Source organism: Enhydra lutris, unplaced genomic scaffold (genome assembly GCF_002288905.1).
Source record: "Enhydra lutris kenyoni isolate GAN:26980312 unplaced genomic scaffold, ASM228890v2 scaffoldscaffold23, whole genome shotgun sequence".
NCBI lineage: Eukaryota > Metazoa > Chordata > Mammalia > Carnivora > Mustelidae > Enhydra > Enhydra lutris.
Window position 1 is genome coordinate 2163957 of NW_019154107.1, and position 144179 is coordinate 2308135.

General features: G+C 37.6%; 1 protein-coding gene across 2 annotated transcripts; it reads right to left on the bottom strand.

Annotated features, from left to right (window-relative positions):
- Positions 1-1372: 1372 nt before the first annotated feature.
- Positions 1373-113115, bottom strand: LOC111150451 (ribosomal protein S6 kinase A3). 2 transcript variants are annotated; one of them, XM_022507920.1, is made up of 23 exons: positions 87580-87613; positions 86566-86602; positions 80877-80933; positions 53921-54037; positions 48841-48922; positions 40437-40517; positions 39325-39404; positions 38619-38725; positions 34384-34421; positions 34034-34176; positions 33788-33858; positions 25277-25365; positions 25011-25075; positions 24833-24935; positions 22616-22740; positions 19700-19825; positions 16881-16970; positions 14794-14952; positions 13858-14019; positions 10413-10489; positions 9765-9882; positions 3621-3761; positions 1373-2981 (listed from the first exon to the last, which is right to left on the bottom strand). In XM_022507920.1, exons 3-23 carry the CDS (start codon positions 80916-80918, stop codon positions 2859-2861), a joined length of 2139 nt encoding a protein of 712 aa, XP_022363628.1. In that variant the 5' UTR covers positions 80919-80933; positions 86566-86602; positions 87580-87613; the 3' UTR covers positions 1373-2858. The 2 variants fall into 2 exon arrangements, with proteins under 2 accessions (XP_022363628.1, XP_022363627.1); XM_022507919.1 differs by lacking the exons at positions 86566-86602; positions 87580-87613 and adding an exon at positions 113019-113115.
- Between the last annotated feature and the right edge of the window lie 31064 nt (positions 113116-144179).

Sequence of the window (144179 nt, forward strand, 5' to 3'; positions counted from 1 at the left end):
TCACTTGAAAGGGAAGATACAAAACACGTGGTAGCGTAATCCATATTTTTCAGCATACGCTTGGAAAAGTTAAATGCAATCTACCATTCTAGATATTATTTTGGATTATAGGCTAAGAGGAAGTTTGTAAAAGTGGCCTGATGGTTTAGTTCCTTCTTTCACACTGAAATAATCTTTAAGACTAAACTAAAACCTTCTGGGAGAAGCCCTGGTAACTAGGAGAACTAACTGGTTAAGGGCCCAGAGGAACTGGACTCAGTAATTAATAGAAAAGTAAACCCAGGGCAAGCATTACATTTAGAGCTATCTGCTGTAAATCAAAGGCAATAGGAACACCAGGACCACAGATGAAATAAATCAAGCTCATGAACTGCATTTTAGGCAAAAGTCTTCAGTTTTGTGAACACATGACTTGCTTTTCTCCAATAAAACTGGCAGTTGAAGTAGGCGAAGAAGGCATTATCTTTGAAAGCAATAAACTTGCCATTCATCTACCAGTGGAGTAATGTCCCAAGAAATACTTTTTTTTTTTTTTTAACAACTCTGCTCCTGGTTGGGTGATAATATGAAGGGAAGGTAGCATGGTGTTATGAGGGGGAAAAAAACTGAGTAAGAAGTTAAGGATTCTAGTCTTTGTTTTGGGTCTTAGTTACTTTACATGCAATATGAGAATGTTGAACTAGATAATTTATAAGGATTTACACATTTACTTCTGGTTCTAAGACTACGATGGACAACACACCTAAGCACTTATGGAATAGCATTGGTATCCAAAATTTGAAAATGTCTTTTTTTTTTTTTTTTGGCCTAGAGTTACACTAACATTTTAAAAGCGACAAGATTTGGGATGGGTGTGGTTTGAAACACTGAATAGAGAGAGAGAGAAAGAAAGAAAAAAATTTCTTTCTGGGCAATGGGAAGCAGATTTTGATAGTCAGCATTTATATACTCAAGAATTTTAAAAAACTTTCTCCATCTAGATCTTCTGAATCCCTCTTACTGTACATTTTTTTAAATTTAGAAGATAAACTTACATTTGATTTCTATGCAATAATAATTTTGTGTCACTTAAGCAAAATGAATGTTACAGATTTTCCCTTTCTCTTTAGCTGTGTGGAGGAGAACTTAAAGTAATAGTAAGTGGCTTCTAAGACATTTAACTAAACTACACTTTCTTGGCTTTGTACTCTCAAAGAAAGATTTAAAGCTTTGGGCAGGTAAAAAGACTTCTGATGTAAATGGCTCAGTACATGGCTAAGAGATCTGTTGGGCACATTCTTGATGAGGTTAAGTTTAATCACTTTTCCTAGTTCATGTTTTTCATATTACATATTGATGTACGCTAGGCAGCTTAACCAAAATACAGGTAATAATGGATACAAAAGTTTCTTTAATCAAACAGAATTGTGGAAACTACCCAAATTAGATGTAGACAATGAATACTGTAACCTAAGCAGACCCAGTAACCACTATGAAAGCTGATCATTTCTGAAATTAAAGGAAGCATTATATGGCTATAAGTCATCAGAAGGAATTCAGAAAACACTCAATGGTGAACATTCACTTAGCCTACTTGAGCTATAATTTCAGGTGAGAACAAATACTGTTTGATCAAGAATGTTTTATTCCCTCGAATAAGAAAGTTTAAATCCAATTTCATAGAGAGGCTGGTGGCCTTTATTACATTCAAATTAGTGTTTAATATAGAGCATCGTAATGGGATAGAACTCATTATGATTTACCTTTTTTCCAAAAAGCATACTTTTCTTGCAGGTATACAAGAACAGGTATCCTGTCATTCATATGCTAAATTCTGCAATTTGATCTATTTAAACATGAGAGATCTAATGGGACTTGAATGACCTGTTGTTAAATTTTCCTTCACCAATCTCTTCACCAGAACTCTTAAAGGCCTTTGATGTATGTTGGCAAAATCCCAAATTATATGCCAAATACTAAATATGGATACTATTCAAGATCAAAAGTGCAAGAACTACCTCCTTAATTAAGGAAAAAAGAACCCTAAGGAGTTGCAACGTATATGGACTAACTTCATAGGTGTACTCTTGATGTCATGCCACACACACGTGATAACTTTCTCTACCATAACAGCTCTCTAGGTTAGTCTGACAAAGCACCTGACTTTAAGAAACAAACAAATGAACGAACCAGTGAAACAGACATGGGGAAATATATGTACATTTTGGAAGTATTACATTCAACAGCTGTTCCACAATCTGGCCATTTTTAGGGCTGTCCAACAATACTGTTAATCCAGGTGAACTATTTAACCAGATTTAATAGTCAATTGATTAATAATAATAGATTCCAAGTTAAACAAAGCATGTATACATTAAAGAAAGCAGTACAGAAATGTACTGTATATGAACTGTTTACAAAAACATACAAAATGTTGGATGGCACAAGGGATACAGTGCTAATAGAAACGGATTGTTTAAGCTAAGTGCTTAACATAAACTGTCCATCCCTATAACTAACAAAGAATATTTCAGGGACATGAAATATTTCCTATAAAAATAATGCTATATGGTGTAGAGTACTTTATTCAGTGTATTTTTAGGTGGTATTCGTATGTTCATTATTCTTGTTGATTCAGTGAATATGTCTTCATCATGTTTCCATTTTCATTTCATCCGAAGCTCCAGGAAAATCTAACTTGCTAACAATCATTTAAAGCGAGAAGAGACGGAAGCAGGAGCAGCAGGAGGAGCAGCAGCATTATGGGTACCAGCTGGGACAGTGTGTGCTTGCAGGTGTCTCTCAGATATGTGCTACCTGTCGCCAGAACTTGTGCTATCAACTTACACCATGGTACCAAATATCTCACTGAGGTCACTTCACAGAGCTGTGGAGGTGATTTTTTTAATACCTCTCCGCTGAGCAAGAGTAGAGCGGCCTACTGGTTCCAAAACTGGCGACTGATTACGGTTTAAAGCAGAATATGTAGCTGCCATAGCACCCTGAAAATAGGAAAGAGAGGTCACAACACAAATGACAATGGGTAGTCACAAGTACGTAGAATACAAAATACAGATATTCCCCCCCAGATAATTTCTTCACATGAAAATTTATATAGATTTAATTGGGCTTATAATGAAAATAACCATACTGGTCAAACCCTCTGATTTAACTAAAATTAAAGAGGCAGATATGGGAGGCTGAACTTACGGATGAGAAAGGACAGGGATGGGCTTATAACAAGCAGCCCTCACTTTACTTAGGACTATTCAACTTTTTGTTTCTTTGCAATTCTTTAATACCAGGGGCAGCAAAACATGCTCTTCTGGAACTTGTTTTGCCACTGCTGACAACCTCAAAGAATCTGCTCTGGGTTTTGCATAAGAAAGAAAAGTATAAACAAAAGTTAGGAAATCCATAAGCCTATGTGACAGATAAACTCAGAAGTCATTCTTAAACTGGTTTTATTATATTTTGGCATGCTTTGATTTTCTCTTTTCCAAACCGCTCGTTTTAAGAGAATATCACTTTAGAAATGGATGCAGGCTGAGCGAAAGGGAAAGGTGCTGTGGGCATGGACAGGGGAGCTCACAGTTTCCTGGAAGTCATGCAGAAAGCAGTGCCTGAATGGGGCAGCTCACCTTGACTAGATGGGGTGCATCCTGTCTGTTTAGTTGGTACTGTGGCAGCTGGTCCCAGTGGACGATCCAAGGATGTCTGAGCACAAGGGCAGCAGTCAGTCTCTGATGAGGATCCACATGAAGCATCTTTGACACCAGGTCCTGTAATGGGAAGAAGAGGAGTAATAAAACAAGTTTAAACTTTTGTTTGTTTTTCTAGAGCACTTGATACTGGTCAGCATTCTTCTTTAGCTTCTGTGACACTATTTTTTCCTGGTATCAAACCTTGGGGTTCAAAGCAATTTGGTCAATATAACAATTTCTTTCTTTCTTTTTTTTTTTTTAAGATTTACTTTAAAGAAAGCGACAGAGAGGGTGCCTGGGTGGCTCAGTGGGTTAAGCCTCTGCCTTTGACGCAGCTCATGATCTCGGGGTCCTGGGATTGAGCCCCACATCAGGCTCTCTGCTCAGCGGGGGGCCTGCTTTCATCTCTCTCTCTCTCTCTCTCTCTGTCAAATAAATAAATAAATAAACAAACAAATAAATAAATCTATCTTTATAAAAAAAGAAAGCGACAGAGAGAGAACAGAAGTGAGCATGAGCAGGGCAAGGGACAGTGGGAGAGGGAGAGGGAGAGAATCTCAAGCAGACTCCCCAACATGGGGCTGCATCCCATGACTCTGAGATCATGACCTGAGGTGAAATCAAGAGTTGGATGCTTAACTGACTGAGCCACCTCGGTGCCCCCAACACGGCAATTTCTTAAAAAAAAAAAAAAAAAAAAAAAAAGGGGGCAAAAAACCCAAGTCTCTGTTTTCTCCTTCCTGAGTAACAGTAACTTTGGTGCACTACAAAGAGTAAATTTACCACATTTATGTATCTTTGGGTACTTTGGCTCTTTTATTCACTGAGATATTCTGACTTTTCTATACTTTTGTAGTTTTATTTCCAAGTAATTTTCAGCTGAAGACTTTTTTGTGCTGCCGGTAATAATGAAAAGCAGAACATAACTGTCCAATAATAGGAATTTAATTGGAGAGCTCCAAATGCCCCCTCCAAAAGATTAGAGTTATTTTTTTTTAAGTAGGCTCCACGCCCAACGTGGGGTTTGAACTCACAACCCCAAGATCAAGAGTCACATGCTCCACCAACTGAGCCAGCCAGGTGCCCCAGATTAGAGTTATTTTTATTTTCCCCACTTCATGGGCATTACACAGGCATTACTTAAAAAAATAAAGAAATACAGAGAAGCAAAAGAACAAGAAGAACTCCCAGAATACCATTCTTCCAGAGAAAATGCCTTCTATCTATCCAAATGCTTTCCTATGCATGGAACACAGATCCATATAATTGCTATATAGTTTTATACTCTCCACAATAAGAACAGTTGTGACTTAAAAGAGCCATCTACCACTTGTTTAATTTTTCATTCAAAATATATCTATTTGAGTATCTATTAAAGGCCAAGTATTCTGCTAGACATTGGGTATTCAGCAGTGAACAAGATAGAAATGAACTCTGACCTCATGAAGCTTTCAGCCCAGTGAGGGAGAAACAAAGAATCAATTACAAAGCAAACAGTAAGTCTTTGATGGGATGAATAAGGAAGTATAGCTAGAGGAGCACAAAGAGACACCTGACCTGAATAGGATGGGGTGGCTTAGAAGTGACTTCTTTAGAGGAATGTGAGACCTGAAGGATGAGCTGTAGATAGATTATAGAGAAGGGGAGGAGGAAACAGAGCAATTCGGGGAGCTAGAGCGGAGTGTGATTAGAGGAAAGCCGTCAGGGATGAGAACGTGTCACAATTAAGGAACTGAAAGGAGTGCAGTGAGGCTGTAATAAAAACAAGTAGAACATGGCAGCAGATAAATGGGAAGGTGAGAAGGGACTAGACCATGAAGGCCCCTGTAAACTACATTAGCAAATCTGGTCTTTGTCTGGAGGTAAGAAATTATTTAAAGCAAGGGAATGACATAGTCAGGTTTGTACTTTAGAGAGCTTACCCTCACTAAGTGTGGAGGAAAATGGATTGGAGGGTGCAAGCCTGAAGACTCCAATTTGAGACTGGCAAGAGATGATGGCTTCAGGCTAGTGTAAGAGATGGCAAAATATGGATGGTCTGAGCTACTTAAGGGAAAGAAGCAACAGAACCTGGTGGCTGACTGGTACTGGGAACTGAAGAGATGTTATTCCAAGTACTCCTTTACTATTATTTAGTTTCTTATTTTTAGTTTTCATTAACAGCAAAGAACAGGAATAAGCTACTGAACAGAATTAGAAATAAAAAGTGAAACAATTAGGAACTCCCCTTCCAAATTCCTAAAGTGAGAAAATATGCTTCAAGTACAAAAAAAGTTGAAAAACTGCCCAGGCGCACAACAAAACTCTCTTCCTTCCATAAGTCTCATCACTCTGTTCAGATAAACTCATTCGTATTCATGGCTTTAGCTTCTACAGATGGTGACTCCTAACTCCACTGTCCACCCAAAACTTCACTCCTAATATCTGCATCAATACAGCCAGTTGCCTAATGGACATACATCTCTTACTTATACACCACAGTCGCATTTCAAATTCGTAATGTCCAAATCTGTAATTATCATGCCTCTCAAAACTACTTCTTTTGTATCCCGCATCTTGGTGAAAGAATACCACTACAACTCATTTGCCTATGGTGGCTATATGGACTACATGCTTACTATCTGCTTCCCCCTTGCTTCTTTTTTTCTTTAAAGATTTATTTATTTATTTAGAGACACACACACACACACACACACACACACACACACACACAGAATCTCAAACAGACTCCATGCTCAGCATGGAGCCCAGTGTGGGGCTTGATCTGACAACCCTGAGAGATCATGACCCAAGCCGAAACCAAGAGTCAGACGCTTAATCAACTGTGCCACTCAGGTGCCCCTCCCTTGCTTCTTATGTCCGTTTAACCACTGAGTCTATTTTGCCCCCTAAATTTCTCTTTAATTTAGCTCAAATCCTGCTACTCCTGCTCTAGTCTAGGTCTTCATCATTTGTGACCTGAAATACTGTAAAACCTTATAAGTAAAACCCTTAACATTAGGTCAGTGAGGACTGAATGAAATAATATAGGTATTAAGTGTTAGCATAGACCTTGGCACGTAAGTGCCCAGTGAATTGTAGTGATGGTCCTGTTCTTCTCAAAGCCACATATGAAACATATGGCCCATATGACTAATGACATTCACATGTGCAACTTGCTCTTGAGGGAACACATCAGACTGATAGAACCCTCACTTCCGACTGTGCATATTCACTGTACCATATAATGCTTATCTCAAGTCTTAACTGGACAAATTTGCAGAAGTTATCAGTAATAACGTGATATTTTTAAGAAAGGCTGTGAGTTAGATCCAATTTTTTGTGCTCTATTTTTTATCTCATCCTCACCTTTCTCTTTCATTCAAAAAAAACATACTGGAATCAAGTCAATGAGAGCCAAATTATCTAAATTAAAGCAAGACAAGGTCACCTCTATAATTTATTTTAAAAGGAGGCAATGGGTAAGCTCTGATTCTTTATACAGTGACATTATTTAATATGTCTCACAACTGATCATGACAATTTCTGGCAGACTACAGAGATAAGAATTACTGCTCTATAGAACAAACTTGAAAAAGGAAACTCTCATCATTACAACGCTTAATACTTTTCAGCAGTTCTCCAATACCTAGAATAAACCTGAAATCCTGAGCATAATCTGCAAAGCCTTTTATAATCTGGGTTCATCAGCTACCTTCTCACGTGTACCCCGTGCTAGTCACAACAAACTGTGCACAGCAACCTGGAAGCATTCTGCCATTTTCAGGCTGGCCTGACCACAAATAGCATGTGCTGCTCCCTCAGCCTGGGATGGAATACATCCTTCTGCTCCCTAAAGCTGCCAGGAAAATCCCCTCACTGCTTCTGGAAAGCTTTCTTGGAAATCTTTCTGACTGAGCACCATCTGTAAACTTCTTTAACACACAAAAATGTACCACTGTAACAGCACACGTGACACTGCGCTGTATACTTCTGGCCATCTCCCAACTAGACCAAGAGCTTCCTGAGATCAGGAATTCTATCTCAGTCACATCTTTGATCCCTGGACCTTCACATTTTAAGCATGCTGTAAGTGTTGAACACATGGATTAAAAAGAAATCCCAGAAAAAAAAATGAATCATCTGGTTTAAGAAATAATTGTTAAAAAAAGGGAAAGGCTAACACTTCATTTTAAATCAGTTATAAAGCCAAGTATCATCTATGCATACATTAAATTAGTTAACAAAGGCTTCATCTCTATGCCAAAAGAATCAACCTACATTTTTGACGTACCCTATTTACTTTTGCGATCATCTCAACTCAGGCTTCCACCTCTAACAGAAATCAGCAAGCACGTTTACCAGTATGTATCTTCTTTATCTCCTCCATGTTCTTCTTATTCGGAAGAGGAAACCTGCTCTTCTTTTTCTTTCTAATTTTCAAAATTTTCACTCTTGATTTTAAAAGAGCATTTTTCATGAATAAAGTAAAACTAGAGCAGAGTTGGAAAGCAAGTCTGCCAGAGTATGGCAGATCTTCCAGTGAAAAAGGCTTTTCAAATGGATTTCAAGCAGACACCTTAAAACCATACTACTGTTTATTATGAAAAAGATGAGACCCTTTTCTATATAATATGAGCCAAAAATAGAACATGGCGCAGTTATTCTAGGGAATAAGGGCTTTGGGACCAACTGCTTAGTTCAAAGCATCCACATGCTCCTGGTATGTAACTATGGACAAATTCACACAAAAATTCTAGCCTTGGTTTTCTTCTGTGAAATGGGGATACTACCACCTATTTTACAGGGTTTGGAAGAGGATTAAATGGGATGATTTAGGTGAGGTGCAGTGTGAGGCACAAAAAAGCCACAAAAATCATGAAGATTACCACCATTATCATCATTCTTCTTCTTCTTCTTCTTTTTAATTTTATTTATTTGTTAGAGTGAGAGAGAGAGAGCACAGTCAGGCAGAGTGGCAGGCAGAGGCAGAGGGAGAAGCAGGCTCCCCATGGAGCAAGAAGCCTGATGCAGGATTCAATCCCAGGATACTGGGATCATGACCTGAGCCGAAGGCAGCCGCTCAACCAACTGACCCACCTGGGCATCCCATCATTCTCCTTCTTATTACTATTATTTTGGTTAACAGGTTTATTATTTTTTTATTCCAAATTTTTATTTAAATTCTAGTTCACAACATACAGAGTAATATTGGTTTCAGGAGTAGAATTCAGCAATTCATCACTTACATTAATACCCAGTGCTCACTACAACAAGTGCACTCCTTAATACCCACCACCCATCGAGCCTATCCCCCACCCATCCCTCCATCAACCCTGAGTTTGTTCTCTATCATTAAGAGTCTCTTATATTGTGGAAAGAGCCGAGATGCCTTCAACAGGTGAATGAATAAAGAAGATGTGGTCCACATATACAGTGGAGTATTACTCAGCCATCAGAAAGGATGAATACTCAACTTTTCCATCAACATGGATGGAACTGGTGGAGATTATGCTAAGCGAAATAAGTCAGGCAGAGAAAGTCAATCATCATATGGTTTCACTTATTTGTGGAACATAAGGAATAGCATGGAGGACATTAGGAGAAGGAAGGGAAAAATGAAGGGGGGAAATCAGAGGGGGAGACGAAGCATGAGAGACTATGGACTCCAGGAAAGAAACTGAGGGTTTCAGAGGGGAGGGGGGTCGGGGATGGGTCAGCCTGGTGATAGGTACTAAGGAGGGCACGTATTAATGGAGGACTGGGTGTTATATGCAAACAACGAATCATGGAAAACTACATCAAAAACTAATGATGTACTGTACGGTAACTAACATAACAACAAAAAAAAGAGTCTCTTATACCACCATTATTATTCATCATGCTTGTCAGTAAGTAGTTTTAGATGTATAGATAATAAAGCCAAACCAATACCTTCTGGGAAACAAAATAATAGGTCCATTTTTGAGTTCAAGTTATTTGGTAACATCACTTCAAAATAATACTTTATAAACAAAAGTCTGTAACTGATTATTATTTTTTCTTACCAGGGATTATGAGAAATTATTTTCTAAGAAGCTTATAATAGGAAGCCATACTTACCTTTGCTGTGTCCGAAACAGAATTCCAGTAACCACCACTGAGTGAAAATTTTCCGCTGCCTATCCGTGCTAATATCTCCTCTGGTGTATCATCAGGGCCATTTGCAAATGGAGTGTAACTAATTTATAATGAAATTAAAATGTTAATGAATAAAATTTCTTTTTTGGTTGGTAATCTTCACATTTATTTGCAGTGTTCAAGAGTACTCCAGTTAATTTAATTAATGTAATATTTCATTAAAATTTCCTAAAGTGAAAAATATCAACATCATGAAGCACCATAAAGCACCAGGTCAAGGTATAAGCTATGAAATATTAATTAGACTTAATGTATGATAATATAAATATTTTAAGATATGACACATTAGAATAGACTATTTAAAAATAGTGTATGTTTATAACATAAGAGTACAAAAGAGGTATGGAAAAAATCAAGTTAAGACCTTAAGACATTAACAAATGGTACATTAAAGAAAGCCAGTAATGATACAGTTATAAATGTGGTACATATACATAGAGAGATATACACACACAGGATTATTAGATAACATGAGAAAACATGAAAAGAAAGATATTACAACAGAGAGATTAAAAAAATAGAACAGAATATTGATGAATATATGCTGATTACAACATATGGTCGACTCACCCAGTAAGCATTGTATAGAGGAGGACACCAAGACTCCATATATCACAAGCAGCATCATAGCCTTGTCGTTTTAAAACCTAAAAAAAGCAAAAATTAGTATTAACACACTACTGTTTAGAGAACTGAATAGGCTGTGAACTGTACTAGTTTCTAAATCAATGTATTTAAGAAAAACTCAACAGAACATGATTAACAAGCAAGGCAATATATTAATACTATTCTACAACTAATAATTCATTCATATATATATATGAATATATATTTACATACATATATATTTGATTTTGGTATTAGCATTCGTTGAGTGATGCTATGGCATATAGAAGACTATAAAATAAAATGAAATTAAGTTTTTCTCCCCACTGCTTCCCTCTAAGTTTCTTCTTTAAATGAATTTATATTCATTTTTGTATGAGGCTGCAGGAGTGGTTACATAAAACATTACTTTTAGGAATATATATAAAAGTACAAATAATATAATGCAAAATTATACTTTCACATATAAAAAATATGATTCACTCGAGCATTTAGTAATCACCAATTATTATCCGGCATGAAGCGTGATAAATACAAAACACTCTTGTTTCCTCAAGAAAATTAGAATACGGCAGGGGAAATAAACATACATATAGTTAATAATTCAACATGGTAAGTATTATAACAAAATTATGCCTAAAGTGTTATAGGTATAAAGATGAGGAAACCATTCATTCATTTTTTTTTTAAAAGATTTATTTATTTATTTTAGAATGAGAGGGAGAGCGAGAGCAAGAACGGGGTGGGGGGAGGGCGAGAGAATCTCAAGCAGACTGCCCGCTGAACATGGAGCCTGACGTGGGGCTTGATCCTATGACCTTGAGAAAATGACCTGAACTGAAGTCAACAGTCAGACGCTTAACCGACTGAGCTGCCCAGGTGTCCCCAAATAATTCATTTTTGATATGGGGAGAGAAGGAAGACTACAGGGCAGCCTGCTGGTACTGGGCCTATAAGTAAGAATTCAGGAAGCAAAGGGAGGAGGTGGAGGAGAGCAGGGGGCATTCAAAGGGCAGAGGCAAGAGAGCAGAGCATGCTTAAAGACAGGCAAGGATTCAGTGTGGCCAGATGTCCAGGTAGGGGATACCAGAGAGAATGAAGAAGGGCTTTTACAGATATCTTAAGGATTTAAAATGTTTTTCCTGTAGGCAGTCTGTGGTCATTGATACATTAAACAGGGAAATAAAATAGGTAGATATGTACACCAAAAGAGTAACTCCAGGTATAGAGGAAATGCTGGCAAGCAGACAGACTGGAAACAAGGTCGTCTGATAGGATGCAATTTGTAGCAAACTAAGTGAAAGGCTATGAGGAACCACACTAAGGCAGGACATGGAAAGGAAAAGATGTCATGATAAAACAGGAAGGACTTAGTAGAGATGGGATGTATGGGTAAGGGAAAGGGGGTCTAAACTATTCAGGAATCAGAATGGAAAGGGTTTGGTGACTGACAGGATGTAGAGAAATGATGGAGAAGGAGCATTTCAGGAGGACTTCCAAGTTTTAATTTGAATGACTAAGTGGTAAATCTCAGACAAAGAGTTAAAAGGTCAAGTCTAGGGAGAGTTTAATCATAGAAGATTTCCTGAAGAATATGAATTTAGAGGCTCTGAATCAAAAAAGGTCTTGAAGCAAAAAAATTTGAAACAAAAAACATTAGGTTTTGAAGCAAGAAACATTCCAACATGCCAAGGCAAAACAGCTACATGGTGATTTCCAGAAGCAGATTGCTTGTCTGAAGCAAGAAGTCCTCTTGAGGAATAATGAAATGGCTAGATGAAGTGACCATGCTTGGACATCAATATGTGTCAGAAGCTGTGGATATGTGGACAAAGAAGCAAAAAGTCTGTCCCTCATTAGTTCTAGTCCTACCAGGAGAACAGGTGCAAGTAGTCTTTTAAAACGTATTATTTTATATCTCAGAAGTAACAAGATTACAAAAAGTTTGGAAAATAGAGGGGCAATGGAGCTCTACAATCCAATGACATCCTAACCTTACCAACTGTTACCATTGTTTGGTGAAGTATCTAATGGTAAAAGCATAGACTTTGTAGCCATGTTGCCTGGGCTCAAATCTCAATCTGACCTCCAATGACATAACCTCTCATTGTGCACCTGGTTTCTTGTAAAATTCAAGTAAAAGGTCTCATTTCACATAAGAGAAAAAATTATTATATGTAAATGCTATTTGTGAGGATGAAATCAGCTAATACATGTGATTGGCACATAAGCCCTATATTAGAGTTAACTCTTACTTTTTATTACATAGTTCAGTCACATTTTTAAAAAAGATTTTATTTATTTATTTGACAGAGAGAGAGAGATAGCGAGAGGGAACACAAGCAAGGGGAAGTGGGAGAGGGAGAAGCAGGCTTCCCGCTGAGCAGGGAGCCCAATGTGGGACTCATCCAAGGACCGTGGGATCATGACCCAAGCAGAAGGCAGACACTTAACGACTGAGCCACCCAGGTGGCCCCACAATTACATTTTTTTTAAACACGGTGATAATAAACATGCATGAAATCTTGAGGGCAAAGCAGTGGACTTTAGATTTGCTACAATGGGGAACCAAAATTTCTTAGGAAAAGAAGCAACTTGATCAAAGCAGTGCTTAAAGACTTCAGTAACTTTACAGCTCTTCCGTAGAATGATCACAGGAGAGAGGGAGCAGGGTGCAGAGAGGCTGTGGCAGTCATTTGGGCTGTGGTGAAAGAAGCGGGGCTAGGATGGCAGTTCTGTGAAAGGAAGAACCTCGAACTGGTTTTAGGGGATAACAGAGATGGTACCTAGTTATGTAGCTAAAGACAAGAAGAGACCATGATGTTTTAGCCTCAGAAATACAGGAAGATGATAACAAAACCAGGAAATTAGAAGAATATTAGGAAAGGATGAGAATAAACTAGTTTCCATTTAATTCCATGTGCTCACAGGCCCCAAAGTGTCAATGATAGCAGACCGCTACAGATGTGTGATTATGTAGAAAGACAGAAGGCAGAGCAAAAAAAGGACTGTAGTGGACTAAGTAGTAGGGGACTGAAGACAAGATTTATTACCATCAGAAGAAAAAGAGCTGACATTTTAATTATTTGTTCAGTAGGTCTTCAATGAAACAACTATTAACCACTCTATATTAAACACAGCAGGGGTGCCTGGGTAGCTCAGTCATCAAGCCGTCTGTCTGCCTTTGGCTCAGGTCATGACCTCAGAGTCCTGGGATCGAGCCCCGCATCAGGCTCCCTGCTTGGTGGGAAGCCTGCTTCTCCCTCTCCCACTTCCCCTGCTTCTGTTCCCTCTCTTGCTGTGTCTCTTTCTGTCAAATAAATAAATAAAATCTTTAAAAAAGTAAATAAACACAGCAAATGAGTTTTTAAATATACTGAAATATTGGAAACAAATAATTCGCAATTACCTCTGGTGCAACAAAATTTGCAGTATAACAAGGAGTCATGAGAAGACCGTTTTCTGCTCTTAGCTGTTTGGCAAAGCCAAAATCACAAATTCGAATAGATTCTGGATTGCCAGATTCATCCACATAAAGAATGTTGCTAGGTTTCAAGTCTCTGTGAACCACCTAATTGAAATACAAATTAAAGAGGTACATTAACAATACATTTCCATTACGGAAAACTCTTTATTCGCAAAATGTCAAGTGACGTACTTAACAAGACGACTGCTGACCTTTAAATTATCTCATTTTAAAATGCTGATAATGTAAGTTTAACTCTCTAGCACAGAACTGGGGCAAGGACAGGAGGAAAAAAAAAACAGTATGTACGTCCCTCCTCTTTGTCCAATTGAGCAGTCAAAGCTAGAAGTCAAGAAACTCTAGGATGAAATGATTACATTCCACTTGTTAGCTTCTGAGAGCAAGGACAAAGTAAGAATAATGTATTGAAAATAAATTCCTTAAGAAGTAAGCTCTTAATTTCCTTTTATAATTGAATACAACCCATGATTCTTTGGTTCTGCGTCTAAATTTGCAATGGACCCAGTTCTCAAGAGTCCGGAGTGGCCTAGCAAAAACAGTGTTAGGTCTTCCAGGTCAGAGGACCTTGCTTACTTTTTCTTGGGAAGCATAAGAATTTAATATAAACAAGTCAGGATTTCGAAGTATCACTTCAAGCTCAGTGGGAGAAATTTATGTAGAGGAGTAATAGCAGAATAAGCTAGTAACAGTTATTCTCCATTAATGCATAAGTAACATCAACCTTTGTAATTTTAGTTCAAACATTAAGAAAAGGTTTAAAAAAAAGGAAAAGGTAAAGGTGTGTGTGTGTGTGTGTGTGTGTGTGTGTGTGTATACGCGTGTGTGTGTGTGTGTGTATAAAATGTTAAAAAGACTTACCCCTTGTGCGTGAAGATATTCAACAGTTTTGGTTATAGTAAACAGGACAGCACTGGCCTCTCTTTCAGAGAAAAACTTCTGTCTAAGAATTTTATCCAGCAATTCACCCCCTTTCATAAGTTCTGTCACTACATACACATATTTTCCATCATCATATACCTGTAAAATTCAACATCAAAATATAAAAAATTATTTGAAGCTTTACATGTGCTCAGAATAAAGTTTAGCATATTCAAGAGAAATTAAAACTCATTTTATAGTCAAGGAAAATTTTACTTATCACAACCAATAGATGGTATAAAATCTGCAAACCATTTTATACATATAAGAATATTAAAATACAAATTGATTAGACTGGATGTCAGAAAAATAAGCTGTAATTTCCTTCTATGAAACATAAGTCATGGCAATCAAAATTACTATGGACAACGTATATCAAAGGGCACTGAATTTTTTCTCTCAGGGTTTGTTTCTCTTGATCTTTCTATCTACTGATGACAGCAGGGATTGGTATAAAGACACATGCCTATAACTTTCCTGAACTCCTACAATTGTAGAACTGTATTTACATATGCAGTACAATGAATTATCCTGGTTTTGATTAAACTGAAAGACAAGTTGTGGCAAGAATTAAGTAGGAAGATTAAGTAGCAAAAATTCCATCTAACCACACAGAAGCATGCCATTTACTCCTCATGTAGAAATAGAAAGCTCCTTGTAATTTTGATTTGTACTCCAGGCAATCCCAAACTGAAATGACCCTTCATTAAACTTCAGTTCCTTTTATTCCCCTTCACCACAGGGTTACGGCACACTTTCATTTAGTTCTATAAGAGGTACCATGTGCTGGGGCCCCCCCAAAATGGAGAAAACAAGGTACCCCTCCTCAATGTTTTTATTCTAGTAGAGAGAAAGATAGAAACAAGGGTTAAAAAGTCAGAGATGCTATAATAAAAGTCGGGAAAATTTTAGAGACTTTGGAATTTGAAATGAAGGAAGGAGGAAAGATGTGAAAAACAGTGACAGCTTAGGGAGTTTGTAAGGCAAAGATGAAAATATTTTCTATACCTTCTTTTTGATTTACTTGGATTCTTGCAGGTTATATCAAAGAGTCACTTAAGTTACACAGCTTCACATTTAATGGGACTAAGCTAACATTCTCCTTCTAACAGTGAGCAGCAATAAATTAATCTGAGGAAATTAGGAGTTTTGGTTATGAAGAAGGGAGAGTAAACTCTGGAATTCACAAAATCTCAGAGATGAAAGGCAAAAGGTACCTTAAAAGTCCTCTGGCTGAGCTGGCCACAGGACATGTCAGGTCTACAACCCAGATGCAGCCTTTGGGCACTATCAGCGAGAGAAGATTTAATGCTATCCGGGTAGTTCACACCTTTTGCCAACAGCTCTGTTATGATAAAAACCACAGGTAGCAAGGAGGGGATACTTTACTTGTCTGGGGTATGGTGATGCTCAGGACAGGCTTCCTGGAGGAAGTAATGTTTTAGCAAAGTTTTAGATGCATGGTAGTAAGCCAGGCAAAGAAGGGAAGTGGTAGTATTAAATGAGGAAACCATAAATTCAAAGACAGAACAGCATGAGAAAAGGAGGAAAGTTTAAAGATGCGCACATAGTCGAGCATGGTTGGGGGATGGGGGGGGAGAGGAAGTGTGAAAACCACTGCAGACAGAGGAAGGCAAGGACTGGAGGTGAGGGGGTATGAACTGTAGGCAGAGGAGTAACGTGGTTACATACGAGTTTTGCTCTCTCTGACAGTACTGTGGAAGAGTCTGGGGAGTCCATGGAGCATGAGACTAGTCAATCCCTAATACTATTTAATACACAAATGTTCCAATAAAGATATTGAAAGCAATAATGTCAGTAACACTTTTCTTAAAGCGAAAGTATAAGAATTAACTACAGAAACAGGTTTTTTTTATTAACTTAAATTATGCTGTATATGTTGTCCTTCAATTTTTTTAAACTTACTCTTATTAAGTTATTTGTCTAACACATTATATTTGAAAACATTCCAAATGTGAGCTGGACAACTGATTCCAATGATCGAAGTTCAAGAAGCTACTACTTACATCCTTTAGAGTAATGATGTTTGGATGCTGTCCATAACGAAGAAGAATTTCAATTTCTTCTGTTGGGTCTCTCTTGCTTTTATCAATAATCTAAAAGGCAAATATTTATCATAAAATCTCATGAACTATTAAGGTCACAAATAGCTACAGACTTCAGGTATTATCTTATATAAATACTGGACATATGAGCCATTTATCAATCAGTTTTATTCAAGTACTTGGCCAGACTGCCTTATCAAAGTTTGAAAGCCAGTCTAAGTTTAGGACTTTCTAAACACTCAAAAGCCTCAAGAAGAGGTACCAAGAACATATCCTTCTTCCCTCCTTGAATGTCTTTAAACCCTGGAAAATCAGTCAACTTCTAAGCCCAATCAATACAGATAATTAAGAACAAGGTATATCTATAATACTACCACTTTTATTGAACTTTACTTCCTTTAAGAAAATGATTCAGTGGAATAACCCATTAGTTGTAAGCTACTTATAAAAAATTAATTAACAGCTAAGTAGAACAAGCTTATTTTTGAAGCTATGCAGAAAGCTAAGCAGAAAACCACACCTAGAATTTTACTTGACTAGAGTTAAGTTTAATTATTATAATAAAGCCCTTTAAAATACTAATGTAGCTTTCCAACCCTTTTATGTCAGCAGCTTCTTAAAAATATACCTCTTAATGTTTTAATCTGTTAAAGTAATATATCTATTTTTAAAAGGACAAGTTTGGCTTTCATTTTGTCCAAAGGGTAGTCTGAAACAAATTTTGTGACCTTTATATTTTCAATTTTAAAAAAGATTAGTAATTCATGTATGCAATAAATACTCAAATGCTCCAGCAGTTGAGGAAAGAGCTTGCAATTCACAGTACAAGCCAAATCTGCTATCTGAAATAGATTTAGTTGTAAAACAGTTCTGTATGAGAAGAGGGAATACAAACATTAGGTGTACACTGTAATCAAATGCAAATGACAGTGTGGAATTACCATAGCAAGTTGTGGACTACCATAGCAAATGGATGATTAAAAGGAAATGTATATGGAATAGACATCCTAATTCAAGGGAGATGATCCAGGACTAGTCTTTTGAAAACTAGAACACACTGGGAGGTGTTATTCCCAGCAACATTCTCTTTGATCTGCTAATCTGAGCAGAGGTGATGTCACATTCAGACTTGTGTTTGTAGATCTTAGATTTGTAGTAATTTTAGTAGAATGAAGTTGTGCTGGGATTGGTTTTATGAATTAAATTTAAGTCACAAGAATCCACAAATAGCTTGAAGATATTCTCAAGGTTTTGGTATACTGCCTCTGGTTTCTGTAATTCAAATGGGGCCTCAAGGCATTTCTGCTTTTCTTCTGATGCGTTTAGGAAGGCAAGATACCTCCTTAAACTGCCCATCATGTACATTACTCACCTTCTCTCCTTTCATATAAGCAATGTGAAAATTCCTATGTACCCCAGATTTCACTATGAGCAATGAGTAGGAGAAGAGCAAATTAACATGCATTTCTATGGTTCATCCTACATCTGATAGAAAGCCGGACACTGATAGTTTTTAAAACAATTACATCCAAGTTTAGAATAGTAATTACCATTTTTTATGTAGGTGTGTGTCTTCCCAGATATTAGCTATATATATATATATATAAAAAATACATTTATTTTTACACAGTGAAATCATATCAGATGATAGATGGATGTACGGAAATAATAACAATTAATGCCACTCTCCTACTAACTAAAAATGAGCTATCCACACTTATTGACCAGTTCTAAGGTCCAAAATAGGTTGAAAGATTTAGATATTACTTAAATTGCTTATACTGGGAGAGCAGTGACTACCATCTCAAGAAATGAAAAGGCAGAGACTTGAATATAGTATTTTTTCACTTACAACTACAGGTTTGTAACACAAACTTTATCACAGAGCCATGTGATTTGGTTTTTGGCTTAGAAAATTCTTACTGTCTTGACACCTGATGAAATTAAAACAGCTAATGATAACAAATTTTGTAACAGTAGTGGTTTACTTTTATTGGTTCACAGATCCCTTTATATGTAAAGGACAGTATGAATATTTTTGCCAGAAAAATGTGAACACTTAAAATTTGGCATACAATCTTGAGGAATTCCCTGACAGACCATAAATGGGGGACTTTTTAGGGTAAAGGGATGTTACTAAAAATCAGGTCAGATGTAAACTGTACTAATGCCTTCAGCAAACTGGAGGTATGCTACCTTGCCTTTAGTTTACAGGTGAATCTGTGGTTCCAGATTAAGACCCCTGAGGGTTGCTAGGCAGATACTTAAATTTACCTTACCTTTAAAGCAAAACACAACACAACACAACACAACAAAACAAAACAAAAAGGCATATTTACCAAAGAAGAAGTGTTTAATTTTAACTGGTACTGACATGTGTGAATAATAACTATTAGAATTGTATTTTATATTTTGATTTAATTTTTTTAAAAGATTTTATTTATTTATTTGACAGAGAGATAGATCACAAGTAGGCAGAGAGGCAGTCAGAGAGAGAGGAGGAAGCAGGCTCCCCGCCGAGCAGAGAGCCCAATGCGGGCCTCGATCCCAGGACTCTGGGACCACGACCTGAGCTGAAGGCAGAGGCTTTAACCCAGAGCCACCCAGGCGCCCTGATTTAATTTTTTAAAATAGGTTCCATGCTGGGCGTAGAGCCCAATGTGGGGTTTGAACTCATGAACCTGAGTTCAAGACCAGATCTGAAATCATGAGTCAGATGCACAACTGACTGAGCCACCCAGGCACCCCAGAGTCGCATTTTTAAATCTGAAAAGATTTACCTTCACTGCAAATTCCATGTTTGTAGCTTTATGTATGCATCTCTTGCAAACAGAGTAGGAGCCAACTCCAATATCTTCCTTTACTTCATATCCATCGGTAAACTGAATACTGTTTCTGTGCAACTGCTACAAACACAATTACAAATTGACAGTTTTATAATGACTACGGTATAAATCATTATAGGGGAATATGCTACCCATTATACATTGTTGATGTTAACAATAAATATAAATGAATATAAACAAAATAAAAATGAATCTTTACAGCATTTATTCTTCCACAACTGTGTATTTTTTAAAAAATATTTTATTTATTCATTTGACAGAGAGAGACACAGCAAGAGAGGGAACACAAGCAGGGGGAGTGCAAGAGTGAGAAGCAGGCCTCCCACTAAGCAGGGAGCCTAATTAGGGGCCCAATCCCAGGACCCTGGGATCATGAGCTGAGCCGAAGGCAGCCGCTTAACCGACTGAGCCACCCAGGCACCCCCACAACTCTGTATTTTAGAGGTGTCTACCATAAAATGTATAGCAAGAAATAGGCTTTTTTTAAAGCTCATGTTAAAAAGAAAAAATTGAATATGTACAACAGAAAATTAGTTACTTGACAAAGGGTGGAAAGTCTTGCCTGTGCCTGAGCCCTGTTCCATCCCCCACATGGTGCTAGGTCTTTGAAGTACTTTTGCAAATAGGGAGAAGTTTGAAGCTTCTGGTACAGAAGAAAAATATTTAGGAGGATTTAGAATTAGAACATCTGGATTCTTGTCTCAGAGGTCCCTCTGGCAGACCGTGCAACCCTGAACATGTGTTTTCTCAGAGGTTAATGGTGAATATTAAATAAAAATAATGTATTTGAAGGTGATACCTATTATCATCATTGTGGACTACCAGTAGCCATGCCCTCCGTTTCCACCCTCAAGTCAAAGTTTCAATACAACTTCTGCTAGAGAAGCTGTTAATGAGTTAAAGACGAATAACACGTGGTAGGATGATGGCTAACAAATTAGTAGTTCCATAAGCAGGCTGGGGGAAGTTGTGCTGTCCCTGGCTATATTGAAAGGAGACCTCCCCCCTGACCAATGCCTATGAACTGTGTTTGGGTTAAAATTTGAAATCTGTAGAATATATGTTTATGATTTCTATGTTAGGTAGAGAAGTTATAACTTGAAAACTTAATATACATCACATGCTTGCTATAGTAAACTGAACAAACTGCTTCAACCATGAACTTTATCAAAAACCAGTGTTTAAACTGGTTTTCTAGAAGGTGGAAAGAAGGATGACTAACTCATGAAAAAAAAAAATTAGAGCAAAAGCAACTTCATCATCAAGCAAATTCAAGCACTAATTACTGTCCTAAAAAAAAATCAGTGCTTCAAAAGATGTATCTAGTTCCCTCTATGACTTGGAAGATGAATTAAAGTCATCTTTCTATGATAGTATCTACTATCATAGAAAGGGAAGAAATAAATCTAATGGTCTGTACTACTTGTGTTCCTCTAATAACATTTATTAGTCCAGTCTCCTGTTACAAACACACAGACATCTGGAATCCTGCTTCTGTGGTTTTTACCCTGTGTTCCAACTCTGATAAACAGATGGGATAATGAGGTGGGGGACGCCCTAAGATAGTACCTATAACCACTTCTTTTAAATAGTAATTGGGGATCCAAAAGAACAAGGGCACAAAATTTGGAAAATATGACTGAAATTCACTTTTATTTCTTTTTTTTTAAAAGATTTTATTTATTTGATAGAGATCACAAGTAGGCAGAGAGGCAGGCAGAGAGAGAGAGAGAGGAGGAAGCAGGCTCCCCACTGAGCAGAGAGCCCGACGTGGGGCTCGATCCCAGGACCCTGAGATCATGACCTGAGCTGAAGGCAGCAGCTTAACCCACTGAACCACCCAGGCGCCCTCACTTTTATTTCTTTTATAAAGTTTTATCGGCACACAGCCATGCTCATTTATTTAGCTATAGTCCATGGCTGCTTTTGTGCTACACTGACAGAGTTGAGTTGTAGCAGAGATCACAAAGCCTCCAAAGCCTCAAATATTTATTAACTGGCCCTTTACAGAACAAGTCTACTGAGCCCTGTTCCAAGCCATCAGGGAATCCGGAGACCTCAGTTCATCACAGCTGACCTGACAGCGGCAGAAGATGAAACAAGTTAGGGCTGATAAACATTATGAGGCATAGGAGGAGTAGGTAGAGACAAGACGGTGATATGTATCTCAGCTCTCTTTTATTCTTTTGAATATTTTATTTATTTATTTGAGAGAGAGTATAGAGTAAGGGAGAGCATGAGCAGGAGGAAGGGCAGAAGGAGAGGGAGAAGCAGACTCCCCACTGAGCAGGGAGCCCGATGTGGTGCTCAATGCCAAGACCCCAGGATCATGACCTAAGCCAAAGGCAGAGGCTTAACCAACTGAGCCACCCAGGCACCCTCCTTCCCCCTTCTAGTCAGAAAGGTATCCAGGACTCTGGAGCAGGCAATCTTTTTTTTCTTTTTTTAAAGATTTATTACTTATTTATTTTAGTGAGAGAGAGAGAGAGAGAAAGAGAAAGAGCAAGAGAGAGAAAGCATGGGTGTGTGCAAGCCGGGGCAGGTGGGGAGTGGAGGGAGACTCTCAAGCTGACTCTGCACTGGGCACACAGCCTGCCAGTGGCCCGATCCCATGACCCTGAGGTCATGACCTGAGCTGAAAGCAAGAGTTGGATGCTTAACCAACTAAGTCACCCAGGCACGGTTTTCTTTTTTAAATCTCTTTAGAGGCATATGAAAGGAATTTTTTCAAGATCAATGATATAAAATGTATTTTAAGCCACCCACTTAAAATCAGCCGATAAATCTAATTATTCACACAGTGAACTAGATCTTAAAACAGTTCAAATTTTAAATTATACATTAACTCACCTGCACAATTGAATGCACACCAACTGTCTGCATAGCTTGGCTTTCATCATCTGAGGTGATAGCAACAAAACTAAATCCCCGAAAAAGCTGATGTGCATTAGCACTAGGTGGAATGCCAGGTGAATCTGAAAAGAATAATATGTTACTAAGAAGGTAATACTCTGAAAGCTAATTAAAGGAAGAATTGTTGACAATATGACCTTTCTCACTTATTCTGGAATTCCACTTCTTAGGTATCCAGGGCTTCCAGGATAACTCAGTGAAACACTCTCTCAGCTTTGTCCTGATGGCTTATTGGTATCACAACTCTAACATCCTATCTCCTCTGAGCCCAGAAAATAGCTAATTCATTGAAGAATATAATAAATCAATGAATTACTAGGTTAATGTTATTCTAAATTAGCACTGTCTCATAGAATTCCCTGTAGTGATGGAAATTTTCTTTACCTGTGCTGTCCAATATGGTAGCCAGTAGCCACATGCAGCTCTCAAGCATCTGAAATGTGGTTTAGTGTGACTGAGAAACAAAATTTTATTTTTATTTATTTTTTTAAAGATTTTTTATTTATTTGACATACAGAGAGAGATCACAAGTAGGCAGAGGGACAGGCAGAGAGAGGTGGGGAAGGAGGCTCCCTGTTGAGCAGAGAGCCTGATGCGGGGCTCCATCCTAGGACCCTGAGCCGAAGGCAGAGGCTTAACCCTCTGAGCCACCCAGGTGCCCTGAGAAACAAAATTTTAAATTTTAATTAATTTAAATTGAAATAACCACATGTGACTACTGGCTACCATATTAAACAGTGCAACCCTACATGATAACCTAACAATGTTATGGCTCCTGGTGAGGGGGAGATATAAGATTCCTCTACAGATAATTTAGGAGAAAGAAATTTAGTCTGGTGATCTCAATATATAACATCAGAATCTAGAAATCTAAACTACAAGTTAAAAATTACTATATTTATATATATATATATATAAGGAATAAAAGTAATTTCTAATCGTGGTATGCAGTCCTTAGAATATATTTTATGACATGACATGTATGGTTACTCAAATTACTTGTGTGGAATCTACTGGCATTAACAAAAATAGAAAAATACTTAAATAAATTTAATTACAAAAACAAACAAGATATAACAAATGTGCTATTCATAAATATAAACACACAACTAAGCATACTAATAATTATAATTACACTATAAAATCTAGGCAAAAACCAAACAGGCAATATACTTAAACATCAACTCCACATAAAGTTCTTTTTTAACATCAGCTTGACATTCTCAGCAACAAATACTGTTTAGTGCATTTTAAATCAATGTGACAGTATTATACTGAAGAACTATGCTAAGAGAACCAAGCTGGGTAGAATACAATACAGAACTGCTCTCTTTTGACATTTTTCCTCTATCAGGCCAAATTGTAATGAGAAAGCAAAGTAAAACATTACCATATATCATCAATTCTATGCATATCACTGTTCATGTATTTGATAAAATTTTACATATTAATCTAAATTTCTAAGACTGTCTTACCAAAAAATAATAAAATCCATTGATGTTTAACCAAATTATGAGGATACTAGTCAGAAAGCTTTATAGTGAGGTTTAAATGATATACTCTATAGAAAATATATGCAAATACACTTTTTATTTATTTGCTTGTCAATGATAAACCTGGGGTCTGGTACACCTAAATGAGAGAGTACTAGAGTGCAGAACACAAAATTATATGCATACACATACTAATTTAATAAAATACAGATTATTATTTCAAAGATAACTTCTCTAGAAGAGTCATTGTTTATGCAATTTTAGGATAAAGCATGACACAGGATATGAATCATTTTGAAATGATCACACCTCATGTAAAGTTTATGTTTTGGATTTGAACTTCACAAGTACTTCCAGAATTCTACCTAATATCAGAGTTTTAAAGAGTACTACCTATACTGAAGAGTATTTCATGTAAAAATAGCTACAGGTAAATGAACGCACAACCAAAGAATTTTTTCACATAAAGAGTATCAAAGTTTAAGGTACAACCTAATTTGCTAAAAGATTTAACAAGGATCTTAACTGCTATAAAATGTTGTAAAGGAGTTACTAATTTTCTAGTTATTGAAGCAGGGATACGCTACACAGGGCAGATATGAGGATAAAATTAGGAGTCATATATATGTGTTACATTTAGGTTTTCACATTTTCTCCTTACCTTTGGGAGTTTTTGCAGTAAACTCAGGATCAAAATAGAACGTATCTTCAGGCCTGCCAGTTGCAGGTTTAAAAGGTGGATGAATTTCTCTTCTGTACAGTTTCTGGTGGAAAAAAAAAGAGATTTAGACATGCATTGAATACAAAAAAATTCAAGAAAATTTTCATTGTATACTCACATTCCAGTCTATTGTTGAGAAAAATGAATGTCTTTTAATTTCCTCAACTCCATCTGGTCCTGCACCTATCAAAAATTGAATGGTTTAAAACTTTTGATTAAATGGTAATTTTATTTCAAGGAGGAATAGGTAATTTAGTGTTTGTTTTTAATATATGTACTACTATGTCATAATTCCACAACAAAAACAAATACCCACCTCCCCCCACTAAAAAATCCCAAAGACCAACAAACACACAAAAGAAACAAATTTATTACAAATTTTACCCAATCTGTTCGCAGGATTTCGTTTGAAAAGCATTCGTAAAAGACTCTGGGCTTCAGGACTCAAAAACTGTGGCATCCCAAGCTTGGCTCTAAATAATAAATCCACATAATAACGTTTCATTTTTTGGAAGTATTTGTGTTCTATTTTAAAATTGTTAATCCTTTCTATTTTGAGATAATTGTGGATTTATACTAAGTTGTAAGAAATAATATAGATCCTGTGTACACTTTGCCCAGTTTTCTCCAATGGTCACATCTGACAAAATCATAATACACTATCAAAACCAGAATACTGACTTTGGTACAATCCACTGATCTCCTTCAGACGTCTCCAGTTTCAACTGCACTCACTGTGTGTAAGCTTAGTCCTATGCCATTTTACCATATGTATAGGTTGCTGCACCCATCACCACAGTAAAGATACTGAACAGTTCATTACCATCAGCATACCTCACGTCCCTTTATAACCACACTTGCCTCCTTCCCTCTCCAGTTCCTAACCTCTGGTAATCACAAATCTATTCTACATTTCTGTAACTTTGTCATTTTAAGAATGTTATGTAAGTGTAATCATAAAGTATGTAATCTTTTTTTTTTCCTCAGTATAAATTCCCCTGAGATTCATCCAAGTTGTTGAGTAATATTCCATGGTTTAGTTGTACCACAATTCGTTTATCTATTTCCCTGTTGAAGGGTATCTGGATTGTGTTATTTGGGTTACTACAAATAAAGATGCTATGAACATTTGTGTATAGTTTTTTTGTGTGGATGCTTAATAGAATTTTAGTTCATAATCTTTTTTTTAAAGATTTTATTTATTTATTTGAGAGAGAGAGTGAGAGAAAGACAGACTACAAGCAGGGAAAGGGGAGGAGGGAGAGGGAGAAGCAGGCTCCCCGATGAGCAGGGAGCCCGACAGGGGGCTTGATCCCAGGACCCCGGGATCATGACCTGAGCTGAAGGCAGACATTAGCTGACTGAGCCACCCAGGCACTCCAGTCCATAATTTTCTAATAAACTTTTCCATTTTTATAAATTTTGCAACAAGCACTGCTGTGAGAGTAAGATATCTGAGTTTTAGTTCTGGCACTGTTACTAAGAACTTTGTGACCTTGGGAAAAGACAATCCCCTTGGGTCTGTTACTACTTCTTTATAAGCAAGGGATTGACCGTTAGATCAATGGCTCCCAAACTATAACCTTGGAACCTTTTTTTCAAAAGGAATTTAAGAAATCCACTACTTAAAACTGCTAAAAGAACATGTGCTTCATATGCTTATGTGTTCCTCCCATTCCCTTTAACAATCCTACAGGGAAGAAGAGCTGGTGGGAAAGGGGTCTGTGGAACTTCTAAGAGTCTACAGCACACAGTCTGAAACCCACTAGCTTGAATGAGCTTGAAGGTCAGTTTCAGCTTTAATATGTAATTTTATTCTTTTTCCCTAACTTATACATTAATGAAACTATCTCTAAGTACGAAAACGATAACAGCTGGGGAAATGGCTAGCAGAGAAATTTCTACTTCAGAAACAGATCCATTTATTATTCAAAGAGTTGTTAGTGAGCTACAATGTGCCAGCTATTCCTTAGTGCTGAGGGTACAGAGATAAAGATAGGAGAAGATAAAGATGGACAACCTGAGGATAATCCTGATATGTGAAGAGGCAAATTCAGAAGGACATATGGAAAGACTGCTAAGAGAATAGCAGGGGATATCTAATTTAACATGAGAGAATGAAAGGCCTTAAATGCAGTTAAAGATTGAGAATTTATTCACTTGGCCAGCATTCCCCCAAAATTTTACTAAATAACTTTAATTTCTCTAGATACTCAGCAACAACCAAAAAATACTTCATGATCTAATGAATTTGTGGAATGCTATCTATAATATCCCTCTTGGAGACACAGAATAAAATATACTGCATACAAAACGCTGAGAAATCTAAAGTAAAGAATCAGTATTTTTCTAAATATTTGCTGCTAGTATGTCTTTTTCAGTGAACACCTATTCACATCTTGTAGAATTAGGGTTCTACTGAACAAATCTGGGAAAATACTGCCATATTAGGTAATAAGGATATTAGCAGAGGTCTTTCAATGGTGGACTAACATGACCAAATTTATTTTCAACAAGGTAACTCCAGAGGTTAGTATAGATTGATCTGGAGTAGGAAGTGGTGGTAGCTGTAGGCATTTTACTTCGGAGCTTCACTCACTAGTGTATGTAGGAGACTACCACGGTCTGAGAACTATAAGCAGTGCAGTGTAAAGGAAAGCCTGGGACACTGAAAAACTTTCGAGAGCAAATTTGGTCAATACCTGCAAGTGCAAGAGAGGGGAAGAAATCAAGAATGATTTTCAGGTTTCTGGCTAGGGAAATAGGGTGCTTAGAAATGAGGCTAACTGGGGTGCCTGGGTGGCTCAGTCAGCAAAGCATTTGCCTTTGGCTCAGGTCATGATCCCAGGGTCCTGGGATCAAGCCCTGCATCAGGCTCCCTAATTAGCGGGTAGCCTGCTTCTCCCTCTCCCACACCCGTTCTTGTGTTTCCTCTTTTGCTGTATTTCTCTGTCAAATAAATAAATAAATAAATAAGTCTTTTTAAAAAATGAGGGTAATTGAAAATACAAGAAGAAAAAAAAGAACACCAAACAGATAAATTTAAATTAAAAATGTTAAGTCATACATATCATGTTTTTGGAGAGCTATGCTGGTGATTAAATGCCAATACAGGTCTGATGCCTGGTTAACTTAAAGTAAGAAAGAGTAATTTGAGAGTAACTAAAATGCTGAGAGTAGTTAGAGGAAAGACTGAAGTCAGCCAGGAAAATGTACACAGAAGGGAAGAAAAGCATATCAGAGATGAAACCCTGGGGAACAAGAACATTTAAACAGTAGTCAGAAAAAGAACAATTTGAGCATTAAAAATAATGAATGCAATTGTTTGTAAATGCTGAATCACACTGATTATTATATCCCATAGATTCATTATAGTAAAATAAGAAAAGGTCAAAACTAACATAAAACCCAACTCACTGGACATCATCACCACTGGAGGTAATTAGGGCTCTGACAACTGGAAATTAAGAATCAAACATTTAGGGGCGCCTGGGTGGCTCGGTGGGTTAAAGCCTCTGCCTTCAGCTCAGGTCATGATCCCAGGGTCCTGGGATCCAGCCCCACGTGACCTCTCTGCTCTGCGGGGAGCCTGCTTCCCTTCCTCTCTCTCTGCCTACCTCTCTGCTTACTTGTGATCTCTGTCAAATAAATAAATAAAATCTAAAAAAAAAAAAAAAAAGAATCAAACATTTATTCTGCCTTTCTTGTTTGAACCTTATTTCAAGGTAACTGAAGAGCCCTCATTGATTAGAGAAAGTTCAGTGTTTTGGGTAATACCAACTAATAAATGAAGAAGGAATAAAAGCAATAGAAAAATCATGATTTTTGAATCCCTAATAAAATAACTGTTTCAACTAATGATTATCAATGGTTGAAAACACGAGATGAAACCCTGCCAGGGAAATTCGCAAGAGAGGGACCAGCTGTAACTACAGGAACTCATCACTTAAAGTGGGCCAACAAGGTGTTCTAAGCCTTCTGATGTGACGCAATAGGGTGCAGCATGAGCTATGAAATAATCTTGCCAAAAAAAAGTTTAAAGAGAAATGTGATAAAGGAACAAGTTAAACAATATTACAAGGAAAATAAAACAATTTCAACCCTCCTAGGAAAAGACTAATTGTTTTGTAACCATGTTAACGAGAGCCACAAGAACTGGCTTTAAAGTCATTTAACTGATCAAAACAACTTGCCTAGGTAAACACTGTTTGTTTGTTTCTGTTTTTTTCCAAATCAACCCATCAATAACTGCTCTTCATCTGTGAAAATCAAACAAGAATGGACTGACTCCAACAACCACACCTGAGTGCCAAGTGATCAACAACAGACCCACCCAAGTAACCACTCTTAGAGATGATGTCAACCCACTTATGGCCCTGAAAATCTGCCAAGTTTTGAACTCCACCCTTCCCCCAAAAGTCTATGTAAGAACAGTGGTCTACACTTCTTAGATGCTATCAAGATTAGCATCACTCTCCCTTACTATAGTAAGCAATAGGATTGGCTTCAGTGCTTTTTGTTTCATGTACTTAGGGTCGTCTTTTAACAAGATAAATTCTGAAAGTGGAATTCTATAAAACTGTCTTGGTTTCTTCCACAAGCAAATGGTAGGAAAAAACAGGGTAGAGTGTTCTGGAAAAAAAAGAAGTTTGAGAAATACAACCAAATGAAAGGTTCAGATGTGATGTGGGACTACAGAGACACAGTTTTGGAGAAAACCTGAAAAATCTGTTTAAGAACTGGTATTAGTGGATACCTTAGCAGTGTCTTGTTAGGTGTGGTCATATAAGAAAACATCCATACTTTCTAGTGATGTAACCTGCAGTAGGTGAGAAATGGCATGTGTGGAATGCTTAAAATATTTCAGTGAAGAGAGGAAGCACATGTGGCAAAATCTTCATGACTGCTGAATCTGCATGACTGATCTATGTGTTCACTGTATTAACACTATTTTTATGAATTACATTAGAAATTTTTCATAATTAAACAGAGAAAAGCAAGCAAAGAAGGAATGGTCAAGCAGGAGACCAAAAGAGGAACTGTTAGGGAGGCAGCAGCAGCAGATGGGAGTAGGAAGATCTAAATAGGGAGAAAGTGGCCAACAGTGTCAGATACTCCCAGAGGCAACTTTCTTACCTGTCTTCTCTAAAATGGCTCCTGCCCCTACTCCTTCCCTCACACTTCAAGAATAATCTGGTTCATTATGTCTATTGCTCCTATTATTATCTGAAGTTATTATATTCATTTGTTTAAATATTAATTCCTTGTCTCCCCCTAGGATGCAAGCACTGTGAGATGACAGAAGATCCTGTCAGTCTTGTTCACACTGCATCCTACATAGATGTAGCAAGACCTCAATCATCTGTTGAATGAATTGTGTGAACAAATGGTGCAGAGAGTCACCTTTCTAACAATCTGCCACTGGGTTAAGCAACCAGATCACTGCTGACCAGAATAAGAGAAGTTTCAGGAGATTGGTGGGAATGAACCACCAATGGGCTGCTGAATAAAAGCAGCCAAGAAATGGTACCAGAAAGCACAGACAATTCTTTAAAGAGGCTTTCTATTGAAAGGATGCAGAAAGACGGTGCAGAAAGCTGAGAGGAAGCCAGGTCAAAGAGAGGGTTGTTTTTTGTTTGTTTGTTTTGAAATTAGAGTATATTCGTTAGCTGAAAAGAAGGGGCCAGGATCGATGGAGTAATGAAGGTTCAGGGAACAGTCACTTATATAGCAAGTATTTTTTATTGTGGAGAATAACAAAGTGCAAAACAAACAAACAAACCCTACACAACCCCAACATTACCAACTTATACAGTTTATGGATTTACCAAAAAGTGAACAGTCACGTGGCCAAGAAATGTAACACTGTAATCTGTCATTCAATGTTAACCACTTTTCTTATTTTGCCTTGGCTGTTGCCATCTACATATGGGCCTTAAAAACTATGCTTTAGTTTGTCTGCTTTAAAACTTTATGAAAAGGGACGCCTGGGTAGCTCAGTTAGTTAAGTGGCTGCCTTCGGCTCAGGTCATGATCCCAGCGTCCAGGGATCGAGTCCCGCATCAGGCTCCTTGCTCAGCAGGGAGCCTGCTTCTCCCTCTGCCTCTGTGCCACTCTGCCTGCCTGTGCTCTCTCTCTCTCTCTGACAAATAAAGAAATAAATAAAATCTTAAAAAAAGATTAAAAAAAAAAAAACTTTATGAAAAGAGGGGCAACTGGGTGGCTCAGTCAGTTAAGTGTCTGCCTTCGGCTCACGTCATGATCCTGGGGCCCTAGGATCAAGCCCCACACAGAGCTTGCTACTACCTCTCCCTGCCCCTGGCTCATGCTCTCTCTCTCTCAAATAAATAAATAAAATCTTTGGGAAAAGAAAAACAAAAAAAACTTTATAAATAGAACCATATAGTTATTTATTCTTTTGTGTCTGAACTGTTTTTGCTCAACATCCTTACACAATTAATCCAAGTACCTGCGTATAACTGGTTTGTTCATTTTCTTTGCTGTATGGTACACTGCACCCCTGGGCCAAAGGCCTCAGTCTGTTTTTGAAAGGCTTTCGAGCTAAGAATGGTTTTTACATTATTTTTAGGATTTTATTTGAGAGCAAGCGAGCATGAGCGGCGGGGAAGAACAAAGGGCAGGAACAAGCAGACTGCGCGCTGAGGGTGGAGTCCAACATGGGGTTTGATCCCACGACCCTGAGACCAGGACCTGAGCTGAAATCTAGAGTCCGAGGCTTAACTGACTGGGCCACCCAGGTGCCCAGGGACCCGGGTTTTAACCTTTTTAAAGTGTTGGAAATAAACAATAAAGAATAAGAATATGTGACAAACAGTGTGTGTGGCTTGCAAAGCCTAAAATATTTACAGATCATATGTCAACCCCTGCTTTATCTCATTTATGAATATATCATAATTTATTAATCTACTCTACTGCTAGTGATCCATTTTCCACTTTTTGGCCATTACAAATAATGCTGCTATGAACATCTTTGTTCTAGTTTCTTGATGTGCAAGTACCTCAATGCATGTAAACTGGGTGCATGCGTACGAGTGGGATTACTGGATGAGGGTATACATGTATTTGGCTTTAGAAGATAATGTCAAAAACTGCTTGCCAAAGGTTGTAAGAACCTTCTAGCTATGGATGAAAGTTGCCACTGCTCCACATCCTGTCAGCAGTTTATATTGTTTAGCCATTCTGGTGGGTATGCAATTGTAGCCCATTGTGGTTGTAATTTGCATTTTCTGATTTACATATTAGAATCAGTTTATCAAGTTTCACACAAAAAATTTCTTAAAATTTAAATTCCATCTGCATTATTATTATACGCTGTATAATATGGTAGCCACTAGGGGCGCCTGGGTGGCTCGGTGGATTAAAGCCTCTGCTTTCAGCTCAGGTCATGATCCCTGAGTCCTGGGATGGAGCCCCCACATCAGGCTCTCTGCTTAGCAGGGAGCCTGCTTCCTCCTCTCTCTCTGCCTGCCTCTCTGCCTACTTGTGATCTCTGTCTGTCAAATAAATAAATAAAAAATCTTTAAAAAAAATATGGTAGCCACTAGCAACAAACAGCCACCAAGCACTTGAAATATGGTTAGCCCAAATTCTAAGTATAAAGTGCACCCTGGAAAAAATAAAATAAAATAAAATGCACATTGAGTTTCAAATAAGTATGGAAAAAATGTATCATATCTCATGAATCATTTTCTATTGTTGATTACATGTTGAAATGACATCTTGGCTATACTGGGTTAAATAAAATATATTATAATCCATACTAAATTTTTTTTACTTTTTAAAAGTTTCTACTAAAAATTTAAAATTACACAGTAATTTTACATTACATTTCTATTGGAAAATGCTCATCTATACAAACCCACATCTTTACAATACTCTGTCATAATGTGAATATGGTACAACCTTACAAAACAATCCTTTAAATTTTTATTTTTTTCCTTTATTTATTTATTTGACAGACAGAGATCACAAGCAGGCGGAAAGGCAGGCAGAGAGAGAAGGAGGAAGCAGGCTCCCCACTGAGCAGAGAGCCTGATGCGGGGCTCGATCCCAGGACCCTAGGATCATGACTGAGCCAAAGGCAGAGGCTTTACTTTAACCCACTGAGCCACCCAGGCACCCATTAAATTTTCTTTAAATAAAATTTCCTAGTTTTCTGCATAGAGTTTTTACATAACTTTTGCTAGATTTATCCCTAATTATTTGAGTTTTTTATACTATTGTAAATATTATCTTTTTAAAAAATTTCATTTTCTGTTGCTACTATGGATATAAAATAGATTTTATTTATTCACCTCTGATCCAACAACTTTGCTAAACTCTTATTAACTCTTATCAAGAATATATATGAAGATTTGGATTTTCTACGGACACAGTCATGTTGTATAAATAAGGACAATCTTATTTCTTCTTTTTAAACCTTAAACCTTATTTCTTTTCCTGGCCTTATTATACTTGCTAGTATCTCTAGGACAACATGAAGAGAAGTGGAATAATCGATGTCCTTGTCATATGCCAAATTTAAAAGGTGAAGCTTTCACTATCTTAACATTAACATGAAGATTATATGAGTACTCCTTTGGAGATGTAACCCAGAGCCCTGGATCCCTGGTGTTTCTGCTTGGGGCAGGGGCCTTGTCTCTGGCTGTACTTGGTGAAGGGCATGAATAAGGGCCAAAAGCTCCAACATTTGTGTGCCCAGAATTGAAAAAAAGGAACATGAGTACTCTAAATCTACAGGGCTGGTTCATATTTGAAACACATTAACATTAACGCCATAATATCAATGAATAAAATTTCATATTTCAGTTTGAAGCATTTATTTCTAAATCTCATCAAAACATATTCACTAGGGAGTACTTAAGGAGTACTTACTTAAGAATCATAGTCATTGTTTCTTTTCGATCTTTTCCTTGGAAAGGTAGTGTACCAGTGAGCATTTCAAACTACAAAAAGGCAACATCATCAGGGGTATTAGTCAAGAAGTATAAAATCTCAAGGCCAGAAAATAAAAAAGCATCATCTTACTTCAAACCAAACCTTGTAAAATTGCTATATAATAAAACAAGTGATTTATACTTCCACCATATTACTGAACTCAAAAAACACCCCAATCCTTACCATTAACACACCAAAAGACCACCAGTCCGCACTTTGAGTGTGACCTCGACGATTAACTACTTCGGGAGCCATGTATTCCACAGTTCCACAGAAAGAATAGGCCTTCTTTTCATGGTCAATAGACTCTTTACTTAGGCCAAAATCTGCCAAAATAAATATATAATTCATAACTGTCCTACAATAATTTCCACACTTAAAGTTTAAGCTTTGAGTTCCAATATTTACATTTATTAAAAATTCTATTCCAAGTTTTCTAAGCAATGTGTTACTCAATATTTGAACCACAATCAACTTTAAAAGAAATTATATAGAGTAGAAGAGAATATTTTAATAAAATGAGGATTTTTTACCTGTTAACTTGATGTGACCTTCTTCATCAAGAAGTATGCTGAAAGAAAACAAATTCAGAAAATCTTTCAAACTACTAGATACTTATAGAACCTAGAACTGAAACTACTGTGTTAAGCACCAGATCACCACATTTCTTCTAAAATATTGTTTTAGACTGTGATAAGGGAAAGGTAAAAAGGAGAAAATTTTTTTTGGACACACATACATAACAAAACCCAAAGGCAAAGCCTTATAAACGTGTATTAAGGGCGTTTGAAAACTATAAGGAAAAGAACTAAAACCTATATTCTTTCTAATTTCTAGTTGCTCTTTATAATGCTTTTCTGCAGAGGTGGCCTAACTAAAATCCTTAGTGCTTGCACAATAGACAGAGGGTCCACATATTTAAGTCAACTGCCATTAAAGTTGTCATTTTTTTGGTCATTTTTTAGGTATCTGACTCAATCATTCTTTCCTAGTTTCTCTATCCAATCCTCTTTTTCTTTTCTTTTCTTTTTTTTTTTTTAGAGTCGGGGAGTGGAAGGAGAGAGAATCTTAAGCAGGCTCGATGCTAGACACAGGGCTTGATCTCAGAATCCAGAGATCATGATCTGAGCCCAAATCAAGAGTTGGACACTTAACCAACTGAGCCAGCCAGGTGCCCCCTATCCAATCTGTGTAAGTTCTCCAGTGTTTTCTCTCTTTCTCAGTAAACTCTGAGCTTCTAGGTTTGACCTTATTCATCTTGTCGCTCAGCGCCTGGTAGAGTAGAGACAAATAAGAAACATATGTTGAATGCATGGGGCCAGTCTACAAAAGGCCAATAAGGCATTCCAAAGAGTTTGGGCTTCTTCCCAAGGGCACTGAAGATCATATAAAGTTTATATGCATGAAACGTAGAGATAATCAGATCTGCATTTTCATAAAACAGTTCAGAGGGGAAAATAAAGGGTATTTAGTGAGCTCTTAAATATGGATCATGATAAAGAACAAATGGAGAAGACACTAGGTTTCCGGCTTTAGGAGATACTTGAGTGGAGAATAATGTCATTAATTAACAAGCTATAGGAAGGGATAAGTACTAGGCTGTAGGCCAATAATTCTATTTCTGGATAGGCATTTTAGTATATTGACTTGAAATGCCAATTAATAAACTGTTTCACTTATTCAAAGCCATTCTGTAACATAGGCATTTCTTCACTTTTAATTCTAACTAAAAAAAAAGTGAAAGCCAAATTTTGCTATAATAAAATTTTACTATGTCAAAAATACTACCAACCTTTCTATGTCATCAATTCAAATAGGATTACAATAAAGTTTACCACTGTGGATAATTCAGTAGGGACTTATTTTTCATGTCTTCATAAGGGACTTATAAAAAAATACAAGCTTAATTATGCTCAATTACAAAGCAGACTAACCATTTCCAGAATATAAAGCAAATTATTAGGTATGCTGGAAATGATCCTCCGTCTAATAAATACATGAAAGACAATTCTAAAAACAAAACTTCAAATCACTCTTGGTAATTTTGAAAAAAAAAAAAAAAGAGAGAGAACATAGCTAAGCTAAAAAAACATTACTTATTCCTTCTATAGCAAATGCATTTTTTTAATAATTATATATTTTTAAAAACATATATTTTTATCCCCAGGGGTACAGGTCTGTGAATCGCCAGGTTTACACACTTCACAGCACTCACCATAGTACATATCCTCCCCAATGTCCATAACCCCACACCCCCTCTCCCAGCAAATGCATTTTTTTAAGATAACCATGTTCACCCTTTACCTTTGTCTTTTAAAAAATTTTAAAAAAAATTTTTTTAAAGATTTTATTTATTTATTTATTTGTCAGAGAGAGAGAGCACAAGCAGGCAGAGCGGCAGGCAGAGGCAGAGAGAGAAGCAGGCTCCCCACTGAGCAAGGAGCCCGATGCGGGACTCGATCCCAGGACACTGGGATCATGACCTGAGCCGAAGGCAACAGCTTAACCAACTGAGCCACCCAGGCATCCCCACCCTTTACCTTTGAAAGAAAAAGCCAACTGTATTACTTTCAATAGGCAAAGTTCCTTTTCAACTACTAATAATCATTTTCAACCATATTTATTATAACAGAGTTCTGGTTTATAAGAATGTGGGAAACCCCTTACAGTGCATAAAACAACTGGTCTAAAAACTGAAATTTCTTCCAAGTTCTATATGATGGTATATAGTTGGATTATTTAACAACTAAATGTTACTTCAACTAATAGTGTCATCTAGGCATCTTTGTGAAAGATCTCACTTCTTACTTACATTTGATCTTATTTGACTCTTAAGAAAGCCCCATGCTGTATACATAATTTTATGACCAATGATAATCCAATGGTTTGCAATAAATACATTCAACTAAATGATATAAAACACTAACAAATATTTTTATTATGTTTAATCATATGTTTATAGTATTTTTTTTCTTCTAAGGACGATATACTTGAATATTTATTCTCACTAGGAATTATATTTTGTGTCTTTATAGTGCAAAATCAGGAAAATGATGAGAAAAAACAAAACTTAGTAATTATCTGGGGAATAACAATGGATGCATATAAAACTTATCCAAAACCAAAATGTATGAAAAATGAAAGTAAAATGTGAAAGTATAATAATTTCAAAATGATCATGTAAATAGGATCCCAAAGGATCATTTCCTGTTGTAATATATAATTTAAATTTTGCATGTAACATTTTAATGTAAGTAATATCCAAATTCTTTTTTTTTTTAAAGATTTATTTGAGAGAGACAGAGAGAGTGTGAGTGTGAGTCAGGGGTGGGGGACAGAGGGAGAAGGAGAGAATCTTTTTTTTTTTTTTTTTTTTTTTAGATTTTTTTTATTTGTTAGGGAGGGAGGGAGAGAGAGCGAGCGAGCACAGGCAGAGGGAGAGGGAGAAGCAGGCTCCCCGCCGAGCAAGGAGCCCGATGTGGGACTCGATCCCAGGACCCCGGGACCATGACCGGAGCCGAAGGCAGCCGCTCAACCAACTGAGCCACCCAGGCGTCCCAGAAGGAGATAATCTTAAGCAGGCTCCACGCCTAGCACAGAGCCCGATAAAGGGCTCCATGTCACAACCCTGAGATCATGACCTGAGCTGAAATCAAGAGTTGGACACTTAACTGACTGAGCCACCCAGGCGCCCCAAATACTAGCTTCTTGATACTTGCTACTACAAAAACAATGGGAAATTTGCTCAACTCACACTAAGAATTTGAAATGATGTGGAGAAGAAAATTTTCAGGGGCTCAGGTCATAATCTTGAGGTTGTGAGACTGAGCCCCACATCAGGCTCCACACCTGGTGTGGAGCCTGCCTAAGATTCTCTCTCTGCCTCTCCCTCTGCCCCCTACTCATGCATGCTCTGTTTCTCTCTCCCCACCTCCCTCCAAAAATTCAATAAATGGTATTTGAAGGAAAGCATTAACTCTATGCTATCCTTCATACCAAAAAATTTCCAGATGGAGTTAAAAGTTAAAAAAGAAACCATAAAATGAGAATGTAAGTATCTGATTATGGGATTGGAAAAGGCTTTCTAAGACTAGAAGTCATGGAAGAGATTACAAAAGTCTGGTAGATCTGACTAAGAAAAAAATACTTGTATAGGTAAAAATAGAATAAGTTAAATTAAAATACAAACTAAAAAGACTATTTGTAATATATGTCAAATGGTTAAATTCTTAATTTCTAAAGGTATCTTAAAAACAACAGGAAAAAAATATTCCAAGATAAATGAAGGCCACGAACAGAAAATCACACAAAAATAAAAACTGTCAATAAACATATGCACATGGATTTCAATCTCATTAAAAATAAAAATATGCAGTGGCGCCTGGGTGGCTCAGTTGTTAAGCGTCTGCCTTCGGCTCAGGTCACGATCCCAGGGTTCTGGGATCAAGCCCCACATCGGGCTCCCTGCTGGACAGGGAGTCTGCTTCCTCTCCCACTCCCCCTGCTTGTGCTCCCTCTCTTGTTGTGTATCTCTCTGTCCAATGAATAAATAAAATCTTTTAAAAAAATGCAAATGAAAACAAGATAACAATAACATATTATGATTGGCAGATTTTTAGAAGTATAAGATTACATAGTGTTATCAGAAATGTGAAGCACAGGTACTCTCATATAATTCTTGTGGTAGTTCTACAAAGTAATTTTATTTTTTATTACCTCTTAGATAATTTTATTACATTGTATTCAACTTAGTAGCATAATTCCTTACTTTTCTGGTTTTAAGTCTCTATAGATTATTCCCAGGCTATGTAGATGGTCTAAAGCAAGTGCAAGTTCGGCCAAGTAGAATTTGACATCTTCTTCTGTGAACATCACCTAAAATAAAATAATAATTTTTTGTCTTATTTTCTGTGTCTGTAGCTTTTATTTAAAATTCCATCCTAGAGTTTAAATATTTAAAAAGTTATAAACACGCTAATCACATGTAGTTTTATCCACTTTACCAATGAAAGGAAATTTGCGAAAATCCCTGACTGATCAAATCAGTCAACTAATCACTTTCTAAATGCTAAATGTGCACTGTGGGGGAAATAATTTTACATTTTATTAAGTAACATCTATATTCGGATTGTGCCATTGTTGCCCTACCACAGTAACATCTTAGAAATGAAAAGTGATCTTTTAAATGCATGCTGAATTTCCAGTATTAATTGTTTAAGGATACCTTGATATATTATTTACTGCTTCTGAAAACTGGAACTAAAAGATGCAGGACAAAGGACAAAGACATTTTATCAATTTAAAGTCCCACTTTCAGAATAATTTCAAAAGGTAGGAAAAGAACTCTTTTTGGCTCTAATTAAGACTCTTGTGCCACTAGAGAAAACACGATAAACATAATATTGAAATATAACAAAGTTTTAGTTAAAACAGGATGCGTATAGATAGATTAAAAATAAAGATTAATTACATACCTCTTTGGATAAGCGTGTAAACAAATCTCCTCCCCTGAGAAAATCCAAAATAAGATACAACTTCCCTTCAGTTTGAAAAGCTGAATGAAGAAATGAGAATTTCTGTTTAATCCGCCAGTTTATTTTTTTGGCTTACATTAGGTCAACTCATTCACAAATTATTATTATTGAATAATGAATATTATATTATTTTAAGCAAATTAATGATTATATCATAGATCTAAATTTATTTTTTATGAGAAGATAACCACAGATTTCTCTTAGTGTCCATGTGAAAATGTTAAAGGCAGAGTTTTTTATTATGGAACCACTAGAACATTTGTTGCATTTTCTTCAGGTCACAGTCTCCCAGGAATACAGTAGTTTTAAAACATGTGATCAATCACATGGGTGGCTCAGTGGGTTAAGCCACTGCCTTTGGCTCAGGGTCCTGGGATCCCACCAGGCTCTCTGCTCAGCAGGGAGCCTGCTTCCCCCTCCCTTCTGCCTGCCTCTGCCTACTTGTGATCTCTCTCTGTCAAATAATAAAATCTTTTAAAAAAATGTGATCAATAAGAAAAATTCCCAAGATGGTTACTTAACCATGAAACAAAATACAAGAACCATATCACTTAAGTGCAGGAAAAATGTGGGTTTAATTACACAAAGCTTTAATTACACAAAGAATCACCACAACTTTACCCACTGAGAGAAAGCATATACACCTTTGGGGAAAAGAAAGGTGATAAAAGCTTCAGGATGTTGACATTAGGGATCTTTCTTGCTTTTAAGAAAAGTTGGGCTAACACATATGGACTATAAACTGCTGGTACACTGTTATTAATCATATAATATGATACAAATATATAAATATATAATTAACTCCTTATTATAATAAAGAACAATGATTATTATTACCTATTCCTATGGCTACCACTCAGAAACATAAGTATAAATGCAATAAAGGCTTCTGAAGTTTAAGAAGTAATGGTTTAATTTCCATGATTTTATTTATCTGTTAAACACATGTAAATATACACAAGCAAATATTTATGTACATTAATATATCTGAATGCACTTAGGGAGTGGAGGATCAGGTGGAGGGATGAGGTTTCAAGTGGTTTTGAACTTACCATAATGTAACTTGACAATAAAAGGATGATTAACTTCTACCAAGATATCACGTTCCATTTTTGTCCGAACACGATCTCGAACTACAAAATATTGTACATATGGCTGTATTACAATAGCTTTCAGAGACAATCTTTAAAACAAAATATCTTTGGTGCCTATTTTAAATTAAATTATGCTAAAGTATGAATTCATATTTTCATACATACCAATAAAACAATTTATATGTACAAATAAAACTACTAGTCTCAAATTTTTAAAATTAATGTATTTTTTACTAAATTATATAGCTAGACAAAATTGTTCATGTTTATAAAATCTGTGCTTTACATTTAAAAATACATACAGAGAACATATCAGAATTTTAATTAGATGTTGGCTTTAACATCAAATGTTAAGTATTTTAATCAAAGTTATAAAAAATGACCAAAAAAGAGTAACTTTCATAAAAAATGAAGCATCCCAATGAAATACTAAAACACACAAGAAAATGGAATAGGTTTTACTAACCCCTACCAATCTTATCAACTCAATTTAACAAGCATTCATTAAGCAACTGTAAAATGTGACAGACATGGTGAATGATGGGTATACCCAAAAGGTCTATTTTGGGGGAAGGAGGAGAGAAAGGGGAGAAGAAATAACGTGGTGCAGCTGAAAGAGCAACGGCTTTTTGGAGTTAAATCAGATTCAGATCTGTGTAATCTTAAGCAAGTTACCTACTCAAACTCTTTGAGCCTCCACTGCCTCTCATCTATGAAGTAGAGATAACATCACTGTACCTTTGTAGGCTGTGTGACCATCTGAGATAAGGTCTGTACATCCCAGAGCCTGGTATATAGGAGTTAGTCAATTAAATGGTAGCTATAGAACCATGAATATGATAAAGGGATAAAATGACTTATTACTAGCAATAAGTAGTACAGAAAGAAATTCAGGGAAGGAGAATATGAGTAGGAAAGCATGAAGGAAGAGGTGGAGTTAGGCACTTTTGGAGTGGAATTTAGATGGATGGGAAGGTCAGACCTAAAGAAGAGAAGTCCAGGTATGGAGTACCAGAGCAAGCAAGGACATGGAGGCATGCATAAGGAAGAGAAAGGAACCAAATTGGTATGGAAATTGGGGAGGTTAAACTGGGAAGACCCAGATTCTTGACAATCTGGAATGGCAGATAAATTTACGTTTTGTCTTATAGGTAAAGCTCTCTTTTACCGATCAATGATTCCCTGAGCAAATTCTATGTAACCGGTACCATAAGACACAAATACAAACAAAATATTCTTCAGGAAGCTCATAATCTGATGGGAATGACAGACAACTAAATAGAATACATTCTGGTAAGTATTCTGTGTTGGTAGCTCAATGGATTTAAGAAGTGAACATGATCATTCATTAAAATTTTATTATTTTATTCTGTTGCATAATAAGGATAAATCATAAATGACTTGCATTCTTCAAGTCAATGAATGGTTATGTCAAAGACTAAGCAGAAAGAACCAGGAAAAGAGTCTTCTTCTGTAGGGGGAGGAGGGTAGGGACAGAGAGAAAGATGAACTGGTATTCTTTTCAATATAAAGTGACCAGATATTTAAAAACAGAAATAAGACCCCTGGAAAAAAAGAAACAAAGAATCTAAAACAAAATCCTATGATTCCCATTCTATCAATTTTCCACTTTCAATTGGGAGATTTCAGTGCCAGTGACTGAAAATGGGCAAACCAGATATAGAAATCATTTTGCTCTTGAGATCTACAAAGCTCTTTTAAATGACTTGTCCAGCAACAAGTATATCAAATTCAGTATCACTCTCTGATTTCATTATCTTATCCTATCACAACAACTGGTGTCTTCTATCCAACAGACCGTTTCTATTATTTATATAAATGAGGTTCATCACCTAGGTCTGCTGATAACTCTGTACCAGTCTAGCCCACATTTGTGCTTTTATACTGCTACCCATATGATCTTGGATTCAGTTTCTATTACCTTAAAGCTGGATTCCAAATGTCTATCTTTCGATAATTATACAAAGATTACAAAGCTTATCATTTAAAACACACCTCTCTGCTCAGTGAGCAGCAAAAATAACCATCATTATATTTACTGCATATCCCTCATCTATTATTCTATCACGATGAAAAGAACAATTATTTGGGAGTCAGGAACTACAGGTTTCAGTGGCCCTGCTAGTAACTAGATGAATTACCTGCTCAAATTCTTACACTGCTCAGGGACTTCCTGCTTCCTTCTCTATAAGATGAGAGGCTAGAAAAAGATGATTTTTTTTCCTATTATGATTATGATTATCTTGTGAGGTGGTTTCCTTACATGTAACGCTGATGAAAACTTGGTTTAGTTGAAAATGAGCAGCGAGATTTACTTACTCAAGAATTCCTTCATTTTGTCTGAGGTAGGACTGTGTAATAATTCTAATCTGGTTTCTTTTATCATGTAAAGTCCCACTGACAAATATAAATCATCCTAAAATCAAGAATTTTGATTAGGATATACTGGTTTAGAAGAAGGCATGTTTTATATTGGCTAAACTCTAAACCCTAAAATAGAATTTGTTAATAATGACTCATGCTGGCAAAGCAACCACATTCCTCTGAAATAATTTTTCTCATATAGTAGCTATTAGATTTTAAATCCTCCTTGACTTGAATGTAAGAGTGAACAAGAAGAAATGCTGTTTATGTTTCTAGGATTATGTATTAAGAAACTTTGAGGCCCACAGACTACTGTATTAGGACAAAAGTCCCTACAAACTCAACTTAACACTAATGACTTCTACTTGACCCCATTTATTGTATTAATAGGAACTCTGAAATGGAAAGAGACTTCTGGTTAAACATAAATGTTTTACTTTCTTCATTCTTCCAAAGCCCCAATGAAATTACGATAATGGAAAAATTATGCATAAGCTCACAAGGACAAAGAACAGGATGAGAAAGCAAGAGCAGAAGATGAGTAAGTGGTAACTTATACAGTAGATAAGAGAAAGCTAAAAGCTAAGCCTGAGGGAATGAAGCCAATGAGAAATAAGGAAATTCTTGCCAGAGAACTCTTTCCAGTTGGCTATTTGGTAACTTACTCTTTTTTAAAGATTTATTTATTTGAGAAAGAGACAGAGAGACAGAGAGACAGAGACAGAGAGAGAGAGAGAGAGAGGAGAGGTGCAGAAAGAGAAGGGGAGAATCTCAAGTGTACTCCCAACTGAGCATGGAGCCCAAAGTGGGGAGTGATCTCATGACCCTGAGATCATGACCTGAGCTGAAAGCAAGAGTTGGACACTCAACCAACTGAGCCACCCAGGTGCCCTGGTATCTCACTCTTAAATGTGAAAAAGACAGCAAAGGATCCCCAAGCATTTGAGGAATGGCTCTAAAGATGAAAAATAGTTATAAAAATAAACAGGAAAAAAAGGAATAAAGGGTAACAGAGACAATGTAAAGAAGAGGAGAAAACTTAAAAATCAACGCCATAATAATTTATATACCCCAAAAGAGCAAAGACTATATGGCGCCCATGAAATAAGAAGCTTTAAAAAGGGTCAGGGTGGAAGGAACCAGTATCTTCAACAGATAAACTACCAAAAAAAAAAAAAAAAAATGGAGACAGAGTTCATAGATTAAAAGACTTACAGAGAATCAACCAACTACAAAATAGAGATATAGATCTCGATTCAAACAAATTGCAAAAAGAAAGATGAATTATAACAATAGGAAAAGTGGAAATTCAAACATTGATTAGATATCTGTATATTAATTTTTTAGGTATAGTAATATAGTTATATTATTCAAAAATCTTTATCTTTTAGAGGTACATACTAAAATATTTATGGAAGAAATTGTACAATGTCTAGGATTTGCATCATAGTATCAAGAGAGGGGAAAAGAAAGGACACAAACACAAAAAAAATTGACCATGAGTTGAGAAATGCTGAGGCAGCAAGGAGGTTAATTGGGGGTTCTCCATTTCTTTTGTTTCTTTCTGTAAATGTCTGACACTTTCCATAATGGAAAGTTTTTAAAAATAGAAGAGAACAAGGAAAATCTAGGAAATTAAAAATGATGGTAGAAACAAAAATGTCTACAGAAATTTGAAAGATAATTGGTATATTTCCTAGAAAATAGGGGGGAAAAGACAAAACTAAAAAACAGCAAGGAAAAAATTAAACGATCCACGAAATCCAACATATTCAAAGATCAGGAGTTACAAAATGGGGAAGAAATGACAAAATACTTGGCCAAAACTGAAGAAGTGAATTTCTAGATTGAAAGAGACCATCCCATACCTGATATGGTAAATTTCAAAAGTTCACACTAAAGAAATACCATTGTTCAAATTCCAGAACAGCAGGGATAAAGAATTGAGTGGTTCTAAAAACTTCCAAAGAGGAAAAGCAGCTTACGTACAAAGGAATGGAAGTCAGTACTGCAATAAACCTCATAATTGCAACACAGGAAACTGGAAGACAATGGAAACTATGCCTTCAAATATCTGAGGGAAAATTATTTCTCACCTAGAATTTTATACTCAGCCAAATTATAAATTAACTGACAAGGTAGAATAAGGGCATTTTAAGACATTCAAGGTCACAAAAATTTTACCATCCATTCACCCTTTCTGAGGTAGCTACTAGGAGATGTGTTCTACCCAGACTGGAAAGTGAACTGAGAAAGAGGTAGACATAGAATTCAGAAAATGAGATCTCATACAGCAAAGATGTGAAGTAATGTGACTCCAGTATACTATCTGGCTCAGTTAGGAACAGTTCTTACGAAGCTGTAATAATGTGGGACACATGGGTGGCTCAGTCAGTGTCTGCTTTCAGCTCTGGTCATGATCACAGGGGTACTGGGATGGAACCCAGCATCTGGTTCCTTGCTCAGTGGGGAGCCTGCTTCTCCCTCTACCTGCTATTCTTCCTGCTTGTGCGCTCTCTCTCTCTCTGATAAATCAATCAATCAATCAATCAATCAACCAACCAACCAACCAACCAACCAACCAACCAACCAACCAAGCTGTAATAATGAAAACATTACTGGGCAGACATGAAAGGCAGAATTATGTGTGGGTGGTAGTATGAGAGAACTAAATCCTAATCGCTATGTTAGGAAGTCAGTAAATTGTCACCAAATGAAAATAATCAAAGAATTGCAATTAAGAGTACTGAATGTGGATATAAATGACAGAAATAGCAGTTAAGGAGACAAAAGTCATTGTCTCTGAGGTTCGAGAACTGGGATAGGGAGGAGAGTTGGCAAAGCAATATTATTTTGTAAGATTCTATATACATATTACTTTGGTAAAAATTAAAATTGAACTTAAGAATGTGCTAAAAATTATCTGACCACTTACTATTCCAATATGTCAAATATTTTCATTTTTCTAGGGTTTCTTCTATAGCTTATATCCATGTAATTTTACATACTTGTGGTAGCCAAATTTGTTGTAACTGTTGACTTACATATTTTCATTAAGTTCCCTTTGGGGATTATATTTGAAATATTTCTTTTAAATAATATCCTATTAAATAGTATAATTTTTAAACATTCCTCTATTTTTCAATATTTGTGTGATTTCCAAATTCTCAACATTATAAATTAATATTGCTATGAGAATTTTCAAGTGCATGAATTCTTTCTCTGAGATTATTTCCTCAGGTTAATTTAGCAGCAATAATGCTTCTCTGAATTTATTGCAAAACCACTTTCCCAGTTTATGCTTCCATTGTATGAAATGTTAACATTATTTTCCATGTATTTCTTTATCAGCAAAATGGAACATTTTTCCAAACATTATTTTATCCCCCTTCATAAAATTTTGAAATCCTTTAGGTAGAGGTTGTAATACTTTTTAAGACCTCCTAATTTAATTATTCCTTTTATATATATTATTTGGAATTCTACAGTAAGGAAGAGCTCTCCCTTGCTCCATATTACTTAATTTATGTGTCAATCCATGGATTTTTGTTTGACTCAGTGGTTTGTAATCCATCACTATAATTATTGTAATGTTCAAATTGTTCTAGGTTTGGCCCATAGGAGCCCTGTATTCATTCCTTATATTATTTTCTAGGGGCGCCTGGGTGGCTCAGTGGGTTAAAGCCTCTGCCTTCGGCTCAGGTCATGATCCCAGGGTCCTGGGATCGAGCCCCGCATCGGGCTCTCTGCTCGGCGGGGAGCCTGCTTCCTCCTCTCTCTCTGCCTGTCTCTCTACCTACTTGTGATCTCTGTCAAATGAATAAATAAAAAAAAATGAAGTATTATTTTCTAATATTTGAGGTGTATAATTTCATGATTTCTTATTTATACTATTTTTCATTGTGTGAAAGGCTAAATATTTTTGCAGTGTCAATCTGTTTATAACTTGTAATTTGCTCAATATCTCTTCACAAGTTTCCTAGATGTGTTAAGTTGTAAAATTCAGTTAGATTGTTCAGTTAGATTGTTAGATTTTTTTTATGGCATAGGGTTTATTTAAGACTAATTTTTCCAGGTTGCTAAGGAGTCTTTCAAACAAAATTTGTGAAATCATTATTTCTCATTGTTCTGTACACCTGGTTTGCCATACAGCATAGCAGCTATTCTCTTTGAGGTGTATGCTTTTCAAATAAAATTTTAAATATTTAAAGGAAAATTCAATTGGAATCTTGAGGATATGGAGCTAATTGGATGGCTGGATGAATACTAAGATCCTTAACAACAGTTAGCCTTCTCTAAAAGGAATGGGGCATTTATTTCCTTTCCTGATTTCTTTTAGATTTTTCAGCTTTATAGTTTATGTATATTATGTACAACACAGAACTCATCAAATATATGAAACCTACTTTTGTTGTTTTTGTGAATGACCTCTTTTGTTTAAGTTCCACTGATGTAGTTTTATAACTTGGGAGTAAGCATAAAGTTATACAAGTAGTGATATAAAGTAGGGCACTGAGGACATAATTTAATTCTCTGGTCCTAGCAAGAATCAAGTAAGTAGTGTGCCAGTTGTAGAGACTAGCTAGGAAAGAAAATACATTCAGGAAGGGAGCAAGAGAAAGAAAGCAAAGGATGGTGTTTATAGAGAATTGTAGAATTTCTTGGAATGATGATATCCAGCTTAGGTCACTAACTAGAAAGAATAACATCAGAAATAATAAATGATCATCACAAATATTCCTTCCTAAATATTTTAAAAGCTTTAAAATTACATGTAGGGTGCCTAGGTGGCTCAGTCATTAAGCGTCTGCCTTCGGCTCAGGTCATGATCCCAGAGTCCTGGGATAGAGCCCCACATCACGCTCCTCACTCTGTGGGAAGCCTGCTTCTCCCTCTCCCACTCCCCCTGCTTGTGTTCCCTCTTTCGCTGTTTCTCTGTCAAATAAATAAAATCTAAATAAAATAAAATAAAATAAATAAAATTACATGTAAACTGAAGAGGAAAAAAATGATGCTGGGAATCAATACATTAACAACCAGAGGTTATGGGGTAAAATAAAACTACTAAATAGAAGATTTAAGGGGTGCCTGGGTGGCTCAGTAGGTTGAGCAGCTGCCTTTGGATCAGGTCATGATCCCAGGGTCCTGGAATTGAGCCCTGCATCAGGCTCCCTGCTTGGAGGAAGCCTGCTTCTCTCTCTCCTTCTGCCTGCCACTCTATCTGCTTGTACTCTCAATCTGTCAATAAATAAAGAAATCTTTAAAAAAATAGATTTAAATATTTTAGAAATTATGTATAATTTCTTCTAAATGACTATTTACCTAAAAGAGTCAAATCCTATATAAGATTGTTCAAAATCAGAGGCTTAAAATAAAAAACTTGGAGACCAGAAGTCAAGATGATAAAGTCCTTAAAATAAAAGCTATTTTTCATTTGATAAATCAGTAGGTTTTCAAAACATTAAAATAATCACATTAATTTGAAGATGAAACAAACCCAGTCTGAGTTTTCTTTTCTTTTTTTTTTTTCTTTTTAAAGATTTTATTTATTTATTTGACAGAGAGAAATCACAAGCAGGCAGAGAGGCAGGCAGAGAGAGAGGAGGAAGCAGGCTCCCTGCTGAGCAGAAAGCCCGATGCAGGGCTAGAACCCAGGACCTGGGATCATGACCTGAGCCGAAGGCAGTGGCTTAACCCACTGAGCCACCCAGGCGCCCCTGAATTTTCTAAACATTTATTTGCATGAGCCCAAGATGAATTTATAAAACTTTTTCTTTAACATGGCAACGCCCATTCTCACTAGTCATGTGATTCCTAGCCCAGTAGGAAAAATTCATTAAAATAAGTTTAAACTTAAAGATAGTAACAGGAACAGATTCAGAATGTTAAGTAACTGGCCTAGGAGTCACTGGAGATCTGTTGAGACCTTCCAGTTTGCTTAGACTATGCAAACAGTATAAACAGTTATAGCACTTACCTTTCAATGTGGCCTTCTTCAATACTTTCATGGCATAAAGCTGTCTAGCATCAGAGCCTGAGATTTTTTTGACTAAAAAAACCTGTATTTAAATGAGAGAGAAAATAAGTTTTACAAAGTGTCACAAACTATGCCACTGTTAAAAGTAAAACCCTTCCAGTAATACTGTGTATTACTAAAGAGATTCCGTTATGCCGTAGATGCTTATTTTTCTCATGTATCAATTATAAATACAATGAGTCGTAAACAGTGGTAATAATTTGGGGTGTCAACATAAGTGAATATATTGTTTTCTTTCTTTTTGTTGTCTGCCAATTCCCAAAAAGCACGTAACATATAAGACACAAAAATCTTTGAATTGTGTAATCAGATAAAAGTCCAACATGTTTAAAGTATAACATAAGTGGTCATTGCTCTGCTTTTAACAAAATAAAAATTCTTTTGATCTGATAAAAATTGTCATACAGGAGTGCCCCTGGACCACAATTTTCCATTGATACAATTAATCACTGATAACTGGTCTTTTCTATGTATGAAAACTGCACATAAATTTCTCATCGCTGGGAAGAACAATTTAAAACACACTGAAGAAGCCTATTCACAACTATTTAATGTGACTCAAGACAGAACCCTACATTTCGATCTTTGAAAAATCAAATTATCACATACACCTAAATATGAAGAACACAGTTCCTACGTATGTTACTAAGCCTCTTGATTTTCCAAAATTATTTTTAGCTGCTTTCAAAATCTAGTGTGAAATTTATGCAAAATGAATAAAGCCTGCTCTACATAATTCACAGTCATGCTATAACATGGCTAATACAAAACTATACATCTTTCCTGTTCATTTTGACCATTAGGTCTGTGATCCTTTTTTAAAGTTTTTATTTCAATTCCAGTTAGTTAACATACAGTGTAATTCTAGTGTCCGGCATACAGTATAGTGACTCATGATCTTTTTCATTCAATCTTAAACATACTCACTAAAGGGACCTGAATTTCAACTTTTTTTCTTCTAACTATTCTTTCCCAGCAGTTGCTATTGAGTTGCCACAGATGGGAAGACAAGCAATTATAATCAAGAATTTAACTTTCAGGTCAGCTCTCAATTATCTGCTCTAGCATGCCAGGCTATTAGCAAAAATCAAAAAATGCTACATCCAACAGATTCTAGGGCAAGGCATGCTCATTTTGAGAAACTGTGCCAAAGGTGATTGGCAATGACCTCCAAAGTTTAGTGAAGAGCACCACAACCTGCACAGAAACCTGGATGCACTGTGTGTTCTTCTCCCCAAATCACTCCCTCTTGTCCTTCTATGATGCCCCACCCTTTAGTTCCTTTTAGCCAGTTAGCAGTGAGCTAAACTAGGGAGAAAAAAGCATTCTTAATCAGGTTCCTAAGATGGAATGATGTTCACATGTTAAAGGTAATCAGATTATTAATATTTTTTTAAAAGATTTTATTTATTTATTTGACAGATCACAAGTAGGCAGAGAGGCAGGCAGAGAAGAGAGGAGGAAGCAGGCTCCCTGCTGAGCAGAGAGCCCGATGTGGGGCTCAATCCCAGAACCCTGGGATCATGACCCAAGCCCAAGGCAGAGGCTTTAACCCACTCAGCCACCCAGGTGCCCCTATTAATATTTCTGAACAGAAATAAATTCTAATTAGATGGAGATAATTAGGATTTATTTGGTATTTATTCTTAAGATTCCCTAATCAAGCTTCTTTGTGCCATTCCACAAGAGAAATTCTCCCTATGGATTCCAAACCTTTTTCACCCTTCTTTGAAAGTACCTTAACACTTTTCAGCACTTCTTGGTTTGCAAAGGACCTTCACAAGCATTTGTAATACATCATCATGATAATTTTGGGAGACAGGTGGACTAAGGAATGCCTATTTATAGCTGCCCAAGCTAGGGCTTAGAGAGGTTAAATAATTTGACTAGTGTCACAGTGGAGGTACTGAACAAGAATCGGGCCACCACCCAGTTCTGTGCCCTTGCTCAGGCACTCTTCATCTGTTCCCTCTGGCAGGTCACCAGTTAAGGGCAGCAGAAGCAGCAGTGGTCCAAGATGCCATTGGATCTTCCCCAGCCAGAGCATTCATGACCTTTCGAACCCCCCATGAAGCTATTCTAAGATCTGATAGGTCATCCCTGTTTCCTTGGCTTACATGGGCTTTTTAGGATGAGTAAGAAAGGAGACGCCCTATTTTTAATGTTTGCTATTTATAGTAAGGTATTTAAGTTACTTTTAAAGAAATAAAGGGAGATGCATGCTAACTCCTGGCAACTTTAAATATTGTGTTCCCTAAAAATCTAACGTATAAAAAGAAACCAGTCTATTTGGGTTTATCCATAATATGACTGCATGATAATACAATTTCATAGCAGATATTATGTGCTTGGTCTTTTATTATTTGATTCTCACTCCTAACCTATGAGGTCAGGACTATTATTTACTCATTACTTCTTTCCAGAATTATATGCTAGGTACTGTGCTACTAGCTCAATGCTAAGACATGGTACAAAGCATGTCTCCTGCACTCATGGAAAGAACACAGAGTCTAGTGGAGGAGCCATTGAGCAGTTACACACATGAAAAACTGCAATTGTGGTGAGTGCTGCGAAGATGAGGTATATAATGTTCTGACAGGGTAAAATAGAATTTGACTTAGAATGGCAGAGAAGACTTCTTTGAGATCATAAACACGAGAGGCGCTAGTTAAGATGAGGAAAGGGTGGGGTGGGGTGTTTCACAAAGTGGAAATCGCATGCGCAAAGGCTTTCTAGTAGGATGGAGCCAGGTGCTTAAAGACTGGAAAAAAAAGGGCCAAGGTAGCCAGAACATGGATAGTGAAAAATACATAAAGTGGTGCTTTTCAGGTAACTAGGCACCAGAACAAGGGGTTCCTCAGCCATCTTAACAGTATGTTTTTATCCTAAAGGCTTAAAGGAAGCTACTGAAGTGTAAGATTAGCTCTTGGTGGCTGTCATGTAAATAGTGGCTTGAGGAAAGAACAAATTTAGTTCTAGTTAGGGGCCTCCTTCAACACCCGAAGGAGAAATGGGGGTGGCAAAGACTTCAGGAGTAGCAGTGGAGAAGGAGAGGACAGGCACGATTTGAGAAATCTTTACTAAATCAATAGGACTTGCTGATAGTTCATACTTGGTGGGGAGTGGCAAGAGAAAAGACAGGCAGTAGAAGGTAGGTCAAAAATGTCTCCCAAGTTCCTGGCTTGCTTAACTGGATGCCATTCATAGTTGCAGAGAAAAATGAAACAGGACAGGTTGGCAGGCGCAGGGGAAAATCCTGACTTTGGTTGTAGAGATGTTGAGTTTAAACTGCCTTTGAATCATGTGAAGAGAACAAAATATGCAGCTGTGCATAGAGTTCAGAGCTTAGAGGCATGATCTAGATTGGAGAGAGAAATCTGTCAGGACAGCTGTATATGGGTTACAATTACGATAGTGGGCATAGAGAAAATAATTAGTGGGAGTAGAGTGAGGAGAAGGCAGCCTAGAATGGAATCTTGAGGGATTTCAATACTTAATGACTGGCTGGAAGAGGAAAATGGGGCTTGGAGAGGTTAAGTAACTTGCTCAAGCACATGTAACAAGTAGAAAAAAAAAATCAAATCCGTATCTGGCTGACCGAGAGCCCAAACTCGCAACCATCACATTCTACTGTCTACTTAACCAATATTTGAAATAAAAGCATCACTTTGGGTTTAAAGGAGGTTAACAGCTGTAGTAAATTACCTATATTAGCCAAGAACTGCTAAACAGTCCCCCTAAAACACACAGGGAAGCTAAAGTGGTGTTGTTTTGGAGCTTGCAGACCATATTATCTTCAGATATTTCCTCATGGGGAGGTGGTAAGCAAGCACTGCAATGTGAAAGTTGAATGCAATCTCAGAATCTTCCTCTTACTGAGAAACAGAATAGTTAGATCAAATAATAGTAATCATAATATTGTACTTCTCAAAATGGAGGACAGAAAATGCTCCTAAGGTATGCAGCAGGGGGATAAGGAATATTTGAAGCAAAATGATGAAGATGTTGCATCTTCAGGAGCAATTTTAGTTGGTGGCTTTGTGAAACATTTTTGATGTTAAAGACAAACATGGGTATCATTGATTAGAATGTAACCTTGGCATTCATTTTAATTAATTAATAAAATAATTTATTTGTTAGAGAGCAAGCAAGAGAGCATGCGGGAGCACAAGCTGGGGGAGTGGCAGGCAGAGGGAAAAGCAGGGTCTCTGCTAAGCAAGGAGTCCAACGTGGGACTTGATCCCAGGACCCTGGGATCATGACCTGAGCTGAAGGCAGACGCTTGACTGACTGAGCCACCCAGGCATCCCTTTTATATTCAGTTTAAAGACAAGTTGTAAATCTCCGAAATTTTATACTCATAGCGGTAATCCTCCTCCCCTAATTCCTTGGGAGTAACCATTCACTTTCTGCTGGTAGTAGGGATATTCTGGAGGAAAGATTAAAATACACTGTTATAATGTACTTGACAAGATCACCTTCCGTATCTACATGAGGACTCAAAAAGAGTATCAAAAAGTGTACCAGGGGAATAATTTTTGATTTTTAATCATTTGCAAAGTGTACAAGTCACATGCTCTTGAAGAGAAAACAAATATGAAGTGATTAGTGCCAATTTACAGAAGTTTCCAGTGTACTTTTGAATGATTTTATTCACTTTCTCACACTTACTGACAGTGAGAAATGTAAAAACAGAAACAGGGGCGCCTGGGTGGCTCAGTGAGTTAAAGCCTCTACCTTCGGCTCAGGTCATGGTCTCAGGGTCCTGGGATCGAGCCCCGCATCGGGCTCTCTGCTCAGCAGAGAGCCTGCTTCCCCCTTTCTCTCTGCCTCCCTCTCTGCCTACTTGTAATCTCGCTGTCAAATAAATAAATAAATAAAATCTTTAAAAAAAAACAAACAGAAACACTGCTTGTACGGAGATTGGTAATATTTCATAAAATAGTACCATTCTCCGTCTGTCTGAGATACACACAAATTCCAAGAAACAACTTTTAAAAAACAAACACTCATGACTTACCTTTCCAAATGATCCCTGCCCTAATACTTTTAAAAGTTCAAACTGGGAAGGATCTGCCTTTTCATGTCCTTCCTTTACATGATGTGTGATTGCAATTTCTTTGATACTGCCTTCTTCCTGTTGAAGCAAATATAAACGGAAAAAAGAGAGTTAGAGACACTTTCTCCAGCTATAAACCAAGAAACATAAATTTAGCATTATCACATTAGAAATCCTCAAATTATTATTTGGTTTTTCAAAGTAAGCTCTATGTCCAGTGTGGGACTTGAACTTGTGACCCCAAGATCAAAGGTTACATGCTCTACCAACCGAGCCAGCCACACAACCCTGCAAATATACTTTCAAGTTAAATGTCAAAGAGAATGATACCAGCCCACTGCATAGACCACTTTAACCTCTACTTAACATTAGCACTGAGTATTTCCAAGTCTTCATTCTTCCTACTGGAGATAATTAAAATAGTTTCATGGGGTGAAGGCAGAGGATGTAAAGAAGTCTGAAAACACCACAGAGTAATCTGCTGTGTTCTGACATGTGCTTGTATTAGGTAAAACCAATCACACACACACACACACACACACACACAGAGTTGTGTTTACTGGGGAGTGGGGTTGAAAAATATTTCAAGGCAAACATGGAGATTTCTACCCTCAGCAAGGCCATTTGGATCCGTATGCTATTCCGTTGGAAATATGTAAGTTACTTTGTTTCTACAACTACTTGAGAACTAAACAGGGAGAAAGAGTTAACTCTAAGACACAAAATGAAAAAAGATTTAACATTTGGAATGGAGAATTAGACGCAGAAAAAAAGTTACTACTCAGCATAATGGAACAATGGAAGGTCTTAGGGTTAAGGGAAGGATTTTTAGACAGTGGATGTGTCAGTAAACCTGAGGGAAGGCATCAGAAAGGGAGAAAGGTTGAAAATATATGTATGTATACACAGAATTTCAATTACTTATTCACTCTGGGATTAGTAGATAAAGTACACCTTATTTAATCAAGAACTATATACTATGTTATAGCCAAAAACTACAATAAAACAAAACCAGAAATATATGCCTGTCAAGACCATTTTTCTTTTTTGCCTGTGTTATTTTTTCCTAGTGTCTAAGTATTATTAGTAGGATCAAAATATGTTGTACAAAAAGAATTCATTGTTTTTATTGTTGTTTTCCATATGCATGTTTGAGCTCAATTACCATTTTCTGAGATAGAATGTTGGCTATATATGGAATTACAAAGATTTCTCAAAAAGATACACTGGTCTACTAATATGGCAGGTTCTGAAAATGAGCAGTAAAAGAAAAGCTCTTGTAGGACAAAAAAGGAATCTAGGCCCACTATTTTACTCTGTAAGACAGACGTTTGTAGACTGTGCTAATTAATACTCAAGCAGCTTCAACATTTTGGAGGCTCTCAGAACTGTGGCAACAATAAAACAATCCCTCAATATGGTTTAGTCCTTTATTTTGTAATTTCATGTGTACTATCTCCTTTATTTTTCACAACCATCCTGTGTAGGTGTTAGGGTAGAATCAAGCATTACCTGACTCTGAGACTCTACCCCCCTTCCTGTGCACCCATTCTCTGCAAATGAGACTGGTTGGTGGGTGTACAAGCGCTTCAGAGTGACAGCTATTTGTACCTATATTAGGAAAGGCAGGAAGCAAATTACCAAATTCTTTAAAGAAAACTTTCAATGAATAATGTATGTGTGAAAATGGTTAAATCCAGCAAACATTTATTAAGCACCTACCATGTACCAAGCCTGGGTTAGGTGCTTTTTCACCTTTTATATTTCCTGCTTCATAACAAACCTTGTTAGAGAGGGCTGGTAACAACAGGGTGGGGTATACCTCAGAGCAAGCAAAAACATCTCAGAATTCTCTACAGACTCCCCCATTCATCACTAGAAATTTGACAGACCTTTTAAAGGCCAAATGGTCTGAATACAGTTTGAAGTTTAAAGAGATTAAGTACAGATCACAAGCCAATAACTGGCAGACTTATGGATCAATTCCAGGTTCTGACTTCTAATGACTTCTAAAACAAGGGTCTTAGCATTACACCATTCTGAGACTGTCAAAGGCTTCTGTGGTTCCCCATCCAAGATCAATGACAGGAACATACAAACTTATTCCCTTGATCCTTTTAACTGGTCTGTTTCTCTTGGGTCAGTTAGCTATAGTGATTAGAGAAATGTTTTTGAACTTTTGGTAGCATATCTTCATCAGTTAAAAAAAACTAGCATATACCCAATATTTATACGCTTATTGGTTTTGAAATTATATATACTTTTTGTATTACTGAATTATATACATTATACATGGAAATGAAACTAAAAGGAAGTTCTCCTCTTTCTTTTCTGTAACCCAAAGTGCTGTCACATCGCACTTAAAAGACTTGTGGATTACAGACTTAAACTCAAAAGGCCAAGGTCATGGGTTGGATGCTAGCATGTACCAGTCAGCCTACTATGGAAAAAACTATCTGTTCAAGAGCCTAACTGGAATCTAACAGCCATTTATGCCTTTAAATCATGAGGCTGTGAAGAACTATACTCTATATAACATTCCATATGTCTTATCAGTTTTCTTTTTTGGGTAAGTGGGATGTAATTTTAGGCTGCAATATTGTTTCATCTTTTATTTCATAAGAATACTATAATTAATTGTCACAAAGATGCAACACAGGCAGGGAACGATCACTGAATTATAAAATGTTTTGCATTTTGCAGCAGTCATACAGGATCAAGTCTTACTCTCATAAGGAGAGCTACAATCAGGTCACGGATCTCAAAATAAACAGCAGTAACTATTCAAGAAAGATTTCATCTTGGATGACTACCCCTCCTTTCCTCTCATGTCAAACAAGTTACCAAAAAACAGAATCTCCCTTTGATCCCTTCATTCAACAAACATATACTAAAACATCTACTATGTATCAAACATGGTAATGGGAATGTCCTTTCTTTCCTCCCCCCGCCCCCACCATTTCCAGTAGCATCACCAGGTAAAATTCTTCATTACCTTTCCTGTGGAAAATTGAAACTAGCTTGGTTACTTGTAATGCCCCTTTGTGCCACTGCCAGTCCACTTCATCCTCCTGACAAATTCATTTTCTGAAAGGAGATAGCTCCAGTCATATGACCAGACTGCCCAAAAACTCCTTCTAAGTTTTCCTAAATTAAATGCACTGCTTCCCCTTGGCATGTAAAGCCCTCTACAATAAGGCTGCAACTTAGTTTCATGGTATTATCTCCCAACATTGCCTTACACGTAATCTTTTGTCCACTGGATTATTTCCTGTTCCTTAAACATTTTGTTTTTAAAATTAAATATGTGCACATGGATGACCAAATCAAATAGTGACAAAATACCCTATGATGAAAAAAGCAAGTCTCCTCTCACTCCCAAACCTAGGCTTTTTAAAAAAGTTCTTTCTGCATTTGATAATTTCTTGGTTTATTAACTTTAAGACAATGCCTGCTGATTTAAAAATAAGATGAAGGATTCACTCATACCTCTTTCATCATCTTCTTCCCCACTATTTGATAACTGTATTGCTTTTACATAAATTTCTCATCTTTTCTATTAGTTTTGGATAGAATCCTAACTCCTCACCTCATTTGGTTTTCAAGATTTATTATTTATTTGAGAAACTATGTGTGCAAGGGAGGAGGGGGCACAGGCAGAGGGAGAGAGAGAATCTCAAGTAGATTACCCTCCAAGAACAGAGTCTGATGTGAGGCTCAGTCTCATGACTCTGAGATTATGACCTGAGCTGAAACCAAGAGTTGGACACTTAACCTATTGAGCCACTTAGGTACCCTCTAACTCCTCACTTTATAAAAGGAGGTTAACAGTGCCTATATGGACACACCTGGGTGGCTCAGTCAGTTAAGCGTCTCTGCCTTTGGTTCAGGTCATGATCCTAGAGTCTTGGAATTGAGTCCCATATCAGGCTTCTTGCTCAGTGGGGAGGTTGCTTCTCCCCCTGCCTGCTGCTCCCCCTGCTTGTGCTATCTGACAAATAAATGAATAAAAAGAATCTTTAACAAAAAATAGTGCCTGTATTTCCCTAACCTGCTAGCTATATTTTTACGTTTTTATTAATATTGAGAAAATTAATTATCTCCTGTAACCACAACCAAACCCTTCATATTATCTCCACCACCTGATTTTAAAAGCAGAAGTCCCATACACCAGCATTCACATTTTTATGACAATATATTGTTTAAATGCAGGCTAGAAAGTACATTAAATTTCCTTTTATACAGGCCCATAACAGTGACTTCCAAGACGATCTGAGGGGACTTAAAAAACAAAACAAAACAACACTTCATCAAATGCTTAAATTCATGATACATTTTACTTTGAGTTCTATTGGGACCATGAATTTTTAAAAAGGATTTTATTTATTTATTTATTTATTTATTTGACACACAGGAAGAGAGATCACAACTAGGCAGAGAAGCAGGCAGAGAGAGAGGAGGAAGCAGGCTCCCTGCTGAGTGGAGAGCCCAATGTGGGGCTCGATCCCAGGACCCTGAGATCATGACCTGAGCTGAAGGCAGAGGCTTAACCCTCTGAGCCACCCAGGCACCCTGGGGACTATGAATTTTTTTACATGTTTTTCTTTTTTTCCTGTTTCTAACAGCCCCGTCATTCCTGGGGGGAGGGAAAGATTAATTTGACCATTAGTCTTAATTTTTCCTTAACTCTTTACCATACTTCCCGTTCTTCTGAGAGCCCTCTCCTACCCCCCCATCAGGAACGACTGTTTTCTAGGCCTTGCTGTACAGCTATTACCTCCAGGTATCTCTTCTGGGCTTTCCTGGTTAAACCCACTATTCTCAGTTTCCCATACCCTTCTCTTTCTTAGATTACTACCCTGTTAACTTCCTAAGAAAAGTGATGTGGAAAAAAATTTTCTGAACCTTGCACATCCGAAGATGTCTTTATTTTGTCTTCACATTTGTATAGTTTGGCTTGGTACCAATTTCTATAGAATAAAAACAGTCTGGCCTTGAACACTGACATTAATGGCCCATTGCCCTCTAGCAGCCAGGACTGCTACTGAGATGGGTGATGCTAGCCTGATACACATATTTGGGAAGATGTACTGTTTGCTTTCCAGAAGCTGTAAGAATTTGCTCTGTCCTTATACTTCTGAAATTCCACACTAGTGAGATAAATATGGGTCTTCTTTCCTTCAGAATGCTAGATGGTTGGTGAGCCTTTATAATTTAAAGACCTGAATTCTTTGCCTCTGAGGGAACTCTAACATTTTTTAAAAAAATAATCTCCTTCCATCAGTTTTTCAGGGTTTATCTTTTTGTAACGCTACTAGTTAGGTATTGTATGTCTGGGACTGAATCCTGTATGTCACTTATCTTTTTTCTCCTATTTTCCAAGAGACTTCCTTGGTTTTATTTTCCCACCCTCATACTGAATTTCTTATTCTGGCAAATCTTATTTTAAAATAAATTTGCAAGTGCTCCTTTTGTCAATGTTTCTTTAAAAAAAATAGCAACTTCCTCCACTCCCTACCCTCTTACCCCAAAATGGATGCAATCATTCCAAACCTCTTTAGGATATAAACTAAAATTTCAAAAGTCTTTTTCTACATTGGGCCCAGAAAGTGCAAAAAAGTGTGCATGGAGATGGAGAGAAAAGATCGAGGCCTATGGCCCAAGTTCTAAAGACTTGTCACTATTATATCTTCAACACTTTTTTTTGTTCCTTCCAAGTTTAAATTGTTAACTAGTCACATTAGCAAGCTACCTTTTATCTACGTTTATGTTATAATACGGTCATAGCAGTATCATAAGCAAAATACCCTTGGCTGGTATCTCAATGCTCAGATTGTGCTTAATGTCACCAGTTTCTCCAAGTTATGGGACCATGGTATTTTAGAAATGAAAATGAGGTTCAACTAAGATATAATACTAATTCTTGGGCAATCTTGGACAATAGGTAGAAAAGCAACAATGTGCTCTTCTAGCTCATACCTAGAATCTAATGAGACAGATGAAGAGAGGGATATCAAATTTCCAAAGGCACTGATAATCCAAGTACAGGGATTTGCATGTGATAAACATATCGTGTGAATAAATCACCTGTTACTGAAATAAAACTGTTATATGAAATTTTACATAATGAAAACACAGAATTACAGTTTGTATAACTGAGTTTTTGCCTATAAGCGCACAGTAAAGCAACTATAATTTTATGGAAGAAGAATTTTGTCAGTGAAGTCAAGCACAGATTTAATTTATATCCTTTTTCCCCTTGTGAGGTTCACATATTTTTATATTCTCTGGTATATTTTAAATTATACATGGATATATGTCCATTAATCATCATAAAAAAAACTTATACTGTGTATTTCTAAAAGCTGGTCTCCATCACAACCCTGTATCATCTGTCTACACCCCCATCACTTTCAGATATTTGCCACCCCCAGCCTAGATGTTCAATACCCTCAAGCTATGTATGGGAATTCATCCATTCATCCATTTAAACGTTTATTGATTGAGTACCTCATACATCCAAGCATTCTTTTAGATGCCTGAGATATACAATAAATGAAACAGATGAAAATTTCTGGCATTTTGGGGAGAAACCAAACAATATAGGTATATTCATGTTAGAACAAGATAAATACCACAGGAAACAGATACTAAGTTGGGTAAGAGGGATCAGAAGTGCATGGATGAAAAGGAGAGCTTGCAATTTTAAATAAAACCATCATTGCAGGTTTTACTGAAAAAGTGCTATTTGAGTAAGACCAGAAAGATGAGACAGAGTCAACCATCTAGGGAAGAGCATTTCAAGCAGAGACAAGCCAGTGCAAAGGTCAGTGTGGGAGCACACATGGAGACCAGTGTTTGGATCAGAGAGGAATAAAAGAACAGGTCCAAGAGGGGGCTAACTTCAGGGAGACTATGGTGCTTCTGCTTCTTCCGAATTGCCTGGTCCTAATGGAAATGTTTCTGATCTATAACATATTCTCTTAGGCCCATTCCTTTTTGTTAGAAGGCAATTCAGATTATGAGCCATGTAATGGGCCAGATGTTAGAGATACTAAGATAAAGAAGAGTCTCTGCCCTCTAGGAATTTACTTAGGATTTCAAAGATTTATTACTGGATAAATACTTGTTGATATGTGACCTATGATAGAAAAAACAAGGTCAATTCAGTTAACAAATATATAATTTTAGGAATTCTATAAAGGATGTCATTTTAGACATCACAGAAAAATGGCAAAAGAAAATTCATGGACAGGTGGCTCTTCTGGTGTTCCTCCAATCACACAGAAAGCCACCTCATTTGTTTTCCAGGAGCACCAAAAGATCTGTAGGTTCCTTCTAAAATGGTCCTTAAGATTTGCCCTTTAATGGGAAAAAAAAAATGAATGTTTCTTTAAGTTGAGAGGAAAAAGATATAATTTTGTTCTTAAAATGTAAAAGTATTAAAGAGAAGGAACAAAAAGTGATGCTGTCTATTTAAGACACAAAACCTAATATTGTAACATACTACCATTAAGTAAACAAACTGTGTGATATTAATTGATTTTAAAGAATGATTCAACTTTTGGTATTATGCCCTGACTTGTATACATAATTTCCTTTTTCCTGCCTTCCCTTGGGTCAGGAAGTGTGTTCTTAAGGCATTTGTATTTTCTAAATTGTTTTGAATGTCAGAAAATATGGATGAAACTTGAAGTAAATTATTTAAATGTTCCTTGGTAAAAACTAATAAATAAATCTTTACTAACTGTCGATATGTAACTGTTTTTTGGCCTAACATAAAGAAGACGTTACAAATAAAAAATGTATACTTCATTTGCCTCTTGAATGTAATTCAAAATTCAAGTATTATTCTCTATACAGAAACCTGAGGTTCTATAATATAGTTTTTTTTTTAAAGATTTTATTTATTTATTTGACAGACAGAGATCACAAGTAGGCAGAGAGGCAGGCAGAGAGAGAGGAGGAAGCAGGCTCCCTGCCGAGTAGCGAGCCTGGTGCGGGTCTCGATCCCAGGACCCTGGGATCATGACCTGAGCCAAAGTCAGAGGCTTTAACCCACTGAGCCACCCAGGTGCCCCTATAATATAGTTTTTAATTTTAAAAAGATATTAAGAAGGGCACGTATTGCATGGAGCACTGGGTGTGGTGCATAAACAACGAATCCTGGAACGCCGAAAAAATAAAATTAAAAAAAAAAAAAAAAAGATACGTTAAATTTTTAGATGACTGATAAACATAAAAATTTGGCTGTAATACATAATCAGGCTGTTTATCCAAGTCATGCTGAAAAAAACAATTTAAGGTATTCTAGATTACAATTTGACCAAATCCAATTTACTTATTTGCTAATGGATGATAAATACGTTCAGCATTTTTCATTAAACCAAGATCTCTAAGAGTATTCCAAGCCAGCTTCTTCTATGTTTGAGAAAATAGCATTGCTGTTCTCCAGACTAATATTCCTAATCACTGCTGCAGAGGGGCAGTTTTCTCCCAATCGGGAATCCCAATCAAAAAATTAAGTTCTCTTTGGAGAACAGCAGAATAGCACAATTCTCACGGCAAAGTATCAAGTTAATTTGGCAGAACTTAAATGAAACAAAATGCAAATTATCATTTGCTAAGCACATTTTAACAATGTAATACTTTGAAAGTAATACTTTGAAAACTGTGTCTACTCTAAGTTAGATGAAATTACTTAGTTACTTAAATACAGTTGATTAAAAACTTCGAAGTTTGAAAGGAACCAATTTCAACAAAAGTCTGACTTTAAGGTCTTGACTATTTAAAAATAATATATTCTCTAACCCATCAAAATATTGCTTACATTATAGTAATCTCCTAACTATCAATAAGTTCACAATTTTCTTCATGCCTAGTTTAATACTGAAAGTTACTGTCATCTGTTTTATTACACAAAATTACAAAAATGAGTAAAATAAAAAACTATTCTACCACTAAAAAGCCAAATAAGTTTAAGTTTAAAAATAAGTTTACAAAATATACAATTGAAACGAATAATACACACAGGTGGCTTACTTTTAGCAAACATAAATATTATCCTTTAAAAGCGCTTTAAAAACTGGTTTTGAATTTTGAACACCTTCTTAAAAGAACATATAAAACGAAATAATTATTTAATTAGTATAATTATACTGAGCTCCAACTAAAACATTTTAGTTTTTACAGAAGTTGAACAAAGCTTACCTGTATAGAGCGAACACGAAAAGACAAAAATTTAAACATGGCTACGAAACCATGATGGTGGTAAAAGAATTTCTGACTGTAAAACTTAGGTTGGAAAGGGAAGGCCAAGCCCCTGCAAAGTTTTCTCCTACCAGCTGTTCCGGCAATTAGAAAATTTCCTGTCAGGCGGGTCCTGAAATGCTAGAAAAAGAGGCCTGACAATTTTCCTGTGGTAAAAGAAAGGAGAAACGTAATGGGAGGGCACTATGTAGCTAGCTGATAGGTAGGGAGGCCAGAACAGGAAACCAAAACAGATTTGCTGATAGCAAAATCCTGTTGAAATGTTCTTAACTCCTGGTTCCTAGCAATCCAGACAATTTTTACAACTAGTGAAATGAACCTTATTTTATTTTAGAATCCTGAGGAATGCCAGTATTTCTTAACTATATGACTCTTTAAAAGCAAATGAAACTAGTCAGCACTATTAAAATAAGTCATTGATGCACATGTGGAATTTTACCCTTTGTAATGTTTACACACATACACTCTAAAGGATAGTCTCAAGACTATTTTAAGGTTATATATAGACAAGTCATGGGTGTTCCCTGTCAATGAGGCATTGTTTCGTAACTATGGGAAGAAAATGACTATATGCAAGAAACATTTTGCATGTGATAGAAGGGCAAATTCTTCCTGTCTTAAATGGAAGTAAATTATATTTAAATTCACACTGGTTATAGGCATCAATTATTGGCCAGGTTAAAGACTTCAAGGTCCAGAGCTAAAAATTCTAGTTGATAAAATCTAAATTAGAAGAAAGACCAACCCCTGGGTTATTAGTGAGCAAACGGAACACTTACTGATATAAGCCAAACTGGAAAAGGAGAGGTTAAGTTACTGGATAATCCCTTACTCCATTTCATTCTCTAACAGCCTCTAGAAGTTCTTCTAAGGTATTTCTATTTTGGAAAATAGTTTTTAAAATATGCCAATAATCAGAATATGATCACTGAGATAGTGGCATTTAAACAAAACCCAAGGACAGAAACATCGAGAGCTGTGGGAAAATGCTCTACTTGATGTGCATTTAACTAACCTATGCGGAACCAACAAACACATCGATCATTAATATATATATAACCTATACAAATTTAATAAAATAACTGAATTTTCAAAACCTGAAGACAATTATCGTATGATTTCACTCATATGTGGAATTTAAGAAACAGAACAGATGAACACAGGGGAAGGGAGGAAAAAATAAAATAAGATGAAATCAGAGAGGAAGACAAACCGTAAGAGACTCTTAACTATAGGAAACAAACTGAGGGTTGCTGGAAGGGAGATGGGTGGGGGGATGGGGTAAATGGGTGATGGGCATTAAGGAGGGCATTAGATGTAATGAGCCCTGCGTGTTATATGCAACTGATGAATCACTAAACTCCACCTCTGAAACTAATAATACACTACATGTTAATTAATGAAAAAAAACAAACAAAATAAAACACAAAACCTGCAAAGTCTTCTGAAAACACCAGAAATGGTCAGCTAGTTTTCTGGATGAAGGAACCATAGTCAAGGCAGGCACATATTTGATAATGGAGTTATCTATAATTAGAGCTCAGTTCAGCACTACTTTATGGAGCAAACATTGAAGTATCCATTAGGTGTTACACGTGCCATAGGAAAGGCCAAGGCTCTTCTCACCCTATCAAATTTTTGCAGCTATGTTCTATAATGTTCTATATATGTTCTTGCTGCATTTACCTTTTATGGCAATGTTTTATAAGTGACCTAACAGAAGTTGAAGAATAAAAACAAAATTGCTCAATTTAAAAAATTATCTTACTTAACCAGGTACATTAGAATCAGCTGGGACCCAAATAAATGTCCAAGATAAAATTTTGAATTCTGCTAGGGAATTGTGCAGTCCTCTTGATTAAAAATGCGTGCCTCAATTTTTCAGCAAGGAAAGCATGTAAGAAAATTTCCATCAGAACACGAACCCGCCCACCTCCCAGAAGGAATTATTTAAGTCTCCTTATAATGCAGCATGGTTAGGACGACCACCTAACATAAAAACTGCAGTCTGAACATGAGATGCCTTTTAAGACTGTCAAGAGGCAGCAAATAGCATGGTTACTGTACAACTGATGAAAAGATGTACAAAACAAAATAGGATTGTCTCTGTATACAGCACTCATCAACTTCATTCAAGTAATATTTAAGAAGCAACCAAATGACCTTTTTTGAATTTGAAGGATTAGTTTGAATTGGCTTTAATGACTACTGATGCTCAGGTTAACAGTCACATTTTGTTGTGTGCTGTGCTTTTTAATAAAAGCACTAAGAAAATGAATCAATATTTCAGATACCAAAACCTAAAATAAGTCTCCTTGAGATGAAATGATACCTAAATTAAAACAGTGTGGTACTGCTGTATAAAAGATAAACAGAGGGACAGAAAAGAATAAAAGGATAAATGTTGACATTTTACATCTGACAGAGATGTTAGGACATTTGGGTACTTGTCTGGGAAAGGCAGAAGTCATAAAGGAAAATATTGGTATAGATTTGATTATAAAATTCAAAAACTTCTCTGTATCAAAAGGCACCATAAATAAAGTTAAAAAGACTAGTTCACATGATTGGAATCCCTTATAATCATATTACAACTCACCACTAAGCAACAGCTTTTTTTGGGTGTTAGTTATCTCCTAACCAAAAATGAAAGCGCTTAAGGCCCTTTGGTACATTGCTTAAGACACCGATTACTGTTTAAGTTCATGCCACTGCCCCTACCAGATTAATCTTCAGAGCAGGCACCATACTTATCTTTGTATTCCCATAGCAAAGAGCATACAATAGGAATTCAAATAATGGCTACTGGAGTAAAAAGTGTCATATGCTGAAATCTGAAATGGATACTACTTGTGTGCATGAAACTAGGTATTATTGTTTATATTCTTCTTGCTTCTTTTGACTTTCTCTAAATTAATCTTATTAAAATTTCAGCTAATTTCCCTTTATTCTTGTACCTTACTGGTTTTAGTGTTTACCTTATTATTTAAGAAGTAAATTTTATTATAAAAAGTATGCATGTCCATTACAGAAAACTTGAATAATAAGGAGAAAAACAAAGGAAAAAAATCACTAATTTGGTGCTTATCTTTATAGTCTTTTTCTGGATACACACCATGTACACACTTGAACCATACTATACATTTTATCACTTTTTTCTGTAAAGGGCCAGACAGTAAATGTTTTTGGCTTTGTAGGCCATATGGTTTCTGTCAACTCTGCTACTGCAGTGGGAAAAGGAATGGGTGAGGCTTTATGGCCAGAATAATCTTAAAACAGAAATCAGACTGGGTCATGCCCCTACCTCAAATTCTTCAATGGTTTCCCATCACAGAGCAAAACCCAAATTCCTCAGGCTATGGACCATAAAGCAGGCACTGATAAACACTACTTGATCATGACTTGGGAATACACTCACTAAATCTTTCTAACACGATATTGATATTTGGTTTTATTTTATTTTAAGATTTTATTTATTAGACAGACAGAGATCTCAAGTAGGCAGAGAGGCAGACAGAGAGAGAGGAGGAAGAAGGCTCCCCACTCAGCAGAGAGCCTAATGTGGGGCTCGATCCCAGGACCCTGGGATCATGACCTGAGCCGAAGACAGAGGCTTTAACCCACTGAGCCACCCAGGCGCCCTGATATTTGGTTTTAGACATTATTTTACCATGTTAAGGTCAGAGTACTCTTTACTAAAAGAGGAATGAATAGTCAATTTTATAAAATGTCTTATTATCTATTAATACAGTCACCTCATCTACCTCCTTTGACCTAATGATTTGATAATGTAGATCAACAGTGTCCTGATATGTTCGCATTCCTGGGAAAAAATCCATTTTTTTTTTTGTAAAGATTTTATTTATTCATTTGACAGACAGAGATCGCAAGTAGGCAGAGAGGCAGGCAGAGAGAAAGAGGAGGAAGCAGGCTCCTTGCTGAGCAGAGAGCCTGATGCGGGGCTCGATCCCATGACCCTGGGATCATGACCTGAGCTGAAGGCAGAGTCTTTAACCCACTGAGCCATCCAGGTGCCCCAAAATCCATTGTTTTAATATATGTATCTGATTTGTAATTATTTACAAAGATTTTTGCATCTATATTCATAAGTTAAATTGGCAGTTTCCTTTTGTGTATTAACTTTCATTTTCAGGGCTATGCTAACTTTATAAAACAAACTAGAAGGCAATGTACATTTTTTTCCTATGCTTTGGGACATTTTAAAGACTACAGGAATGATCTGTTTTTTGAAATTCTCAAAGATTTCTCTATCAAATCATAGGGGCCTGCCCGTAATTAGGAGGCAGAGAGTTTAACACCTTAAATTTCTCCCTTGCTATTGCTATATTTAGTTTTTCTATCCCTTTCTAAATGATATCATTTAGATTTTCCTAGAAAACCAAGTTTCAGCAAGACTTTTATATTAGTATACAGTTATACTTAGTATTCTATGTTTTTAACCTTAAACTTAAGGAACATGTCAAGCATATCTAAATTAGACAGACTAGTGTAACAAACCCTCATGTACCTATTACTCACCTTTAATGATTACCAACTCATGGCCAATCTTACTTCACACACACTCTTACTTCATACACTCACTTCCCCCATAACTAATTATTCCCATAATTCATTCCCATATTTTGAAGCAAATCCCAGATATTATATCACTTCATCTATAAATATTTTTGTTGTTAAGATGTTTTAAACTCTTTCCTATCTGTAGTTGTATTGTGTTTTGTTTTCTGAATGTTGCATATTTGCTCCCCCACTCCCCATTTTCTCATTCACTGATTTTGGAATTTGTATTTAATTCCTTCTTCTGGCTCTCTAGAAGTTTACTTTATGGTTCTTTTTCTAGCTTCTTTCAACCGAGTCCTTAGTTCCTTTATTTGAATTCTCATTCATTAATAAATTTTTCTTTCTTTAAAGTATAATTCTAACAATATCATTTAAGATAGTACATTCTTGGGACGCCTGGGTGGCTCAGTTGGTTAAGCAGCTGCCTTCGGCTCAGGTCATGATCCCAGTGTCCTGGGCTTGAGTCCCACATCGGGCTCCTTGCTCGGCGGGGAGCCTGCTTCTCCATCTGCCTCTGCCTGCCATTCTGTCTGCCTGTGCTCGCTCTCTCTCCCTCTCTCTCTCTGACAAATAAATAAATAAAATCTTAAAAAAAAAAAGATAGTACATTCTAAGCGCTGTGCTTACATGAAATTATTTCAGTTAATTCTCACTACACTGAGATAAGTACTATTCATCCTACAGATGCAGAAACTGAGGGGGAAAAGAGCAGTTAAGGAACCTGTTGCTCAAGTTCATACTTTCTTGAAGAAAGTCGGAATGGCTGTGATGTTGGTGGGAGCATAACCAGGCAATTCTATCTGGGGAAGGAGTGTGTATGGCCAGTGGCTGACTTAGGTCAGAAACCAGGAAGTGCTAAAACTTGTGGTAAGACCCAGAAGAAAGACAGTTCAGTAGAGGATCCACAGCAGAGTTCCTGAACACCTTTCTACACCATACATTATATTTGTCTGGCAAAACTCCAAATCTGGTCAAACCCAATTATCATCCATTTGCATAAGCTCATGAAAGTAGAACCATGCTGGAGAAAAATCAACCTGAGGATAGAAACTTAAAACAAAAATGTTTTCTGAGGGACGCCTGGGTGGCTCAGTTGGTTAAGCGGCTGCCTTCGGCTCAGGTCATGATCCCAGGGTCCTGGGATCGAGTCCCACGTCGGGCTCCTTGCTCGGCGGGGAGCCTGCTTCTCCCTCTGCCTCTGCCTGCCTCTCTGTCTGCCTGTGCTCGCTCGCTCTCTCTCCCTCTGTCCCTGACAAATAAATAAATAAATAAAAATCTTTAAAAAAAAATGTTTTCTGAAATGATTCCTTTGTATATGATGTTTTGTATGGATCAGTTTTTCAGTACTGAAGGGTTTAATATCTAGGGGTTTCCATTTAAGTACAAAAGAATTACTCTCTAGTACACGTCCATCAGTAGGTAATATTACAAAGTGCTAAAGTTCTATGGTTTTAAATCAGAGATAGAAAATATCACCAATCTTAAGCAAATGGTAGTGGCTTCCTAGAGCACTGAGATGGGTTCCTTCTAAGGTCTCGTCTCAATGATCATGTGCAACATTTCCCATAAGCATGGAGAGAGGGCAAGGGGGCAGTTATACCAATGCCCCACGTAGGCCTATTGCAGTAAGCAGTGATACATCCTAGGTTGTATTGCTCATCAATCTATCCACACTCTTCCCCCACTTCATGTAAGTAAAGAGGTTACAACTCTCATTATTTCAGACTGATTCTATAAACTAGTCATACTTGAACAGAATTTAAATCAGTTTGCTCTCTTTCCAGTTGTGGATTAGATCAAACTGAAAAAGTGTGTAGACTGCAGCAGAAGAGAAGCAATTTTGGATCAGAAGCACCATATGAGGTAGGCAAACCATGAAAAAAAGGGGGGAGATTTTATTTTTTTTAAAGCTCTTATGGGTGGATGAAGGGACACTAGGAAGTAGAAAAAATAGCCTTGAAAGAGAGCCAAAAATGTAGCAAAGGGAAACCTTGCATGGTTGTAAAATTTGCCAGTTATACACGTACTCATTTAATGCCACCATGCACTGCTAATTATAATGCTATTTATCTCAGAAATTTTCCTAAGTGGTATATACTTACATGTACTAGACTATATTTTTCCCATGCTATAAGTGCTAAAATATACTCTCAGCCAATGAGAGTTAGAACAACAGACAATACACAATTAATCAGTAAGTGCTGTCAATGTACCACTCCACAAATGTTCTCTACCAATGAGCCCTCTATTGTACTCTCCTGTGTTGAGTGGATTCTTAACTGTCTATTGTCTACTGCACTAGGGCTTCTCCTTCTATAGTTTATTTTGTGTTGAACCCATGATGTGTGCAAGTATGTGCTGGACTCAGGGCTATGAGTATCCCTTTGGATGCTCAAAGGCAAGGTTTAAGGCAGCCTGAGGGAACCTTCAAGGAAATGGAGGAAAACGGTAGACAACTTGGAACGGGTGAAGTTCCCTGGATACTGTGGAGGCCATCATATACATTACTGTAGCCTTAAGGTTACTATATGAACAACTGCTAGAGTAACAGCATATGTGCAAGTTGGAAGAAATTACTACTAAAGGCCTATCATGACTTTAGGGGATTTGTAAAGAATGCGGGCACTGTCAGTGTACTACCTGTGTCCTTCACAGGAGTGCTACTCCTTAACCTGACATTTAAGGTCATCTATGAACTATCTTCACTATACCTTTTTAAGCCATTTTTAATCACCATGACTTTTAACAAGCTTTCTCTAATTCTTGACAATTGTGCATGTGACTATGATACAACAGCTACAAAGACTGAGTTGATAAATACAGTGTTTAAGACTGTAGTCATATATCGGGCTGCCTGGGTGGCTCAGTGGGTTAAGCCTCTGCCTTCAGCTCAGGTCCTGATCTCAGGGTTCTGGGATCAAGTCCCACATCAGGCTCTCTGCTAGGCAGGGAGCCTGCCTCCTCCTCTCTCTCTCTCTTTCTACTTGTGATCTCTTTGTCAAATAAATAAAATCTTTAAAAAAAAAGACTGTAGTCATATCATATTTACAAATTTGATGTCATAAATAATTGATGTGTGCATGGTCACTAGAAATAAATAATAAGATAAATAGAAAGGCCAGAGGACCAAGTTAAGAGATAATTAACTCACTTCACAACTCACTTCACTCACAGACCTACTGTCAGCCACAAAATTACTGGATACCACCATAGTTCCTAAGAGACATACTTTATTCCGGGTGAATAGTCTGAACGAAAAGAACAGACTCTGGAAGGAAGATGACAGGCAAACGAACACTTTGTGCTAGGTACTTATTTATCTCCTTTAATTCTGAAGCCTCAGAAGAACCTTTGCCCGGTACTGTAAGAACCACTAAGAGAATTATTTCCCAACTAAGCAAGAAATTGCTTTAATGATGGTTCTTGGATGACTATAGAGATGTAAACGGTCAAGACTCCCTATTTTTTCAGCATGGATCATGCAGAACATGGAGTCTTCTAGCCAGCTGAGAAAAGATGGGGAATTCTAGAGTCCAGAAAGATATCTTGGCTTGAAGTACTTTATAGCACTCTTATCTTTTGCTGTGAAGATAGTCTTTCCCCAGTCCCACCAGAATAAAGGCTAAAAATAATCAAGTCTCTCCAGCAGGGGAGGGAGAACAAACGACACCAGCTAGAACAAGTTAATTGGTGAAAAATTCAATGAATTATGCATAAATATGGATTAACATGCAAATATCCCTGGGAAAGGGAGATAGAGGAAGGTGATAACTGCCTGTTATATTCTGGTATGAATCAATTTATTTGGATAAATGTTCATATATTTTATGAGATACATGGAAAATATAAAAGTTTTTACTTCAGGAGAGTAAAGACAAGAAAGGATTGAACTTTTAAAAAGCCAGAATAAAGGAAAAGCATTAAAATTTCAGGAGATGGAAGAGAAGTGGATCTAGGATCTGGGAAGAAGGCAGAATGCACAGCAAAGAACAAAGGGAAGAGAGAAGAGATGAGGTGTAAAGGAGGAAACAATCCGGCCAGAATGAAATGGCTCTGCTACAAACAGAAACCAAGGGACATGTTCAAGATACAACACAGAGGCAGCTCCGTATGTCAAGAAGATCTGAGTGAAGGTATTTTATGTTATGTTTATGTTATTTTAGTTTTGTTTAGGAGAAATTTGTCTTTCCTTTATGATTATCATTTTAGTCAAACTGACTTAGCAACCTCTCACATTCTTTCCCCTTTGGCTTTTGTTTATACCATTTTCCTATGAGAATGCCTTCACCCAAATCCTGGCATTTACTTCTAAAAACCTCTACCAAAATTTTCTGTCTTTTGTGAATTTTTACCTGATTATACTAGTTATAACTAGTTTTACTTTATATTCTAGTTAACTTAAATTTTTATCAATGTTTAAATGAACAAATAGTGCTGTTAAGGCTTATATGACCAAAAAGGAACAGTACCTAGTGCTTCTGGTACCCTTTCAGCTCTTTTCATTGTTCCCTCTGTTATTTATCTCTAATCAAAAACACAAGTGTTGGTGAGGATGTAGAGAACCAGGAACCCTCTTGCACTACCGGTGGCAATGCAAACTGGTTCAGCTATTCTGGAAAACAGTATGGAGGTTCCTCAGAAAGTTAAAAATAGAACTATCCTATGGTCCAGCAATCGCAATACTAGGTATTTACCCAAAGAATACAAAAACACTAATTCAAAGGGATTCACACACCCCAATGTTTATAGCAGCATTATCTACAACAGCCAAATTACGGAAACAGCCCAAGTGTCCATCAACTGATGAAGAGATAAAGAAGTGGTACATACATACAATGGAATATTACTCAGGCATCAAAAAGAATGAACTCTTGTCATTTGCAACGACATGGATAGAGCTAGAGAGTACTATGCTAACTGAAATAAGTCCATTAGAAAAGGACAAAATCCGGGGCACCTGGGTGGCTCAGCGAGTTAAAGCCTCTGACTTCGGCTCAGGTCATGATCCCAGGGTCCTGGGATTGAGCCCCACATAGGGCTCTCTGCTCAGCAGGGAGCCTGCTTCCCCACCCGCCCACCTGCCTCTCTGCCTACTTGTGATCTCTGTCAAATAAATAAAATCTTTAAAAAAAAAGGACAAAATCCATATGATTTCACTCATATGTGGAATTCAAGGAACAAAACAAACGAGCAAAGGAGAAAAAAAGAAAGGGGCCCACCACTGTTCTTAATTATAGGGAACAAACTAATAGTTACAAGAGGGGAGGTGGGGGGAGGGGGAATGGGTGAAACAGGTGATGGGGATTAAGGAGGGCACTTGTCCTGATGAGCACCAGGTGATGTATGGAAGTGCTGAATCCCTACAGTATATTTGAAACTAATATTAGACTGTATGTTAATTAATTGGAATTTAAATAAAAACTTAAAAAAGGAAAAAAATAACCTTATACTACTTCCTCTTGACTCATCAATTTCAGATATTATCTTTAGACATCCTATTAGAGATAACAAAACTTATATCACAAATTTCGGTTAAATCAGTATTTAGTTTTTACATTATTATGACGACACAAACATTGTTCACTGCCAAGGTAAGGAATACATTCTAGTTACATTTCTTGTGTATAACTTCTGTATTCTTCTTAAGTCTGCAGTTGGGTTTTAAAATTTGCTTTCTTTCTGCCTATCTCAAATTCTTCTCACTCTGCCTCTTAAGTGAATTTTCAGTACTCCAACCTATTGGATAATTCATCACTTCTATTTTTTCCCCTGGAGACAGCTTTCCTGGAATCATCTGTCTGCTTCAATCTGGACTGAGTACTCTCTAAGCCTACTGAATGAACTAGTCTTCTGAAGCACCCTTTATTCATCACAATGTGAAGGAACTTTCTTCATTGTGCTTATAAATGTTGGATCCTTTGTTGCCTGAATCTCCTGTCTTTTTCTTGTTAACAACCATCTTGTGTTGGCGGAGCCTACATTCCAGCACCTTCCTAAAAATAGGTATAAGTCTGAAAATATCTTGGTTGAAAATCATTTTCGCTAAGCACTTCAAAGGCATTGTTCCTTGTCTTCTAACTTCCAATGTTGAAATATTTGATATTATTCTCATATCCCGTCCTTTATATATTTTAAAAATCTCTAAAAGCTTATCTTAGCCCATTTGGGCTGCTATAACAGAATACCATATACTAAGTCACTTACGATAAAGAGCAGAAATTTATTATCAGAGTTTCGGAGGCTAGGAAGTCTAAATCCAAATCACCAGCAGATTCAGTGTCTGGTGAGAATCTGTTTCCTGGTTTCTAGACAGCCACCTTCTTGCTGAGTCTTCACATGGCAGAAGGGGCGAGGGAGCTCTCTGGGGTCTCTTTTGTAAGGCCACTAATCCTACTTAGGAGCCATCTGCCCTCACTACCTACCTACCTCCTGAAAGCCCCACCTCCAAACACCATTACATCAGGGATTAGGCTCCAACATATAAATTTTGCGGGGGGACACATTCAGTCCAACAAAACGTCTAGGATTTTCTATCACTGGTGTTTGATAATTCACAATAATGATTCTTCTTGAGAGTAGGTGTTTTTGTTTATTTGTTTTTATTAAGAGGCTTTCAGTAGGCTGTTTTAATCCAGCAACTCACAGTCCTCACACTAAGGAAAAAAAATTTTTTTGGTATTTTAGTACTCCATTTAATCTAAGAGCATGATTATCACTATACCATTATAGAAGAAAGTGCTGCCAATTAAAGTGTGTCACACCACTGACTTTAACAAGGATTTCGATTTCAGAGACATTAAAATGTGGGAAAAAACAAATTTCTTAGGATATTTCTTTCCTAATTTCTTCCTTTCCATTTCCCTGTTGTCTCTGGAATTCCTATTAAGTAGATGTTAGATTGCTTCTTTCTTTTTCTCTCCTATTTTCTATCTCTTTCCCTTATTCTGTTTTTTTTTTTTGGGAGATTTCCTTAACATTAGCTTTTAAATATTCTACTAAAATGTAAAACATTCCTATCCCATTTTTAATTCTAAGAATTTATTCTTCTGATTAAAAAAGTAGCATTCTACTCTTCTTTAGCAAATCAGTTTTGTCTTTTAACACGCAGAAAGTATTAATTTAACTTCTCTTTTTCCTTTTTACTGCATTGTCTGTTCCTTCAAGAGCTTACTCTTTCATTTGGAAGCCTTTCTCAAATGTCCAGTGATATTTGGCTTTTCAGTCATACTTCAGAGTGAGACACTAAGAAGTGGACTAGATGTTCTGGAGCTTGTCAACTGTTAGGCTTTTTCGCTAGGTTAACTGGCCAAATAATCAGCCTTTAAATTTGAGATCTCCTAACTGTGTCTGAAGGTCTTTTATCAGGGACCATTTAATTTCTTCAGGAAAGGTTTTACTTTCCAGTCAGGAAGATACAGTCCTGGTTTGTGTAACAGGTAAGGAAGGGGACCATAACACCATTTACTCGGTTTTTACCTGATCTCCTTGTTTCTAGCCCAGTGCCTCACCCCACTTCCTACTATACCTGGGGTTCCCCAAGTCTGGAGCCATTCTGATTCATTTTTCTCTAAAAAATACCTTCTGTCTCTTCCAGAGGTAGGAGAGAGGAGACAGTGGAGGCTGTTTATATTGATATTCAACCAATCTCAGTTTTTAGCCCCGTGCCATTCCTCTACTTTCCATGGTACCTGGTGACTTCATTCTTGAGCTCTTCTGGAGCTGTGAGGGCAGTAAATAAGGCATGTTTCCTGCTGCTACACCTCTCTAAAAGCACTTAGGTCCTTTAACTTCCTCTTGTTATGATGGTTTTATCTACTTTTCATATTCATATGTTGTGGTTCAAATTATACAAGTCTTCTAATTTAAAGACCATATTTCTGTTTCTTATTCTCCTTGATGTCTTGGGTGAGAAGAGAAGAAGACAAGAACAACTTTATTTTGCCATCTGAAGACTGCAAGTTTCCCTCATTTGCTTTTGAGTCTCTAATAACCTAGCAGAGTTCTTGGCATGGCAGAGAAATTCATTAAGTACTTGGTTAATGAATGATTAGCTGTAGTCAGACTACACTGCTATAACAAAAAGACCCCAAAAGGCAATGGCTCAAACAAGGTAAGTGCCTATTTTTCTCTCGTGAAGCAGTCCATAGGGAAAAGGGTAAATTAGGGTGAAGAGGAATCACAAGATCATCAGGTCAAAAAAGGACCCAGGTTCCTTCTCTCTTGTTACTCTCCATCCATCCTACAGTCTTGTGGTCAAAACTGGCTACTCATCATACTCTGTGTTCTAGCCCATTAAAAGGGGGCCAATTGGGCGCCTGGGTGGCTCAGTGGGTTAAAGCCTCTGCCTTCGGCCAGGTCATGGTCTCAGGGTCCTGGGATCGAGCCCCACATGGGGCTCTCTGTTCAGCGGGGAGCCTGCTTCCCCCCCCTCTCTCTGTCTGCCTCTCTGCCTACTTGTGATCTCTCTCTGTCAAATAAACAAATAAAAATCTTTAAAAAAAAAGGGGGGGGGCCAATAAACGTACAAGAAAGCCTACCAGTTGACAAGCTCCATACATACAATTATCTTCTCACAGTTTCTATGGGCCAAGAATCTGGGCTAACAAACATGTGAGCTTAGAAGAAGAACCTTTTCCCATCAGGATTCGGATGACAATCTAGCCCTGGTTAACTCCTTCACTGCAGCGAGAGACCCTGAACCAAAGGACCCCATTAAACTGTGCTCAGATTAATGACCCACAGACACTGTGAGGAAAGAAATGTATGTTGTTTTAAGCTACTAAGTCTGAGCTAATTTGATATGCATCAAATAGATAACTAATGCAACATCTCAACTTTTGTTATTTAAATTATCAGTACTTGACAAAATGAAATCTTTTAGTTGTACATTAAAGGCAAATATACAGTTTAAAAGTATAAGGCTCATATATATTTTGACAATCTTTTGGATTTAATACCATCAGTGAAATAGTAAATATTAGGCTTTTTATACTCAATCCTAATTCCTATTATCTGGAATGATCTGCTCAAAAACTTCACCCACACTGTTAGTAATACCGTAGTCCTGCAGCTTTTCTTTCTTTTTTTTTTTTTTTTTTTGAGAGACAGTGTGAGCCCATGAGTGAGTGGGGGTGGGGAGGAGCGAGAGGGAGAGGAGCTCCTACTGTGGAGCGTGATGTAGGGCTTGATACCACAACCCTGTCAGGCACCTTTACAAACCAGGCTATAAAATGCAATTTTCTTACAGATGTAATGTTACTGATGCCATGAGTACTCTCAGGGGAAGTATGAACCACATAATATCACAATGGAAAATGTTTTTAGACTATAGAAAGAATAAAAAATTTGAAGGTTTTCCTTCAAAAGAAATTGTTACCTAAGAAAAACAGGTAACTTGTGGCAGAAAAATCAGTATTAATGCTTAACTGTTTGTTTTTATGTTTGCTTAAATGCTAATAAATATATACTCCAGATGAATGAAACGGAATGCCTCAAATGGCCTGGGAGGTACAGATATCTGACTAAACGTGAAGGTAACCTCAGGCACAGGTCCCATGTCTGGGCCCTTTTATGCATTCATTTAATTAACATTTAACTTTTTTTTTAAAAGACTTTATTTATTTATTTGACAGACAGAGATTACAAGTAGGCAGAGAAGCAGGCAGAGAGTGGGAGGGAAGCAGGCTCCCTGCTGAGCAGAGAGCCCGATGCAGGGCTCGATCCCAGGACCCTGAGATCATGACCTGAGCCAAAGGCAGAGGCTGAACCCACTGAGCCACCCAAGTGCCCCAACATTTAACTTTTTTAAAAAGATGATTTATTTGATCTTTATTTACTTGAGAGAAAGAGAGAGTGTGCACATGAGCAGGGAGAGGGGCAGAGAGAGAGGGAGCAGCAGACTTCCCTCTGAGCAGGGAGACCTATATGGGTTATGACCTGAGCCAAAGACAGATGCTTAACCAAGTGAGCCACCCAGGTGCCCCACCATTTAACATTTTTATGTATTAACAATAATTAGATGTAAGACAGCAGAAAAGAAATCCCATTGCGATGTAACAAAAACTCAAAATACCCACGAATTATCTTAATAAATTAATGTATAAAACCATATGTAAGAAACCATAAAATTTTGATAAAGAATATAAAAGAATATCAGAATAAATGTTTTGGGGATGTGAAGACTCAACATTATTAAAATAATTTACTTCATGTTAATTAGCAAATTTAACAGAATTTTTATAAAAATTCCAGTAACTTTTTCAGAAGTCCTTGATAAATTGATCGTAAAGTTTATCTGGAAGATGCATAAGACAACAATTTTGGGAAAAAATAAAAAAGGTGGGATGGCTTGCCTTGATATATACAAAAAACATATGATAAAAAAATTGAAAATGTATGTGAAGTCAAGACGTTCAGAGATGCTGTGGGTTGAACTGTGTCTTCCAAAAAGATATGTTCAATTTCTAATCCCAGTACCTGTGAATGTGATCTTTTTTGAACACAGGGTCTTTGTGGATTCAATAATATTAAGATAAAGTTATACTGGAGTAAGGTGGGCCCTAATCCAATGACTGGCATCCTTATGGGAAGAAGGAATTTGGACATGGAGACACATAGGGAAAATGCTATGTGACAATGGAAGTTAAGAATGGAGTGATAGGGCTAAGGAATCCCAAGAACTACTGGCAGTCACCAGAAGCTGGAAAAAGCAAGGAAAGATCCCCTCTCAGGGCCTTCAAAGAGCATGGCTCTGTTGACACATAGATTCTAGTGTCCTCCCGACTGCCTGGGTGCCTCAGTGAGTTAAAGCCTATGCCTTTGGCTCAGGTCATGATCCCAGGGTCCTGGGATCGAGCCCAGCATCGGGCTCTCTGCTCGGCGGGGAGCCTGCTTCCTCCTCTCTCTCTGCCTGCCTCTCTGCCTACTTGTGATCTCTGTCAAATAAATAAATAAAATCTTTAAAAAAATTTTTTTTATTATTTTAAGCCACCCAGTTTGTGGTATTTTATTAGGGAAGCCCTAGAAATCCAATACAAGGAGAATACAGCAATTTATATATGGTAAAAGAGAAATCTCAAATAAGTTGAATGGTTTTATTTGTTCAGTGAGTAAGGGATTAGGACAATAGGGTATTTGGAAAAAGTTAGAGTTCTATGTCATAATGTGTACTACAATTCCAAGTAGACCACAGATCTAAATGTTAAACACAAAACCAGAGAGGTGGTAGATGAAAAGATAAGGGATTATTTTTATAACCTTGGTGCAGGGAAAGATCTTTTTAAAAATTTTTTATTAAAATATAATGTATTATTAGCCCAGCGGTACAGGTCTGTGAAAGGGAAAGATCTTCTTACCAAAATACAAAACCCAGAAGCCAGATATGATCATTTAAAAATGAAAACTTCTGTATACATACAACGAAAGACAACATAATCAATGTTAAAAAACAGGGAGAAAATATTTGCAAGATACAGTAAAGACGTGGAGTAAATATCCAGAATATATATGATCACATAGACCATAAGGAGATAATCAACCAAAACCACAAAAGGCCAATAATACATGGATATGCAACTTCAGTAATAATCAAATGAGATGCAAAGTGAAATGAGAAAGTATTATTTATTTAGGGTGGCTCAAATGAAAAATAATTTCTAATAATACCCAGTGTTGAATAGGGTATGGTTGAACAGGTACTCTCATACAGTAATATTTTTACAACCCTTTTGGTTTAGACAGCAATTTGGCAATGTCTACTGAGATTTATTTATTTTTTTAAAAAAATATTTACTTAAGTAATCTCTATACCCGATGTGGGGCTTGAACTCATGATCTCGAGATTAAGAGTTGCATGCTCTTCCGACTGAGCCAGGCAGGCGCTCCTATGTCTATTGAGATTTAAATGTTCATATCCTTTGTTCTAGCACATCCTTCTCTAAGACTGTATCCTACTGAAACACAAGTTCACAAAAATAAATGGGGAAAATTCCATTAAGTGTAGGACATGCATAAAATACAGAGCATCATGCAACAGGGGTGCCTGGATGGCTCAGTTGGTTAAGTGTCCGACTCTTGGTTTCGGCTCAGATCATGACCTCAGGGTCCTGAGATGGAGCCCCACATGGGGCTCCACACTCAGCATGGAGTCTGCTGGTCCCTCTCCCTCTGCTCCTCCCCACTACCTTCCCTGCTCTCTCTCAAATAAATAAAATCTCAAAAAAATAGAATATCATGCAAAAATTTAAAAAGAAGATCTACATGTATTATGATAAAAAATGTTCCAGACTTAGTAAGTGAAAAGAGCAAGTTGGAAAATATATATATTTTATAAATATCAGTAATAACTATCTTATGTACAGAAAAAAATGAAGATACTAACTGCACTGTAACAATGGTTTCTTAAAGGTAGGAACATTTATTAATTCATTTATGTAATATTTAATGAGTGTTTATTATGTGCCAGTCACTGGTCTAGGTGCTGGGGACTTAAAAGGGAATAAAAAAACAAGATGAGGAAATGGTGACCATTCATCTTCTATGTTAAATAGTTCTATAAAGTATCACACCTTTATATTTTTGTCTCTAAGAAATCAAAGTTTAGTTTCATTTAAAAAAAAAGATTTAAGGGGGCACCTGGGTGGCTCAGTTCGTTAAGGATAGGTCTTTGGCTCAGATCATGATCCCAGGGTTCTGGGATTGAGCCCCTCATGGGGCTACCTGCTCAGTAGGGAGTCTGCTTGTCCCTCTCCCTCCCCACCCCACACTCGTGTTCTCTCTCAAATAAGTCAATGGAGTCTTAAAAAAATAAGCTTTAAGGTACCAATGAAAAACTTTCAACAATATAAAGCAATTTGTTTTGTCATTCTTTTAAAATCAGTCTTATTAAACAGTTTTTAAAAATGGCACTAGCATATTCAAGACTATATTTTGGTAAAATTAATGTGAAAGCATCAACAAGTTTCTAATACCATAAGATCATTACTTTGCTTGGTTGAAAAATAAGAATCCTTAAACTATATGGTATCTGATTTATGTAAAATCCCTTATGATACAGTATTTTACTTACAGTTTGTGGATTAATCTCCTCCTCTCCCATAGGTTCATCCATAATTTGCTGTCCATTCTGTGAAAAGCATAGCAAGTAGAAAGTTACCAACACAGATCTCAGATCAGTTAAAGTTAAATGAAGGCAGACAAAACAAAATCACATAGGAATATTTTTACCCCTACAGGGTTCTAATGAAGTACCAAACCACCATATAAGTATGTAGTTGCCAGTATGCAACAGGTTGTGCTTTAAAAGTTAACTATAAAAACATTTTCCATGAAAATGATATAATAAATGATGATTACCTTTCCAGGTGAGCCCTTGAGGTTATTTTAATAGTTAAATGCCTTACAAACGGTGTCATTCAAACCTCACTGAACATCATTTATAATACTTTCCTTGGCAGAAGATACTCTAAATTCCAACTCCATTGATTAATCAGGGCAACTGATTATTTTGGGGGGAAAGTAAGCTAGATTTCTATACCAAAATCGATCCCAGGTGCATAAAACATTTAAATGTCAAAAACAAAATTATACAAATATTAGAAGAAAATATAGGTAAATAATACTTATGGGGTAAGGAGGGTGGAAATCATAAAGGGAAAAAATGACATTTGAATTGATAGAAGTTTAAAATGTCATCTGTCAGACACGAAAAAGGTAAGACAAATTGATTACAAAAAAAGCAACATATGACAAAGGGTTGGTATTCTCAATACATAAAGAACTTTGTTTTACAAACCTGTAAGAAAAAATGATGAACCTCAACAGAAATGAGCAATAAGGAAAGAAAGAGTTCAGCCTTAGTACTAATCAAATAAATGCATTTAACCGAAAGATAACTTTGCCTTTCAAACTGGTAATGATTAACAGAAAAAATAACACCCAGCACCAATATGAGTATGGGGAAAAGAGCACTCAGGATATACTGCTGGAGAAAGTATGAATCAGCACAACCTTTCAGGAAGGTAATCTAAGTCTGTATTAAAACAAGTGTGCAAAGATGTACATACAAGAATGCTCACCATAACTTTTTCCAAAAAGAACTCCAAATTGGAAACCTAAATTCTTAACAATAGAGAACTAGTTAAATATATGATGGTACATCCATATAATGGAATACTATACAGTCATTAAAAATGATAATAAAGATGTAAATTTATTGACATGGAAAGACAGTCACATGTAATAAGTGAAAAAGCAGTTTACAAAAAATATGGATTGTAATGATCCCATTTTAAATAAATATATACATATTTCAATGTATATATTTGCATGGGAAAAACTCTGGAAGGATATACACCAAAATGTTAACAGTGGCTATTTCTGGGTGGTAGAATTTTAGACAATTTAAAATATGTTTGTTTTTGCATATTTGAATTTTCTAATGTGTCTACAATGGATATTTGTGCAATTAATAACAAAACAAAACAAAACCAGAAGTCAGGAACATAGGGTCTTCCCTAGTTACTTCAATGGAAAAAGGTGTAAATGCCCCTGATCACTTGTCAATTCAACAAATGTAGAAGGATCCAAGCTAACCATCTTTGGAGCACTATCAATTGAGAAATAAAAGGCAGCCCACCCATTACCCTACATCCCACATGAGGCAGATGCTCTGAATTTGAACTCTCTCTACTCTCCAAATCCTTATTTATCCATCCATTCATCCACCCACTTCTTTCATTCATGCTATGTTCTAGGCACCAAGCTGTACATGAATGGTTAATAAAACATGGCCCCCAACCTAGAGATCTATCCTAGAGGATCTTACAGATCCACTGACTTATAAAAAGAGTACCTTTCATTTTCAAACACTCAAAGAGTATGTTCCTAGGTTAGGGAATGCCTATACAATATTACAAAGCACAAAAATGGTGCTAAAATGCAGTAAAGGGGAGGCAGGTATAAAATCTTTATTATCCTAAGACACTTTCAGAGGCTATAGTATTGCCCACTTCTACGGTAAGGACTCAGATAACTCCAGGAGACATCTTTCTCCCAAAAGCCACAACCATTTAATTCAATTGAACTGGTCATTTTTCTCCAAACATCACAGACAAACCTTAAAGTAGTTCTTAAGAACACTAGCTTTGGAGTCAGACACCTAGACTGAAATTTCTACTCTTAAACTAAGTATGAAGCCTTGGACAAGTTATTCAAACTAAGTTGCAGTTTCTTCATATGAGAAGTAGAGATGAAAAAAGTCTCATCTTCAGAGAGTTGTGGTAAAGACTAAGTGAGATAAGTGATGTAGAACTCTAATCACAGTGCCTGACGCTTAATACGAACAACCAATGGTAGCCATTTTAATTACACCCAAAATTCAGTCACCCCATTTATGGCTCACCAATCTGCTACTTCTATACTTGCTATCTTAGTGAATGGTACCATCATTCATCCAGTAGCACAAACTGTTTTTCTCATTAATTATACACAGAGTTCTCTTTCTATAACAAAGATCTGCTAAATGGCTCCCAATTATTTAACTTTTAGAACCCTTCATCTAACTGAGCTACAATTACACTTTCCATAGGAGTATAATTTGATAACCATCTGCTCCTTGCAATTTTCAATGCAACAAAGCAAGAATTACGACCTATAACTTACTTTTAAGGCCAACTGTTATAGTAGAAACAACACTAAACTTGGAATGGTAGACAAGGGATAGAGTCCTAGATTTGCCACTTAGAAGCTTTATTATTCCGGGCAATTCAGACTGTCTCCTAGCCTATTATCTTGTCTGTTCACAATGATGATAATTGCCCTGTTCACCTAAAGGGTTAATGTTAGACTCAAAACTGAGATAACTTATAAGAAAGTACTTTATAAACCATAAAGTGCTATACCAATGCAAATTATTATTACTAAGGTGAGGTAGCTTCATGAGGATAAAATACTCCATAAAGTCTTTTTAATCTGAGAATCAAAACATTTATGATTGGTAAGGGATCTTGAAAGTCTTTTGTTCCGAATAAACATCATATGCTTCAATTCTTTCTTTGCCATTCTCACCTAGATTTGAACACTATCAGGACAAGAATGTACTACCTCACCAGGCAGCCTAGATAAAATTCTTCATTATATAGTAATTTTCCTCAGCTACAAACTCCCTTTAATAGGATTACTGATACATGACTAACTTGCCTGTATTATATCTGCAAAATAACAGGAAGTAAATCTACACCTATGACTGTAAAACATCCTGAGTCTGATTTTTACTAGGCAACTCAAGTTCCTTTAAACATTCCTTTCAGACAGATGAGACCACCTTCTTTTCTGAGCATGCACCCAATTCATCTTAAAGTGTCATATACAGAACTACATTCAATTAATATTCCAGCCTTGATATGACCAATGCAGAGTAAAGAGCATATCACCTCCCTTGTCCTAGATAATAAACTTATATTAATGCAGTTCACATATGCATTGTTTTTAAAATGCCCAAAACACATTGCTGAGGCATACGAAATTTTCTATTGGTTAAATCCTAGTCTTCTTTATACTGCAACTAAGCCCTGTGTACTTGTTGGTACACTTAGTCTCATGAATAAAGCCTTAAATTTTAAGTTTCTGACTCATCTCTTTCTAGTTCTGATCCTCTATAGGATTGCTACAGCCTCTATGAAAAGGATTCTGAATCTGCTAATCAGCCTCTTTGCTATTTCTATCTTCATGTAATCCACAAATCTTGTATTTCTTTTCTAAACAATTCACCCAGCCAATTAACAGTAATATACTAACAAAGCCATCTGAAAAAAAAATGAAGTGAAACATGATCTAAAGGTAGTTTATGCTCTTATCTTTTGCAAAAATATCTACTTCCTTTCTGAGTTTAGGAAATATTGAAAATTTTGGACAATTTAAGGAAACTATAAAAGCCAACATTATCCTACATATTGGTGAGGCTTTAAAAAAATCTACTTTTTAAAAAGCACTTTTACCTCAACAAACCTTTTATATTGTTTCATCAAAACAATGATTCAAATATTACCTGTTAGAAATTAGCATAATCACTCATGCAGCTAGTAAGTTTCCTTTTTGAAAAATGACCCTGAGCTTCACTAGAGATTAGGTTACATGGGCCATTAGTCCGACTCAATATGCAATTTCTATAGTTTCTAAAGTTCAAGGAACAGTACCTATTAAATAAGAAAACTTACTTCTTTAACTTAAAGAAACAGAAAAAAACATGTGATCTGCATGTCACTAGTATCAGGTTTAAACCCCAGCTCTGTCACTTACTGCTATAGTTACCTGGCCTTGGGTAAGTTACTCAACATTTTGAGCCTCAGTCTCTTCATCTGTAAGATGCATATAATATCTACTTCACAGGGATGTTGTACTTAAATGGACCTACCAAGGGACACCAGATGCTCAGTAAATACTACTTTCTGTCCCCTCTCTTTTGCCTGAATTGTGTAATATATACATTTCTACAGTTAACTTCTAAAGACATAATGCAATAAAGAAGTACAGGAGAGTGCTGAGATACTTGTTCTGCTACTTAATACAGCCAATTGCCCACCACGCAGGGTGAAAGAGATCATTCATAAGTGTAGTATATTTTTATACAATGTGGCCAAAGAATGAGTACAGACAAAAAAGAATAGTTTAAAAGTGAGGCAAATGTATTTATCCTCTCTCATCCCACCATTATGCCTTCCAGCCAAAAAACTGCAGAGCTTGGCAGATTGTACATATGCAAATATTATGTGAAATACTGGAAAAGGTTAGGAAATGCTAATCATGCTTTACTCTCTTAGTCTGAAATGTGTAAAAGTCAAAAATAAGAATAACGTACAATATGGATCTCATCAGAACAAATCAGACAAAGGAGAATGTTAGCTTGCATTTCAGCAGGAATTGTTTTCAAAATAACTTCTAAGGTTCTGGTATGAGATTATCACTAAAATCATCTTTCTGGTTTAAAAAGGATGAACAATTCAAACCAGTAATTCTGAAACAAGATTTCATGATTTCTAGAGTATTTGCAAGTATTTTAAGGGAAATTCTCAAATGTTAAAAATAAGACTATTTTACTAAATAAAAATTTCATTTTAAGCAACTTTATTTAACAGATTGTTTTGTTGTAATGGTATGTTACAACAATGTACATTTCCAGGTTGCTGTTTGATACCTTTGAAGAAAATATAAAATACGTTAAAAAAATGCTATGAGTCCAGCAGGAGATCATCATGTACAAGTACACTAGAACTAAAAAAAATTATCTGTGACTGACGATATGCTACCTTGAGATTACTAGGAAATAACATCTACTGACATCTTCCTACACAGAAATGAAATATACATATGAACACTGGGAGAAAAGAATTCCTCACAGAGAATAAGAGCCTGAAATAACAGGAAAGGAGGAGGAAAAGAAAGGGTCTAGAGGCCTGGTGTACTAATTTGGAGACCAGGCTGTAGGAATGAGCAAGGACTGTATTTTTTTTTTTAACCACCCTCAAGTTCCCACAAGTATATTTGCCTTCCAAACTCCCTGAAATCAGCAGTGGTTCTCCTGCCCAAAGCATATAGGAGTCCCATGAAGCTGCTGAGGATGAGGCATGAGAAACCTCTCTTGATTTTAGTTCAGATACCATTAAATTGTTCAGAAGCCAAAGAATCTTCTATGCAATCACATTGAAACAATAAGAAACAAGCATTTTATATTCTTAATAAGGAATGTATATAATCCTTACCAATATGACAGGATTAAGAATCAGCTCCTCATTTATCCTAAGGAAATATCAGAGATGTGCATAAAGACTTATGTACAGTGATATTCATCATACTCATTATACTGAAAAATAGAAAACAATCTAAATGACCAACAGGGGACTGGTTAAATAAATCATAACACATCTATTCATATGTAGGAATACTATGCAATGGTTAAAATAAGGGCCTCAAAAAATTAATGATGCAAAAATATGCTTGTACTATATTAAATTAAAAAGGATACAAAACTATATAGCATGACCCAATTTTGTGCCCCCCCCAACATGTGTGTATGTAACTGGCAAAACATATATCAAATCTTATCAGCAGTTACCTGGGTCATAGGATTTTCTTCTTATATTTTCAAAATTACATGCATTTATTATTTTTTATTTTTATAATGAGGAAAAAGTACAATTGATATAATAGGAAAAATCCATTACTTCTAGTTAAGTTGCCCTTATGGGTTGCTTTGCTATTCCTCAAGCAACTAAAGGCCTGCTAGTACTCAAGACTGTTCTATTTTCTAGACTAGGGTAGAAATGACCTCTGGTTATATCTATGTTTTTAAGTTTTAGAGGACCCTTTCAGAAGCTTTTTTTTTTGCCTGTATGGTCCTATGATTGTGGCCTCAGAAAACAGATACATTTTAGGCCTGAATCCACCTTATGTTTTTTTGGAGTGTACCCCTAAGGGGAATTCTGCTTATGAAACAGGAATATGTTGAGGTAAGAATAAAGAAATGAAAACACAGTAGCCAAAATTAAATCTGCATTGTGAATAGCAAGTATTAGAATCGACACTGCAGAGAACAGAATCATGCCACAGAGGACAAACTTGAATAAATGAAAAAAAATGAAAGAAAAGATTAAAAAACTATGGAGGACAGACACAGAAATAATCTATGAATAACAGATGTTCCTAAAGAAAAAAAAACAGAGCATTTTAATCAATCAAAAGTATAAGAAAACTTTCCAGTTCTGAAAAAAAAATACCTGAGACTGGAGACTGAGAAGGTTCAACAGAGATCATCAACACCAAGACATGTCCTGGCAAATGTTTTTAAATTTCAAGGATAAAGATATAATCCTATAAGCATACAAGCAGAAAAAAATAGGTTATTTTCAAAAGGAACTAAAATCAGAATGACCTCAGATTTTTCCTCTGCAACAATAAAATGCCAGAAGACAATGAAGTAATGACTTACAGAGAGTTGAAAGGGAAAAGTTATGATCTAAGAAATGTATACCTTGTCCTAGTTTTTCATGTACAAAGGTCACAGGAAATTATTCTTAGATCAGCAAAGTCTTATAAAAGTTCACCATCCTGGTAGTATCTTTTTTTCATAAATTGTTCAAAGGTATGTCCTAGACCATTGAAAGAGAATCAAAATAAGAACTTAAGAATACTGAGGTAGGGAAGAACAGGTGAAGTATACTGAAATCAAGCTAGTATCTACAAACAAATGAATAAAATAATTAACCCCACTAATGGAGAAAGGGTCAATAATGAAGAGTAAATAGTTGATATAAGTATATAAACAATATAAAACTTAGGAAGTTAAAGGTAAGATTTGTAATCTCAGCCTAAATTAATGTAGACCCAAATAGAAGAGGTAGTGGAAGAAGGGAGAAAAGATTCTCAATTCTCTCTTTCCTAAAAGGATTATTTAAAAACCACTTTTTTGTAGTTAGCTAATAAATATAAATTTTGGAATGTTTTGAGAAACCATACGATAACCAAAAATTGTATTTATTTATTGCAGTCCAAATCACTAGAAAAGATAATAACTTGCAAAGACTGTAAAAACTACTTTTTGACAGCATCACATTCAACCTTAAGAACATGAGGTAGGTATAATCACCCCTATTTTACAGATGAGGAAACCAAGGCTCAGCAAAGTTAGTGAATGGCAAGAGCGAAACTCAAACCCAGGTCTTTCTAGCTCTGTAATTCTTTCTTTAGTATTTCATAACCTCCTCAAACAAAAACAACCCATATGTCAGAAGAAAAAAAGAAACAAACCACAAAGAATTAAAAACTTAAGATAATAGAAATCATTTCAAAAGAAATAATGTAAGAAATGTAAAGTTTAAAGTATCTAATATAAATAAAGTGTTTTACTGGAATTTGATGCTATTACAGAATTATTGACATTTTTATGAGGGATGATGTTATGGTGGTTATGTTTTTAAGTCTTCATCTTTTAAGAAATATAAATGAAATATTTACATCTGGATATATGTATCTAGGATTAGCTTCAAAATAATCCACTGAAGGGTGGGGGAGAGAATGTATGTATGGGAATGAGGGGAGTACAGATAAAACAAGATTGGCCATGAGTTGACAATCTTTGAGGCTGGGTAATGGGAATATGGTAGTTCATTATACTATTTTCTCTATATTATTCTATACTATGTGTTTGAAATACTTGATATTAAAAACTTCAAGAGTCATAGGTTATATTTTTTATAAAAGGTTAAAAAGCCCATACAATTATTTACTGCTTTGAAGAGAAACGCAAAACAGGTTAAGACTAGAAAAGCATAGGGGCGCCTGGGTGGCTCAGTGGGTTAAGGCCTCTGCCTTCAGCTCGGGTCGTGACTCCAGGGTCCTGGGATCGAGCCCCACATCGGGCTCTTTGCTCAGCAGGGAGCCTGCTTCCTCCTCTCTCTCTGCCTGCCTCTCTGCCTACTTGTAATCTCTATCTGTCAAATAAATGAATAAAATCTTAAAAAAAAAAAAGACTAGAAAAGCATAAAGAAAAAGAGTTTGTAATATTAAGGCCAAAAATAAAATGAGAGGCAAAAACCTAAAGCCAATTAAAAAGGTCATCTGATTTGGACTAAAAATGTAATTAGTATTTAATACATATAGTGACAATAATTGCTATCACTTACTAAGCAATTACCACATACGAGGCAAGTGTTAAGTACTATAGATCACCTTTGATGCCTCTAACAACTCTGTGAGGCCTTATCACTAATTTACAAATGAGGAAATTAAGCCAAGATGGGTATGTCAATCCTTTTAAGCACTATATCCTCAGCCCCTAGCAAAATGCCTGGCACAAAGTAGGTGCTCAATAAATATTTGTCAAGTAAATAAAAAAGTCTAATATTGTCCTTAAGGCTAATAAACAGGGCCTAAATTCAAACCCAAGTCTGAATCTAAAACCCCCACTCTTGGTCATATTTAAATCTTTTAATAATGATATTTCTTAGAGTAAAAATGTTTTTTTCCTTCTATGTTTCACTATTTTTCAGATCTTCTACAATTAACATGTTATTTTTTCAAAAAAGTCATTAAAAACATTTAATCACAGACTAACCACAAAACACAAAAGATGTTTTGGGGACTATAACATGAAATGAACAAACACAAAACAGGAAGGGAAACTTAAGTACACTAGTATCAGTTAGCACGATGAATGAAATAAGGACAAAGCATGTGAAGTAATTTATACTAGATCAGGTAGATATTGAATTTATAATGTAAAAAGAATATGGGTTCTTTCCAAGTATCTATGAAAAATTATAAAGAGTATGTCTAGACCATAAAGTAAATCCAAGTCTTCAAAGCAGGAATTGTACAGATCATATTTTCTGATTATGATAAAGAACATGAAGAAATAAAGCACTCATTCAGAAATTAATATTCTTATAAAAACCCCACTAGCTCAAGGAACTAATAACCACAGCTATCACTGCAATGCTTATTTTGTTCAAAATACAGGGTTAGCCATGTTACATATATTCTTTCATTTAATCCCAATTAATCATTAATAAACCATGAGGTGTGTTATTATGTATAGCAGGGAAAAAAAACGGAGTAATTTTTCCAAAATCATAGAGCTACTAGGTTTGCAGATAAGATAACCGAATCCATGTCTGAATCCAAAGCTCATACTCCTACACAGAAATGCTGTTAGAATTCATGTATAGACATCTACCTTTGTTCATTTTCTAAAATTTTGTAATCAAAAGTAGAGAAAGCTAGAGTCCTCCATAACAGAACATGTTCTGAAAGTGTCCATTTGTTAAATACACTACTCTAAGAGGGTAATGGTTCATTTTTCTAACATATTCTTATTCAGACATAGTATTTCAAATTGCATAATCTCCTAAAAGCAATCCTTCTGAATATATTCACACTCTCAATCAGGCATTTAAAGAAGGAAGAAACCATAAAATTAGATAAACAAAGTAGGGAATATAAGGTAAACATGATTTGCCAGTAAATTTATTTCTAAAAAGCAGTGTGACTGTGGAAAAGTCACTATTTTCTGGTACTTATCTGCAATCCATAAGAGTTAGATGGAACCTTGGGCAGCATGGATTTGAAAGTTTGCCACAGGACTGTGGGCAAGTCCTTAAGCCTCTCTTGAGTTGTGGTTTCTTCATGCATAAAATATGTGGTTATCTAAGAGCTCTTCCAGCTTGAGAATGTTATAATCTTGTTATAATCTTAAACTTTAAGGATTAAAGTTATTAAAGATTTTCAAGGGTTTTCATGCCCGAGGAAATTAATGATTCTGTATTTCAAGCTGTTTTTATGTTTTTTCTTTTTTAGGAGAGAGTATGTGTGTTTGTGTAGGTGCACACACACACACGCATGGCGACACACAAAGGGAAGGACAGAATCTCAAGCAGGGTCCACACCCCAGGGCAGAGCTCAAGGATGCGGGGCTCCATCTCAAAACCCTGAGATCATGACCTGAGCAGAAATCAAGAGCTGGACACTTAACTGAGCCATCAGGCGCCCCTTTTATGTTATTTCTAATTTCTTCTTTCCTATCTGCATTCAAAATACAGTTTTACCTATATCCTTCAGCGGTGCCTGCGTACCCAAGTATAAACAAGGTTAATGTCAAAGAATGATTATATAAATGTTGTTACCTGAAAGAGAATTAAGATAAAGAGAATAAAACATTGTTTTTCTGTGAAGAGTAAGGAACCTAAAGCAATTTTATCATTTTCCAATTCAATTTTACTATTCTTTTAAAATTTTAAGTAATTTCTATATCCAACATGGGGCTCAAAACTTACAAGATCAAGGGTTGCATGCTCCACTGACGGAGCCAGCAAGGTGCCTCCAACTTTACTATTCCTATTCCACCAGTTTTGAAAACTAAATGTCAACTTGTTTTTTTTTTTTAAAGCTCCTCTATATACTCCCAAACCTGTTCCTACCTTCCTAATACCGATAAGTCCCAGCTCTTAGTACTCTAATGGAGTTGGTAGTATTTTCCAAACCTGTCTGATTATCAGAATCACCTAAGATTCCTGGTAGTGATACATTACGGGGCCTTATCCAAAACTGAATCAGAAGTCCCAGAAGCCCCATGGTACTATTTCATTTTTTAAACAGGTACTTTAGATGATTCCTGTGATTAGACAAGTCTGGAAAATCACAGTATAAAGATCATGGGCTTTGGAGTCTGACATATTAAGCTTCAAAACCTGACTTTGCCCTTTATTATAGGTGTGACTTTGGGCAAGTTACTTAACACGAGCCTCAGTTTTCTAATCCACAAGATTTGGATACTAGTTATGTTGGAGGTTGTGGTAAAGTTCATTGTCTTGGGTGTTCAGTGTTAGTTTCTCTTTTCTCCTGCTCGCCTTGCCAGAGGAAATGACGAATACAAATACTTGAGGGGATTCTGATGAGTCTCTCTTTTTTTTTTTTTAAAGATTTTATTTATTTATTTGAGAGAGAGACAGTGAGAGAGAGCATGAGCGAGGAGAAGGTCAGAGGGAGAAGCAGACTCCCCATGGAGCTGGGAGCCCGATGCGGGACTCGATCCCAGGACTCCGGGATCATGACCTGAGCCGAAGGCAGTCGTCTAACCAACTGAGCCACCCAGGCGTCCCTCTGATGAGTCTCTTATCCTAATGGGTCCACTTCCATTTTGAGAGCTAAAAAATCTGAGTACTAGATAACTCTTTAATGCATTAATTGGTTTGGCTAATTTAAGAGTCTAATGAACAAGTCTAATGATTTCTTCTGGTTTCCAGGGGCTTACTGAAGCCCTCCTACCTAAAACAGATATACCATGATGATAGGCTTCAAAGCCAAAGCTTTTGTTGTGACTGTGGCAAAATGACCTGAATCTCTTGTTTCCTCACTGGTAGAACAAGTGGTGCTTCCATGTCTGCTGAACTGAACCCAACATGTTACTAATAATGTAATGGTCAACAATCACTTAAAGTTATCTTCTAAAGACCCTTACGGGGGCGCCTGCATGGCTCAGTGGGTTAAGCCTCTGCCTTCAGCTCAGGTCATGACCCCAGGGTCCTGGGATAGAGCCCCACATTGGGCTCTCTGCTCTGCAAGGAGCCTGCTTCCCCCTCTCTCTCTGCCTACTTGTGATCTCTGTCAAATAAATAAATAAAATCTTAAAAAAAATAAAGACCCTTATGAACAAAAAGAAGACAGCAGTAATAGCCCACAAGTAGTAAGCTGAGACAGAATGGGATCTGCTCAAATACACAATAAATCAGAGCTTAACATCCAAGCAAAATTCCTATTTGTGCAGTAACAACTGGATCTTAACACAAAGCGTTTTAGACAAGTTTGGAGTTGAATTTACTTAGAAAAGCACAATCCAAATGACTCACTCATTAAAAAAAACATGTGTATACATATTTAAAAATTACCAAAGGTATAAACACAACCTGGCAACAAGATTTATTTCTGAAAAAATAGTCAAAGATAAAGTTCCTAATTATAGCTCCATGATTAATCCTAGCTGCACATGTATTAAAAGCATAAATACTATTAATAAGTGCATTTTACTAAAAATTGATAGTATTAACTGTCCAGATAAACTATAAAATAACTAAAAGAAGCTTAAGAAATTTTTAAAAAACTAAAAATCTGGGAACGTTCATTTAAGACAGGTTACCCTCAATTCTTAAATATAAACAAGAAAAAAAGAAACCTTAAATCTTATTTGAAGTAATTTAAAGAACCATAGCTTTTCTCTCAATTTGTTCAAATTTTTCTTTAATGCAACTAATTTTTAAATTTACTTCCTGCCCTTTGATTATGTTAATTTCCCAAAATTTACTATTTTGAATAAGATTTTTCTCCATTACCATTTTTTAAAGATTTTATTTATTTACTTGAGAGAGAGAGAGAGAGAGAGAGAGAACATGAGCAGTGGGAGGGGCAGAGGGAGAGGCAGACTCCCCGCTGAGCAAGGAGCCTGATGCAATTCTTGATCCTGGAACTCTGGGATCATGACCTGAGCCAAAGGCAGACAGGTAACCAAATGAGCCACCCAGGTGCCCCTATCATTTCTAACTAGCTGATTTCTGAATATATTTTGTATAATACCACCTTATGAGACTATCAGTAGTTTTAAAGAATCTTTTTAGTGGCATCCTTAGATTACCTAAGCAGATGATTATATCATTTATGAATAGTAATCTTTTACTATTCTCTTGAATACTCTGGTTTTGTCTAATTGCATTAGCAAACTCTTTCTAGAGTGTAAAAGAGAGGTGAAAACAGCAGGCAAAGTTTTAATGAGACTGACTTAAAAATATGTCCCCATCAAGCATGATGCTGGCTCTTGGTCTGAGACTGCTTTTAATAACATTAAAGACACGCCCTTTTATTCCTGTTTTACTGTTTTTTTTTTTTTAAGATTTTATTTATTTATTTGACAGAGAGATCACGAGTAGGCAGAGAGGCAGGCAGAGAGAGAGAGAGGAGGGAGCAGGCTCTCTGCGGAGCAGAGAGCCCGATGTGGGGCTCGATCCTAGGACCCTGGGACCATGACCTGAGCCGAAGGCAGAGGCTTTAACCCACTGAGCCACCCAGGTGCCCCTGTTTTACTGTTTTTAACTGGGAATAGACATTGAATTTTATCTAGTGCTGACTTCTTTTATCTTTATTTAAAAAAATTTTTTAAAGATTTTATTTATTTATTTGACACAGAGAGAGAGATCACAAGTAGGCAGAGATGCAGACAGAGGGAAAGGGGGAAGCAGGCTCCCCACTGAGCAGAGAGCCTGATGCGGGGCTCGATCCCAGGACCCCGAGATCATGACCTGAGCTGAAGGCAGAGCCTTAACCCACTGAGCCACCCAGGCACTCCTTCTTTTATCTTTTAAATTAGTAATGATTACAGATTTATAGGAGGTGGGAAAAATAAGTGGCCACATATAACTTTAACCCAGTGATTACATCTTACATAACTTCCTGTCAAAACCAGGAAATTTGCACTAGTACAAAGCCCAGACCTTATTCAGATTTCACTAGTTTTACAGGTTCTCGTATGTGTTCTATGAAATATATCACATTATAGGCTCCTATAGCTACCACCACTATAAAGATACTGAACAGTTAGTTCATCACCACCAGGACCTTGTGTGCTGCCCCTGAAAAACCACACCCACCTCCCCCCACCCCTTTCTTTTTATTAACATATAATGTATTATTTGCCCCAGGGGTACAGGTCCCCTCCCTGCCCCTTTCTAACAAGATCAGTGGTTGCCTGATCTTGTTTCCATTTCTACAATTTTGTCATTTTAAGAATGTTATGTTAATGGAATCATACAGTATTTAACATTACTTATGGAATATGAATTCCCTTGAGATTCATCCAAATTGCTACATGTATCAATAATCCATCCCTTTTAGTTGCTGAGTAGCATCCCAGTGTGGATGTACCACAGCTTGTTTAACCATTCACCCACTGAATGACATTTGGTTTCTAAGTTTTGGATATTACAAACAGAGCTATGAAAATTTGTGTACAGACTTCTGTGCGGACATTCGTTTTCATTTCTCTGGGATCAATGCCCAGGAGTATGGCTGTTGGGTCATACAGTAAGTTTATGTTTAGTTTTTAAAGAAACAGTTGAACTCTCTTTTCCAGAAAGGCTGTATCACTTTACACTTTCACTAGCAATGCATGAGAGAGCCGGTCTGTCCAGATCCTCATCAACATTTAATACTGCCACTATTCTTTATTTTGGCTGTTCTAATAGGTATGTACTGATACTTCATCATGATTTTAATTTTAATTTCCCTGAGAGCCAACCATGTTAACATCTTTTCATATGCTTATTTACTATCCATATATCCTCTTCACTGAAATGTCATTCACCTCTTTTGTCAGATTTCTAAATGGATTGTTCAGCCTAAGTTACTGTTAAGTTTAGAGAGTTCTTAACATATTTTAGATACAAGCCCTGTCTCAGATACAAGTTTGCAAATATTTTTACCCAATCTGTAACGTGTCTTTTCATTGACCTAATAGAGTTGTTTTCATAAAGCAAATGTTCTGAAAAGTCTAATTTTTTCCCTTTTATGGATTTTGTTTTTAGTGTCTGGTCTAAGAATTCTTCATTTAACCCAAAGTCCTGAAAAGTTTCTTCTAAGTCTAAATTCTAAAAATTCTATATTTTACATTTAAATCCATGATACTTTTTCAGGGTTTTTTTGTGTGTGTCTCTTTATGAGATGGGTTTTTTTTTCTTTTTAAATTTTAAATCCAGTATCGGGCACCTGGTGGCTCAGTGGGTTAAGCCTCTGCCTTCAGCTCAGGTCATGGTCTCAGGATCCTGGGATCAAGTCCCACATCAGACTCTCTCCTCAGCGGGGAACCTGCTCCCCCTCTGTCTGCCTCTCTACTTGTGATCTGTTTCTCAATAAACAAAATCTAAAAAAAAAAAATGTGTTAAATCCTGTATAGTTAATATACAGTGTTCTATCAGTTTCAGGTGTACAATATTGTGGTTCAACAATTCTATACATTACTCATTGCTCATAAAGGTAAGTATACTCTTAATTCCCTCATGACACATTTGAATTATTTTCTGTATAATGTGTGATGTTGAGGTGCACTGTTTTACCCATGGATGTGTAACTGTTCTAAGCACCACTGTTGGAAAGGCCATCTATCCTTTTTCCATTGAACTACTTTTGCATCTTTGATAAAAATCAACTGGCTGTACTTGTATGGGTCTAATTACACATTCTATATTGAACTCACGACCCTGATATCAAGACCTGAGCTGAGATCAAGACTTGGACACCCAACCTGACTGAGGCACCCAGGAGCCCCTATGTGTTTATCCTTTTACCAATACCACAGAATTTTGATTACTGAAGTGTTAATTTTGATTACTGAAGCTTAAAATTGGGTGGATTCTTCCACTTTATTTTTATCTTGTATTTGTATTAGATATTTTAGTTCCTTTACCTTTTGAATTTCCAGGACTAGGTTGAATAGCCATGGTGAGAATGGACATCCTTGACTTGTTCCTGATTTTAAGAGGAAAGCATTCAGTCTTTCACCATTAAGTATGATGTTATTTGTGGGGGTTTTTTGTGTGTAAATATTATTTATCAAACTGAGGAAGTTCCCTTTTATTCTTAGTTTGATCAGTTTTTTTAATCTTATTTATTTATTTGACATAGAGAAAGAGAGAGAGGGCGACAGCAAGAGAGGAACACAAGCGGGGGGGTGGGAGCAGATTTCCTGCTGAGTAGGGAGCCCAATGTGGGGCTCGATCCCAGGACCCTGGGATCATGACCTGAGCTGAAGGCAGATGCTTCATGATTGAGCTACCCAGGTGTTTCAGTTTGATGAGCTTTTATTATGAATGTTTAATTCAGTTTAATGCATTTTCTACACTATTAACATGATGTGATTTTTCTTCCTTTTTAATATGGTGGAGTATATTGAATGATTTTTGAATACTGAACCAGTCTTACATCCTTGGAATAAAATCCATTTGGTCACAGTGTATAGTTCTTTCCATACATTGCTTGATTTCTTTTGCTAATACTTTGTTGAGGATTCTATGTTTATGCTCTTGAGGGATACTGGTCTATAGCCTTCTTTTCTATAGTCTTTAGGTCTTTGTTTCAGGGTAATACTGACCTCATAAAGTGAGTTATGAAGTGTTTCCTCTTCTATTTTCTGGAAGAGACTGTATAATTCATACTATTCCTTTATTCTTGATATTCCAGATACTTCTTCTAAAATTAGTTTTTTGCTTGAAGAACTATCTGTAGTAATTATTTCAGGGTCTGAAAAGACTCTGACAAACATATAGACAAATTTGAGACTATTTTGAATGCACCCTCATTCCTGAAGAATATTTTTGGTGGGTATAGAATTCTGGGTTGACAGTTCTTTTCTTTTAGCATTCGAAAAATGGTGCCATTTGCTTCTGGCTTCCATAGTTTCTAATGTGGTATCTGCTGTCATTTGAATCATTGTTCCCTTATACGTAATAGTTCATTTCTCTTTAGCTGCTTTCAAGATTCTTTGCTTTGCTTTTAGTTTAATTACAAATTTTTAAAAAATTGTGGTATAATACAACATAAAATTTGCCATCTTAAGCACTTTTTAGTGTACAGTTCAGTGTGTCAAATATATTGGCACTTTTTAGTGTACAGTTCAATGTGTCAAATATATTGACACTATTGAGTAATCAATCACCAAAACATTTTCATCTTGCAAAATTGAAACTCCAAACCCATTAAACAAGTTCTCATTTCCAAAGGTTTGATTCTGAGGTGTCTGGGCCTGGATTACTTTGGGTTTATCTTGTTTGGGGTTCAGTTTCATGAATCTGTAGACTTTGTCTTTTGTCAAACTGGGCATGTTTAGGCCATTATTTCTTCAGGCCCACCTTTTTTCTCCACTTTCTGGATTACGGTGACATGGATGTTAAATCTCTTGTTAATATTCCCCAGGCTCCTAGGGCTCTTTTGTCAGTTCATTTTTTTCCCCTCTGTTGTTCAAATTAGGTAATTTCTGTTGCTCGATCTTCAAAACTACTCTTTCCTGTTATCCCCACTCTTCTAGTAAGCCCATGAAGTAAATTTATTTCAGTTACTGTATCTTTCAGTTCTAAAAGTTTCCATATTCTGTTTTATATCTTTTCTAAGATAATTTTTTAATTTGTTTCAAATGTGTTTATGATTGCTCATGGAAGCATTTTTGTGATGGCTGCTTTAAAATCCTTGTCAGATAATTCCAACATCTGAAGCATCTTTGTGTTGGTAGCTGTTGACTTTTTTCTCATTCATGTTGTCATTTTCCTGTTTCCTAATACAGTGATCTTCAACTGTACAATGGACAATTTTGGAGAGAAAACCCTGGATCCTGTTTAATCATTTTTTTAAGATTTTATTTATTTGACAGAGATCACCAGTAGGCAGAGAGGCAGGCAGAGAGAGAGAGAGAGGAGGAGGCAGGCTCCCCACCGAGCAGAGAGCCCAATGTGGGGCTCGATCCCAGGACCCTGGGATCATGACCCGAGCCGAAGGCAGAGGCTTTAACCCACTGAGCCACCCAGGCACCCCTAATCATTTTTTAGCAGGCAGTCTACTCGGTGAAATGTAGTATAAGAGCAAGGTGAATGTGTATGTTCAGCTTCCTACTGGGCCCACTGACACCACCCTGGCAAAAGTGGAACAATTACTCTTGCTTTTTTGAACAGCACTGAGATGGAAGTTCAGCTCCACTTTTGGTATCAGTGGAAGTGGGACACCAAGCTGCACCATCACACTGCCTCTGAGTAGGGGTACAAGCTCATCTACCTGATCAATCACACTGCCAATAGGGAGAGAGAAAGCAGAGGGCTGACTTGTACTTCTTTGCTGCTATAAGGTAGAGTGGAAAGCTCAGCTTCTTTAAGGGTCCAACAAACAGGGAAGGGAAGAAGGGGAAGTGGAGTGCCAACCAGCCCTGCCATCCAACATTTTGTTCTACCTTGTAGATGCCAGATGAGAGGCAGTGAGGCTCAGCTGCCCACTGGGCCCCAATGACATCAGTAAAGAAGCGAAGCAGGGGCGCCTGGGTGGCTCAGTGGGTTAAGCTGCTGCCTTCGGCTCAGGTCATGATCTCGGGGTCCTGGGATCGAGCCCCGCATCGGGCTCTCTGCTCAGCGGGGAGCCTGCTTCCTCCTCTCTCTCTCTGCCTGCCTCTCTGCCTACTTGTGATCTTTCTCTGTCAAATAAATTAAAAAAAAAAAAAAGAAGCGAAGCAGAGTTGACTAGCCCACCTCCAACCATCTTGCTCTGCCTTGTTGATTTTAAGTGAAGGTGTAAGCTCAGCTCCTAACTGACAGAGGGCAAGGTGAGGTTTAGTGGAGACTACCCCAGTCTCACACCACCTTGGTAAGTTTCACTGCTTCCAGATTGGGATGGAGACTCAACTGGCTCCTGGACCACACTGACACTACCTTAGTGAGATCATCACCTCCTTCTGCAGGTGGTGCCATGGGGTGGGGGATGGGAAGATCAGATTCCTGCTCAACCTGCCAAAACCACCCAGCAGGGGAAAATCAAAGTGCTCTCTGCTTTTGCTAGGCAGGCAATGGGAGATTAGGGCCTTGATCTGCACAGCCAACATCAGTGAGTGGAGGAATTCAAACACTGCCACTTGCTTCTTTGGAGTAGGGTGGGGTTTTTCTACGGTGCTTGGCTATAGTAGGGTAAGTAGTCAAAAAAATTTACTATTGTTAGGCTACCCTTTCCTCATTCACTGTGTCTATTGGTGGTTCAGCTTGGAGGCTTTTACAGGACCTGTCAAAGATATATGGGAGGCAATAAAAAAAAAAAACACCAAGGAACTCACTATTTGTGTCATTCCTTGAGTCCCAAAGTCTGTAGGGAGTCTCCCTTCTTCTTTCCATCTTTCACAATGTTCCTGTACTTGTTTGATGCATTTTTGTCTAAGGAGTTTTAGTTGTAAAAGAGAACCTAGGAGGAATAGGGCTCCTCCAACTTGACAGAACCAGAGGTCTCCTCCAAGTGATTAATTTTTATGTTGAAAATAACATTTAGGGGGAGCCTGGGTGGCTCAGTTGGGTAAGCAACTGTCTTTGTCTCAGGTCACGATCCTAGAGTCCTAGGATTGAGTCCTGCATCAGGCTCCCTGCTTGGTGGGGAGTCTGCTTCTCTGACCCTCTTCCCTCTCATGCTCTCTCTCGCTCTCATTTTCTCTCAATTAAATAAATAAAAATCTTAAAAAAAAAAAAAAAAGAAAAGAACATTTAGGAGTGCCTGGGTGGCTCAGTCATTAAGCATCTGCCTTTGGCTCAGGTCATGATCCTGGGGTCCTGGGATCAAGCCCCACATCAGGCTGCCCATTCAGGGTGGAGCCCACTTCTCCCTCTGCCTGCTGTTCCCCCTACTTGTGCTTGCCCTCTGTCAAATAAATAAAATCTTTTTTAAAAAGGAAGAAAATAACATTTATTTGCTTTGTGTGTGTATGTGTGTTTTAAAAGGAACTTTACTAGGTGTCAGGGTAGTAATATTTACTTTCTAATCTTCCACACTATGCTTAAAAATGCACTATGGAAAATGCTATAACATTATAGATCATAATTTTCTTCTAAAGTTCCAATTATATCTGTTTGTAACATTCCTGGCTAATTTAGGTTGCTTCATGTTATTTTAACTGCCTGTCTACCTCAGTACTTTTAAACTATAATATTCCAAAGGAAATAATCCTATTTCATTCATCACCTAGTAATATACTTTACATGCTCAGAACAGCCAGGGGGAAAAGTCCACTTTAAAACTCATTTACAGTGGGTGCCTGGGTGGCTCAGTGGTTTAAGCCGCTGCATTCAGCTCAGGTCATGATCTCAGGGTCCTGGGATCGAGTCCCACATCGGGCTCTCTGCTCAGCAGGGAGCCTGCTTCTCTCCCTCTCTCTGCCTGCCTCTCTGTCTACTTGTGATCTCTCTCTGTCAAATAAATAAAACTCATTTACAGGGGTGCCTGGGTGGCTCAGTCAATTGAGCATTTGCCTTCAGCTCAGGTCATGATACCAGGGTCTTGGGATGGAGCCCTATGTTGGGCTCCCTGCTCAGAAGACAGCCTGCTCCTCCCTTTCCCTCTCCTCTCCCCCCTCCCAGTGCGCTCTTTCTCACACTCGCTCACATTCTCTCTCCCTCTAATAAATAAATAAAATCTTTTAAAAAAAACCCTTGGGCGCCTGGGTGGCTCAGTGGGTTAAGCCGCTGCCTTCGGCTCAGGTCATGATCTCAGGGTCCTGGGATTGAGCCCCGCATCGGGCTCTCTGCTCAGCAAGGAGCCTGCTTCCTCCTCTCTCTACCTGCCTCTCTGCCTGCTTGTGATCTCTCTCTGTCAAATAAATAAATAAAATCTTTAAAAAAAAAACCCTCATTTATGAGCTTTTTTTTTATAACCCAAAGGAAATCCTTTTTTTCTTTTTTTAAAGTAGGCTCCACACCCAACATGGGGCTTGAGCTCATGACCTTGAGATCAAGAGTCACATGTTCCACTGACTTAGCCAGCCAGGTGCCCCAGGAAATCTTATTTTTAATTTGTGACATTTCTCTCTTCAAGTAATTCCCCCCTTACTGCTTATACCAATAGCCAGCAGGAACTTGAAGGAAAGGAGGCAAACATACTTTGTTTTGCATCTTCCTACTTCTTTAAATGAAACACCTGTATATCTCACTTAAGAAATGGATTCTTGAAAATAATTCATTTATCTATTGACTAGTATTTAATTTCTGAGAATCTAGACCTGTGGTTTTGATTGATTTTCAATTATTTCCTGTACACTTGCTTTAAATAAGAAACTACAGAATAGTCTAACACTGAGGAGACTGTAATGAAAAATATCATTGCTTTGATTTTTGCTTTCTTGCTATAATTTTCTATAATTAACATTACTTCTTTATTGTGTTCCTCTAGAAACTCTGCTCTGGCTGGGGAAAGAGGTGGTCCAGGTGATGAGGTAACATAAGGTATCTCCATAGAACACAGGGCTCTACTGACCCAGTTGGAAAATCAGTGTTCTAGGAAAAGCTTTAAATTTATCACATATAAAAAGAAAAAAATCTTTTGAAAGCACAGATTAAAACTAAGTTTTCTGAAGAACTATGTAGACAGTCCCTGACTTATGACGGTTTAACTTATAATTTTTCGACTTGACAATGGTGCAAAAGTGATTATTTAATTTCATCCTGTAGAAACCACACTTTGAATTTTTATCTTTTCTTAGGCTAGCGGTATGTTGGTATGATACACTGTCATGATGCTGGGCAGTGGCAAGGAATGGCAGCTCACAGTCAGCCATGTGACCATGAGGATAAACAACCAATACACTTAAAGCTATTCTGTTTTTCACTTTCAGTACAGTATGCAATAAATTACATGTGATATCCAATACTTTGTTATAAAATAGACTTCGTGTTAGATGATTTTGCCTGACTCTAGGCTAACATAAGTGCTGAGCATGTTAAAGGTAAGCTATGCTAAGCCATGATGTTCGGTATGTTAGGTGTAATAAATGAATTTCCAACTTATGATGGAACATAATCCTATTTAAGTCAAGGAAGATTTGTACACAATGTAACATAGATAAGGATCTTCTATTAAAAGCATTAATGCAAAAACTCCACTTAAGTCTCCAAATCAGTAAAAAATAAGCACAAGAATTAATTATGTATACAAATAGACAATAAGAACACGAAAAGTTCCTTAACATCCTTAGATATAAGGGAAACGCAAATCAAAATAACAATGAGATACCACTTCTTACACACACTACAATGGCTATAATGAAAAAGACAGTAACAAGTGTTGATGAGAATATGGAGAAACTGGAACCCTCATACATTGCTGGTAGGAATATAAAATGGTTTAAGCAAGTTGGAAAACAATTTGTCGGTAATTCAAAATATTAAACATAGACTTACCATGACACAGCAATTCCATACCTAGGTGTATACCCAAGAAAATCGAAAACATATGTTCAAAAAACTTGATACAAAATTTTCATAGCAGCATTATTCACCATAGTCAAAAAGTAGAAACAACCCCAATGTCCACGAACTGACAAATGTATAAAACAAAATGTGGTACATCCATACATCAGATTATTCCTCAGCCATAGAAAGGAAGCACTGATACATGCTATAACATGGATGAACTTTGAAAACATTGTTATATGAATGATGTCACACACAAAGGCCATATATTATATGATTCCATTAATATCCAATGTCCAGAATAGGCAAATATATAGAGAAGATATATTATTGGTTGCCAGGGGCTGGGGGAAAGAAGGAATAAGGACTGACTGCTAATGAGGATGGGTTTTATTTTTGGGGTGATGAAAATGTTCTGGAATTAGATAGTGGTGATGGTTGCAGAAACTTGTGAATATACTAAAACCCACTAAATTGTATACTTTATAAGAGGGAATTTTGTGGTATGTAAATCATATCTCAATTTTTTAAAAAAGTTTAGGGCTATTTAATCTAACAGGAAAAAAAAAAAAAGAGGGAAAAATCCCACCAAGGATCATGTAAACTTTCAACAATTTCCTTTTCTTATACTATAGCAAGATAAATGGTAACTTTTTCAGGTTGAGTAAGATCCTATTCTCTGACACTCTGAGGGAGTATCAAATAGAGTTTTCTGAAGAGATGCGAATATAAAGAGGTAATGATTTAATGAGGAGCAATTCAAAAACAGAGCACAGTTACCCAAACACATACCTAGGGACTTCTATATGAAGAGATGTTAACTAATATCTGGACAGCACCCCCACCCCTTTTCTAAAGACTATAGTTTTTGTTTCAAATATTTGTAAGACAGCCGTTTAGAAATTCCAAAACATTTTCTCATACAATGTCACAAATGCTGTTTTTCAGGCTAGCTCACAAAAGCCTATTTAACTCACAACGTATTTGGAGAGAGTTGAATCAATTTCACTTTTCTAACTCTACCTGTACATTCCCAGAAAAATATATTCACATGCAAACCACTGAGAACCTTTTCCCCTGTAGGAGATTTCATCTAGAATGAGTCACCCACATGCTGTTCTCAACTCAGGCATGGCAGTCTAGCAGAAAGTCAATGGAATTTGCAATCTGAGACTTGGGTTTGAATCCTGCATCCTCTAATAACTAGTGGTACAACCATGAACAGCTTCTTTAACCTTTCTAGGCTTCAGTTTCCTCATCTGTAGGTTGAGAAGAATTATGTCTACCTCACTCAAGTTGATTATAGACAGTATCTAGTCAGAGAGGGCATTCAGTAAATGTTTATCTACAAGATGCAGCAATCCATTTTTCTAGTATTAATTAGCACATTATAATTAACAAAATGCAACATTTTTTGATAGCTAAATTTCCCCAGTGCTTGGTGTTATCACTTGAATGAGAAAGGTTAGTTACTATAAAACTAGCAAAACTATAGAAAGTGCAGAATGGTGATTTGAAGGGCACATACCATGTAGTAGGGCTTATAAAAAATCTTCAGGGTAGGTGAGGAACAAGACAAAGCTAATTTACATTTAATTTGAAAAAACACAGTATTTTTTTCATTTAGAAAAGGCTTTAGCCTATTAATTTAAAAATACAAATAATAGAAGGTAGAGCTGAAAAACACTGGTATAGAAAAAGTCCAAATTGTAATAATCCTATAACCTTTAGAACTGTGCTGTTCAATGTGGTAGCCAATAGCCACAGGTGACTTTTTAAATTTAAAATAATTAAAATTAAATTTAAAATTCAGTTCCTCATTCAAACTAATCACATTTCTAGTGCTTCATAGCCACATGTAGCTAGTGGTTACTTAATGATGCCGATTTAGAAGTTATGGTGTTTGTTTTTATTTTAAAGTCAATCTTTCCTATTATTTTATATTGTTTTCGGGCTCCTAATTGTAAAAATTGAAACAACATTCTGAGTAACTGAGGTTTTTAGTACAGGTCCTACAAGATTTCTGGAGAGAAGTTTTCTCCCAAAACACTGTATGTGGAATGCACTTCAACCTATTACATCAAAATCATCTTTTGCTTCAGGCTATCATTTGACATCTGCTTCTAACACATGTCAAATAACTGAACCAAGTTTCCTATAACAAGCTTTGTGGACCACAGGATTAGAGGCAAGCTCACAGAAACCTAGATGACCAGGTCAAGTTTGAAGACGAGATCATTATTATACAGAAGATTATAAAAATCAATTTACATGGTGGATTAAACATAACTAGGTATGTAAGATACCATGGGTATATTAGCTAAGGTCGGGAAATCTGATTTAAGTTATGCTACCGCTGTAATTCTATTTATACTAATAGAGGAAAAGAATGACAGGAGGTATGAAAGAGCTTTTGGATTTACATATAAATATAGGGTAGCTAACAGTCAGGAAACTAGACCTATCTCATGGGGGAAAAAAATCCCACCAAAAAACTCCAAAAGACAATGTGGAGACCTGACTCCAGGTGGGACAGTAGGCTAGCTTTCTGTCTTACAGCCCCCTGTTCTTTAGCTTATTCATATTCCTTTCTAGTTGACACCTTCGAGAAAGGAAGGTAAATATGCACAGTAGGTAATGCCAGTGACTGAGAGATTTGGTCAATGTTATGCTGAAGCATAAAACACTGTTTATTAGTAGGTAATATATCCAAATACCCCTGACCCCAGAGGTATGTGTATATGATGGGCAGAGATCACAAAAAGGGTGAGGATGCTATTTTGAATTATTTGGTAGGCTGCAAATGGAAACTGTTTTTTAAGATGGAGTAACAAGGTTCCCAAGTTAAAAATGACGGCATCAATATATCACTCACCCTAGTTGTTTTCTAGTAACTGCAAGTTAGAAGCAATTAGTTTAAAAAGGAGAGTGGGAGAGAGACAGACAGACTGACGGCAGCATCAAGTCGCCAAATGATAAGAGAGTTTGTAATAATTATGAATTTGAAATGTAAGTTACAGAGCAAGTCAATGCAGGGGCCACTTAATAGGGGCAAATAGTTTGATATTAAGGTAGAATACAACAATTAATATTCAGAATATGGGATAAAAAAGTTATCTAAAACTTTCATTTAAATTATTATATTTAAATGTTTAGTCTATTATAAGATGGAAAATCATACATTTTAAAAGATTTCAATTCAAAATGAAACAAAAACTCTTGATAAAGAAAAAAGCTTTGGGGCGCCTGGGTGGCTCAGTGGGTTAAAGCCTCTGCCTTCGGCTCAGGTCATGATTCCAGGGTCCTGGGATCGAGCCCCATATCAGGCTCTCTGCTCAGCGGGAAGCCTGCTTCCTCCTCTCTCTGCCTACCTATGATCTCTCTGTCAAAAAAAAAAAAAAGCTTTGATATAGTCAATTAAATGTAACAGCTCAATTGCAGGCAATACTGGATCATGTTACTATAGTTATCAGACTGCTCAAACTGTTCTGCAAAACACTTGTGTCCTTTGAGACTTCAATAGATGGTTCATGAAAAAAGGGTTCTGACATCAAGTCTCAAATGCTGTGGGCTATATCCTTTTTGCAGATTCATCATGTATATCGCCTTAAAAGTGCTAAGAACTTATGAGGTAAAGACATTGGTCAAATACTGTTTAACTCTGTAATTCCCAAATTTATTTATGTCATGCTCCTTTGTTTTGTTTTTTTTGCATGGCAGAAATGGTTCCTGGGGCATAGATAGATACACTTTTAACATGTCCAGAGACTTCTCTGTTAAAAATATTGTATATCCTATTTCAAATTCTTGAAGTACAAATACCACATAAAATATCAAATCCAAAGGAGTCTATTTTTAGACAGGAAAATCCAGTTACTCGTGGCATATTCAAATAAGCAAAACAAATGTGTTTAGAGTAATGGGGAGGGTGTGCCATATTAATTTCTGTCTCTAAAAGTGAAATTAATAGAACTGATCCTAAAATATAAAAAGGTGTGCACATTTTGTTTTGGTATGTTTTAGAAAGTAAATTAAAATTCTACTTATTAACACTACATATTGATTTTATCCATTTCTTCAAGGGGAGACTTCCTTCAAGAAGTTGACATCCAGGATACATCAGGTTTCATCAATCGTAAGATGCTATCATGTATGAAATATACTATCTTATATATCACTAAGAGGAAAAAAAACACTGCTAAACAATCACATGCTATGGACTGTGAGATGCCTCCCAAATTGACCAATGTTTCCTTTCTTCCTTCTTCCACACGTATTCTTCAAATGTTCTTTATCTGTTTTCCCCTTTATAGATGATATTGAAGAGGGGAACAATACAAAAAGGGAGACAAGATTCAAGAAATCTGCATTCACCTTACCCTTACAATTATATTCAGATATAATAATGGCTCTGTTTAAACAGATCAAACAAGTAATTTTTAATTGTTCTGCTTGATTCTGAAAAAAATTACTCCAGAGGAAAAACACAGAGCTTCCCCCAGACAATTCTATTAGAGAGATGATTCATTATATTATTTATTAGACACTGAAACCGTGCAGCAAACCACGTACTTTACATATATTATCATTTCACTTAATTCTCACCACAACCCTATGAGGTAGATATTATTTCATCCCTATTTTACAGATTAGAATGTTGAAGCATAGAGACATTATACAACTTGTATAAGATTACTAAGTTATTAAGTAGCAGAGCCAGGACTCAAACCCAGGTCTTTATGGCTCCAAAGCTTATGTTCTTTAACACTTCCCTGTACATCAAAATTATCTAAAAAAGTACCTTCTAAATTTTAAGAAGATAAGCAAAACTGAAATATTTGATTGGTAGTAACTAATGTATTTGCTTAAAATAAGCCAAATGTATAAAATAATAATTATGTCTTATATGGATACATTTCATCCTGAATCTGCTTCAGAGAATGCATATATTTGTTGTTGTTGTTGTTTTTAACTCTACACATTTTACAACAACTAACATTTCCAGCTGTTTTACTTTGGTTTTATGTTGTTTGGTATTAAATTGATAAACTGGAATATATGAGATCTGCTAATTGTTCCAGATAATGATATAGGAAACTATATCAAATCTGAAGTGGGGTAGAGGGAGACATTTAATGCCAAGTATAAAAATGCAATTGGTTGTTTTTATTTTCTATTATGTGAATTGGGGAACTGCATGTATAATATATAGATTTGCACAATTGCATTCCAATGCTTTAAAACTTGTTATCCACCAAAACACATAAACAATTGAGCTCTATCACACTCATGCATTACCAAGAGACCACCAAGATGTCACTGTTGTACACTGTAATCTGAATCACTGGGTCTAAAGCATCCAGTCTGCATTGGGAAACTGGTGCCCTTGACATCACCCAACATTCACAGCCTGTTATATCACATGTCCCTGAGTATGGAACTCTAGAGCAAATCTTGTCAATGATCACAATGGTACGAATGTTTCAATGTGTGATACATTTTTAAAAAAATCTTTACAGTTCTGCAATTCAGACTTCTGATAAATGATCTGCTACATGTTTGATCTATATGTTTGATTATCGCATTCTTGGTTGAGAGTGCACATCCCAGTTATGCCACTCTCCTTAAATAAAAGTAGAATATACTCATTGTGATTTCCAGAAACATACTAAAGAAAAGGCAGAGTCTGCCTATACTCGTTTCTTTAAGTTTATCCCTTTATCTTAATTTAAATGTACCAAAGAAGTTTCACATTTTGGATCAATCCAGTAAGTACAGGAAGAGCTGCCAAAATAAAGCAAACTTCCCTAAATTTTAGTTTAACAAAAACTGACATCTTATATCATAATCACTGAAAACAGTGAAGTGTTCAGTAATGTGTCACAGTTACTATTGACAGTTGACATGTAACAATACCTGTCCTCTCCTCAGATCTTCACTTGGGGGAAAGAAAAAAACCTGAAAGGTGGTAGAAATGAAACAGGAAAAGGAAGAAACTTAATAAAACATTTTTTCAAAATCAATGATCATACTTTAACAGAATGTTTTTCCCTGCAGATAAAAATAAGAAACCTCATATCAATATTGTAGAAACAGTACAGAATCCAATATAATCTTTGAAGATAAAAATGGATGCATATCCACTAAAGATGGTTTCCAACACAAGGGTCTCATTTTTTATAAAAAAATTTACATAGTTAATATTTTAATGTATTATGGGTACTTGCTATTTAAAAGAATTCAAGGTAGCTATTTTTATACAGCACATTTCTATAAAGCAAAAAATAACCTCGATTTTATTAAGGTTAAATTAATTAATATTGCTCTTATTTACATTTACCATCATTTATCCTTTACTGAAAACTGAGAAAAAGTGTCATTTTAGGTCAGGCTTATGATCCAGTAAATGCAGTGGCAAGAAATTTACAGAATAGTCACAATTCCTTGATACCTGTTTTCTAAACAGTCAGTTACTCAAAAACATATTAGCATCTTTAAATAACTCCTTAAAGAGTTGTGAATTCATCTGGACAATTTAGGACGCTATTTTGTTTTTAATCCTGTACTAACCTTGACTGCTTACATAGTACTTCCTTTATTATCCTAAATTTGCTTCTTTAAACATTTGGCCTAGTTCTAGCCTATCATGTTCTGACCCATGTTTGAGTTAACCACAAGGGTTTTTTTGTTTTGAGCACCATGAGACCCATGTGAGGTCTTAAAGCAGGAAGGCTATGTAAAGGAATGAAGAAACTGCCTGTACTTTCAGGGAGGTACTGAGGTCTTTTAAGACTGCTCGTATTTCACTGTAAGATTAAAATGATAAGAACAGAAATAACATTGATAATCACCCTATTCCTGACCATAATTCATTCAGTGGACATCTACTGGGTCCAAAATATATATGCGCTAGGCACTGTGTTAAGCGCTGAGAACACAGAGAAAAAAGGACTCTACTTTCAAGATTTCACAATCTACTAGGAACGAGACCACAAATGAAAATTCCTATCGAGACCAATTCTGAAAACTTTTAGTCTGGGGAGAAAAAAATTTGATGTATTTACTCAAGGAAACGTCTTTCAAAAAAATGATTTTACTCTGGTAAAATATAATTACTTTCTGATATGGCCTTACTGGGGAGGAGATGGCATAATAGCAGGCATAATACTAAGTCCAATATTAGACTTCTGAATGAAAATTCTCAACCTTTTCCTTACTAGCTTCAATTCCAAAATTGTATCAGAAGTAATTTACTTGAAACAGATGAACCACCAAAGGCAACAAAATATCTAAAAGCAATTTAAAAAGATCTTTTTAAAATTAATCCAGGCAACACCAGCTCTGTGTGACATATCTTATACCAAAATATCAAGAAAATTCTTTGAAAATGGCAAGTTGTGGAATCCTATCTGCCAGGTTCTGGAAACTATGACAGTAACTGAAATAACTAGGCTTTAACAAGTGAGACTGCTTATAATAATACTGTAACTGTTTCTGAAAAATACATGACCTCTAACTACTGGCTTATTTATTTATACTGTGAATTTTTCCACAAAGGATTTGAAGCAGCTACCCTAATATAAAGCAAAACACATGAATTATACCCACCCGGCTTTGAATTATGCCTCTGCCATTTACTATTTATAATCTTTGTGCCCTTAACTTCGGAGATCCAGTTTCTTAATCTGTAATAATGAGGATCACAATCCTACTCTGTTGGGTCATAGAAAGGATAAAATGAAATAGCATGTACCACAGTATCTGGCATATAGTAAGTGCTAAATAAATATCAGTTTTGTGCCTTCCCTATTCAAATGTATGCTATGTAGAAAAAAGGATAAGGTGGAATTTTAAATGATTTTTTAACACACTGATACGTGCCAAGCAGAAATGTGGACTGATTATGAGTAGCAAATGTTACCGTTTGCATGTAACAATCAGGATCAAAGCAAATTCAATTTCTTTTCACAAGGTCAGCAATTTGAAAACCTATTTTATAAACCTTTTAGCTATATTATTTAATGCAAATAAAATCTGAAGAAAAAGATGAATGAAAAGAGCCCATGTGCAAACTAATTTTCACACTATCCATTCAAAGGATGATTAAACATTCTAAATTCAATTTTCTTATAAAACATCTATACTATTAAACAGCCTAACACAATTTTAAACGTAATTCTGCTAGTCTTAAAACCGTGATTTCCTTTTTAAAATACTTAGAAAAAAATCTATCAATATCTTTTCTATTATACAGTACCGTTTAGTTTAGATTTTTAAAATATGATCCAAGTCACAAAATACTAACTACCAGCCGTAAGCACTATTACAACTCTGCTCACGTTAAGGAGAGCAAGTAAACATTTTATACAGCAGTAGAGGTGACTAGGAAAAAATTGAAAAGCTCTTTGAACTGATCCCCCTCCCCCTCCATTATACCCGGGAATGCAAGTGTCCCGCATCTCAGATCAAACTGAGCCTCGGTCTTACTGACGTAACCAGTAACCCTATCCACCTCTCACACTGCGGAGGCCGGCAGGGCAGCGGCTGCCGCCAAGTACACCACTCATCAGAGCCTGCCCCATTCCACCCCCGCGTTTCAGTCATGCTTTCCAGAAATGGGGTCACTCACTATTACACACACGCAACCTATCATCCTGTAATCCCCCAAAGTCCGCTGCGGGAACAGAAGACAGCAAAAAGTCAAGAAGGGAGAATCACGGACATGCCACCATCAGGAATTGATTTTCCACTCCGGAGAGGAGCGCTGATGCCCTAGCATGGGTCTTGCCTGGATTATTTTCTCAGACCCCGAGTTGGTGCTGGGACAGGGGCGGCTGCGAAAGCTCGATGCTGTGCCGTGCCCGGGGAAATTGTTTTGCCGTCTTTAGGTATACTGTTTGGGTATTTGGCACTCGATTAGGTGTCTCAGGGATGGTCACCGAATAGATCCTGGGGGAATAAAACCTGAAAGCCTTTCAGGGCAGCTACTGATGGCCTTGAAAATCACCCTCTCACCTCCAAGGACAGGAAACTCAAGTTAAAGCTCCTACGGACCGGGTCCTCGAGCTCAGCGACCTAAGAAATGGGGGAGGGGGAGGACCTCAAGCTTCCACTTTCTCCTTTGCACCACCAGAAACCGCTGCGGCAGACAAACTGGGGGGAGGCAAAAACCACTGGCTGTCCTGCACCCCTTCCCGAAACCCCTGCAGGTCGCCAGTCCTGCCTTGGGCCGTTCCAGCCCCCACGCACCCGACTCACAGCACCAACTCCCGCCCCTGGCCGGACTCGAGAGTCCCTACTCCCCACTGAACCCAATCCATATCCCTCCCTTACACCCCAAAGTCGCCAGGGTCCAGGGAAGCCCCCAACCAGGCAGGGCCAAACTTCTCAACTCCTCTCCGGCCCCCGCTCCACTTCCCGCTCCCCCCCCCACGCAAAGTTGATTAAAATCGGCTTCTTGCAAAGCCCCAGCGCCCACTCCAAACCCCACGCGCCACCACACCACAGCCCCCCGAGCGAGGGAGGGGAGGTGAGGGTGCGGGTGGAACAGAAGAGCAAACAGACCAACCCCAACTACCCAAACCGGAATCCCAGACAGAGGGGAAACGCGAGCAGAAGGGGCCAAGTGGCCAGCTCCAGGGAGGGGAGCTGGCCGGCGGGGGCGAGGGGAGGGGCGCGCCGGCCCCCGGCCGCCCGGCGGCACTCACCTCAGCGCTGTCGGACGGGCTCTCCACAGCCATCTTCTGCCACGGGTCCGCCAGCTGCGCCAGCGGCATCTTCCCCCCCGGCCCGCCGCCTTCACCGCCTCCTCCCTCCCCGCCCGCCCCACGGCCGGCCCCGCTCTGTCGCCGCCCGAGCCCCACGACAGCAGCAGCGGCGGCGGCAGTAGCAGCACCAGCACCGGCTGCCCGGGAGAGGGCTCGGCGCCTACACCGACCCTCGAACGCCGCGCGCCTAGCTGGAGATGTCCGCACGCCGAGCGAGAGCCTCGCGCCGCTGCCCGGCACCCGGTCTCGCCCCTTTCTTCCTCTCCTCCTTCCGCCGCCGGGACTACAGCTCCGCCCCCCCCCCCCCGCCGGTTCCCGCGCCCGCTCCCAGCAGAACAGCGGCGGCCGCGCGCTCCCCGACTTCCGCTCACAACATGGCGCCTAAGCGATACCTGTCTCTCAGAGCGAGGCTCGGCTGCCGCCGCCGCCGCCGCGCGCACCCGGGGGCGGGGCTTGAGAAGACACGCCCCCGGCCATCGCGCTTCGCTCCTCCCTCCTTCCTCGCCCCAGCCTCTGCTTCTGGGCCTCGCCTACTTTCAGGAAGGGCGAGCCCAAGAGATCTGGGGGCGTCGGCGGGCGGCGGGGGAAAGAAGAAGGGAAGGGCAAGAGGAGCGAAAGGCGGGGAGCCTTGAACTGCTAAGGGTCTGAGCAGGTCGGAGGCTACTTAAGGACAGAGAACAGTGGTCCCCGCTTAGCTGAGGAGGGAGATGGGCGAGGCGCAGTGGGCACAGTCCGGTGCCAAAGACCTGGGGAGTGGGCGTGGAGTGTCTTTTGGGTCTCACTCCTCGGCGGGTGTTTGTGGGCGCGTCGTGTCTATGGGCATATCCTTTAATGGACCAAAACCTGCCCTATCCAGGCTCACACGGTAGGCATTCACCTGCCCTCCCCCCCACCCCGTAAAGTCCCCCACGACGGGGACACGTAAGGCTTTGTGCCCTGGTGCCCCCTGGAGGTTCGGCTCTCGGTTATGATTCAACGCTCTCCAAATCGAAGCTCTGGTGTCATCTTTTTAATATTTGTACTGCATTTGTCCTGCTTGAGTCGCCCCCCACCCAAAGTCTGGAGAGCCCTCAGGCTTCAGTCTTGACTCTCGAAGTCCCCCACTCCCTGCACGAAGAAGGAAACAAGGAGGTTCCTTGAGGCTGCCCCTCTCAGCAGAGGTTGGGGAATTATTTTAAAATATCATGTTGGCAGAAACCTGGGGTTCCTGCTCCTCTGTTGACTTTAAATAAAAGATTAGATTAAAAAATCAGGCTGGCCGAGGGTGGAGGAGGGAAAGCGAGGGAGGGGTTTTAACTCCTCCTCCAGCCCAAGACGGGGAAGCCCTGGGTTAAGAAAACCCAATTCCCAGACGGCAACGGAAGACAAGAGGACGAAGAGTTTGTGGGGAGAGGCCTGGGCGTCTGGACTGAGTCCCGCCGGGGGTGGGGGTGTGGGTTCTACCTCGTGTTCCCAACGCCAGGTGCCTAGCGAGCTTAGTGCGCCTGGGCAAAATTGTGTAAAGGTCGCGGGGCTGAGTGGAAAGCTACTGCAGCCACTGGCCAACCCCCTCTAGAAGGAAAAGGGAAAAAAGTAAAGGGAAATCTCCAGGACAGCCAGTGCCTTCATCCCTTCAGGCCTCGGCCAAGGCGTCCCGGTCCTCCCACGCCCGGCGGCCACAGCGCGTCCCCCGCTGCGTTTCCGGTACACGCCTTTTAACAGCTCGCTTTCATTATCCTGGGACCCAGACACCTGGAGAGCCCTTGGCTTCCTCCCTAACGCAGGTGTTAGGTTGAGATTAGAGCCCCAGTTCTGGCCAGCCAGGTCTGCGCGGGCGGTGCAAGGTTTCTCGCTGGGCCCGAGAGAGGCAGGTGTTGAAATCTTTCCGCCGCCTTTGCCTGCGCGCTCTCTGGCACAAGCTCGAGGCCCGGGAGCATCGTGGCCACCAGAAGAGGCTCCATCTGCTTAGGGAGCCCGAGGAGGTGGCCGGAAGTCCTCACTGCGCGCCCTCTCTCACAGCCTTGGACTCAGGGGGACAGCTCGGGGTTGAGCAACATCTGGGTAGGCTCAGCGTGGTCTGTGCGGTGGGGGGTGGGGAGGACTTAGTTCGTGATTTTGTCACCTCCCCCTACATGCTTGACTCTAGTGCTGCAAATCCAGTCTGAACCCAAACTCAACTAATTTGGCAGCACCATCTCCGTAATTCCTGATGGTAAAACCAGTTTGAGGATAAGGAGTTGTGCATTGTTTTGCATTTATGTAGAAAGTACCTAATTTATCTTTCATTTACATTGCAAAGCCACATTACCATTCCTTGCAGCGAAAAGGAGTTGGTCAATTTGGTTAGTTTAAGGTAAATTAGCCCACCAAACAGTGATCAATTATTCCCACTAACATTCTTGCTTTAGGAAAAAACATACCTTATATTTAAGGAGACAGTTATGTGTCTAACACTGCCCCGTGTGAATTACTCCACTGTAATAAATCAAGTTGTATACTGAAAAGTTGATTTCAGTATCAACTTTTATTCTTTTTACCTCAAGAAGTAGAAGAATAACTTCTAAAAGTTACTGTGAACAGTGGTCACATTGCAGGAATTAGGAATGAAATGAACTGTTAATAATGCACTAGGTACCACTAGCACAGCCGTCTTCCATTAGGATCCGCTTGATTAAGTATTTGTGAACTGATTTAGAAAAACAGCATTCTCCTTATTCTCCTTCCTTTTGTCCAAAGAGAAAAGTGAATTCTTTTCTTTTAGTTAACAAACTTCTTTCATTTATTTCTTTTATAAATCCAAAAGCGGTGCAACCACTCTCTTTGGGTGGGAGAATTTGAAAAAAATCAAATGAGGCTGGGGGATGTTTCTTGTAGGTGGCTGCAAAAAAGTTATTTGAACATAGAAGCTGATATTACCCTGAGCAGGATTACTTTTTTCTTTCCTGCTTAAGAAAGGAAAACTCTAAGTGTAGTTATTCAGAGAACAGCTGCCTCTAGAGATCACCCTGCACAGGCTAATATAGTAGCTACTAGCCACATATGGCTCTTGAAATACTTAAAATAAGATTGGCTGATCGCAAATGAGATGGGCTGTAAGTGTAAAGTTCACACCAGATTTCAAAGACTTAGTACAAAAAAAGAATGTAAAGTAGCTCTAATAATTTTTATATTGACTACATGTTGAAATAATATCTTGAATATATTGAGTTAAATAAAATATTTCATTAAAATTAATTTACCTGTTTATTTTTACATCTTCATATGACTACTATAAAATGTATACTTATATACAGGGCTTACTTGTCAAGATTAGCATTATAGTTCTAGAGGACAGCACTGCTTTAGAATGTTCACATTGAGCCTTTCATGTCCTGATATAATGTTAAGTGATAGCCTCACATTCTACTGTCGTTTGGGGTTCCTTGGTGCAAAACCAGCACAAAGGGCTGATTCTATGCCCCACCTCCTGCATAAATCCCCCAGTCAGAACCAAAATATTGGAAAGTTATTACTTGAAACTACAGCAAAGGGAAACAGCAAACCTCAGTCAAAAATCTGGACTAGACTTCCAAGAAATCATTCCTGATGTATGACAAGACAACCAAATTTAACTTCCTCTATCCCCAACAATTTCCTGCTATAATTATAACCTTTGTATAGGAGTTTAAATGGGCATTTTACTTAACAAAATAACATTTGCTCAAAAAATGGAGTTCCATCAGTCTGGAAAGATGACTAAGGACAGTTCATGGCACAATCTCTACCTTACACACATCCCACATGGCACAATCTCTACCTTACACACATCCCGAATTCACAGCTCTATTACATATAGCTTTGCTATTGATATAGAAAGCTCTTAGGGTGCCTGGGTGGCTCAGTCAGAGCGTCTGCCTTAAGCTTAGGTCATGATCCCAGGTTGTGGGATCCAGTCCCATGTCGGGCTCCCTGCTCTGCAGGGAGTCTGCTTCTCCCCCACTCGTTCTCTCAAACTTTTTCCCGCTGTCTCTCTCAAATAAATAAAAGTCTTAAAAAAAAAAAAGAAAAAGAAAGCTCTTGGAGTGTAATCATCATCACCTCTCTGAAAAGTCTCCTCCCTTTACATTATCTGAAGTAAATTTTTCACAAAAAAGAAAAAGTAATTGCTAGACACTACTTCTTTATAGAGAGAAAGAAAGATAAGACTTAGGCTCAAATCTTATCTCACGTAAGATAATAATCAAACAAAATGCAGGGTGACATATCTTCCACGTGTATGAATTTTGTGGGAATTTTTGAAGTTCCTAAATAAAAATTAACAATATTTTCTTGATTGACACACATTTTTTTAAAAGATTTTATTTATTTATTTGCCAGAGAGAGAGAGATCATAAGTAGAGAATCAGGCAGAGAGAGAGGGAGAAGCAGGCTCCCCGAGAGCCCGATGCAGGGCTCGATGCCGGCTCGATCCCAGGACCCCAATACCACGACCTGAGGCAAAGGCAGAGGCTTAACCCACTGAGCCACCCAGGCGCCCCTGATTGACACACATCTTAAGAGACAACAGGAATTTCTACATCTATTTGAACATTTTAGTTGAGAGAATTCAAATTTTGGAAAATGTAAGGATCTTCTCTAGGTTCCCCTCCAGATATAAACTTCAATGATTTGAGAGTTTCCTATGATGAAAAGATGGTAATAAAATCTATAAAGAACTAAGAGGAAGACATTCTGTGATACAAATACTTGAAATATTTCTTGAATATTCTTCCCAGTAAGGCGACATGGGATCATGATAAGAGCTGAGACAGGCCTGTGCCCAAACTGAAGGTTGCTTTATGTCTCTAAGCTTCAACTTGATGGCCTAGAACAGGGTCTGGCACATAGTAGTTGCTCAATAAACATTTGTGGCCTAACCTTTGTTTTCCTCATTTGAAAATAAGGATAATAATGCATACCTGGTAGGATTGATGGGAAGATTGAGTGGAAACAATGTCTGTCATGCATTGAGTACAGAGCCTGCCACATAGGGAACCACTCAATAAATGGAGGTATTGTTATCAGCTTCAGAAAGGGAGTATTCCTGCATACATAATGTAATTCAAATACTTCACTCAAAAGTTATTGTTGTGTGAGCATTTTATTATGGTATAATCTATTTCTTTAGTGCACTCTTGGATCACAAAAAATGATACAGTGAGTGACCTCCTGCGGAATTCAAATAAAAGAGCATGTAGGGTAACTTACTGCTCTGTTTTTCAAGCCACATGTGTTGAAATGTAAATGATTACAGGTCAGTTGCCTCATAGACTATGATCCAAACTTTGTTTATGTAATGCTCAAAAGAAACTAACGAATGTATGATTCAAAGTTAACATTACCTGACTCACGTAGGGAGGATGGGAGGAACAGGGAAGTATGGAGGAGAGGTCTGTGTCAGACATGGTTTAATGTTTTCTTTTATTGGTTTCTAAAATGCTTAATCCTTAGAGGTGTCATTTTGCTTCAGAGTTGTTTGAAGGGAAGGAATTATGGGACTTTGAGACTTGACAGGGTACTGAGAAGCCATTCTTGGAGCTTTAATAAGCTACTGTTTTCCTTCAGTTTACATTTTACTAGCACAGAAAAAACCCACTAAACGTTCTTGTTTATGAACACTAATTCATAAGAGGGAGATAATGCATTAAAATTTCATTTTCAAGCGATATTAAAAACGGCTGCTTTAACATTAACCAAAAATTGCTGCATGAAGTATTCCTTCAGAGGATAAACATTCCTGTTTTATAACTATCAATTTAGTTTGGTTGGTCAGAGCAGTGGTTCTCAAATTTTTTCAGTCCATAAACCATTTTAAAGCAAAAACCCGAGGACCACCGGTTTGTACTCATCACTATGAAAAAATCCCCAAAACATTATGGAACTGTTATTTTAGATCATGGCTGTTATTGTGGTTATATTTTTAAAATAAAAGCTTATATTTGTGTTTTTGAATGTATATTTGAGTCTGCAACTAGAAAAGATACTTTAAAAAATGTTCTGACCTTTTTAGTGACTTGGATGTAAGACTAGCCCTACAACAGGACCTCAGCTGGGGAAGTGACTTGGAGGAAAGCTATAGAATTAAATGGAACTCTATTCTTCGACCACCTACTGAGCTCCAAACCATATTCTTTGGAAATATGCAGCTTTAATCACAAAAACTGAATGAATAAAGGAGTGTCAAATCGAGTCTGTTGTAGGAAAAACTGGCTGTAGATTAATAATGCCATACTTGTATGAAGTATATTTTTATCAAACAACACACTGATTATGACTTCAGTAGATTATTTTTAAGTCATGTTCCTGTTAACTAACAAATAAAATAGATACTTTGGGGGCATATAAATATTAAGGAATCCCTTTATTAAAAAAGAAATTGGTACAATTCAAAAAAATTAAATTTAAATAACTTACCCTTGTCTACTAAATAAAGGATGAATTCTATAGATTAAATGAAGTTTAAAGAAACCCTACCTAATGAAACTATATGAAAATGTTGAGTTCAAGTAGTGTTCACAGTTTTGGACACTCTACTGTCTTATATATATATTTTTTTTTAAAGATTTATTTATTTTAGAGAGAGAGAGAGAGCAAGAGAGCCAGCTAGCAGGAGGAAGGGGAGAGGGAGGAGAGAAAAGCTCCAGCAGACCCCCCACTGAGCTTGGAGCAGAGTTCAGGGACTCAGGACTTGGGGCTCAACCCCAGGACCCTGAGATCATGACCTGAGCTAAAATCAAGAGTCGGTTGCTCAACTGATAGAGCCACCCAGAAGCCTGGATACTTTGCCATCTTATATAATGATGGTGATGTTGACAGTAAAGCTAGACTTTTATTGTATACATACTATGTGTCAGGCACTATTATAAGTGGTTCACAGGTATTTACTTCTTTAATACTCATTGCAATTCTAAGAATACTAAATATATATGTTAATAGCAGCTAGCAGCTATTGCAAACTGTTAAATTGTTTACATACATTATCTTGTTTTGTTCTAACAATAGATAGTGTTAGCAAAAATTAGTGTATCAATTTGATAAAGACTGCATGTTTTGTACTATAATTTTTTCAGAAAATGTTCAGGAAAATGTTTGGGGAAAATGTGCCATAAAATACAAGTATATAACTACTTAGAAGGATCTTTATTAAATACATTTGCATGTCATATCGCTTTCTTATTCTTTTTTTTTTCACCTTGCTAGAGACAGCAAGGTTCTGTGAATGTCATTTTGAAAACAATGAAACTAAGTTTCAGTTTTTCCAAAGAGCAATCAGTAAAATGCTTTTGAAATAATGCTAAAGGAGATAATTTTCATTTTTTTTTTTTTTTAAATTTATTTGACAGAGAGAGATCACAAGTAGACAGAGAGGCAGGCAGAGAGAGAGGAAGGGAAGCAGGCTCCCTGCTTCACAGAGAGCCCGATGTGGGGCTCGATCCCAGGACCCTGGGATCATGACCTGAGCCGAAGGCAGAGGCTTTAACCCACTGAGCCACCCAGGCGCCCCGTGGAGATAATTTTCAAATAAAAACTTTTCTTTCATAATTCAGCATGGGTCTTTAGACCACTCTACTGGCTTGAATTGTGTCCCCCAACAATGATATATTGAAGTCCTAACACCCAATACCTCAGAATGTGACCTTATTTGGAAATGGGATTGTTGTAGATATTATTAGTTGAGATGAGGTCACACTTGAGTACAGTGGGCTCCTAAGCAATGTGAGTGGTGACTTTATAAGAAGATATCCCTGTGAAGACAGAGACACAGGGAGAATGTCATGTGAAGACAGAGAATTGGAATGATATATCTATAAGCCAAGAAACACCAAAGATTGTTGGCAAACCACTGGAAGCTAGGAAGAGGCAAGGAAAGATTCCCCTAGAGCTTCCAGAGGGAGCATGATCTTGCTGCCACCTTGATTTTGGAGTTATAGCCCCTAGAACTCTGGGCAATAAAGTTTTACTGTTTTAAGCACACTTCCCCCTCCCCCCAGTTTGTGGTATTCATTATGGCAACCCTAGCAAACTAATACAACCACTGAGAAGATTTTTGCTTATACACTTGCATAGTATTTTTCACTTCTGAAAACATTATACCTACTATTGAGGATTTCTTAAAATCATAGGTACATCTTTGTAAGCAATAGGGAAAAAATGATAGATTGGAATTTGGAACATGTTTAAAAATGGATTAGGAATAGAGCCTGGAATTTAATTTCTTCGGGTTAAACTCTTAATGCTAACAAAATAACCCCTGATTTTTATTTATAGATCTCTGGAATTCAGATTATTCTATATCAGCAATTTTCCCCAAGTATAGTATAGTATGCACTCACTATTATTTGTTAGATTCAAGTGAAAAGAATTATGCTGCAGCTTCATAAATCATCCCTTTTGTCCAGGAGGTCTGTGTTTGGGCTGATTTCATTTTTCATTTGGAAGCTAACTTCTCTCTACTTCTTTTCCTGTACTTCTCAAGGTGGTTTGTGGCACGACCAGCTACTTAGTTCACCAAATTATAAATCTAGAGTTCATCCTGTCATCCTACCATACTGTCTCTCGCCCTGCCCACCACATTATTTGACAGCTATATTTTGTTGATTTTGCTTTCTAATCTGGAATGTGTCAAACTCTCCTACTCTACCACCCCCACTAGAGTTCAGGTCCTTACCATCTCTGGCCTGTATTATGACTGGGTCCCTCTAGAATCTTCTGACTTTTAACCCATTCTCCACACTATGACTAAAGGGTGCTTCCTAAAATGAAAATCTCATTTTGTTGATCCCCTGCTTAAAACTCACAATGGCTTTCCATAGCTCAGGATAAAATCCCCAAAGCTTTGCATAGATGAAAGACACCTGCATTTCTCTCCAGTCATTAATGGCAATTAAGAGAAGTAATTAAGGATTTATCATGCTTTTTCTTGTATAAACTGCATTTCAGACCAACCATAAAAATTAGTCGATGAAAATTCTTTATAGAGGAAATTTGGCTTGTAAATAAATGTAGACAGGGCGATAGACTTAGAAAAGCACTATTTTGAAATCCATAATGAAAGAACTGATTTAGGCAAATATTGTATAAGTGAATGGAGCCCTTAGTTAAAAACTGGATGGCGGGGGATGCCTGGGTGGCTCAGTGGGTTAAGCCTCTGCCTTCGACTCAGGTCATGATCCCAGGGTCCTGGGATCGAGCCCTGCATTGAGCTCTCTGCTCAGCAGGAAGCCCGCTTCTCCCTCTCTCTCTCTGCCTGCTTGTGATCTCTGTCTATCAAATAAATAAATAAAAATCTTTAAAAAAAAACTGGATGGGTAACTTGAACTAGAAGGATCAGGCTATCACCACTTGAACTCACTGATCAGTCTTAACACCACAAAAGGAGGCAGAACCAAACCCTCTAAGCCTCTTGTGTTATGCAATGGGAAGCATATAGTACTACCTATTAAGTGTTATTTCTAAGAACCTGAAGTGGAAATTAATTAAGCATCTAGAGCTGTGCTGTCCATTGTGGTAGCCACTTGCCACATATGGCTATTTCAATTTAAGTAAAATAAAATAAAAATTTAAAATTAATCTCCTCAATCCCACTAACCACATTTCAAGTGTCAATCTTCACCTTTGGCTAGTGGCTATGGTATCAGTGCGCATCATAAGACAGTTCCATTCTGGCAGAGAGTTCCAGTGAACTGTGCTGCTCTAGAGCTAACTTTTGTTTTCAGGAAAAAGGGGGCTAAAGAAAGAAATTAAATGATACCAGAAGCAAAAAATAGACAAATACATGAAGCAATATTGAGAAAGAAGAGCAAAGCTGAAAGTATCACGATCCCAAATTTCAAGATATACTACAAAGCGGTAGTAGTTAAAACAGTACACCACCGGCACAAAAAATAGACACATAGATCAAAAGAACAGAATAGAGAGGCCAGAAATAAATCCATACTTATATAATCAATTAATTTATGATAAAGGAAGCAAGAATATACAACGGGGAAGAGGTAGTTACCTAAAAGATGCTGGACAGCCATACGCAAAAGACTGAAACCTGACCACTTTATTACACCATACAGAAAAATTAACTCAGAATGGATTAACAACTAATTGTGAGACTTGAGACCATTAAACTCCTAGAAGGAAACACAGGTGGTAACTTCTTTGACATGGGCCTTCTCAACACTTTCCTAGACATGTCTCCTAAGGCAAGGGAAACAAAAGCATTGGGACTATACCAAACTTAAAAGCTTTTGCAGGAAAGCATCAACAAATGAAAAGGCAAGTTACTGAATGGGAGAGGATAATTATAAATGACACAACCAACAAGGGGTTGATATCCAAAATATGTAAAGAGCTTTCAAAACTCAACACCAAAACCCCCACAAATAACTTGATTGAAAAGTGGACAGAGGACCTGAATAGACATTTTTCCAAAGACTACAGATGGCCAACAGACACATGAAAAGATGCTCAACATCACTCATCATCAGGGAAGCGTAAATCAAAACCACAATGAGATATCGCCTCACATCAGTCAGAATGGCTAGTATCAAAAACACAGAAACAACAAGTGTTGGTGAGGAAGTGGAAAAAAGGGAACTCCCCGCATTGGTGGGAATGCAAATTAGTGCAACCATTGTGGAAAACAGTTATGGAGATTTCTCAAAAGATTAAAAATAGATATACCATATGATCCAGTAATTTCACATCTGTATATTTACCCAAAGAAAACAAAAGCTGATTCAAAAAGATATACACACCCCCATTTTTATTGCAGCACTGTTTACAATATCCGAAGATGGCAGCAACTTAAGTGTCCATCGATAGGTGAATGGACAAAGAAGACGAGGTATATATGTACAATGGAATATTACTCAGTAATAATAAAGAATGAGATCTTGCTATTGGCGATAACACGGATGAATCTAAAGGATATTATGCTAAGTGAAATAAGACAGACAGATAAAGACAAATACCAAATTATTTCACTTATATGTGGAATCTAAAAAACAAAGTCAAACAGAAAAGCAGAAACAGACCCATAAATATGGAGGACTGGTGGTTGCCAGAGGGGAGGGAGGCTGGGGGATGATCAAAATAGGTGAAGGGGAGTGGAGCTTTCAGTTACAGAATGAGTAAGTTACAGGAATAAAAGGCACAGCATAGTGAATATAATCAATGGTGCTGTAACAGCACTGTATGGTGACAGATGGGAGCTACACTTGTGGTGATCACAGCATAGTATTATAGAGTTGTCGAATCACCACATCGTATACCTGAAACTAAGGTAATGTGTGTCAATTACACTTCAATTAAAAAGTAAAGTATCACTATTAAATCATGAACTTTAACAAAAGAGAAAGTAGGCTAATATAAAGAATGTGATATAGTCTTTAGGTTTAGTTAGTCGGGTACCGTAACAAGTCAATGGAATGAGTAAAAAGAGGGTAGGGAGTAATGCTTTATATTAAAAGGAACAACCAGATGTAATGCATGGACCTTGTCCAGATCTTGATTTGAACACACAAACTGTAAATATGTTTTTTGAGACAATCATGACATTTTGATTATAAATAGAATTTCGGTGGTTTTAACGTTTTTACTAAACTTTGGTATCCCATTTGACTGTTAGGATGGATCCCCACCTCCCTGAGTTTACCATCTGCAGGAGCTTCAAGTGAGAAGGAGGACTCCAGGTCTGGCCACAAGCCATCCTGACTGTAGTGAGTGAGCAAGCAGGGAACAAGGCAGAACCAAGCAAATATGTCCATCCGTGATAGCAGGAGAGTTGTCCCTTCTGTGTCAGTGAAAGGATAGCCCAGTACAATCAAATCCCTGAGTGCAGCAGAACTTTAGAACCATTCTAAGGTATGTATCACTGTCCCAGAGATGTCTGCTCTCTGGGAACAAGATGGGGCTGTGGTTCTGGGAGGCAGTGGAGGCCGACTATGTCGTTTACAGGGAATAATCAATTTATGTGAAGCCAAGAGAACAGAATTGAGGTCCAGAACTAGGAGATGGGGCTGGCAGGAATGAGAAAAGAAGGTGGATCTGGGGTAGGAAATTTCCACCATGATGTTATAAGCCTGGATGATTGGAGAAATCATGTGAACTCTAGAATCCTGGAAGCAAGAGGCCCCCATGAGGAGATTGCTCTCCCCTTTCCTTGACTGAGGAAAGGCTCAATTTCAGAATCCTTTATCTTACAGGGGTCCTTTAAAGACAAAAGGGTAGAGTACCGTTTTCAAATCCCACTTGCTAGGACTGGTTTCCATTAGTTCCGGACTGGGCACAGTTTGCTTCCTTTGGTTCTTCTTTTCCTCCTCTCCCCCAGATACGGGTCATATCCAAATTTCTACCTTTTAACAGGCATTTTGTTTTTAACTGTGATAACAAACACATCACGTAAAATTAACCATCTTATCCACTTAAGGGTATAGGTCAGTTGCGTTAAGTATATTTACACTATTGTGCAATGGATCTCCAGAACTTTTTCGTCTTGCAAAACTGAAACTCTGTACTAGTTAAACAATTTCCATTTCCCCCTCCCCTCTCGGGCCACCACCATTCTACTTTCTGTTTCTATGAATTTCGCTATTTTAAATGCCTCATATAAGTGGAATCATATGGTTTTTATCTTTTTGGTGACTGGCTTATTTCACTCAGCATAATGTCTGCAAGGTCCATCCATGCGTAGCATGTGCACATTTCCTTCCTTTTTAAGGCTGAATAATATTCCACTGCATGTATATACCACAATTTGTTTATCTATTCTTCTGTTGATGGACACTTAGGGTTGCTTCCACCTCTTGGCTATTGGGAATAATGCTTTTATGAACATGGGTGTGCAAATTCAAAGTCCTTTGACTACGATGGTAGATAGCAAAATGGCCAGAAATTATTCCCCTTTCTGTATCCATGCCCCTTTGTGATGTGACTTTGCAATTTCTCCCGTTAGAGTGTGGAGTTTACTTCCCTAGTGCTTGAATCTGGGACAGCCTGATGACTAGCTTTAGCCAGCAGAATGAGATGGAAGCAGTGTGTTGCTGGTTCCAAGTCCGAACCTTAAAAGGTTTTGCACACTTCTGCTTGCTCTCTTGGAATTCATGTGAACAAGCCCAGGTTAGATTACAAGAGGATGAGAGTGCATATGGAGCAGAGATGAACCATCTCAGGTGAGGTCTGAAAGATGTGCTTTCCACATCATGGATAGGTAGCAATTACAGAGTCATATTCATAAAGTTTGAGTGGTGAGTTTTATCAATATCCATTTCAACCTAATTCTAACAGCTGTCAGCAAACCTGACCTGGCAGCTCCTGGAGGATCCATAAGTGAGCCTGCAAGAGACCAGTATAAATATCCAGCTGAACCCAACCCAATTGCTACCCCACAGAATTATGAGCTAAACAAATGGCCATTGTCTTAAGTATTTTTGATTTGCTATGCAGCAACTGGTAAATACTACATATTACTTGTCTTTTAACTACATGCATTCTTTCTTGAAAAATTAATCCAACTTTTTAGGGACTTCAATGATCACTTCTTTATTAAATGATGCCAAATCACTCTCCCTGGCCTTGACTCTGACCTTTTGCACAGCTTTATCTTGAACTTGGAACTCTATGTTGCATACTCCAACTGAATATCTTGTTAACACTTCAAGCTCAATGCTTTGAAAGCTGAATTTGTCATCTAATATCCAAGCTTTACATCCTCTATAGATGTTTCTATTTCTGCCGGTGGTGCTATCATTCTTTCAGTCAGCCATACTTGAAACCTCCGTGTCGTCTTTGATTCCTCACTTCTTCTCATAGTCAGATGATATTGTTCAGAGTAATTTTTTTTTTTGCCATTTTTCCTATCTTTATATCCATAGAACTGCTCACTCATCAAGGCTTTCTTACTGTTCTCCCATCTCTGACCCCTGCATCTTCAAATTAATCTCATACACCAATTTAAATTCTACTTTTCTAAGATACAGAGGAATGAGTTCACGCCTCAGCTTTATCCACTACAAGCATATTTTCTTTATGTTTGCTTATTTCAACATCTGGGTCATCTCCCTTGATTTTCTCCGTTGATTGTTTTTTTCTCTTGAGTATAGGTCATGTTTTTCTATTTCTTCCTATGTCCAATAATTTTGAATTGCATCCTGGATATTGTAAATGACATGTTTTAGAGATTCTGGATTCTGTTCTGTTCCTCCAAAGGAACTTTTTGTTTGTTTTTGTAGGCGGTTAACTTGGCTGAGCTCAAATTCCAAACTGTCTCCCCCATGGTGGGCAGTAGCTAAAATCTCAGTGTTTTTTTTAACCTTACCTGGACTTCTTGGATTCTGCCCTCTATTTGTGTACTTCCAGGATCAGTCAGAGATTTAGGCAAAGTTTCAACACAGACTTTAAGTACTCCCTTCCTGGGGACGCCTAGCTGGCTCAGTCAGAGGAGCGTGACTTTTGATCCCAGGGTGAGCCCCATGGTTGGTGTAGAGATTACTTAAATAAATGAAACGTAAAAAAAAAAAAGTACTCCCTTTCTGCCTCTCTCGGTTCAGATTTCTAGCCCGTCCCCCACCTCAGTCTCAACTCTGTCCTTGGGTTTGTCAAACCAAGAAAACAGGGTTTAGCTGCCCTGGCAGGTGAAGAGTGGGACTTGCCTTGAGGCAAGAGGCTGTAAACTAAATATGGGAAACTTACAAAGAGCTGCTGCTGTTCTTCAAGCTCTGAGCGCTCCGTTATCTGCCTGTTTTTGTTTGGCTCTGCGATTGCCTTCAGGCGGGATTTAAAAAACAATCTTGTCAAGGGTTTCTAGTTCTTATCTAAAGAAGGGTGGTCAGAAAGAAGTTACTCTGACTATCCGGGACAGAATCACTCCACTGATTTGAAAACCTTCCACGATTTCCATTAAAGTCTAGACCAAATCTAGGACTTGGAAGGTATTATAGACTCTCCCATGGATTAGTCGTGTTCCCCTACTTCTGCTCAGCGGTTTGCTGTCTCTGATATTTTGTTCATTTTGTTCCGTCCTATTAAACACCTCTCTGATCTCTGCCTATCAGAATGTTATCCATCTCTCAAGTGCCCCAGGGCTTGGTCCTAGGTCTCCGTCCTAGTTTATCAACACTTTCTCCCTGCTGATCTTATCCAGGTCCACAACTTTAAAGACCATCTATATGCTAATGAGTCACAAATCTATATCTTCAGCCCTTTTGTCTCCAAAGATCTCCAGATCTGTGTATGTGTCTACTTATCTCCCTGTGGAGGTCCAGAAGGTATCTCAAATGTAACGTGGTTAAATTAGGATTTTCGTTTACCTCTTCCCTCCGCCTTACTCCCACTGCAGGCCTTCTGGACTTCGACAAATGTCATCACCGTTTATGAGCAGAAATCCTAAGAGGCACCTTTAATTCTGTTTTTAAGATTTTATTTATTTATTTGTTTATTTATTTGTCAGAGGGAGAGAGACAGAGACAGAGAGCACAAGCAGGCAGAGTGGCAGGCAGAGGCAGAGAAAAAGCAGGCTCCCCGCTGAGCAAGGAGCTGCAGAGCTGATGCAGGACGCAATCCCAGGACCCTGGGATCGTGACTGAGCCACCCAGGTATCCCCAGTCACCTTTAATTCCTCTACTTCCTTTATACTTCACAAGGCTCCAGCAGGAAGTCTTTGGGCTCTATCTTCAGAACAGATCTTGAATCTAGCCACTTCTCTCTCTGGTTGCCAGTGGACTTTAAGTCACCATGAACTCTCACCTGGACTTTTTCATTTGCTTACTCAGAGGTGTTCTTGCTCCTAATCTTACTTCCCTACAATCCCTCTTCCATCCTGCAACCACAGGGATCTTTTAAAAACGCAAACCAGATCATGTTACCTTCCTGCTCAACCCTTCGGGGTTTCCCAGAGCACTTAGAATAAATTCCAAACTCCTTCCTATAGCCTACATGGTCTTACCTGATTTGAGCCCCACCTACCCCTTTGACTTCATCTCCTATCATTCTCCCCTTTCCTTATTACACTCTGCTCACACTGACCCTATTTTTTTTTCTTTCTTCTTTTTTTGAGAGAGAGCAGAGGTGTGTGCATGAGCTGGGAGCTGGTGGGGGAGGAGCAGAGGGAGAGCGAGAATCCTAAGTAGGCTCCACAATCAGCATGGAGCGTGGCATGGGCCTCCGTCTAACGACCCGAGATTACAACCCAGAGATCACAACCTGAGCCAAAATCAAGAGTTGGATGCTTAACCAACTGAGGTGCCCCCTTACTGGTATTTCTTGATTTCTCTAAACTCTCTCCCTTTCCCTGGAGCACTCCACTTTCAAATCACTAACTTTTTTTTTTTAATTTATTTATTTGACAGACAGAGATCACAAGTAGGCAGAGAGGCAGGCAGAGACAGAGAGAGGGGGAAGCAGGCTCCCCGCCGAGCAGAGAGCCCAACGCGGCGCTTGATCCCGGGACCCCAGGATCATGACCTGAGCTGAAGGCAGAGGCTTTAACCCACTGAAGCCATCCGGGCACCCCTCAAATCACTACCTTCTTGTCAGCCGTCTTTCCCATTGGATTGTACTTTCTGTGAAGGCTAGTACCTTTCCAGTAAATTTTTCTTTTTTTTTTTTTTTTAATTTATTCATTTGACAGACAGAGATCACAAGTAGGCAGAGAGGCAGGCAGAGAGAGGGGAGGAAGCAGGCTTCCTGCTAAGCAGAGAGCTTGATGCGGGGCTCGATCACAGAACCCTGAGATCATGACCTGAGCTGAAGGCAGACGCTTAACCCACTGAGCCACCCAGGTGCCCCTCCAGTAGATTTTTCTTGAAAGAAGGAATGAATGCAGCATTGATGCACTTTCTCCACAAAGCCTTTCCTGTACTTCTCTGATGGCAATATTCTCTCACTGTCCTTGAATTTTATGTCCACATCTCCTTTAGCATTTACTACTTCTACCTCTTATTATAGCTGTTTGTGTATGTGTTTTATGTTGCCAAATTAACTGTTGATATCAGAATGAGCAGAATCCCTGTCTGATTCATCTAAATATTCTCCATGTGGCATACTACAGGGCTTTGCATGGAGCAATGCTGATAAATGTTGACTGAATGAATAAATAACCAAGTTACTATTTGTTTCTCTTGAAGGGGAGTATCATTAACATTAAAAACAGCACTAACAACTTTCTTAGGCTATTGCTAAATTCCTTTGAAATTAATGAAACAAAATTTACTAAAAGCCCATTTTTTGGTGAAGTGTTTTAAGTGGTTTGTCATGTTTTAGTGCTGATTAGAAATGGCAGAAACGACTGAAGTATTCTAATTGAGGTACATTTGGACAACACTGCCTGAAATGTTCAAGCAACCAATATATCTAAATGTTCTAAAAACATACCAATGAGTCACGACTAATTCAGCCAACAGAATTCTGTGGGTACATTCTATATAATGGATAGGTAGCAATTATGGGGTCGTACTTATAAAGTTTGAATGATGAGTTTTATCAAAATCCATTTCAACATAATTCCAGTCCCTGAAATGGAAAAATTTTCACTTTGATTATACAAATCTTAGAGCTGAATTTCAAATAGACTGCTTTTTATGATCTCATCTTCCTTAGCTCCATTTTACTTATTCTTCCTAGTTTTCCAGCCTTTGCAGCTGAACTATGGTTTTCCCTGGTACTATTTCAAGCTCCTACTCAGCATCTACACTCATTCACCAAGCCCATTAATGTCACACCACCTTCACTTCAGAAAGAAATACTTTTCAATATATTTTTTTCATCTCATAGGACTATTCACAAGTTTGTTTTTTTTTTAAGATTTTATTTATTTATTTGTCAGAGAGAGAGAGGGAGAGAGAGCAAGCACAGGCAGACAGAATGGCAGGCAGAGGCAGAGGGAGAAGCAGGCTCCCTGATGAGCAAGGAGCCCGATGTGGGACTCGATCCCAGGACGCTGGGATCATGACCTGAGCCGAAGGCAGCTGCTTAACCAACTGAGCCACCCAGGCGTCCCTATTCACAAGTTTTATTGTCATTGGTTGCTGGTCATCTTCAGCTCTTTTTTTTCTTTTTTTACTTGCTTTATTAACTTTTTGTATAGCGAAATCAATACGTTAGATTGTGGACTATTTATTTGGGGGTGATTGTTTACTTTTCAATATTCTCTGCTTTTGCATTTTGCATGGATTCTGCTGCAGTTTGCTCAGGTTCAACAAAGAAGAGTTTTAATAAGTTGAAAGGAGAAATTGAAGCATAGCCAACACGAAAAAAACAGATGATTGAAGACTATGTGACTAAGGTAAATGAAATGCAAAGTTAAGAGGCTTCTAATCTTGAACTGCGAAAGAGATTGCCCATAAATGACACTGTGGAACAAAGTATTAAATAATTCAAGACCACTGATGTCATTGTTATTTGCACAAAAACATTTAACTGAAGACAGTCTTTTCTGTCTCCAGGTTATCTTGTATAAGAGAGTTCCCCTTCATACACAAGGTTTTGATTCTAGTCATCTTTTTATCCCAGTGGCTAAGCTTTTAGAGTAATGCACACAAGCCTAGTTAACATGAAATGAAGCTAAAGTATTGGCCTTTTGTATTTATACCAGAAGTGGCTTATCAGTTAGGATGTTTTGGACTGCAAAGAGCTGAAGACCCAACTGAAAGAAGCTTAAGGAATAAAGAAATTGTTATCTTATTTAACAAGAAAACTGAGGATAGAATGGTTGCAAGGTTATGTAATTCAGAGGCTTGATAATGTTATTAAAAGCTGGGGCTTTTTTCTTATTTTTCTCTGCCATTCTCAGAGAATTGGTTTGGTCCTCAGGCTTGTCTCATCACGGCTGCAAGATGTTTATAACAGCTTCTACTGTCATATGCAGACAACAGAAATTTATTCTCTTATAGTTCTGTTGGCTCTAAGCTCAAAATCAGTTGTCAACAGAGTTGGTTCCTTCTGGGGGTTCTGAGGGAGAATCTGCTTCATGCTTCTCCCCTAGTTTTTGCTAGTTGCCAACAATCCTTGGCATTCTTTGGCTTGTAGATGCATTGCTCCAATATATGTCTCTGTCTTAACATGGAGCTCTCCTCTGTGTGTCTCTGTGTCCTTGCCTGGCTTTGTTATAAGGACCCCAGGTACTGGTTTAGGGGCCTACTTAATCCAGTATGATCTCATCTTAACTAATTACATCTGTAAAGACCCCATTTCCAAGTAAAGTCACATTCTGAGGATCCAGGTGGACATGAATTTTGGGGGGATACTATTCAACCCAGGACAGTAGTGAAATGCTTTCTAGATCCTTGTGACCCTTGATAACTTGATGGGAAAGAAAGAAGAGTTTTTCCAAAGGAAAATCAGTAGCCTGTGTGAAGGAAAGTGATATGAAGAACAGTGTAATAAACTTCTCTCATTATTAAACAATTATACTCCCATGTGTGTTTACCACATTCCTATACATACACCTCTAAAAACTACTATTTTACTTTTGAAGGGCTCCTTCTCTATTCTCTGAATACATTATAGGTATTAAACAACTCTTTCTATAACATTCATGCAAAGATATGTATACATGTACAAGACTACGTGAATACTATAGGTAGCAGACAGCTTGCTTTGTAGTGAATGATTAATGGCAAATACACATTTGATGAGGTTTCAAGAAAATTAAAATAAAGCAAAAACAGAAACAACAAATGCTGATTGGATAGTATTTAACAAAGAAAGATTCTCAATATAATTTCCCCAAGTATGTCCAATCAGTTGTAAAGTTCTTGATGTTATCTTTCCCAAGACTTCTTCCTTTCATAAGTAGAAATTCAAAGAAACTCATTCTTAAATATCTCTGGCACTATTATTGCTCTACCCTTAGATGTTAAGGTAAATGTAGATTTTAACATTCTGAGCCCTCAGGGTAAAAACTGGCCAGGAATTTATCAGAGTACCATAGAAAATTAGTGAACTCAGACTACTTAGCAGCACTGCTAGAAAGAGCAGGAAAGAAGACAGGATCTGGTATCTTAAACTTCTTTTTGGTTTTTCAGAAGAATATGGGTAATAGATATCATGTTCTTCCCTTGTCCAGGTAGTCTAGAGGAATTGGTGGATAAATTGTCACAAATGTAAGCACACCTCGTTCTTTCTTTTATGTAACAATTATCACACTTAGTTATTTCTTAGTTCTGATCATCCCTATTCTAATATAAGCCCCATGAGAAGAAGGACTAAGCCTGTCTTATATATTTTTGTGTCCCTAGGGCTTGCTTGGCGCAGTGACTAGCAAAGGGGAAACAATGAAATATTTGTTGAAGTAAGTTGAAATAGAAATGGGCTTAACTCCTTACGGATATGGATAACTCTACTGTTGAACACTGGATGAGATGTCCTGGTACCCTATTAGAAGTATTGATTTTTTAGTGTCACCTTGGCTGACACTGCAAGGTGCTCCCCAGTAACCATTCTTTTCATCCTTAGTTGGGAACATGGCCACCCAAAATGAAGACTATGTTTCCCAGTTTCCCTTGCAACTCAGTGTGGCTAATGGGATATTAGCAGAAACGATGTGTGACAGTTTCCAAGAATCTTCCTTAAAGGATGGCCAATGTGTGCTTTTTGTTTCTAACCTTATTTCCCCCTTTTTCATCTTGCTGTCCAAGGCACAGGTATGAAGACTAGAGCTCTAGCTGCTATTTTAGACCACAAGAACAAGGGCCACACCCTAGGGCTGTAAGGAGCTTGGGTTCTTGAGGACTTTGTGAAGCAGGGCTACTATACCAGCCCCGGATGGCTTACTTCTTTAGTGTCCCCTAACCCACCACAAGGTTTTATGTGAGAGAAAAATAAATTTATATTTATTTAGGGCGCAGTTGTTTTGGGTCTTGCTATTGGCTACCAAATCTAACCCAAGTGATAGATGGAAACAAGATTTCAGGATGCTACTGTTGGAAGATGGCTTGGTTGGAGCTCACCACTCTCATTTGACAGTTGATGACCAAAGAGGTTAAGTCATATACTCAGGTCACAAAAGTGGAACAAAGGTAAAGCTGGATCTAAAATCCAGTTCACTTCAGATCACTTTTTCCTACTCCATGTTGCCTATTTGATGAGACACATCCGTTAAAAAAATAGTCTGTAACTTCATTCTTATTTTTCCATTGACTTTAGTTAAAATATTATGGTATAACCAGTCACAAGTAAATAATCTTTCAGTGAATTGATTTGAATATTTTGGTGGAAAAGATGGTGTTTCTTTCATATCTACTAATTCTTCAGCTATCTGCTTGAAACTCTCAGAATTTTGTCTATTTATGAGGATATTAAATTAGGCTAATGTAGATGGATTATAAGATAATGCTTCACAACTGGTGAACAATGTACAACATGATCTACCCTAACTTGAATATTCTTTGGACAAAATTTTAGCTTGATACAAAAAAATGCCTAGTTATTTTATCAAGTCTTTATGCCATGTTTATCAATAAGATATCCTTTTTTGTGGACTATATAATAAAAGCTGAATAAAGAGATCATGAATGTTAATGCAGTTTCCAGAAGTTATTACCTTTCAAAGAAGCTTAGGTGTTGGGAGAAATCCTTAACTATAAAATATATTAAGAGTAACCAAGGCCAGAGGCAGGGACTTCTCTGGCTGAGCTCTGGTTCTCAGTCTTAAATAGTTCATTTTCCATTTTTTTCTAGTACAGATCTTGAAACTATCATTGCCAGACATTAATCAAAGATCACATATTTAATGGTGATTTTTTTTCTAACCAAAGACATGACTGGTGCTTTCCATTACAGTAAACTGAACAACATATAACTCAAAAAACAACCAAACATTGCTAAGAGATTGACTGTAGAATCTTTCTGTCATGATAAAGTTAGTTTGATTCCAATAATTTAGCATTTGTGGTAATTTTATTGCATTTTCTTTGTACAATCCTTAAAAATTTTTAAGTAGTAATGTAATACAGGAACACTGAAGGGAGTATATATTTATCTGCCCTACTGTGGGAGAATGTTAAAGGACATAAGTTGCACTAAGGCAGTAGTTCATAAATATTTTGAGGTCATAATCCCTTAAGAATTTGATGCAATTTTTGGATCTATCCCAAGAAAATACCTATATTCAGGGTAGCAGACTTAATTGGGATTATCTCCCTAACACCTTTCTTCACGGAACTGCCTTTAGAAAATTTTGAAAATTTTCTTAGCCACCTAGTTATCATAGGAGATAACTATGTTATGGCTAGATAACTAACCACTTAGTTATCATAGGAGACCCAACGCTGGTACAAGATGAGCTCAGCCCTGCCTATATCTCATTGGTCAGTAGATGACCACCTGACCCAAGTCAAGCCAATCAGAGTCTGAGCCCAAGACTTTAGAACAAAAAAGGAGAAAGATGGCCAATCTGTCATCAGATACTTTAAAAAGTGAGAGTTAAAGCTCTTAAGTATTTGTTAGTCATGTTTTCCATCACCTGGAAAAAGTCAGTTTTCACCAAGGGAAGAAGAATAAAGCCAGTGTGCAGAGAGAAGTATGATAGAGTTCATCAACTGTGTCTCTTATTCTAGTGGTTTTGAGGGCTCAGCCAATCATACTTATGACTTCGGGTTCTGTGAGAAATCTTTATACTAACGTCCTCTTTCTCCTGAAACAAGTTTAGTTTGAGTATTTTTTACTTGCAAAAGAGAGAGTACTACCTATAGCACACAGATGTACATGAAACTGTCCCTTCAATATTAGGGGATTTACCAGGGGTTAAAAACTCCATGGTATTAGTGTGATTACTCACAATCAAATGGATTTTGCTAATTAGACATGAATCACCTATTAAATAAATTCAACATGTCTTATATTTACAAAAGTCTGTTTGCAGTTTATTGTCCATATGTATGAAACAAATTTTGTTTCATTAGCAGTGTCCTACAATATGTACTTTCCCCTATTTCAGACATCTCCATCCATACTCTCAAGATTTAAAAAAAAATTTAAGTGCTTTTAACATTATTGTATTGATTTTCCTTTTGAATATAAAACGAGAGAAGAAAAACAACAGCATGCCACTTTATTTTCTCCTGTTCTAGGAAGCAATCAGGACCCAATAAACCATAAAAATAAAATTTATAGGAGTTCAGTTGGTGAATCAGAATGAAAATTTTATTAATTTATATACAGGGGTGTAGACTTTCCTAGTGATTTGAACCACAGAGTCTTTTCTCTAAGGTACCCCCTTCATGATATACCTAGAAGCCATTTTATTTATTGGAAGGTCATGCTGAGGAAGATGGAATTGGAGAGAGAAGAAATCAGATGGTAAGAGATATAGTATCCAGGCTTTGCACAATCCTAATGAACTACTCTTCTGAAAAACAGAATTGTAGTCAATTGGAAGGTTATAGATATCTTTCTCGTTGCACTGACAATTATTTTTTGGCATCTGTTCTGCTGGATGGATCCTGGGTATCTTCTTGAATTTTTAAAATTTTCATCAGAGACATTACCTTCTCTCTGACTTTTGATTGATTCGCTGTTTATGTAGCTCCTGGCTTTTGCCTCTACTTCCTGGACCAGGAGCTCTTTATTATTAACAGCAGATTTGACCAGGAGAAGGTCTATAGAAAGTTGGGTACTGAGAGCAATTCCACTTCTAATCATAAGAATAAACTTAATAAAACTAAAAGAAAAACATGGAACAACAACTTATGCAAACTATAGGGTCACACAGCCTGAGAATAAATTCTCTCTGAAAGGAGAGACTAAGCTTTTGGAAGATGGAATAATTCTCTTCAGCTAAATCTGCTCCCATTTCATTTACATGAGGCCTCCATGATGAGAGATATTGCCTTTTATTGTATCTGTAATAGAGTAAGAGCTACACACAGTATTTCATCAAAGAGTGTCAAAATCTAGAGGCTCTCCATATTTCCTGCTTTAAAATATTCATGCTTCCTTTCTTATGTCCTTTTGATCCCATAAATGCTATTGTGTTTCCAAAGGAGAACACTTACAGGCTTTAGAAATGTACACGGGTTATGACATTTGTAGCCAGGCTCTGACATTTAGATGGGTTCATATTCAAAACACATCCTTCAAAAGTAGCATATAAAACAGGGAAATAAAATCAGAGAAAAGTGACTATGCACCCCCTTCGGGGTTTTACTTCAGGTCTTAAGTAGGAATTGAACTGATCGAAATAAAAAAATGTCCGCAGCACGGTTCTTGTGAGTAAACCATCTTAGAAGTGGATCTTCCAGCCCCAATCAAGCCTTCAGATGACTGTAACTGTGATGAACAGCTTGACTGCCACCTCAAGAGAGGCCAGGAGCAGGACCTCCTGGCTAAATGACTGACAAATCCCTGACTCACAGAGATTATAAGATAATAAATGTTTATTGCTCCTTTAAGTTGTTAATTTCGAGGTCATTTGTTATAAAGCAATGATAATTGATAAAGCCTATAAGGTACTATGTAATCTTGCCCAAGGCTACTGTTCTGATTCCGTCTTCTACCACTGTTCTTATTGTCCATTCTCTCCAACTACAGTGACTGTTTTACTATGTATTGACTCATTAAGCATGTCCGGGTCTCAGAGCTTGTGTTCTTACTGTTACTCTTATTTGGAGTGCTCCTTCCACATATCTCTACATAATTCACTCCTTCAAATAACTCATGTGCAAACAAGAAGATATATATTTTAAAAATCAATAGTTTTTCTCTTTTCTAGCAATAAATGCCAGAAAAGAAAATTGAAAACATCTATTCCATTCATAACATTGGGGGAAAAAAACACATGAGGTTCATAAAAGAAAGCTAATAAGAAAGGTTCAGAACTGCCATGAAAAGGCTTATAAACTCAAACTGAAGGTTATAAAACAAAATCTTACCAAATGTAAAGACATTTCGAATCTTGGAGAGACAACATAACAAGCTCGATTCTCTCCAAATTAATATATTAGTCCAATTAATTCTAGTTAGAATGCCAATAAGTGAATTTATTTATTTATTTATTTATTTTTAAAGAGCTTATTTGTTCATTTTAGAGAGAGAGAGCATGCACAGGCAGGGGGACCAGCAGACAGAGGAAGAGGGAGAGGCAGGTTTCCCCACTGAGTGAAGAAACTAATGCGGGGCTCAATCCCAGAATCCTGGGATCGTGACCTAAGTCAAAGGCAGGTGTTTAACCGACTGAACCACCCAGGCACCCTGAATTTTTGTGTCTTTAAAAAAAAATAAAATATTCTTTTTTTATTAGATGAGAAAATAAAGGTCTGAGGAGAGTCAGGCATTTTTTCTTTTGAAGTATTAGAATAGCAGGAACAATATTTTCCAAAATGAGAGAACATATTGTAAGGCCTGATCAATATAGTAACAGATAAGAATAAACAAATAGTTCAGTCGGAAAACATGGAGTCCAGAAAGTTTTCAACATATATAAGAATTTAGAAATGACAAATAATTGTGGGAGAGAGAGAATTGTGGGAGAGAACTGAGAATTGCAAGAGAAACAAAAATTATGTGAGAATTTTGAGAACATAGAATTATGGAAGAGACAGGGAATTGTGGGAAAGGACATAGAATTGAGGAGAGGCAAGGAGAGACACAATTGTGGCGAAATTGTGAGGGCAACAAAAACTGTGGGAAGCATAAGGAATTTGGAAGAGTCAAAAGATTGTGGGAAAACCTAGAGGATTATGGGAGCAAATGGAGAAATGTGGGAGAGATAGGGATATATAGGAGTGAATGGAGAATTGCAGGAGAGAATGGGGGAATTGTGGGAATGAACAGGGAACTGTGAAAGAAAGAATTGTGGGAGAAAATGGAGAAATGTGGGAGCCACTAGGAACTGTGAGAGAGAATGGGGGAATTGGAGAGAATGGAGATTGTGGGAGAAATAAGGAACTGTGTGAGAATTGTGCAAGGTAAAGAACTGTGGGCCTCATAAGGAATTGTGAGAGGGACAAAGAATTGTGGAAGAAATCTGAGAACTGGGGGAGAATTAAGGAATTATGGAAGAAACCAGAGAATTGTGGGAAAGACAAGGAATTGGGGGAGAAAATGGAGAATTATGGGAGAATGGAGTTTGGGGGGAATATAAGCAATTGTGGAAGAGAGGTAACTGTGGTATAGACATAAGGAACTGTAGGAGACATAGGAACTGTAAGGAAACCAGGGAAGTGTGGGGGACAATTGAGAATTACAGCAAAGACAGAAAGTTTTAAGAGAGACAGAGAGACAGAATTGCGTGAAAGACAAGGAATTGTGAGTGAGAATGAAAATTGTAGGAGAGGCAAGGAATTGTGGAAGAAATCAGAGAAGTGGGGGAGAAATAAGGAATTGTAATAGCAACTAGAGAATTTTGGGAGAGACAGGGAATTGTGGGAGATAAGGGAGAATTGTAAGAGAAGGGAGAAGTGTGGGATAAAGATGGACTATTTATTTTTGTTTTATTTATTTTTATTTTTAAAAGATTTTATTTATTTACTTGAGAGAGCGCACAAGCAGGGGGAGACGAGGGAGAGGGAGAAGCAGGCTTCCCATTGAGCAGGGAGCTTGATGTGAGGCTCAATCCCAGGACCTCGGGATCATGACCCAAGCTGAAGGCACACACTTAACCTCTGAGCCACCCAGGCGCCCCAAGATGGACTATTTAATGCATAGGGCAGACATAACAATGAAAACAAAATTGGACCTTATACATACAAATACATTTTAGATGGATTAAACACTTGCATGTTAAAAATGAAATAATAAGCACCCTGTTAGGAAATCTAGGAAACTACACATAGCAGGTGGAATAACTTAGACTTTTGTAACCAGAACTGGGCCAGGCTATATATACCTTTATAAAATTACAAAAATGTCCATAACTTTTTTTTAAAAAGATTTTATTTATTTATTTGTCACAGAGAGAGCACAAGCAGGCACAGTGGCAGGCAGAGGCAGAGAGAGAAGCAGGCTCCCCACTGGACAAGGAGCATGATGTGGGACTCGATCCCAGGACTCCGGGATCATGACCTGAGCCGAAGGCAGCGACCTAACCGACTGAGCCACCCAGATGTCCCAAATGTCCATAACGTTAATCAATGAACAATATACTTGAAAAAACTTAAGCAACAGGGGTGCCTGGGTGGCTCAGCGGGTTAAAGCCTCTGCCTTCAGCTCAGGTCATGATTTCAGGGTCCTGGGATCGAGTCTCGCGTCAGGCTCTCTGCTCAGAGGGGAGCCTGCTTCCTCCTCCTCTCTCTCTCTCTCTGCCTGCCTCTCTGACTACTTGTGATCTCTGTCAAATAAATAAATAAAATCTTTAAAAAAAAACCAAAAAACAAAACAAAAAAAACTTAAGCAACAGCAGGCAGACATTATATATTTTATAAGAAAAAACTTTTTAGGGTGCCTGGGTGGCTCAGTTGGTTAAGCGACTGCCTTCACCTCGGGTCATTATCCTGGAGTCCTAGGATCGAGTCCTGCATCAGGGCTCCCTGCTTAGCAGGAAGTCCGCTTCTCCCTCTGACCCTCCCCCTTCTCATGCTCTCTCTTTCTCTCATTCTCTCTCTCTCTCTCTCAAATAAATAATAAATAAATAAATAAATAAATAAAATCTTAAAATCTTAAAAAAAAATCCCCCCCCAAAAGAACTTTTTAACTCAGGGTAAAAATGGGCAAAAGATTTAAAGAGGCAATTATTTCAAAACTCGCTCGTGAAAATATTTTTTCAATCTAAGTTCTTGAAGGAGAACACATTTTTATCGAACAACTGAAAAACATTTAAAAATCTATTATCAGAGGCTACTGGGTGGCTCAGGTGGTTAAGCATCAGACTCTTCGTTTCTGTTCTGACATGATCTCAGGGTGTGGGATCAAGTCCTGTGTCAGGCTCCGCACTCAGTGTGGAGTCTGCTTGAGAGACCTTTCCCCTCTGCTTCTCCCCATGCTCACGCTCTCTCATTCTCTGTAAAACACATACATACATACATACATACAAGGTCTTAATAAGCTTCCTACATTTCTATTTTCTACAAATAATTTCTGTACCAATAGAAAAAAAAAACAGGCCAAAATGCAAATCCAGATGGTCAACAACATGTGAAAAGATGCTCTTAGCAAAGGGAAATGCAAATTAAGGTAACGGTAAGACATTGCCCAAGAAACAGGCATAACATGTAAAAGGATCTATAACTTTTTCTGGTTGAATGCACGGCAAAATGTACTCTCTTTCATTGCCGGATAATATCTGACCTGCTACAGTTTTTTGCAAGACAACCTGGCAGCACCTTTTAAAACTAAAAATCTCCAGGCCACTTGACCCAGTTATCCCTTTTCAGGGTATCCGAGTCTTAGAAATTAAAAACAACAATAATGAACACAAACACACACACACACACTGCTTGTAGTGGCAGAAGATGGTTATCAAAGTAAATGACTATCAATAGAGAATAGGTAATCAAATTAGGGTATACAGGTTTACTTGGAAATTTCCAAATGGCATTTCTTTCCTTTTTTTTTTTTTAAGATTTTTATCTAGTTATCTGTCAGAGAGAGAGAGAGAGAGAGAGAGAGCCCGCGCAAGCACAAGCAGGTTGATTGCGGCAGGCAGAGGCAGAGGGAGAAGCAGTATCCCCCCAAGCAGGGAGCCAGATGTGGGGCTCGATCCCAGCACCCTGGGATCATGACCTGATCTGAAGGCAGAGGCTTCACCAACTGAGCCCCCCAGGCTTCCCTCTAAATGGTATTTCTTATGGAGAAAAGGTGCAAAAAAGCATGTACAGTATAATCTTATTTTTCTAAAATAAGACCAAAATAACCCCTTAACTGTATATGTACAGAGGTGTGTGTGTGTGTGTGTGTGTGTGTGTGTGTGTGTGTGTGTGTGTACAAAATATGAGCTTGGAGAAAATATGTATGAATAGAGATGAAATTGCTGTCATGGATTATTTGGAAGGGGGATATATGCCAGAGAGGGAGGCAAGAAGGGGAGAGGGAAGCCAAGCTGAACAGGAAGAGAATTAAAAAAGACTGCACCCAAACTCCAAATGTGTATGATATGATCACATGTATGCATTTTTGTAAAATTATATTTGTGAGTAGAAATGTAAAAAGGAAAAAATTTTGAATGCAAATACCAGATTTTTTTTTTTCTTTAAGAAAAGTAAGTGCTCTGAACCCAGGGCATAATTTGAAAACATTTTTGTAAGGTGAATTCTTGCCATGAAATTCTTTTCATTTTTCTCCTTTCCTTTTCCTTTTTCACTATGAGCCAAAGACCAGAAAAGAAGTGGTAATGCACAAGTTCTAATTGAGTTCTGGTTATCATAAATTTTCCCTAAAGAAAGAGAATTACATTTGCTAGTATGGCCCCAAATTTTCCGTGGAGATGCCTTTTAGCAGAAAACAGTAAATTTGTATTTTGCATTTTTCTCTTTAATACATCCATGCTTGTGATAATATAAAAATATTTAAATGCTTTAGCCAAAGTATTTAATATCCTGTCTGACTAGCAGGTAGGGTCTTTCCTGGAAACAGAGGGCACACCCTAACTGGGTACCAGAAGAGGATTTGACAGAAGGAGTACTTACAAAAGCACCAGCAGGGGTTAGGGGGTCAGGAAGGGAGACTGCATTACTCTGGAAGTAGTAATATTGAGAAGCTGTTGCCATGCCTGGGCCTGCTGGAGCAAGGGGAGGGAGTGGCTATTGGGACCCAGCTGTGTGGAGTGGACTGTCTGAGGGTCGCTGTGGCCTTCAATAGACAGGTTCAGCCAGCCTGTGGATCCTGTGGAAACAGAACTGAGGGACTCAATATCCCAGCCTTCTGCTCTTCCCACCCTCTGACCTGTTGACGCTCCCCATTCTTCGTACACAACTGGAGGCCAGAAGACAAGGGAGCCTTGATGCAATCCAAACAGCTCACCCTCCAGGAGCACAGTACTGGGTAGAAGGGGATGGAGAGTGGATTTGAAGGGGCAAAGATTTCATCACTCTTTTTTTTTTAAGATTTTATTTATTTATTTGACAGATCACACGTAGGCAGAGAGGCAGGCAGAGAGAGGAAGGGAAGCAGGCTCCCCGCTGAGCAAAGAGCCCGACACGGGGCTCGATCCCAGGACCCTGGGATCATGACCTGAGCCAAAGGCAGAGGCTTTAACCCGCTGAGGCACCCAGGCGCCCCTCATCACTCTTTTTTACAACCAGTTTCTTTATATAACTTGATGGTTGGTAGAAATCAATCATAATATTTAATCCATGGCTTTAGTTATCCCATGACCTTGGCCTTATACTAATGGGAACCCATACTTGAAAATCTTAGCATGGAGCCATATGACACTAGCTATCATATGATATAGTTAAAGTAGTTAGATGCCACTCAAAATACAGAAGAAAAGCTCCTGAGTTTAAGACCCAGAACAAGTAAACTCTGATGGGAGCTGGGAAGGAGAAGAGAGAATGAAAAATTTAGGTTTTCTCAAGGAGGAAGGAAAATCTCAGGACATAAGGGATGAAGTTCAGAAAATAAATTTCACTAATGTAACCATTTTGTCTAAAGTTGGTTAGGTTCAGATGTATGTACTCTATATGCAGATCAAAGATCATTTGTCTAGGTGTTAGGATATCTGGGTTTGGATCTCTGCTACTACTTGGTTCCGTCATTTTGGGTAAATCATTTCTCCTCTCTGAGCTTGTTTCATTCTCCACATAAAAGGGTAGGGCTAAAGATCTAAGCTTCCATCCAGTTCTATGTTCTATGATGCTTTTATTTCACTCAAACAGATATTTTTCTAAAGGTTTTATTGTTTTAAAAGATTTTACTTATTTATTTATTTGTCAGAGATAAATTATTTGAGAGAGAGAGAGAGAGCGAGAGTGCACCAGCAGGCAGAGTGGCAGGCAGAGGCAGAGAGAGAAGCAGGCTCACTGCTGAGCAAGGAGCCCGATGTGGGACTCGATCCCAGTACCCTGGGATCATGACCTGAGCCAAAGACAGCGGCTTAACCAACTGAGCCACCCAGGTGTCCCTTAAAGGTTTTATTTTTATGTGATCTCCAAAACCAATGTGGGGTTCAAACTCACAACCCCAAGATCGAGAGTCACAGGCTCCACTGACTGAGCCAGCCAGATGCCCCTCAAACAGAAATCT

Bases quoted from the DNA above. Each gene is read 5' to 3' on its own strand.
- LOC111150451 (XM_022507919.1), bottom strand. From the start codon at position 113,087: ATGCCGCTGGCGCAGCTGGCGGACCCGTGGCAGAAGATGGCTGTGGAG. The intron at 54,038-80,876 runs GTAAGTAAAATA...TTGCTTCAACAG, and splicing joins AGGAGATTAATCCACAAACT to GAAGAAGGCAGTATCAAAGA. The intron at 22,741-24,832 runs GTAAGGAGAAAA...TATTCTTTTCAG, and splicing joins TACTGCAAAAACTCCCAAAG to ATTCACCTGGCATTCCACCT.